Source organism: Salvelinus fontinalis, chromosome 2 (genome assembly GCF_029448725.1).
Source record: "Salvelinus fontinalis isolate EN_2023a chromosome 2, ASM2944872v1, whole genome shotgun sequence".
In the NCBI taxonomy this organism is placed as follows: Eukaryota; Metazoa; Chordata; class Actinopteri; order Salmoniformes; family Salmonidae; genus Salvelinus; species Salvelinus fontinalis.
The window spans coordinates 55,794,930-55,939,108 of record NC_074666.1 but is presented as its reverse complement, the minus strand read 5'-3'; the positions used below and the strand labels follow the sequence as shown (position 1 = coordinate 55,939,108).

The following is a 144,179-nucleotide window of genomic DNA, read 5'->3' as shown; positions in this document are numbered from 1 at the left end:
TGCCGTGTTGATGATCCCCAGAGTTGTGATGAGAGCAGTGTAGTAGACGGTTGTTTGAATAGAATAACCGGATGGTCCTACTTAAATTAACTTTCTTAGATACAGTACTTAGAACAGCTACTCAGCCTTAACATTGATTGTTAGAGAGGCTACTTTGTCTTCTTCAACTGATTGTTGATTTTCAGGGTTGTGATCAATGGAGACCTAGCTGCAACTTGTGGTCCTTCTAGTCTGGTATGTTAATTCTTAACTCAATCTTTTATGAACTTGGGTAACAAGAGGTCTTTCTTTAATACTGACACGCTCTCTGAGCTCCCTCTGTCATGCCTGCTCCCGCTCTTCCTCCCTCTGGCGCTCAAGGGCGCCAGACTCTCCAACATTACGCACTCAAGCCCATCCCACCTCAGGATCGCCAGGTCTTGTTTGCCCAGCCGGCTCGTCAGACTGCCACGTCTCCGTCGGATAATCGGGCTTCCACGTCGCAGCAGGATCAACAGGCGTTCATGCCTCAGCCAGATTGTCAGGCTCCCATGCCACAGCCGGCTCGTCAGGCTCCCAAGCCCCTGCAGGTTCGTTGAGAGTTTACCGCCAGCCGGCTCGCCCAGGTGGGATACCGGGTGGCACTCCTAGAAGGGAGGTACTGTCACGCCTGCTCCCGCTCTTCTTCCCTCTGGCACTCGAGGGCGTCAGACTCCCCAACATTACGCACTCAAGCCACTTTCAGTACGCACACCTGCCTTTCACCGTCACGCGCATCAGTGCTCATTGTATTCACGTGGACTCAATTACTTGTGTAATTTCCTTCCCTATATCTGTCTGTTCCCTGCTTCGGGATTGTTTGTCATATGCCCTTGTTTACCCGTGTGCTGATGCTGTTCCTGTCGTGTTCTATGTCCGTTCCTGAATAATTGTTTGACTCCCCGTATCTGCCTTCTCCTGTTCGGCGTCAGTCCTTACACCCTGGGACGTGGCTAGTTACGGGGCAAAACATCATCAAAAACGATGATCTTGTTAGAAAACGAAACTATCAAATGTCGAATGAAAGCTAAGAGTCTATATTTTGAGGAAATGAAGGCATATATACATTTTTCAACCATTTCCAGCCTAAAATTAAGAATAAGCATAGGCTTTGATTTCTGGTCACACAGATGGAAAATGGGTCTTTAAAACATCTACTAGAAAAAGTAAAGGTATTAGAAATACATCAAAACACAATAGTGGTAAGGAGTCTACCGGGTCCGGAAGCAACTTCACCATTCATTTTCTGTATTCAGGGGTTCACTCAAACATTGTTTTAAGCTTTGTTTTACTATTGACAGTTGCAGCTGATTTCGGGATTGTATATCGATTCGCTCTTCTTAAATATAAGTAATCTGATTTATTCGTTTCAGTCTCTGAATTGTTAAATCAAACTCGAGGTAATATGCACATGTAGGTAGGGGAAAAGTGACTATGCATAGATAATAAACAGCGAGTAGCAGCAGTGTAAAAAAAAGGGCGGGGGGTGATGCCAACAGTCCAGGTAGCCATTTGAGTAGCTGTTCAGTAGTCTTATGGCTTGGGGTTAGAAGCTGTTAAGAAGCCTTTTGGACCTAGACTTGGCGTTCCGGTACCACTTGTCACGTGGTAGCAGAGAGAACAGTCTATGACTATTCTACCCTACACACTGCCCTCTGTAGCGCCTTGCGATCAGTGGCCAGGCAGTTGTCATACCAGGTGGTGATGCAACCAGTCAGGATGCTCTCAGTGGTGCACTTGTATAACTTTTTGAGGATCTGAGGAACCATATCAAATATTTTCAGTCTCCTGAGGGAGAAAAGGTGTTGTCGTGCCCTCTTCACAACTGTCTTGGTGTGTTTGGACCATGATAGTTTGTTAGTTATGTGGACACCAAGGAACTTGAAGGTCTTAACCTGCTCCATTACAGCCAGGTCGATGAGAATGGGGGCATGCTCGGCCCTCCTTTCCCTGTAGTCCACGATCACCTCCTTCGTCTTGATCACTTGAGGGAGAGCTTGTTGTCCTGGCACCACACTGCCAGTTCTCTGACCTCCTCCCTATAGGCTGTCTCATCGTTGTCAGTGATCATGCCTATCAATGGTGTGTCGTCGGCAAACGTAATGATGATGTTGGAGTCGTGCTTGGCCACGCAGTCATGGGTGAACAGGGAGTACAGGAGGGGACTAAGCACGCACCCCTGAGGGTCCCCCGTGTTGAGGATCAGCGCGGAAGATGTGTTGTTGCCTACCCTTACCACCTGGGGAGGGCCCGTCAGGCAGTCCAAGATCCATTTGCAGATGGAGGTGTTTAGTCCCAGAGTCCTTAGCTTAGTGATGAGCTTTGATGGCACTATGGTGTTGAAAGCTGAGCTGTAGTCAATGATCAGCGGCTGCAGCAGGTTTTATCGAAGAGGATATTGTTGCTCATTTGTTACCTGTGCTCTTTTCAAGATGAACTTTCAAGAAGTTAAGGTTCAGCTGATCATCATCTTGTGGAACTGTGTTTTTTATTGCAGCTCGCATGCTGTCGTTAGCTATCTAACTTATGTGTTGCATTTAAACTTTAGATCACCGGTTACTTTGTGTGCTGAATGCCCAAAATGTATTTGCAATGGGAAGTAATAGTTGCGAATTTAGATTGGGAAATGCTTAGCGTAATGGTTGTGTTTTTGTATTCTTATGATTGGGACCTGCTGGCCTTTTATGTCCGAGTGAGTGGACTGCTTATCCTTTAACATCATGCTGTGTGTGACTGCTGTCTTTCTATCGGCCCTATGTGATTCACAAAAAGTCCACTCTCCTACATGGAGTGTGCTGATGTTGCGGTCGCTGTCCTTTCAGCATCACGAGCGAGTCACGCACATCCTTTGACGTGTCACTGTTGTCGCTTTGATGATAGTGGGATAGTGATGGTCTTGAGAACTATAGCACAATCCTATGGGAACAGCTGAATAACCTTTTTAGGCTCTAGATAGGATCTTTTTTTCTAAGAGTGTAACTAGAATTTAATGGTAACGCCAGCTAATGTTCTGGTATGTTCCAGGTTTGCTGGGCTGTTTTTGTTATCAATACACATCATTGGTCGTTAGGCCTATACAGAATCTTAATTTGATCACTCTGTTGAAGGATGCATTTTCCTGCACTGGAGGAAATGAAAGCTTGTACTCTATTTGAGGTTTAAAAATGCTTCTAATTATAATCCACATAGTAATTCAGATTTTCCTTTACATCAGGATTATTTTCCTGCTGTGAGATACTGGTCAAATTAAGATCTTATACTTTACCTAGGTAGTTGTCTCACATGACATCTCCATTAATGTTAATGGGACGTTCCAAAAATGTTATTTTTCTCAGAATCAATTTAATTGAATCAGACATGATCGCTGAAGAATGTTTAGGGAACGTTATTGGAACAATCATGGTATAACATCACACTATAACTTTATAAGACTATTGAGGGAATGTTCCCTGCCTGTTGTTATAGTTGTCTCGGATGACATCTCCATTAATGTTAGCCAAACGTTCCAGATATGTTTTCTCAGAACCAATTTATTTGAATCCAGACATGATTGCTGAACAATGTTTAGGGAACGTTATTGGAACAATCATGGCATAACATCATACTGTATGACAGCATTGTGGGAATATTTTGTTTGTTGTTATGGGTGTTTTTAATAACATAACACTAGCAGAACGTTCCCATGAATGTTTCGAGAACATTCCAAGGATGTGTGTGTGTGTGAGTGTGTGTGTGTGAGAGTGAGAGTGAGAGTGAGAGTGAGAGTGAGAGTGAGAGAGAGAGAAAGAGAGAGAGAGTGAGAGACTATATTTATTCACCAAAGCCTAGTCTCACTAAAAGCTTCCTCTTGTGTATGATAGTTTTTGCCTGCCTCACTAACGACACCTTTTGCCTATGCCTGTACTTTAGCCTATTGGATTTCCTGTTATCAACCTATTGCCTGATCTGACGTTACTAGCCTTTTCCCTGCCTGTACTGTTGCCTTTTTGGACCCCCTGTGTATGACCTTCTGCCTGCCCCTGGACCCAGCTACCTGCCTCCTCCTGTGGTCCTTTACAAATAAACACCTGCTGCGCCCTGCGCTTGAAACCAGCTCTTTCTCCCATCGTCCACGTCCACACAGTGACACACACTCAGGATTCAGTAGATTTACTTCTATGATTTCAACCCCTCTCCCCCTACTCAAGTACAGTAACACACATACATACACTACATATACAAAAGTCTGTGGACAAATTAGTGGACTCGACTGTTTAAGCCACACCCGTTGCTGACAAGTTTATAAAATAGAGAAATCTCCATAGACAAACATTGGCATTAGAATGGCATTACCGAAGAGCTCAGTGACCATACAGAAATGGTTTGTCGAGATCGATGTGGAAGAACTTGACAGGCCTGCACAGAGCACTGACCTCAACACTATCGAACAGCTTTGGGATGAATTGGAACGCCGACTGCGAGCCAGGCCTAATCGCCCAATATCAGTCCCTGACCTCACTAATGTGGCTGAATAGAAGAAGCAAGTCCCCACAGCAATGTTCCAACCTCAGAGAAAAGTGGAGGCTATTATAGCAGCAAAGGGGGCACCAACTCCATATTACTTTGGAATGAGATGTTTGACGAGCAGGTGTCCACATACTTTTGGTTGTGTAATGTATTTCAATGGCAGCTTTGTCACTGCTCCATAGCAGATGGAGAAGCAGCAATGAAGCAGCAATGTGGAGTAAGCCAGGCATGACAGCTCCCTCCTGCTCTGACACCATGTAAAAACAGAACAGGAAATGAGACAGAATGAAGACCTGGGCCAGAATAAAAATATCCATCAGCCTTCATTCCTCTCAGGGTTGTTTCACTTCATCTCGTTTTCTGCTCTCTCTCTCTCTCTCTCTCTCTCTCTCTCTCTCTCTCTCTTCTCTCTCTCTCTCTCTCTCTCTCTCTCTCTCATCTCTCTCTCTCTCTCTCTCTCTCTCTCTCTCTCTCTCTCTCTCTCTCTCTCTCTCTCTCTCTCTCTCTCTCTCTCTCTCTCTCTCTCTCTCTCTCTCTCTCTCTCTCTCTCTCTCTCTCTCTCTCTCTCTCTTTCTTTCTGTTGGTGGCTGTGGTCCAGAGGAAAGCACCTAGATGCACACTGGGAGGGAGATTATCGACTCCTCATTGGGCCCATGTGGAAACCATTTCCCCATAATCTCCAGTAATTGTATCCGTATTATGAGGAGAGACCTGGTTTTAATTTTCTCTCCATCATCTTGACCGGGCGATGCTGTAACAATGGTATAGTACATTACAGCAGGCTTGGCCATGGCCAGACATACTGATGTAAAGGGAGACCATTAAAAGTTTGTAAAAATAATGCTAAAGAGATTTCCTGTTTTAACAAACCAACGATACATTCATGTTAATGTACATTCTGTCCTTCCTCTGAACCCACCAACAACAGTCTACATCACTTCACATTACGACCATATCAACTCAAACAGCCATATCTTGACGTTAGTTGTTCAAGCTTGTATTGCTACGTTTTTTGTTTCAATGAGACAAATTAAGTACAACAGCGTGCAACCTTATCTCAGAGCATTTCATATTTTTCTGTGCGTACATCCGAGACACTCCATTTAGTATGATATGTTATGTTTCGAATGGTACACTATACATACAAAAGTATGTGGACATCTCTTCAAATTAGTGGATTCGTCTATTTCAGCCAGACCCGTTGCTCATTGGTGTATAAAATCGAGCACGCAGCCATGCAAAATCCATAGACAAACATTGGCAGTAGAATGGCCTTACTGAAGAGCTCAGCGACATTCGACGTGGCACCGTCACATGATGCCAACTTTCCAGCGAGTCAGTTCGTAACATTTCTGCCCTGCTAGAGCTGCCCCAGTCAGCTGTAAGTGCTATTATTATGAAGTGGAAACGTCTAGGTGCAGCAACAACTCAGCCGCGAAGTGGTAGGCCACAAAAGCTCACAGAACGGGGCCGCCAAGTGCGTAAAAATTGTATGTTGCAACACTCTCTGCTGAGATCCAAACTGCCTCTGAAAGCAACGTTGTCGGGAGCTTCATGAAATGGGTTTCCATGACCGAGCAGCTGCACACAAGCCCAAGATCACCATGCGCAATGCTAAGCGTCGGCTGGAGTGGAGTAAAGATCACCGCCATTGAACTCTGGAGCAGAGGAGATGCGTTCTCTGGTGTTATGAATCATGCTTCACCATCCGGAAGTCCGTTGGACAAATCTGGGTTTGGCGGATGGCAGTAGAACGCTCCCTGGCCGAATGCATAGTGCCAACTGTAAAGTTTGGTGGACGAGGAATAAAGGTCTGGGGCTGTTTTTTGTGGTTCAGGCTAGGCCCCTTAGTTCCAGTGAAGGGAAATCTTAACGCTACAGCATACAATGACATTCTAGACGATTCTGTGCTTCCAACTTTGTGGCAACAGTTTGGGGAAGGCCCTTTCCTGTTTTAGCATGACAATTCCCCTGTGCACAAAACAAGGTCCATACAGAAATGGTTTGTCGAGATCGGTGTGGAAGTTCTTGACTGGCCTGCACAAAGCCCTGACCTCAACCCCATCAAACACCTTTGGGTTGATTTGGGACTTTGACTGCAAGCCAGGCGTAATCCCCAAACATCAGTGCCCGACCTCACTAATGCGCTTGTTCCACAACTGCAGCAATGTTCCAACGTCTAGTGGAAAGCCTTCCCAGAAGAGTGGATGCTGTTATGGCAGCAAAGGGGGGACCAACTCAATATTAATGCCCATTATTTTGGAAAGAGATGTTCGACGAGCAGGTGTCATACTTTTGGTCATGTAGTGTATGTATTAATTAGTGGATATCCATCACTCATTTCATATGATATGTTACGAAATACAATTCGTATTATATGTTATAAATTTGCAAAACGTACAATATGTTATGAATTCGTAAAACGTACAATATGTTAAAAATTGGCAAAACTTATGATATGTTACGAATTCTGGCTAGCTGGCTAACTTCAGCTAGTTCGCTAATGTTAGGTAAGTTAGGGTTAGCGTTAAGTTTAGGAGTTTAAGAGTTAAGGATTTATAACATAATACAAATAATAATGATGATATTATTGTTTTCATTGATGATCCAATCAGGATTTTTCTTTGGGTGTCTCTGGTACATTTAATTGGCTCTGATACATCTAACTAGCTAAGTCAGCCATTGGCTAAGCCATCAGAAGCTTGATAGAAGGCATCTGCCATTCAACTGTATTAGGGCAAAATTTTGGAGTGACAGTGGAATCAACCAATCACATTGGCTTGTAATAGCCAACAGGTCGAAGACCAACAGGTCACTGTGAAATAGCGAGCAGTAGTTTTCCCACAGTCTAGCTAGCTAGCCTTTGTCGTAGGCTAGTTTGCAGTGGCTGTAGCAGGTGTTATCGAAGAGAATGTTATATCTAATTTGTTAAGTTAACGTCTCCCTCTTCAAGAATGACTTTCAACAAGAAGTTACATTTCAAATGGTTATCATCTGGTGACTGGAACTGTGTTTGTTATTGCAGCTCGCATTCTGTTGTTAGCCGTCTCTTTGAAAATCACTTATGTGTGTGACACAATGTTGCATTTAAACTTTAGATCACCAGTTACTTTGTGTGCTGAACGTGAAATGTTTTTTTGCAATGGGAAGGGGAAGTCATGGTTTAAAATTTAGATTGGGAAATGCTTAACCTAATGGTTGTGCTTTTGTATTCTTATGATTGGAACCAACTGGCTTTTTATGTCCGAGTGAATGGACTGCTGTTTTTCCATCGGCCCTATGCAGTGGTGTAGTGGTGCCTGGAGAATTGGGTCCTGTGTGAAGGAAAGGCGTCCTGTGTGACATATCCTATGTTTTCCTATCAAATTTTTCAGATTTTCACTCTTAAAATCACACTTTTTAAAATTAAATAAAAAATAAAAAATGTGATGTTCTAAGTCCACAACAATGCTTAAACCACATCAGGAGACCATTTTTTAGGTCTGTGAAAAATCAAAAAAAAAATATTTTTGGAGGGTGTAGTTGCCCTTTAAGCCCTTTAATTCAATTGAGGAAAACAAATGCTCTCCCCATTGATACAAAGCATTAAATCATTATGTCAGGAAGGCCTAGATTGCAGTCAACATTTAATTGGGAAGGTTTTTTTGGAAAGCCTTTAGAAATGCAAACAGTGCATGATGACTGGATTGCACATCGCAAATTGCCTACTAACTAAGACTAAGGACCAAACTTTTTCAGTACCTGGTTTGCATACCCATTAGTTAGTATTTACTGGTAGATATCATAAGTTGAAACATGTTTCCTACCTACCGACTACCGATGTCATTCTTCTGTGAGCTGCTCCATGCAACAATCAGTTGAGAGAGAAAACAATTCAACTCTCCTACATGAGTGTGCTGGAATTATGGTTGCTGTCCTTTCAGCAACACGAAAGGCCTTGGTCCAATAGGTTCGCCACTGTACTAACCTGTCACACACTGAAGGTCTTGGTGAAGGCCTTGGTCCAATAGGTTCACCACTGTACTAACCTGTCACACACTGAAGGCCTTGGTCCAATAGGCTTGCCACTGTACTAACCTGTCACACACTGAATGCCTAGGTCCAATAGGTCCGCCACTGCACAAACATGTGTTTTATAGATATATAGACTTTTACAATTTACCCGTTTCCCCTTTATTAATAGTGAGCAGGCAACTTTCCAATAATTTCCCCCACTCTTCCCTACCAGTGAGTTAAGGAAATGCGGACAAAGTTTGAGGATATTTTTCAATTAAAGTAAAGGACATTAATGTTATGAGTAAAGAAGGAATCCCAGTTTTCAATATGCAATAAGATATTCATGTTTCAATAAAGGAGTTTATATATTTGGACTGACGAAGTGCTTTTATGCACTGACTGAATGGAAGCAGATAATTCTGAATTTTTACTCCGCTGGTCTCGGCTGGTCTCGGGAAGAAATTGCAAGTCCTCACTGTCCTAGACAGAGTCAAGACCGAGTAAAAATGTATCTGACACAGAGACAAGATCGAAACACTCACTTTGGTCTCAAGACAGGACTCGAGACCGAGACTGGTCTCAAGTACTACAACACTTGTTAAAGGGTTAAAGTTAGGGCTAGGGGAAGGGTTAGCTAACATGCTAAGTAGTTGCAAAGTAGCTATAAAGTGGGAAGTAATTGAAAAGTAGCTAATTAGCTAAAATGCTAAAGTTGTCTGTGATGATAGTCGAACCCGTCCACCCCAACCAACCACCCTCCTTTCGTTTTGGCCTTAAGTAACCATATCTCTTATGTAACCATACCAAACGTAACATATCATACGAAATGAAGTGTTTCGGATTTACGTACAGAATAATAAGAAATGCTCTGAGACCAGTTTGCAGTGTGAGATATCACTATCACCTAGCTGGTACACATTGACAATCTAACCTGCATCAACAGGAATACGGTTGTATGGCCGATGGCAGTATTATTATACAATATACAGGTAGGTATGACTAGGTAGTGTTGCCCTAGCTGTGTCTGCCCACCGGCATAGGGAAATAAACCAGGGCAAGTTGCTCCAGGCTAACACTGATTTGAGTCAGATTTTTATTGCTGCCTCCAGCAAACCCATTAGCACTTTGTCACATGAGGTCAGATCACTTGCGTTATGTAGGGAGGCCCAACCTTGTAGAATCTAGCAGAGCAGAACAAGCAGAGGCAATTTATGATTTAGTAAGTGGGCTACCAGTACTTAGATATCATGTTTTGAGAGAAACAGATATTTTGATTGTATGCTTATCATTATTTGTAATGCATGTCAAATTAAGTTTCAATTCCTTGAACACTGTTATTGACAGAGGCATTGACTCAGAAAAACATAAATATTATGCGCAACTCACATTAATTAGAGCTAAACATCTTTGGACAAAATGATCCTATGGCCTTAAAAAATGCATGCAGATTGCTTCCACGAACAATCTGGATTTGAAATTGCCCAAGTACCCCAAATGTGGTCAATTTGATACAATTGCAGTGTAACCCTTTCACCCATGGTTTAATGGGGCCTGGTAATTATACTATACCACCCACTTCTCTCCTCCCTCTAAACTGGGCTTTAATACGGTTTCCATTACAATATTATCCATTCATTTCTCCTCTCAACTCGGCTGTGGAGCGCAGAGTCAGAACACATTACCGGCGCTGCAGTCAAAATAACATTACATCCACAGCGACACGACCCTCTCTGTGTTCCTCTGCTCTCTGGCGTGACCCCATATCCTGAACACAGCGGCCTGGGAGAGACAGAGACACAGCACTCCACTGAAAGGGAAGGGTGACTCCCCCTGGTCTCCATAGGAACAGGACAGACTTCTGAATGTTAACCCAGTAGTAACGTTATGCTGTAGTCCAGCAGCCTGGAGATAGCTTTTCAAGGATGAAATAATACTGGTTTAATGTCATCCATTTCACTGGACACCTGGTATAATTCTCAGAGCCAAATATACAGTACCAGTCAAAAGTTTGGACACACCTACTCATTCAAGGGTTTTTCATTATTTGTACTATTTTCAACATTGTAGAATAGTAGTGAAGACATCAAAACTATGAAATAACACATATGGAATCATGTAGTAATAACAAAGGTGTTAAACAATTCAAAATATATTTTTGATTTTAGATTCTTCAACGTAGCCACCCTTTGCCTTGATGACAGCTTTGCACACTCTTGGCATTCTCTCAACCAGCTTCACCTGGAATGCTTTTCCAACAATCTTGAAGGAGTTCCCACATATGCTGAACACTTGTTGGATGCTTTTCCTTCCCTCTGCGGTCCAACTCATCCCAAACCATCTCAATTGGGTTGAGGTCGGGTGATTGTGGAGGCCAGGTCATCTGATGACCACTTCTTGGTCAAATAGCCCTTACACAGCCTGCCGCTTGATGGTTTTGCAACTGCATTTGAAGAAACCTTCAAAGTTCTTGACTGACCTTCATGTCTTAAAGTAATGATGGACTGTTGTTTCTCTTTGCTTATTTGAGCTGTTCTTGACATAATATGGACTTGGTTTTTAACCAAATAGGGATATCATCTGTATACCACTCCTACCTTGTCACAACACAACTGATTGGCTCAAACGCATTAAGAAAGAAAGAAGTTCCACAAATTAACTCTTAACAAGGCACACCTGTTAATTGAAATGCATTCCAGGTGACTAACTCATGAAGCTGGTTGAGATAATGCCAAGAGTGTGCAAAGCTGTCATCAAGGCAAAGGGTGGCTACGTTGAAGAATCTCAAACATAAAATGTATTTTGTTTAACACTTTTTTGGTTACTACATGCTTCCTTCCATATGTGTTAATCCATAGTGTTGCTGTATTCACTATTATTCTACAATGTAGAAAATAATACAAAAAAATAAAGAAAAGCCCTTGAATGAGTAGGTGTGCCCAAACTTTTGACTGGTACTGTATGTTTTTGTTAAATTAAATAACGTTGGAAGGGGAACTTAAGGCATGGTCTCTTATTCAATCTGGCTACGACTCGTATATACTGTAGGATGTTGAAACAGATTTGTTTGAGTCAGAACTATATGGTAAAGGTAGGTGTTGGTCTGCCTTGGCTGTGAAAAAGCTTATCCTAGTCCAGCCCGTACATACAGCATGGGCAACTTTCCCCCAAAGTGCCGTGACAGCATCATCTTCACCATCCTCATCAGGCCGGATCTCCTAGGCGCTCTCTCTGCCTCTGAGTCTGACCAGCTATCACAGCAGTAGCAGCATGCAGCATGCCTCAGCACTGCCCAGATGATAGATGAACCGTGCCCCGGGCTGCATCTTCAACAATCATTTATTTTCGCTGAAAGGAAGAGAGTGTTTTAGAAATATAAGAAACATCAGGCCCCACAACACAACACTCACATCAAACTACCCGCCTCAAATCCCCTACCTCTCCACCACTCCCAACTCTGAAAATAAATAAATAAGCATTGCGGGCTTGATACATTAGCCTGTGAATGATAGGCCAAAGACCTCCCTTAATTGCTTTTTTCTTGTAGTGTCTCAATTTATTTTTTCCTGAACTCAAAGCACACACTGGGCTCTTTTATGATGGATGACGGTAGGAGGATGCACCGGCTCGGGTAAACTGTGAGGGGCTTTGATTAACGATGCTGCTGGGAATCCCCCAGGAACCTGCAGGAGAATAACATTGTTATCTGGAAACAGCTGCTGCTCCCAGAGACCAGGGGCCCCCGGGGGCACGCACCAGGCAAGGGCCCCACAGCCACATATACCACTGGCCAGGAGGGAAGAGAGAGGTAGAGAGAGACCAAAACACAGAGAAAGTGTTAGAAAACATTACAGCGAGTGACCAAATAGAAAGAGAGAGTGCATAATAGTGAGACACTGAGCTGAGTTGATGAAGGTCCCATGAAGAGGAGCCAGGGGATGAGCTGGTTGACATGGGTACAGAATGTAAAGGAATGGCGAGGAGGGGTAAGGGAGCGGGGTGAGGGGAGGAGGTGTATCTGCAGGGAGATGTGCTCGACACGAGAACAGTCTCAGTGGGAAGACCATGTCTGAAGGGGCTAAATCTCCCTGACAGCCCTGTGTCATATCAGACACTGCATCATAGTGGCTCCCTAAAGGGACTACATGCCCACAAGAATCTCTACAACGCCACTTACCACTATCCATGTTCTGTTTTATATTCTACATTCACTCAGCAACCATGCAACTTTTTTTCATTGTTGTTATTATCATTCAGTGAATGAAATATAATTAGGTAATAAGGGAGTAAGCTGACTGAAGTGTTCATTCTATATTTTTGCTACAAACAAATGGGCTCCCTCCCTCTCTAAAACAGACAGGTTAGTGAATACATCCTCTGGTGTTTCTGTATAGCTAAAATACAGTGGCAAGAAAAAGTATGTGAACCCTTTGGAAATACCTGGATTTCTGCATAAATTGGTCATGACATTTGATCTGATCTTCATCTAGGTCACAACGATAGACAGACAGTCTGCTAAAACTAATAACACCAAAAAAATTATAAACTTTTATGTCTTAATTGAACAAACCATGTAAACATTCACAGTGCAGGGTGGGAACGTATGTGAACCCTTGGATTTAATAACTGGTTGACCCTCCTTTGGCAGCAAGAACCTCAACCAAATGTTTTCTGTAGTTGCGGATCAGACCTGCACAACGGTCAGGAGAAATTTTGGACCATTCCTCTTTACAAAACTGTTTCAGTTCAGCAATATTCTTAGGATGGCTGGTGTGAACTGCTCTCTTGAGGTCATGCCACAGCACCTCAAATCGGGTTGAGGTCAGAACTCTGACTTGGCCACTCCAGAAGGTGTATTTTCTTCTGTTGAAGCCATTTTTGATGTTGATTTACTTCTGTGTTTTGGGTCGTTGTCCTGTTGCATCACCCAACTTCTGTGGAGCTTCAATTGGCAGACAGATAGCCTAACATTCTCCTGAAAAATGTCTTGATAAACTTTGGAATTCATTTTCACGTTGATGACCAATTTATGCAGACATCCAAGTCTTTCCAAAGGGTTCACATACTTTTTCTTGCCACTGTACATGCAACCCGCCATTTGTACAGTAAGAGGAAGGTGACTTTGGCTGAGACAGGGACACTCCACAAGTCTCCTTCAACAAGGTCCCATAACATCTGCCCAGCTGACTAGAGCCTGGGTTTTCATTTGTCATTCCCAACACTGGACCTCCACGCCTCTACCCAAGCACTGCTCTCTGGATCCCAGCCAGGCTGCTCTAAGGCGGGGTAGTGTTGCTGTGACCCCTCTGGATCTGTGACAAGAATGTGCACTGTGGAGCGACACAGATCCAGATGGCATGAAGTCTTAATTGTGGGCAGCTTGGGTTCTTTCATTCCTCTTTCATTCTCCCCTCAAGCTACTCCCCTCCCCTCCATCACTGAAATCAGAGGAGGGCAGTTGTGTGCCCCCTTCCCCTCTCTGTTCCTCAGCTAGACCAGGGAGAGAGGGGACACCTCGAAGCAAACGTTTTTGGACGGGAGCCACGGTCTGTCTGGCCACGTCTGGGCTGGTGTATGAGGCGTCAGGGACTCGGGGAGGGCGCTGGGGATCTGCCTGGGCACTTTTGTCCGCCTCTGTCAGGGCTCGCCCCGTTCTCACCCCCTCATTGCCTCCTTCTCATAGTCCCTGTTTATTTGTTCCTTCAGACAGCCGCGACAGTGCTGGCCCGGCCAACTGAGAGTGCTGCTGCAGCACTGGGACTGTACGAGTAGAACACTGGGCCGGGTGGTTTATTTTTGTTGCAGCTTGGTTTAAGTGCACATAGTTTGGTGCCCACGTGTTGTTTTCTCTCCTTGTGCGTAAATGTTTACATGAGACTGGAATTTTCGGAAATGTGATCTGCTCCGTCTGAAGAAATTTGAGTGGAGGAGCTTTGTCAAACACAGTGAATCATGTTTGTTTTACGATGGAGAGATTTATACACTAGAAAAATGGGAAAATGTTGTCAAAACACACTCAACGACAAAAATCCTAATCCATGACCAATCGTTGTCACACACACAAACTTACTCTTTACATCACTGGTTTTCACCCTTTTTATCAAGACACTTGATAGGCTAGTAAAATACAGTTGGGCTAATAGGTACACCTTGGGGTCAACAAGAAAGCCTTTATGCCACAGAAATCCTGTAGACCTGTGTCTAGGCCTATGATAAACACTTCTCTGACATTTATCTCATCATTGCATCAGCTCAAAAAGGCTGAAGCAGGTGTTGATAACGTTCAATGCTTTAATCACTTCTTTTTTTTTTTTTGCTCATCAAGAATGTTTTAGGAGGCTCCAAAGGCAGCAATTGATCTTATTAACCCAACATGGCTGCATCCCAAGTTGGGGTGAACATTATTATTTTCCCTCTCTCTTAATGAAGAGGGCCCCAAAAGAGAGGAAAACAATGATCCTCCATCCATAGTTTTGAATAACAATGAAAATAATAAAAAAAGATTATGGGGGGAAAAACTTTCCTCATTGTCTGTATTAATTTAAGTCTCATTTAATGACTGCGGGAATCAAACCCGCCATGGGGGAGTGGGTGGTGAGACGCAGAGCTGAGCAAACAAACAAACAGAGAGAGAGAGAGAGAGAGAGGGAACACAGAGAGAATAAAACTCACTGAGAGACACAGAGACATCAGAATACATCAGTCCGAAAATAGACTTGCTTTGTGTTTCATCCGACAGAGAAAGGTGTAGTTAATTAAAGTCAGATGTTCCACCAGGCGCCAGAGCCAGGTAGAGCGCGAGAAGCGCGCGAGCCACCCTGACAATGCACACGAGCAAAATAAATGCGAGGGTAATGGCTGTCATCTCCTGACAGCTTTAAATGGCCTTTTAGTTTGCCGCGCAGAGCTGTCATAGAGAAACACATTAAGAATGCGTATGTAGACAGCCGAATCTGCGAGGCACATCATTATTAACAAACTGCGAAGAGCCTCTCGTTCACGGCCCTTCACAGAGGCCAGGACATGTAGTCGGATCTTCCCTCCTTGCGCGGACAAGAAACAAAGCACTGTCAGGGGAAACGAGCCGTGCAGTGCCACAACGGAGGTTTTGGGGTGCCAATCACCCAGGGCGCACTGCGTTTGTACACATTACCACCGACCCTGGTGGGAACATGAAACGAACCCCGGTGATGTTAATTTAACTCTGCCTGTTCCACAACTACCCTATTGTGATCCTGGGGCTTTGCTTTCCTGTTTGGTGGCTAGATTTGTTTGTTTGCATCCATATGATTTCTGATGCATCTCTGCTCCCTTTGTTTTCTTATACAGTGCTTTTTTTCTCCACCGCTTGAGGGAGGAACCCTATTACCACACACACCCACCCACACACACACACACACACACACACACACACACACACACACACACACACACACACACACACACACACACACACACACACACACACACACACACACACACACACACACACACACACACACAGAGCGAGAGCGGGGAACACCACATTTAGGCTACAGTTCAATTATGCTAATCATCATCTTTATTTCTTAGTCATTCTGAAAGCTTCAGATTATTTGATTGGCTCCATTTTAGAGTCCATGGCTGACCTCATCCTACAAGGCATCCTATTGGCCAATGCTTTCTGCAAGCCAGTGACCATTGTCAGGGTCAGAGGTGAGGCAACAGAAAAATGAAATCCAAGTTAATGGATTCTCATATGTTTATTCACACAGGTGCTTTGAATGTGTTTTTTCTTCTCCTCGCTGTGTGTACGAGGAGGGGCCGTCACTGAGGGAGCCGTTTGCAGCGAGATCACGTTCCCTCCCATGAGACCTGTGGTAAAAACCCAGAGTGCTTTGCAGCACAACCAGAGACTGTGTTGGAGTAAGGAAGATTTGCATTACATTATGGCAGCGAAACAAAGAGGGGCTTCAAGTCCACCTCAGCTTGTATATATGGCTATTAATGTGGGTCAGTGTACAATTACAGTTCTGGGTCTAGTTTTTATGGGAGTGTGTGGCTGTGTGAGTATGCAAGCTTTAAAATTGTATTTGGGAGGTTATATGTTGGTGTTTGCCTTTTTAAAAATGGTTTGGCTCTGTACAGTGAGTCAGTGTGCAGTTTGCTTCTCTTATGATCAAGAGTGTACGTACATGGTCCTGGCCACGAGGGAACAGGAAGAAAAAAAACTTTGCAGCCAGTCAGCTTTGCGATTGTGCCGACATGCAGACCCCCCCCCCCCCCCCCCCCCCGACGTCAAGTTCAGGTCAAGCTAACATTTGGGTTAGAGCCCCATGGCCTGACCACGCATGACAGCCAGCTAATCACCATGCTGTAATTAGTCTTTAAGTGCATCACCATTAGAGACACTCAGTGTACTGCATTACTACCAAATTACTTTTCTACCCTAACAGTTTAGCCTGATCAGTCCCAGTGACTCCCTCTCACCACATTGGAGCACCACATGGCTGGATCCTCAAACCTCCCTCCAGACAGTCTGGGGGATCCCATCAGGGCACGTGATGATGTTGAGCTAGACCTCACTACACAGACCCGACACCTGTCTGTAATTCCAGAGGCACTAATGAACTTGGCCCAAAAAGGCTAGAGGCGGCGGGACATCAATTGATAACAGGAAATGGGGAGTTCTGGGAATCGTGGTGCAGAGAGAGAAGCTACCGCAGTAGGTTAGGGGGAAGACATTATCAGCGTAAGACACACCAGAGCTGACCAATCAGATGTTTGAGATGGTATTTGTCTCTGGGACATGCCGTGGGGGTGATGACATGGTCAGAGTTACTCAGGGAAGGGCCTGTTCCTGTAAAAGAAATCTCCCTGGGCAACCATTAGGGAACTACATTAAAAGGTGGCAGGGTACGCTGATATGGATACGGTCTGTCTGGCTGTTTACCTCAAGGTATTAATGGCCTAATTAGCAGGGATGCTGCTCTGCTTGGGATGTGCTATCGTTGCTTTCGTTAAAGGTTAAATCTGATAGGCCTGTTATTTTGGAGCCACTCTTGAAGGTCTTTATTGAAGAAGGGTCAGTGGAATAGTCTGACTCATACAATTATACATATCATGTGGGAAACATGTAAGAATTTACCATTCTGTTCAACGACTATGAATGTGCAGTGTGTGTAGGAAGAAATTGTCATCGAAACTGGAGAGCACAATACAACCAGTCTCTAATGATTGGATTCATATCCTCTCATTTTTCTCAATAGAAATTACATTAAGTAGACATTTTCCATTTTAATGTTGATTACAAAGTTTTACAGAGAAATAACAGAATTTAGGATCTAGCTTGTGCCACTCCAGCGTTGGGAGAAAGGGAGGCATTGATCCAGGGGTGTAATCGGGCCGTAAATTGAACGCTTAAGGATCTTGTTTTCACAGGAAGTGTTTGGTGGGATGTTATAAAATGTGCTGTCACCACACCGTAACTCAGGCCTCTCCCTCTGACAAAAGCCTGCTGTTTGGAGGCGCTGCCCCGGCGCGCTCTCGGCTACAATTACTAAACCAGCTCGTTATCCTCCTCTTCCTCCCCCTCTCCCTCTTCCTACCTACATAGAGGGGAGGGGGACAGAGGGAGGGAGAGAGGGGTAGGGCGGAAAAGAGGACAGTATTAGACGCTGCTGCAGCTTGTTACTGTGTACACTACAGAGTGTGATGTGTATATGATTCTTGCTTTTCCAGCAAAACTCCTAGCCCTGATACACAGTACAAAGGTACACTATGAGTGTCCAGAGCCAGGGCTGGAGCTGTAGCCAGAGGAATGTGTCTCAGTCAGGGTGAGCACACTCTAGTGTTGACACAGCGGATCAGAACCAGCAGTGCACCCTGCAGGGAGTGGCTCTGTTTGTCCTGGCCAGGCCCCTGTAGCACAGCTGGGGCTGATATGAGGACAGAGAAAGGGAGGAGGAGGGAGGGGGGGCAGGGCCGGTGGGTGAATAGATGCCTGGACCAGCCTTCAGTGTCTCAGTCACCACTTGCTCATAGTTTGTCAGTAGCAGGGGGACACATGTGGCACGGCGATCCCAAAACAAAGTTTTAAAAAGCCCCTTCACCCCTCCCCTACGAGGCCTGCCCGGGGCGTGACAAGCGCTAATGACGGGCGGACGCTGCTAAGTAACGGGCTGACAGGTGAACGGAATGTGATGACTCTGTGAAATTTGGCAAAGCCTTGCATCTGTTGTTGTTAGTCTTCAGAGCCCAGTGACAACTGCTGTGGGGAAAATGGGACGTTTCAATTAGGCCAATAGAGCTATTAAAGTAAACCCTGCACCCTATCCTCTCCCCCCTGTCTCGCTCTCTCTCTCCAGGTCCACAGCCGGACCGTCTAATTGGATGGGTAACAAAGAGGTGCTGTGAGATCCGGCGGTTGGACTGGATGCGCCTGCCTCTGTCTGGGGAGTAGTGTCAGCCATGTTCAACAGCAAACCTTGTGTGAGGATTTAGAGCAGAGGATTGGAAACAAAATACTTAGTTGATAATAAAGTCAGCGAGTATTGTTGTGACACTGTGACTCAACTCTAGGGAAATGCCAATATTGGACTGAATAAAAATTGTAGCACTGTTGTAAGTATGCCATTCTCATAACACAGGGCCTGGGACACAGGGAGATATAAGTATCCTATCGCCTTTTCATACCAGGCCTCCCTAAGTACAGTGTATCGTCATTTCCTGATAATATGGGGATGGAGATTGGCAATCAGGGTTTCTGAATGGGAAATGTTCACTGCTGGGTGTTGTGCATGTTTATATTTGAGTTTAGATCTAACTGGTTGTGCTGCATATCCTGTCAAAGGTGTGCAAAGTAATTAAGCTTTTCTCATAATACATTTTCACTTCTGCACACCAACTCCCTCATCAAATAACACAGAAGATGTTTGAAGGTGGAAGCAACACCCAAGATTGTCAAGCGTTTTTTTAGAATGCCCATGGGCCCAATTTTCAGCTTTTTCATTGGGAATTTAAATGTGCTTTCCCAGATTTCAAAATGTGGCTTGACGACTATTGGTGAGAGTGTGTTTGGGAGGTGGGGGGGATGGTTATTATTTCACATATTTGTTTAAGCCTTAAATCTAAAACGTGGTCTTTCTCTCTCCTTAGTTCTTGGATTATTGGTCGCAGAACGTTGATTGAGGTACGCTATTAGTAGTGATTGCAAAGAAACGAAACATCCCTGGCTCTACACCGAGAAGCGAAGAGGAAAGAACATCAGGAGAACATCCACAACATCCACAACATCCACAGAATCCGGGCCAGCCTACAAATGTGGCAATTGTGGCCGAGTCTGACTCACAGATTGGACTTCACAGCCACAGCAGACGCTGAACTAAGACCTAACCTCCAGACAAAAGAAATCTATGGTCCCCCGAGACTGCGATGCCGCCGCCGCGACAATTATTAGTGCATGCAGCGGGCAACTAGTTGACGCTAATTCATAAGTACCCCAGAGTCTTGAGATATACTGTATATGCACCATTTCCCTAACTGGACTTGTGCAGACTCTTGTTGTAGTAATCAGTGTAATACTAACAGAGAGAGTAATAGGGACACAGAGACAGAAAGCGACTGTGTTTCTTATGTCCATGGAATACAATGCTACTCAGTGTTAGGGGTAGGGGGAACCTCTGGCTGCTTGTGTAATGTAGCGGGTAGACCACCCTTAATGAGTTCAGGTTGCACTAAATGAGAGTAGTTGCTTGTAATCGATGTGATGTTATCTGGGTTTCCATGTCAGGTCCTAGGGCACCACATCCTTATCTCAACTAGTTCCATTCTCTCGCTCTCTTCATTATAATGAGCCTTGTAATGAGAGAACACTTACATTCATCACAACCTTTCCCCTGCTCCCTCTAACTTCCTCAAATGATCCAATCATACTGTATCTACATGTTCCAGGGGGTGTGTGTATGTGTTTGTTCGGGTGTACTTGCATGTGAGAGGTTGCATGTTTATGTGCCCTGACAATAGACAAGAGATTGTTCATTCCCAGTATCAATGTTTAGGTTAGGAGCCGGCAATGTTAGTAGAAGGGGAAACATGGCTTACCATTATTATCCCAGTTAAAAAGCAAAGTAGTGCTGTAGCCTTGACCTTGTCCCTTAATGAGTGCAAACACGTGGGGAGGACCAGCGGGCCAGTGGCTGTTAATTATTTCGGCTGTCCGTCCCGCTTTGGGCAGCAAGGCTCATGCCTGTGACCAATTGGGAGCAATTTTGTAACCCATACCCTTGAACATTAGTAATGGAAGACGACTGGGTGAACCTATGACTACATTAACCTTCAGAGGGCCGGCCTGGTGGTGTCACAGGGCCGGGCTCGGCCAGGCTCCAGCCCCCCTGCTCCCCAGGCCCCTCTCTTTCTCTCCAGGCCACCCAGGTCTGGGGCCTTGATTGAGGGGCCACTGAGTGAGGATGCGCGGCAGCTGCAACCCGGACTATTTTTAAGAGAGCGGACACCTTTCTTCTTCTCCTCTGTGAGCCCCACTCTCCCTCGCCGTTCAACCTCCACACAAGGACGGCAGGTTCGGCTGAGGGGCAGCGTACCCCTGTGGTTGCCTGGCTACCCAAACGCCTTGCTCCAGCCAAACGCTACACCACGCCCACGGACGTTAGTCTGTTCTCCGCAATGAATCTGGATCTGAGTACCTCCCCAACGATTTCTAGAGTGCAAACACATTCTAACCGTTGTGATTGGTCCCATAAACTGATGGGTTGGGCCATAGTACACACGAGAGTAAAGCAGCATTTTTAACATTTGTCATTGGCTTTTATATACTGATTGGTTAAAAATGATCCAACCGCTGATGACTTTGTTTTGTACAACACCCCTCATTTTGACACAAACCACTTCAATGAAGGCAGTCTCAGACTGTAGTATGTAGCGAACATAGAGCAGGCGACCCCTGTGGTGCACTAATTGATAAGGAGTAGAGGATGAGTGGGGGGGGGGGGAGAGATGTTCGAAGTTCAAACACACACGTGGTTGCTTCCTCTCAAGTATCAATTATCAGCAAATCAAAGTGTATTGGTCGTGTTCACAGATTTGCAGATGTTATCACAGGTGCAGCTAAATGCCTGTGCTTTCCAGCTCCAACAGTGCAGTAATATTTAGCCACAAAAAAACAATACACGCATCATTAAAAAAGTAAGAAAATAAGAAGAATATCAGAACAAGCAATATCGAGTGATGTTGTGAATAAGAAAGATGAATTACCGACCTTCGTTTTTAAAATGTATGTTTGTACTGTGGGTATGGATAGATGGATGTGTGCAATACATTTAAAAATGCATAAACTGGCAGCCTATTCTGTAAAATAACTCAAAACAAAATGTATTTGGCCAGCATGGCTCTCATATGGTGGTGTGTAATAGCCTTACTGCTCATTGCGTCAGGCAAGTTTTACATCTGCTAAACCAACACCATCCGATGGGGCCCCTAAATAATGTACCTTCTCCAAACGAGGAAGCCTTCTGTCGAGCTGCACCCCTCTTCTCCCTCTTATCAGCCACGGCTGTCCTACAAAATGCAGGGCTCCTCTCTCTCCTCTCCCCATAATGGCCCATGGCACCTCACACACTCATTAAGCCCTGCTTCCCTCAGCAGACAGGCATTTTGCCACTTTGCTGTAGGGGACAGCGGGCACATGCCTTCAGGGTATGAATCCTAATGGAGAAAGAGAGAGGGAGAGACAGACAGAGAGACAGAGAGAGAGAGAGAGAAAGACCACTAATATCTGAGGTCAAATTCATGGTATAGAAGCATCTATTCTCCACTTAAGAGTGCCACTTGAGCCCTCCTTTTTAGTGTGAAATGACACATATTATGTATGCAAGTGTTATTTTAATTTGGTGTAGCTGAAATATTTTACAATGGCCCACTTTTAAGACTAAGTTGAGAGAGCATTTTAAGATGTAATCTGACTGGGAAAAACTCTGGGGCCTATTTATAGCCTATAACTAGGGCCCAGAGTTTTTCCTGGCTAGGTCACGTGGTCTGGGGGGAAAAAAACACCTGGCCCTAACTATAACACATCAATAGCTGGTTTCCATTTTGGTTTGTTTCCATTTCCATCATTCCACAGAAAGGAGAGTTAGCAGCCAAGACTCTGGAATTCCAAAAATGTCATCACAGACCAGAAAGTGCTGTTGATGCATGTTAAGTACATTTATTGGGGAAACAAATTGGGAAAACATTTGATACTTTACGGTCATGAAAATTGCATGACTGCTTGCACACAAGGGGAAGGGAACATCTTCCTCATCCTGTGAGGCAGAAGGTATGACCCACACCAGATGTCTCTGTAAGACTAGTGACCATTATCTCAAATGGTACGAGTAAAAAAAGAGGGTCAAATCCAGCTCAACCCTTTATACGTTGCTAATAAATTGCGGCAAGTATACATGTCCTGGTTTTGACGTCACATTATTAATTTTTAACACAAAAATGTTACATCTTTTTTTGGTTTCAGGACAGTAATAAGAAATATTATCAACACTTCTCTCCACATACACAAACATTCAGTCATCCATAAAGTAGTGTACAGCTACATCTTTTCTATTGATAGGAGCGGTTGAGAGGAGAGGTGCAGAGTGACAACACGCTAAAACACCTGACTGACTGACTGACTGATTGACTGGCACACACACCGAGTACCAAACAAAGCATATTTTTGTTTCCGCTATCATATCTGTGGTAATGAGCGCCACCGCGACATCCTGGCCTTTCATCTCGGCAGCCCCACCACACCGCGAGCTGAGAGCTTCAGTCATTCTGTGTCGACGCCACACCAGCCAGCCTCTGTTGTGTCTGAGGCTCTGCCTGGGTCGCCCCGCTGGCTACACACAGTCACTCTCCAGATAGGGACAGCACAATGCCACACAACAGCATAGCACTGGAACAACAGCCCAACACAGTAGAGCATCTTCAGAGACAGCAAACCAGGAAGTAGACCTATAGTTAATTAAAGGAAAGCATAATATAACATAAACCTGTGGATAAATATCTCTGAATCTATTTTGGTCCTGACCAAAATGAGCAGAAAGGCACATACAGCTTTGTAAAATACTTTGAATAGATACAACTTAAACAATAAACACGGCGATAACATATTATCTGTGTTGTCTGGCAGATGCAGAATCCATTTGAAAAAGTGACAGGAATCTCACGTTGTCATTAGATTGCATTGTGGAAGCGGCTCATTGCTGTCAGTTCACAGGATTTCATCAGTACATCACACACTGCTTCCACACAGCAAAATGCCTTTTTGTTGAGATTAAACCCTACCTTATCCACAAATACAAATATATGTTTATGTGGAATAACATTAGTATCAAGTCCTAGCCTATTCTCTAGGGGACAAACAGACTATCTAAGCGTAGATATTGTTTAGCCATTTGGAACACCGTGTACATTGCATAGAATGCAACGCAACAACATGTCAAAATCATTTCGTTTAGGAGTTGTACTCTTCTTTAACCGCACAATAACATCCTGCTAAAGTCATAGAAACAGTCCATGATTAACGTGTGGATTAGTGTTCCAAGTTAAAATAGGGTGTGGTGTGGCACAATAAAACGTTGAACCATCCAGGTCAACATCCCATATTATTGTCATTTGTGATGATCTAATATGGCTGATTTGAACATGCTGTCGTCCAAATTGTCTCTATGATCATGAATTCCAAGTATTGTTGCTTTTATACGTGTTGGTTACAAGCTCTTAACGATGGAATCAGCATTAGGGGGACACAGTGGCACTTTGTTATTGTTTTTGTTTTGTGGACAAAACGGAGGTAAGATGTGTCAAGCAGTGTGTGTAAAAAAAAAAAAAAAAAAAAAAAAGCAATACATATTCCGCTGTTCTATCGCGCGTGCAATGATGTCCGTGGGAAATAACAGGGTTCGTTGTTTGCAGTAACTTCTTTGTTGTTGTAATATCCCAAACAGACACGTCAGTTTCACCATTAAGGATTCCAGCTTTGAAGCGTTCTCTTCTGCATGTTAGGGACCTGAGGGGAAGCTCCTTCAATGTCACTGTCATTATCAACAGATCTATGCTGCCCTCTTTTGGCCCTCGGGGATCATATCAGCAGAGGTCAAATGTCACAGTGAGGGGAAAGCTGACTGGCAGCCAGGAGTCCTGCTGCAGCCCACAGAAAGGACCTGATGGATGACAGAAAGAGAAGAGGAGAAAAAGATGAATGAAGAGGACAGATGGAGGAATGAGAGTGAGTGAGGTGAGATAAGAGGGTACAGGGCCATGCACAGACCTTTTGGGTGGCAGATGCTCAAAATTAAACAAGGGCATCCCCCTTTTGAAGAAAATAATTCATTTATCGAAATTCATAACATAGTAACTGCCTCTGTAGCAATTCTTTCAAGATGTTAGCATACTGTAGGCCTATTCATTACTGCAGCGACACACTCACTCATCACAAATTGTAAGCGAGCTAGTTACAAAGACAGGATCGACATCGGGGAAAGAGGGTAGGCTGATCATTGATGTTGATGATTGATGTAAATCTGCTAGTTAGCTAGCTCAATAATTATTTTACTGATTGGATTTATCTTCAATGCTCTTAAATAATAACTTCATAATATAGCCTAATATTCATAATTCTGTAACTCATGATACTGTATAAGGCTGGCTGGCTGGTGGCTTGTGTGGATATTTTAATAGGCCATGTGGTGGTTAGCTAGAGTCTGGACTATCTGTGTTCAGTGCTTCATTTGTAAATCGAGTAAGCGCGATTGGGTGTGACCCAGGGAACTAGTTCTGAGGTATAGGAACGCATTTCATTTTTTCTAACCTTCATAATAAAGCATTGCATGCATACCATCGCGTCTGTGTAGTGGCATAGAGTAGTGGTACGCGGGTCAGCTGTTTGTTCACCCGCACCTGCCTGCAATTGTTATTAACCCATCAGCAACCGCCTGATGTGATAAATTGAAAATCTGAGGCCCCGCACCCATCCCTAACCCGCAACTATACAGTAGAATATGCGCTTTGTTAGTCAACTTGTCTATAAACTAGATACAGTACATGCAGCTTCTCTTTTATATGTTGACCTAGAAGACTAAATACACCCTTGCTCAACAAAAGACTGTAATAGACCGATAGAATGAACGCTTCAATCTACACGGAACAAAAATATAAACGCAACATGTAAAGTCCCATTGTTTCATGAGCTGAAATAAAAGATCCCAGAAATGTTCCATACACACACAAATCTTGTTTCTCTCAAATTTTCGGGCACAAATGTGTATACACCCCTGTTGGTGAGCATTTCTCCTTTGCCAAGATAATCCATCCACCTGAATAGGTGTGGCATATCAAAAAGCTGATTAAACAGCATGGTCATTACACAGGTGCACCTTGTGCTGAGGACAATAAAAGGCCACTCTAGAATGTGCAGTTTTGCCACACAACACAAAGCCACAGATGTCTCAAGTTTTGACGGAGCATACAATTGGCATGCTGACTACAGGAATGCCCATCAGAGCTGTTTAACTGCAAGAAATTCTTAAGTCTACAGGAGTTATTATTAAGGCAATGTGAGAGGTTATAGACCTACAGTCAGTGTCCAGATTTCAGTTTCCATTCAACCTATCTAGACAGTAGGCTACAGTTCCCTTGACATGCCATAGTCCCTTCTTGTGACTGTGGAATTTGTATAGAGCCTCACAATTAATTAAACTTTGACAATGTCCTTTTTGGCTCCATGGATTGACGTAAAATTTTTCTGCCTGTTCCCAAAAGCATTATTTGGCGAGTGGCTGTGCAGTGTATTTGGCGCGCGTACAGTTAAGCCCTAAAGTTTAGGCTTATGCACTAATGCCAGATAGCCTAAAATAATGAAAGAAAAACCTCAATGTAGCCTATAAATATAAATTGTACAAGAATTATACATTTATGGAAACCGCCCACCACTAGCATAGAGCAGCAGAGTAGAGGCGCTCACAGAAGTTGCAAACATGGGGACCATTTTTAGTAGCCTAGGGTCCAGGAATATGGTGGTGTTTATAAACGCATTTCATAACATTATACGTCATTTTACCTGACTGGAGACTTCGGCAGAATATTTTTTAATACCGCACAAATGATCGAAATTACAGGCTATTTTGACACTGACAAACTGCAAATCTGAGATCAATAAAAATTATTTAGTCTTGAATTCATCAATTGCCTAGTTGCACACATATTGTACTATTATGAGGAGGAAATTATAGTCCTAAAAAAGCTTCCCAGTTTCACTGACTGACGCACGCACACTCGCCAGCTATGGCCAATGTGCCCTTGCTTCTCGCTTGTTAACTTTGTAACCCAATGTTGCTCAATAGGCCTATTTGGAAGTTTATCAAATATTTGAAAGCGTACAGACTGATTAGTCTTCTCTTTTCAGTAGGAGCCATTGGCTTTCCAACCTGTGTTTTCCCGCGATTGTATTTGAAATATTGCGAAAGGCCTGTTTTGTCTGCATGCTGTTCACTGACAGATTTGTCACTCGTTCCTAGGTAAACTAGGTAGCTTGCTACACACACTCAACTGGTGACTGCTTTTCAAGCCATGCATGTTTGAATAACGGAGACTGCAAACTCTGTACAAGGCAGAGGGGGGAAAGCACAGAGAACAATAAAGGCCTCTAGTGGCCACAAGGCCATTCTTTTATGGGCAGCGCCATTGAGGGCCTTCACCATGCTTCCACCATTTTAAAGTAGTCAGAGTAGTCAACTGGGTAAAGATTCCTATGGGTTGTAGCCTCAATGGCACTGCCCATGCTGTCAAAAACGCTATAATAGCACACATATAAAGATGAGTTCAGTATCTATCTGTATGGGAAAAAATCCAATCAAGCGCCTTAAACAACAGGTGTAAAATAACAGTAATTCAAAATTCAAAAGGCACTCGCACATCTGAGCAATCTTTTTTGCAGGTGCATGGCAACAGTTGAACAAGATTAAGGAAAAAGGAAACCGCACACTGCTCTTGATAGTATCACTGATCTTTAATAAGCTTACGTGTCGGCCTCACGGCCTTTGTCAGAGCTTTTGTGAGTTTATTTAAATTAGAACCCTTATGTAGACCTAGCCTCACCCGCATCCGTTCCACGCATCGAAAGGGGTTGGAGGCGAAGGAAAAACAAATAAGTGCTACCAAATATAACAATATGCATTTCATAAATATTCAAATAAAGTGTGTAAATAAGACGTATTAAACACGTCTGTAAAACCACAATGAGGACATAGACCTACCGAGCAAGTTTTCATTAATCATTGGGTACATCGTACGAAAAACATCAGAGTAATCTTAAATAGGGGCATAATTCATGTTCAAATTCACAACATAACATACATAGAGGCATTTCATCATTAAGACATTTAGGAAATAATGTCTGGAGGGTGAAAATCCCAAAACATTCTCTTTTACTCAGAGTATTATTAATATCACCTGCCCTGTCTGATATCTTAACTTTCTCTATGCCACAAAATCAGAAGGTAGAAATGTCATGTTTTAGGTCATTAAAATGTACTGCTACTGGATAATCCATGTAAAATAACAGTACATGCTTACTTCCCCCTCAACAATGCAGAGAGAAAAATGTAGTAAATAGTATAAATAATATATAACACAAGGAATAAATACACAATGAATAATGATAACTGGGCTATATACATGGGGTACCAGTAATGAGTCTACGTGCAGGGGTGGGAGTTAATTGAGGTAGATATGTACAAATGAGTAGAGATAAAGTGACTAGGCAACAGGATAGATAATAAACAATAGCAGAAGCGAATGTGATGAGTCAAAAGAGTGCAAAGAAGATCAATGCAGATAGTCTGGTAGATATTTGGTTAACTATTTAGTAGTCTTATGGCTTGGGGATAAAAGCTAAAAACTGACTGTGACTTGGGTGGCTAGAGTATTTGACCATTTTTAGGGCCTTCCTCTGACACCGATCTTCCAAGATCCCTGCAGTTCCAGATGACTGTGTGATCTCGCTCTCCGTTGCCAATGTGAGTAGGACCATTAAACAGGTTAACATTCACAAGGCCGCGGATGTGTACAGAGCATGCGCTGACCAGCTGGCGGTTGCCTTTACTGACATCTTCAACCTCTAACTGACCCAGTCTGTAATACCTACATGTTTCAAGCAGACCATCATAGTCCCTGTGCCCAAGAACACCATGGTAACCTGGCTATTGCCCCATAGCACTCACATCTGTTCATTGACTACAGCTCAGCGTTCAACACCATAGTGCCCACAAAGCTCATCACCAAGCTAAGAACCCAGGGACTAAACACCTCCCTCTGCAACTGGTTCCTGGACTTCCTGACTGGCCGTCCCCAGGTGGTAAGGGTTGGCAACAACACATCTGCCACGCTGATCCTCAACACGGGGACCCCTCAGAGTTGCGTGCTTAGTCCCTTACTGTACTCCCTGTTCAACCACGAATTCGTGGCCAAGCACGACTCCAACACCATCATTAAGTTTGCTGATGACACTACGGTGGTAGGCCTGATCACCGACAACGATGAAGCAGCCTATAGAGAGGAGGCCAGAGACCTGGCAGTGTGGTGCCAGGACAACAACCTCTCCCTCAACGTGAGCAAGACAAAGGAGATGATCGTGTAATACAGGAAAAGGAGGGCTGAACACGCCCCCATTCACATCAACAGGGCTGTAGTGGAGCGGGCTGAGAGTTTCAAATTCCTTTGTGTCCATATCACCATGGTCCAAACACACCAAGAACGTTGTGAAGAGGACACGACAACGCCTTTTCCTCCCCAGGAGACTGAAAAGATGTGGCATGGGTACCCAGATCCTCAAAAAGTTCTACAGCTGCACCATCGAGAGCATCCTGACCGGTTGCATCACCACCTGGTATGGCAACTGCACGGCATCTGACCGTAAGGCGCTACACAGGGTAGTGCGTATGGCCCAGTACATCACTGGGGCCAAGCTTTCTGCCATCCAGGACCTATAAGCTAGGAAGGCCCAAAAAATTGTCAAAGACTCCAGTCACCCAAGTCATAGACTGTTCTCTCTGCTATCGCACGGTAAGCGGTACTGGAGCGCCAAGTCTAGGTCCAAAAGTCTCCTTAACAGCTTCTACCCCCAAGCCATTAGACTGCTGAACAATGAATCAAATGGCCACCCGGACTATTTGCATTGACACCCCCTCTTTGTTTTTACACTGCTGCTACTCACTGTTTATTATCTATGCATAGTCACTTTACCCCTACCTACATGTACAAATTACCTCGACTAAACTGTACCCCGCACATTGACTCGGTACCGGTACCCCCTGTATATAGCCTCATTATTGTTATTTTATTGTGTTACTTTAATTTTTAGTTTTTACTTTAGTTTATTTAGTAAATATTTTCTTAACTCTATTTTCTTAAAACTACATTGTTGGTGAAGGGCTTGTAAGTAAGCATTTCACGGTAACGTCTGCACCTGTTGTATTCAGCGCATGTGACAAATACAATTGGATTCGATTTGATCTCACATACTGTCTAGCAAAGCAGTCCTGTAGCTTAGCATCCACTTCATCGGACCCCTTCCGTATTGAGTGCGTCACTGGTACTTCCTGTTTGAGTATTTGCTTGTGAACAGTAATCAGGAGGATGGAGTTATGGTCAGGGACGGCGACCCTTGTATGAAGAGCCTTGTATGCATTTCTGTGTGTGGAGTAAAGGTGATCTGCAGTTTTGTTGCCTCTGGATGCGTATTTTCTTGTTTGCTGATGGCCATATTCAGCTCATTGTGTGCCGTCTTAGTGCCAGCATCGGTTTGTGGTGGTAAATAGTCAGCTATGAAAAATATAGATAAACTCTCTTGGTAAACAGTATGGTCTACAGCTTATCATGAAGTATTCTAACTCAGCAAGAACAAAGTTGAGACTTCCTTAACATTAGAGATTACAACAGCGCACCAGCTGTTGCTAAGAAAGAGACACACCCCTACCCCTCTCAGCTTACCCGAGGCTGCCGTCAGATCTTGACGATGCATGAAAAGAACAGCAAGGTGTACATAGGATATTACAGTCCTTGAGGTCCCGTTGATAGAATCCCGTGATAGGTCCCGTCTCGAACGGAGCTCATTCATTTTGTTCTCTTGTGATTATACTTTCACCAACAAAAAAAGAGGTCAATGGTGAACATGAAGGTGGCGCGGTGGTCCTTTCTGGGCAAATTTTATCATCCAACATTGTCATCAAAGTCTGGCATTCTCTGAATTTATGGTGCTTTCAAGACAACTGGGAACTTGGTAAAAAAACAAGGTTGAATCATGATGACGTCAGTGATCTTCAGGTCGTAGCTCTAGAAATAGGCCCGAGTTCCGGATTTACAATTCTGAGTTGGGTGATCATTCAAAACGTATTTTCCCAGTCGGAGGTTGTTTTTTCCCGAGTTCCCAGTTGTCTTGAACTCACTGAAGTCAGATTTCGCAGTTCCGAGTTAAGAGTTGTTTTGAGCGCGGCACAAATCATGCTTCATTGACAGTATGGCCAATGTTAAATGTTTATCATTTTAAGCTTGGAAAAGAGACCCTTAATCCCAGACTTGGGAACACACAGCCACTCCACTGAATAGCAGGCTAGTGACTACTTTGCAAAGCTTGAAGTTAGCCACTGATTCCTTCCAAATCACTCATTGTTGAATTTGCGATTTCCAACTTGTTGTGTAATGTTTATGTCCAATGGCCGAAGAGTACTGATACGTTTTATCTATAATTTCTCTAATTTAAGACTTTGAAAGTTGTCCAATCAAAGCTACTGTAGATGTAATGTGATTTGACATAATTTTATCTGTGGCCAATGACCTTGAGCCTTCTTGGATGGGAACTTCTGATGTAACACTATGGCAGCAGCCAAGGGTCTTGAATTTTGTAGCTCTACCCTTAGAATTGGCGGTGACGTAGTGTCCCCATGAGTGACAGAACACTTTTTTACATAGTTTGCAAACTGATATGTGACATGTATTAATGCCAAAATAACATACAAAACAGGAAAGCACAACAACAACAAAAAATACATATTTTTTATTTTAATTTTTGTTGCAAAAAATACGTGGCTCAAAATAGGTGGGCTCTGCCCTGAATTAAGGGTCGCCACTGCTTCCGCTTCCTCTTTCGAGTCCCTGGGATCAGGGCTAAGCATAACATCCAGAGCTGCCAGTCAGAGTTGAAATAGAAATCTTAATCCAAATGTAGGTTAGTGATCGCTGTCCAGAAGCTGTTTTCGGTCATAGGAAAGGATGGTGGAAACATTATGTACAGAAAAGTTATGATCAGCGTAAAAAAAAACACAAAATAGCAGAATTGGTCTGGAGCCCGTAAGACGGCAGCTATCTACTGCAACGCCATCTCAAAAGGCACAACGGGCTCTGTGTTGTGCAGACCAACGGACAGGACAGGGGTACGGTTAAAAAAAAAAAAAATGTATGTACTGAAAAAAGATATACCACCACACAAAAGGGCACTTGACGAGCGAGAGGGCAATAGGGCAAGTGCTCGGGCACAGGTATACCACTATCTGTGCCTGAGCTGGCACGTGCCTGAGCTGGTAGGTGAATGATGGTAAGTTTATAGTAGTGAGGAAAAAGCACTTTCTTTCTTTCTTTCTGTCGCTCTCTTTCTACATCCATCCCTTGTCCCTCCACCATCCCCCCTCACCTATTTCTCCATCTCGTCACCCCTCCCTCACTCGCTCCCTCCCTTCCTCTCTCTCTCTCTCTCTCTCTCTCTTACTCTTTCTCTTACTCGCTCCCTCGTTCTGACCGCTGTATCTCCTGGCCAAAGTTTACAGCACAGTGGGTGTCATGCAGCCATCTGCTTTCCAGGGCTGTGAGCAGACTGATTCACTACAACATTGTGATTGAGTGGAGGGGATATTTCCAAGTCTAACAGATACACCCCTCCTCTGTCCCTGTTGTGCTGCAGAGGGTCTCAGCATGCATTTGCATTCAGCACCAGTCGGTAGGACCTCCACCATCAATGGGCTAATCCTGCTTTGTCTCCAGTGGCTCGTGATCTCTCCAACCCCGTAATGAACAGGTTCTGGGGTCCATTGGCCAGGCTGTCTGGGGGGCTGCCGCCCTCCCCTGCCCCCGACCCCCTCTCGTCCCCTCCCCTCTCCGCCCCTCTCGTTCCCACCTGTACCCAGAGGTCCCTGGCAGCTGCTCGGCATTGTGGGTGTGTAGGTGCCGTGAGGAGTGTGTCAGTAAGCCAAGGAGATGGAGGACATAGAATGGATGCACACTAATCCTGTTTTGCACTTGTATGCTATAGGCAGTGTTGAGGGGTGCACAGCCCCCAGTAATAAAGCAAGACAAAAAGAGCATTAGGCCTGCTGGTCCAAGAGGCACACCAGAATACCAAATCATCTAAGCACATGGTTTGTATTTTTTTAAATCGTAGATCACTAGGGAGACTGGGTTTAAGTGTTAGTGCATGCGTGAGCTTGTGTGTGTATGAGTATGAAATACATGTTAGTATGTTAGTTTGACTGTGACTATGTATAAGGAGGGAGGGCTCTGGGCTCTAACGCAGTGGTGATGGTAAACAATGACGCCTGTCCCCTGACCATATGGGTTTAGCTGGTGAATTATGTAAATGGCTTGTGTCCCAGCTGGTGGCCTGTGTCTGAGGGCAGCGGTGGCACAGCCCTTCACCCTCCCCCCGTCTCCCCTCTGCCTCCCCCTTACCCCACTGTACTGCTGTCACTGGAACACAGCCCCCACCCCCCAGCCACAGCTACAACATGAGGACAGTCACCCCATGTACCCACAGGGAATATTGATCACCACTAGTGGACTTGATGTATAAATACACAATAAAAGTCAAAAGTTTGGACACACCTACTCGTTCCAGGGTTTTTCTTTATTTTTTATATTTTCAACATTGTAGAATAATAGTGAAAACTTCAAAACTATTAAACAACACATATGGAATCATGTAGTAACCAAAAAAGTGTTAAACAAACCAAAACATATTTGAGATTTGAGGTTCTTCAAAGTAGCCAACATTTGCCTTGATGAAAGCTTTGCACACTTTTGGCATTCTTTCAACCAGCTTCATGAGGTAGTCACCTGGAATGCATTTCAGTTAACAGGTGTGTCTTCTTAAAAGTACATTTGTAGAATTTCTTTCCTTCTTAATGCAATTGAGCCAATCTGTTGTGTTGTGACAAGGTAGGTGTGGTATACAGAAGATAGGCCTATTTGGTAAAAGACTAAGTCCATATTATGGCAAAAACAGCTCAGAAATCACAGTACATCATTACTTTAAGACATGAAAGTCAGTCAATCCGGAAATTTTTTCAAATTTCAGTCAATCAATCCAGACCTTTTCAAATTTCTTCAATTGCAGTCGCAAAAACCATCAAGCGCTATGATGAAACTGGCACTCATGAGGACCGCCACAGGAAAGGAAGACCCAGAGTTACCTCTGCTGCAGAGGATAAGTTCATTAGAGTTACCAGCCTCAGAAATTGCAGCACAAATGAATGATTCACAGAGTTCAAGTAACAGACGCATCTCAACATCAACTGTTCAGAGGAGACTGCATGAATCAGGCCTTCATGGTCGAATTGCTTTAAAGAAACCATTACTAAAGGACACCAATAATAAGAAGAGACTTGCTTGGGCCAAGAAACACGAGTAATGGACATTAGACCGGTGGAAATCTGTCCTTTGGTCTGATGATTCCAAATTTGAGATGTTTGGTTCCAACAGCTGTGTCTTTGTGAGATGCAGAGTAGGTGAATGGATGATCTCCACGTGTGGTTCCGACTGTAAAGCATGGAGGAGGAGGTGTGATGGTGTGGAGGTGCATTGCTGGTGACACTGTCAGGGATTTATTTAGAATTCAAGGCACACTTAACCATTATGGCTTCCACAGCATTCTGCAGCGATACGCCATCCCATCTGGTTTGCACTTAGTGGAACTATCATTTGTTTTTCAACAGGACAATGACCCAACACACCTCTAGGCTGTGTAAGGGCTATTTGACCAAGAAGTAGAGTGATGGAGTGCTGCATCAGATAACCTCGCCTCTACAATCACCTGACCTCAACCCAATTGAGATGGTGTGGGATGAGTGGACCGCAGAGTGAAGGAAAAGCAGCAAACAAGTACTCAGCATATGTGGGAACTCCTTCAAGACCATTGGCTAAAGCATTCCGTGTGAAGCTGGTTGAGAGAGTGCCAAGAGTGTGCCAAGCTGTCATCAATGCAAAGGGTGGCTACTTTGAAGAATGTAATACACTTTAGTAACCAAACACTTTTTTTGGTTACTGCACGATTCATGTGTTATTTCATAGTTTTGATGTCTTCACTATTATTCTACAAAATAGAACATATTACAAATAAAGAAAAACCCTTGAATAAGCAGGTGTGTCTAAACTTTTGACTGGTACTGTATATGCTAGCAGTAGAGTTCAACTAATGCTAACTGACTGGGTGGACTAACACATATAGAACATTTTGTTAAGTTTAAGTTCAGAATGAGTTATACATTGCTATCTGATTTGTCCTGTTCGCACATTGTTTTTAACCATTATGTCTCTGAGATAAGAGATTGTAGATCATAAATACTGCCAAAGGTCCAGAGTTGTCATAAGGAGTGTCAAGTATTACAGGGGGTAAGTGATGCGAGAGGCCTGGTCAGGAAGTGTGTGGCCATTGTCAAAACAGAGAAGTGAAACCAGTAGAATGTAGAAGGATAACTGTACCCCGCTGCTCCATGTCTTTTTATATTGTGCCTTTTGAGGTTTGTCGTCTTTCTCTTCTTTTAGAAAGAGGAGTTGCTTAACTTCCATTGCTAACAGTGTAGTCTACAACCGTCATCATTCTATACCATGCTGCGGTCACACATGGCAGCCAGAAATATGTGGGCTAAGATTACTAGAATAGGATGTATCTCACATACTGTCTATTCAAGGTTATGTATTCTCGTCAGACTTTTATTTGCACATTGTTATTGCTTGTGTTATGGATTTCTGTGTGGTCAAACGTGGTCAAATTGTAGCTGTCTCTGTTAGTTGCATTGATCTAACCGTTATTGACATAATCGTTCTGAACGGAAACATGACGTGATGTTTTTCCAAAGAGAAAGAAAATGTGAAAATAAAACGAATAAGATGCCCTTATGAGATTCCTTTCCGTTTTTATTTAGGATTGTTATGTCACTAGACAACATCATACGAATACCAATCATTGATATCCTGTTTTGGATATTAAGGTCAAAACACAAGCCCTCAAAGGTGGTTCATCTGAGAATCTTTCCCAAGGTCTAGAGTGACATTACTTCTAAACATCTGCAGGGCTGTTATTCAATAAGAAACATATTAAACGCTCTGTTTCTGCTCACGTAGTTTTAAAGGAAGTAAAACAGTGAGGCCTGGCGAGATCCCCAAAGAAATTAAAACGGGGAACTGCAAAAATATTCACGTCATTAAGCCTTCATTTTAGCGGTCAGTCAAGCAGAGATGCCAATCAAGCTTCCTCTTTCAGATGCTAAATGTTAATAAAGTCCCAGAAGAATGGCAACTTGATTGAGTTTCCCAGGATTCCAGCCTGGGTGGAGGGGGGGGGGGGATTCTGGGATTGGCAGAGCCTGCCTACCGAGGCGGGACGCGGTGGTATAATTGTGCGCGATGCGTGCCCTGCTAATTATCACTCTGGAAGGTAATCTTCAAAGATTATGGCAGCTGTCAGGGGTAACAAGCCAGTGATTCTACGCCACATTACTGGAGAACCAACGGCTCTCCCTCTGTCTCAGCGACAGTGGCTGTCTCTTCTTGTTCAATACACACATGCACATGGGCGTGCACACACACGTATACGCACAGGCGTGGACCCACACACAGATATACACACACACACAGGAGTATACTGTGTGCATGCTACTGAAACAGATTCTCTCCTCTTTTAGCTGGCTGCAATGGACAGATGTCTCCTTTCAACATCACCATGGCACTGAATCCCACATTCATCTCCCAGCAGCTCTGCAGGGTTCATTCTCTCACCTGTCGCTGAGGACCCTGCCCATACCCTAATGGACGGCCAAATAGAGAATTAGTCCTGATTAATTTCATCACTTAACATTCTGCCCCCTCCTCTGATTTGATTCACACGTCAGGTACCCAGCATGCCGCCCGCGGGCATCTCCGCTGAGACCGCCGGGCCTTTTGAAGAGCAGGGCAGGAGATGTGGAGCGTGCCACTGACAGGCAGGGAGTCAGGCAGGCAGTCCCCACAGGGACACCGCCATTCACAGGCCCTACTTACGAGGCACCTCAGTATGCCAGGCGTGCCCGCTACGAGTGCCACTACACAGGGGTCAGGCCAGCAAGGGAGGGGCTCAGGAGGAGAGCAGGAGATGGAGGAGAGGAGAGAACAAGAGAGGGGGGGGGGGGGCGAGGGAGGGAGAGATGGATACAAATTAATTTTCTGCCCCCTGATGTTAAGAGCGTTAAATTACTGTTTTCCTCTGAGACATGCCATAGGCTATGGGTGGCTCTCGTGCCCTGGCTGTTCTGCGCTCTGCTCTGTGTGGAGTGCCGCACTATCACAGACACACAATCAAATGGGAGCAGCTCTCTATAATCACAGCATACTAAGAGACTCTGCCTGTCTGTCGGTCTACGGTCTGCTGCACAGTCCTATTCATCCGCCATGTATCTTTCTCCCTGCGTTCACACGAACAGATACTAAGGTTAGCAGTCATGTTGTGTGTTCCCAAATCATGTGGTGTGTATTATATTCTAGGTGCCACAACAATATCCATTACTGTAATTGACAGGCATTCATGCGTACTCCACTCTCTGCTCCACGGTTCACTTTTTCCTGAGCTGCGGATCACGAGCAGCATTAACGTAAGATCTTGATCAATTTCGCCTCGGTGAATTGTGACGTAAATCGAACAACATACAGAGAGAAAACCCCTATCGAACAACCAGAGTCTTCTCTGATCTCATATGTATATATAATCTCCGGAATGGTAAGGATGATAGACTTCTGTGCTTACTCCTTTGTCCATATCCACTGCATGTCGGGCTGTGTGTGGAGGACTGCTGTGTGTGGATGTGGATTCAGTCGCCTAATGAGGTATTGACTCCAGTCTGCACACTGCACATTGTTTAACCTGTTTACTTATTTATGACTGTTTGATGTATAGAGCACTGCTCATGATTCATTCCTTAACACAGACCCCTGATCAATATGCAAGATTAATGGTGGATTTACTTTCATGTTATTTTTATTGAAAACATGGATACGCTCCTCTCTCTCTTTTTTTTCTATCTCTCTCCCTCTCCCCGCGTTCCCACTTGATTGATGTCAGCACCACATAAACCTGGCTTTCTTTTAATTCTCTGCATAATTTCTCTACTGTCAGTTGCATGGAGTTCTTTGTGGCTCGTTCAAAATGTCTTGTTAAAAATTAAAGCGATTGTATTCCCCTTTCTAATGCTAATAGCGTCCCACGTGGGCCCCCAAATGCATATGAGGGCCAGAAACAAGATCTGTGAGGAACAAATGACACTTCTTACAGACGCCAGAGTATTGAATAGTGATGAGGCCAGTGCTCACACACTCTTCCCCCCTCAGCACCCTATCAATGCCCTGTAGTCTACCTGTCTGTCTCCCTGTCAATCACACATAAGGAGGAAATGGAGGTAACGCTGTGTTTTCCTTATTTCTGTCTCGGGTTGTTTGATTCCGGGCTGACTTCGCTGAAGTGCCCTTTGTGTCGCAGCTACCCTGCTCACACTCAAATCCACAATCAACAATGCCATTTCACCAGAAACCATCAACACAATGTTATACGCCACCAGCAAAATATATATCATCCTTATAACATGCTTTATATTCATAGTTACAGCCTTAACATATAAATACAAATATAGTCAAAGATAAGCCCTCCTCCTGCATAACAAGGTAAATAAGGTAAGATTAAGCAACACGGCTGCAGGTGTGATTGACAGCCAGCGAGTGATTGACAGCTTGCATTATACCCTGGCTGAGGAGGCTTATAGGTCCTTCATTCAGGGCCAGTGAGTTGTGTGTAGATTCCAGAAGCATCTGTTTCAATCTGACGATAAAGAGAGACCGGGGAGAGTCCAGCCTCTATAGATCCCTATATCCTCCTCAACACGATCGTCATGGCGCCTCCCTCATCTTGTATCTTGATTGGTGGAGGAGGGTTGCTCTGAGTACGTTTGAGCTGTCTGCTGAACAATCACTTCAGTTCACTGAGACGTTTAGACTCTGTGAACATTTCTTAGGATGTTTTTTTTAATCTAGCCTCAACTCCCCATAGGAATGTGTAAATTACTCCTCCTGCCATTTAAGAGCTTGTCTGAGGTCAGTATGGTCTGTTAGGTCTTGATGGTTATGGTAATGTTGGTTTGTTATGAGGATTTTGGTCAGATCTCCATGTTTTATTTATGCAGAGAGCTTATTCGTTTTTCTCTTTGCCCTGGGCAAGGTATGGTTATTTATTTCCTCTACGCAAATATCATCTCACATCATTTTGTATTTTGTCAAGGATTTGTCAATGATAATAATTATTTAATCTACTCATAAATGTGGTCCTCCATGATGTTTTCATTACACATTTATGTGAATTGGAACATTAGTGGAATACCTGAATGAAAACATACACAAATTGTTACACATTTTATAGTGATTTTAAAAGCTATTAACGGTTTAATGTTGTTTAGAAATAATAAAGTCATCAAGTTTGATACACACACTTATTTATTTCTCTCATAATTATGCCTATTAAATTAATTCAATTAAATCCAAGAATGCTTTATTGGCAGGGAACACACCAGTGAATAATCTCTGCCATGCTGTTTACCAACCCAGAGGCCTGTACAATATTTTTACCTCAGTGCTGCCTGCCTCTGAGAATAGGACTGTTGAGTACAGCACTGTGGGGGCAAAGTGCAATGGACCGGCTTGCATCAGACAAATGACAAGCGACATGGAGACAATGAGAGCTAATTCGCCGCAGAGGGTTTTCTTTAATCCCAAACTTAACACCTGGGTTAATGACGGGAGGGTTCTGTGTTCGATAAGAGCAATTATCATGAACCAGGAGGGCTTATTAGTTTGAGCTCCTTTTGGCAGTCTGGAGTGGCATGCGGCACTCTCAGCGCACTCTCTTGGTGGTCCCTCAGTTCAGAGGCTCATGAATAAGTTTGAAAAAAAAAACATTTTTTGAAGAGGTTTCCTTGGGGAAATCGGCCCCTGTCTTCTCTCCACTCCTCTCCAGGTACACACTGGGAAACGGGGAAACCGTAGCCCTTCCCTACTGCTATTATCATATTCTCTCCCCCTCTCTCTCCCTCTTTTACTCTCTTTCTCATGCTACTAACAATGAGGCAGTTTCTCTTATAATCTGATAATATATTGGTGCATTAATGTGTCGGACCTGCTGGTCTTACACTAACCTTTACTAAATGAGTCCTTTTCTTTGTGGTTCATTGTTGATGTTCTGTATTATATCTAAGTTTCCCTTCTCTTCATTTTTCACCTACCTGCAGAACTAGAGCTTGTTCCCATCGTAGAATATAAAATACAATTTATTGTAAAGACTTTAAACAGCTGCCATGTATGGGTAGTGCATTTTCAATGGGGATACGGGGGCAGCAAAAATAGAAAATAATCAACAGAAGTGAATATGGCAGCTGCCTGAAATCTGCACCAATCGAAGCTGATTTATACATATTTTCTCCAGATAGCAGACCATCAAGTTGTTCTCCATGTCGCTGTGGAAATTGTGACATTGAAGAAAACTAGTCTCCATACAGGCCAAAACAACATATTACATTTAATTGAGTGCATTTGGCTGTGTTTAGACAGGCAGTCCGATTCTGATCTTTTTTCCACTAATTGGTCTTTTGACCAATCACATTCAGAGCTGATCTGATTGGTCAAGACCAGAAAATATCCGAATTGGGCTACCTGTCTAAACGCAGCTTTTCAGCCTGTGAACTGGATCCAGTTCTACTCAAGTTCTGGTCAGGATTTCTACAAAAATGTTTTAACAAATCTAAATATACTGTGGAAAACTTGAAAACTTGAAAGACCCGATTTATTAACACAGAGGTAAAGCAATAGTGAGTAGAACACTCTTCTGACATTACTTAAAATACTGGAGATCTCCTCATTCTGATGGTTGCCTTCCCAGGAGAGAGTAATTTGGAGGACAGATGGGGAGGAATACCATATCACATGAAAGTCCACCGGCCTGCCACTGTTTCTCACTACAGTCTCTGACAGCCCAAATCAAGCACTGGTTGCCATGCAATGGATTTTTTGGGGAAACTGCACTTTTTGTGCAAGGAATGGATTCTTTGACAGTGAATTCCTGACTCTCCTCTCACTCCTTTCTCACTTCTTTCCCTCCCTTTTTTCTCTACTCTCACAGTGCCCCTTGGTTATTACTCTCTTAGGTTTTTATGGTGCAGAACACCATATTAAAGGTGATGATAGTGAATAATGGTAATGTTTGGGTTCTGGCATAATAGTGGGGGAACAATGAGCGTCTTGTTATTCAATTTCCTAATAATTTGATTATTGACTTTGGAAATATGCTTAAAATCAGGAAATCCTTAAGGTTTGACGTTTGAGTGTTCAGGGTCCCAAGTTTTATTCTGGCAGACCATCACTCACTCTGGTGGCTCATTCCTCCATCTCTACCACTCACTGTTCTCAGTGAGCTGTGTGCAAGGCTTTGTTTGAGAGTTGGTTTGCACAACAAAACATCTGATTCATTTTGAGCCACAGCTTTTGCTTCACGCTCTGGTTTTAACTGGCCTGCACTATGTCACATCCACTGAAAAGCATTGGATTACGTGGAATATTCAGCATCGGGGGATGTCCGTTTCTAGTGGACCACAGTCATAAAGAGCTTCAACGTGCGCCACGGCCCTCGCTTAATGAAAGGGAACGGGCTGGCGAGGTGCCTGTGTTTCTAGCACTCCTCAAAGTCCTGAGAACTCACGTCTGGTCCCAGAGCAAGGCCAGGGAGACACGAGGGAGTGAAACCCCCCCCCAGTGCGTTCTAACCAGCCCAACTCCCCCTTAGCGTTGGCTGGGAAAAACAGGAGAACGACGAGCCGGAAGATGGAGAGAGCTTCGCCAAAGTGCTAGCTTCCCATGTCAGCGCCTCTGTGCTGCCCAGGGCCATTGCAAGCAGCGCAGCATGTGTGCTCCCCACAGGCCTGGAGGAGAGAGAGAGAGAGCGAAAGAGATGCTAAATCTCTGCTGTTTGTCCATTGCTTTCCTGAGAGAATGGCGCCATCTAGTCTGAGCAGAGAAAAACAGTGCAGTATCTGTATAAGGTCAACAGTGGCCAAGGGAAGCCAGCCTTCCCCAAAAATATTGACCTAGAAAAAAAAAAGATGTGTCACTTTGTGATTCATGATTTTCCTTCAATTTACAAGAGGCTGTATCTCTTAAGCATCCATGCGATTTAAACAGCGTCCCTCAGTATGTGTAGCCCATCTATCTGATGCTGTCTGGTCAAAAAGAGTATGCTATTGTTGCCGGCTGTATCATTGAATGCAAGGGAAGCCAGAGAGTATTTGACCACCCTTGATATATATATATATATATATATATATATATATATATATATATATATATATATATATATATATATATATATATATATATATATATATAATATCCAATCAGCTAGAGCTAAATTGAGTGAGCTCAACTGTGAATGGTCAACTGTGAATGGCACACCGATCAAAATAATGTCAATGGATACCAGTTTGGATTTGGCCTCACACCAATCGCATCAATTCAAAAGCAAAGCGCAATTTGCTGAAAAAAATTGAATTGTTGCATCTCGTTGTGTCATCCTCTGGTGGCTAGCTAGCTAGCTAAAATCGTCCATATCCTAAATTAGCCATGGATGGGGATAAGGATTTGGACTTAATTCTCTGTACTGGCCAATGATTATAATGGCGATTCTGATCCAACCATAAATTTATACATTGTGCCCCTGGCCTGAAAGGATGGAAGTTCAATATGTAGCTAGACGTAGAAGGCTAATGTTAACTAGCTGGCCTGGCCTATCGTTGCCCATGAAAGGAAATTTGGCAAGCAAGAAAGTATTTTAGCCAGGTAGCCTAGGGCAATTAAACTAAAAGTGTGGACTGTGTGATAGAGTGATAGACTGTTTCGTCAAAATGATAGAGAGGAGGATGGCAATGGCGTTTCTCTTCAAGTAGGGTGAGTCAACATGTTTTTATACCTGCACACACACACACACACACACACACACACACACACACACACACACACACACACACACACACACACACACACACACACACACACACACACACACACACACACACACACACACACACACACACACAGATATCAGAACTACTGACAGCCACATCATTTTTAGCTTACGGTGATTGGACTAAATTGTTTTTGGTATCTTATATGTCACTGTATTAGACTAAGCATAGGTTGTTCTAAATCAATAGTTGTATGGTAGACTGAAAATGTTGAAACATTAACTTGCTTGACCATGCTGAAAGTCATGTAACTGTTTGTTACATGCAATATGCACTGTGGAATTCACCGGACAGATGTTGCTCTCCGCTTTTGTGATAAAACAAAGCTGTGGTTGGATTCATTCTGCCACTGTTTCTTCGTATTGTCTCGGCCTTAGGCCTATTCTGTATATCACAGTGGCAAGTCATATGAACTAACAAGTTATAAAGCAAACACTGCAATTATCACAACACATACAGTACCAGTCAAATGTTTGGACACACCTACAGTACTCATTCAAGGGTTTTTCTTTATTTTTACTATTTTATACATTGTAGAATAATAGTGAAAACATCAAAACTATGAAATAACACATATGGAATCATGTAGTAACCAAAAAAGTGTTTAACAAATCTAAATATATTTTTTTCTTTGAGATTCTTCAAAGTAAACACCCTTTGCCTTGATGACAGCTTTGCACACTCTTGGCATACTCTCAACTATCTTCATGAGGTTTTGTAATGCATTTCAATTAACAGGTGTGCCTTGTCAAAAGTGCATTAGTGGAATTTCTTTCCTTCTTAATGCGTTTGAGCCAATCAGTTGTGTTGTGACAAGGTAGTGGTGGTATACAGAAGATAGCCCAATTTGGTAAAAGCCCAAGTCAATATTATGGCAGAAACAGCAAATAGAAACGACAGTCCATCATTACTTTAAGAGGTCAGTCAATTCGGAAAATTTCAAGAACTTTGGAAGCTTCTTCAATCTGTCCTTTGGTCTGATGAGTCCAAATTTGAGATGTTTGGTTACAATAGCTGTGTCTTTGTGAGATGCAGAGTAGGTGAACGGATGATCTGGACGTGTGGTTCCCACTGTAAAGCATGGAGGAGGAGGTGTGATGGTGTGGAGGTGCTTTGCTGGTGACACTGTCAGGGATTTATTTAGAATTTAAGGCACACTTAACCAGCATGGCTACCACAGCATTCTTCAGCGATACGCCATCCCATCTGGTTTGCGCTAGTGGCACTATCATTTGTTTTTCAACAGGACAATGACCCAAAACACCTCCAGGCTGTGTAAGGGCTATTTGACCAAAAAGGAGAGTGATGGAGTGCTGCATCAGATGCCCTGGCCTCCACAGTCATCCAACCTCAACCAAATTGAGATGGTTTGGGATGAGTTGGACCGCAGAGTGAAGGAAAAGCAGCCAACAAGTGCTCAGCATATGTGGGAACTCCTTCAAGACTGATGGAAAGCAGTCCTCATGAAGCTGGTTGAGAGAATGCCAAGTGTGTGCAAAGCTGTCATCAAAGCAAACGGTGGCTACTTCAAAGAATCTAAAATATCAAATATATTTTGATTTGTTTAACACTCTTTGGGTTACTACGTGATTCCTAATGTGTTATTTCATAGTTTTGATGTCTTCACTATTATTCGACAATATAGAAAATGGTAAAAATAAAGAAAAAGCCTTGAATGAATAGGTGTGTCCAAACGTTTGACTGGTACTGTATATTGTAATATGGCTTTCCCCCCCACTGGCTCGACTTCCCCCAGTGATTTTACCCACGCACTGCTACTGAATGTCAACACGGTTACAATGGACACACAGCTATGATATCAGTCAGAAGAGCTTTGAGTGTCTATAGCACGTTATTAAGAATATCTATAGGTGTTAGTTCTGATTCCATTTTCGTCTTGGACTCAGGACTGCCTCAAAGTAGGTCAACGCAATGCAGACACTGTAGACCAGTGGTTCCCGACCTTTTTTGGATACTGTCCCACCAACTGAATTTTGGCTGCCCGGAGTACCCCTGAAGTACCACCTCGTGCATTTTATCAGTAGGCCTATGGTCTCATGAGTCTTCTCAAGTATCCCCTGTGGATAGGCCAAGTAACCCCAAGGGTCTTAGTGCCTCTGGTTTTGGAACCACTGCTGTACACTAACCCTGACTCTGATAAGGTATCTGAATAAGCAGAATAACAGAGTTTTATACCTTTGTGTTTTTTTTAAGCAGAGTTTTATACCTTTGTGTTTTATTGCTTTGTATGTTTCTCTCTCGTCTCCTTTGTTACAGATGATATATTATATTGAGCTCCAGAGTATGCTATTTCCTGTGTCGTTTTTTCCCCCTGTGCGCTTATAATGTTCTTTTTGCGTCCTAAATTACTGTTACATCTGCACAGGCATTTCCTGCCTGACCTTGAGCCAGGCTCCCCGCGCACCCTCAAAGTGATGGTAGAAATCACTGACAGCCAAGGACAAGCATCTGCACGGACACAGGACTCAGTCCCAACAGACACACACTACAAACAGTAGAGTTAGGGGGAAACAGTAGGCTTCACAATACTAGGCTGCACAACACAGTCTAAGATTGTATACGTTACACTAAACCAGAAAGAAAATTGTTGCCGTGCAAATGTATGTTTTATAAATAGAAGTGGATATAGTTACCTCGTACTCCGGCACATCGACTCGGTACTGGTACACTGTGTATATAGTCCAGTTATCGTTACTCATTATGTATTTATTTTTTACTTGTATTATTACGTTTTACTTTTCTATTATTTCTCAATTTTCTTTATTTCTGCCATGTTGGGAAGGGACCGCGAGAAAACGTTTCACTGTTATTCCAAACCTGTTTGTTTACGAAGCATGTGACAAATACAATTTGATTTGATAACCTACTTTAACCCATTTCTGACCAATAATTGAGTTGCTGATGTCAGACCTGTGTACTTATGAGGTATAGAGTCGATTTATCCAGGTCTCCGGTGATATGTAGGGAGTCATACTACTTTCTTAACCTTGTCAGGAGTTTCATCCGTACAATTAACATAGGCTTCCAACACCATAACACATCCTTTAAGTCGTTTACATACAGTGTCACACCCTGACCATAGTTGGCTGTGTATGTTTCCATGTTTTGTTTGGTCAGGGTGTGATCTGAGTGGGCATTCTATGTTGTTTGTCTAGTTTGCCTATTTCTATGTGTTTGGCCTGATATGGTTCTCAATCAGAGGCAGGTGTTTGTCGTTGTCTCTGATTGGGAGCCATATTTAGGTAGCCTGTTTTGTATTGTGGGTTGTGGGTGATTGTTCCTGTTTCTGTGTTTGTTCACCATACGGGACTGTTTCGTGTTCGTTAGTTTATTCATATTTTGTTTGTTTGTTTCTAGTATTCTAAATAAATATGAATACTCACCACGCTGCGTATTGGTCCGATATCTCCTACTCCTCCTCAGACGAGGAGGACGAAGACAGCCGTTACATACAGACCTAGGTGTGGGTGCGGGTGGGAGTTGGCATTATTATTCCGGGGCATAGAGTAGAAGGCCATTCACTCACAGCAAAGTATTCAAAACCAAACCGAGCATTCAACTACATAATCGCTTCACATTTTGAAATGCTATATGCTCCTAAAATTGGGCACACGTGTTTTTATTCAATGGGAAATTCATAAAAGTGAAGGTTAGGTCAGAGATAGTTTAGAATAATATTATTCATGTAAAAAGAAAGCAAATACAATTGCAAGTGTGACTTCACTGTATTTTGCGAGCATGCTCAGAATACATTGATATCCCTCGTAGCAGTAAAAGGCTGCCTTTTCTCACACTGCTATTTAATTGCCTGAACAAAATTTATAAGGCGCTGGAAACAAACCAAGCCAAAGTAAAATAATTAGCATAGATTTAAAATAACAAATCTTTCCCTCCGGCGATTTGCTAAACTTTCATAGACATAATAGCACACAGAAGTATTATTCCAACTCTGCCCAAAAACAAGCCAAGCACACACAGCGTCTATTGTGCTCTGTAATTAGTGTCTGCTTATAATGTTAAATCATATGACAAGTGACCATGATGGCAGTCCAAACACACAGAGGCTCAATTCTCCTGTGGAGCAGATAGGCTCAGAATGGATCCACCCTCCAGTCAACACAACACACTGTTCGCCTCTTCTAGTCCTGGCTAAGCACATCCCAACACATTGTGAAGGATCCTGCCCTGACATCCCCTGCCTCTTCACCTCCAACCCACCCCTCCACCCCCTTCTAATCCCAGCAGGGGAGTCATAGTTTCCATGCCGTATGAGGCCGCGTAATCGTATGAGGTCATGGTGTTTGAGCAGGATACGAGTATCTCTCTGCTGCTTTCCCATGGGAGAGTTCTAGAAGGAACTGGCGGCGGGCGCTCTCGCTCTCTCTGCCGACTGTTTGTGTGTGCTGCTGGGAACCAGCTCGCTCCACTGGTGGACGCATATCATGCACGTGTCCTCAACAGTTCCTCTGTTTTCTACACTGGGTTTTATCTATTGGCTGCCGTATGCATGCCTCCCCTCAAAGCACAATTACAATGTGCATGTACACACATGCACACGCACTCGCTACACATCAATAAAAGGATCAACCCGTCCTCCTAGTCATTTCATTTTCCCCAACAACAGCCTGTGACATATGCTCAGTGCCAGGATGCATCGCTGACTGGCCCAGGCTCAGGGAGAGAGACAGCCATGGCTGTCACAGACGGTTCCTAATGCATGTTTGCTGTATAGACAGGTGCATGTCTTCACATTGTCCTATCTCATCTGTCACGGTTCACAGTGTTGCAGTGGTCTGGCCCTAAAAGCCCATGGGCTGTAGGAGGTTTTTACTGCTGTTTCCACAGACCCAGGGGGGTTGCATCCTGATCCAGTCCTGACGGACTGACTGACTCTCTGGCCCTGACAGCCACAGCCCTGGTCCCAAGGTGCCCCTCTCAGTCCCTGGTGTCACCCCACATGACAGCTGGTGTCCCACTGAGCGAGAGCACAGCTCTCCACATGAGTGCCCGTCCCAGCCGTCCACAGCCTAGACTTAGACAGGAAGTGACAGACCGGGTTGGCCAGCCTTTCTCTTTCTGCAGAGTTAAAAGAGAGAAGAGATCGTTCTCTCACTTCAGAAGAGTTTGCCAATTACGGACAGAGAGAGAAAGAGGAGAGAGAGAGAGATAGAGAGGGGGGGGGCTGCAAGGCAGTTTCAAAATCAATAACCAGATCAAGTGATGTTCTCTAACAGAACTCTTGGCGAGGAGAAGAAAACACAGGGACTCTTTCAACATCAAATTAGAGAGATTGATTGGGAGACAGAAACGAATGCAGCTTCAATTGTTGATAAAACACAGGCCAAAATGTCACATCTTGAAACGTGCTACTCTTTATTTACAGTCCTCTTAGACACCTCTGACCTAGCTCCTTGACATGTTTTTATGACTTATTGAATATCATTACTCATCATGGAGATTGTTCTGGGAGCCATGCCCACAAACACTAGGCCTATTTAATAATATAAATATCTGTGTTTTAAAGCCCTGGCAGCTTAAACCGTGCAAGCCATTGAACGGATAATGAGAGTACACAAAATGTTACGAGGTGCTGGAAGTGTGAGGGGAATGATGTCATTTCGTATGTATGACGCATGATTATTTGCAAGAGGAGTATCCAGTCCTCCCAGTTAGTTCCTACTAGATAGTAAGTGCATCCATGCGGTTAAATAGCTCCAGGATGCTGCTGGCCTGGCCTTGCTCCGTTCACTGTGTGTTCACTTGAATAGTCCTACACACACAATCAGAGCAACGACAAGAGAGAGGGGAACTCAGTCGAAACACCTCTGGCGCTGTGACCCGTGTCAATCCATAAATTATTCCTGAATGTGAGCGTAAAAAGGGTATGCCACTCAAACACTGCGCTCCTATGACATACCGTCACATTTGTCCTTTCACATGGAGCCCTGCGCCCACTGAGCTGTTGGGGTCACGTCGTGGCAAAGTGATGCAGAAATCATTATTTTCCCTGATAAATAAATGAGCCAGGGGCCCTTCAGGCTTCACTCCAGCCACCCATAATACTGGGGGGGGGGGGGGCCTGAATAATATAGAACAAATAGCTCAGTTCATTTATTAATAAGCCTTTTTTCCCCTGCTGTCACAAGAAGCGGATTGGCTATCGGCGGCGTTAAGGGACAAACGGATATGCCGCTGGGGACATTTAAATTCCTCCGGTTGAGAGAGAAGCTGGAGGAAATCGACTGCTGTTTTAAGCAATGTGAGGGTGACTGAGATGATGGAGTCGGGAGCTTGTCCCTGCAGGCTGTGTGACAATCAAGCAGTGGCGATCAAAGGCCTCATTAGATTTGTGTTTAGAACAGAAATATATTCTGAAGAGGGGGAAGTCAGAACAGCCATTTAATGGATCTGTATTTCAACAACAGTTACTGTGGTGACCTCTGATTGGATGTGAACAAGGGGGAACACCTCTACCGCAGGCCAAGTAGGCTTATTGACATTCTCTATTATTACCGACAGGACCCACAGCTCTTCTCTCAGTGATCCATACTAATAGATCACTGGTCACAATGCATGTGCATTGTACGAAATATTGACTTGTGAAATGGACGTCAGTACTGCACCTTGTATCTTCGCCTGAGGAGCGGCATGGCTCCTGAGCTCTACTCTCTCCCCGTTGAACCTCACTCGGCTGTGTGAAGGTGAACTCATGACCTCCCTTGAACATCATCTCTGTGGGACTACTACTCTATATCATTATGACAGGGAGACCGCAGGCCACTCACCCCAACGCAAAAGTGCCAATTGGACTCCCATTCTCCCATTCCTGTTTTCTGGTTCTTACACACCCTACCCTTTACCCCTTATCACCCTTACTGATCAGGCGTGGTGTCCCCCCCCTTGGATCGTCTTGCCCTGGTTAACTGAGCTCTGACAGGTTAGCCTGTCCCATAGACCTCCAGCCGCGGTGGTATCCTATCTTTATCATTGCTTAGTTACATTAGGCTTGAACTCATTCAGTAAGAGTGTCCTCGGGCCTAGTCCTCCTAGTCCTGGAAGATTGCCTAGTGCCTCTGTCGCTGTCGCTCCTCTCTGAGGGGTGAGGTGGCAGAGTGAGTTAACCCTGCAGGCTACGAGAAGCTCAACAGGGGGACAGACGTGACAGAAGTGCCTCAGTGGTTCGGGTTTGGGGTCTTCAGTCTCCACAGGGGAGCTTGACTGTCTGCAGAGCAATGGTATCCAAACATGTTCTCCCATCTAAGATCTCTCTTGGTGAAAGAGTAAGAGTATCAATCTTTGTATATTTGTGTTAATCAGATTCAGAACTATTGACTCCATCAGCTCAGTACTAAGAGAGAGAGAGAGAGAGAGAGAAAGAGAGAGGATAGAATCATTTGTATCCATCCAAACACGTGTATTGTGTATTTGTTAGCTATAGTCTTCCTTGGTTATCACTAGTAATGTATGTTGACCGGTGCTTTGAGCGACAGTGTGCCCTGTTTGGGTACATGCTCATCGCCATGGCGCCGAGTGGGAGGCAGAGAATGCAAAAGGGCCCTGATTGGTTCAGACAGCTGATGCAAATGCCCTATAAAATATTCATGCTCTGTGCATTGAGTGTTGCCGTAGTTGCTCTTTTTTGGGTTGTTGTGGTCTTAATTCCACTAACGCTTACTAATGCTGAGAATACAGCCGCATTGATTTATGCAGTGTTGCTACGGCATTGCCGTGGACACCTTCAACAAGGTCCAGTATTTGAAATGGATTTCTAAGTGTCATTGTATAGGCTGGTCTGACTCCTTTGCATGCCAACATAAATGGTGGTGGCGGTGGTGTGTTTGGGGTAAAGTGGGGCAGTTGTATCGATGGAATGAAAGTGGTCCCCCTATCTGAACTCCCCGTGTTCCCCTGCTCGGAATCACTTCGTGGCCCTGAGCTCATCAGTCATGTTACAGTTGGATGTGACGTGGGCGGGTCAGGGTCCTGTGGTTCCACATGTCACACAGTCAAACCCGTAATAGCTCTCAGATGGAGGGAGGGGGAGGAGAGAGTGTCAAAGGCTCCCTCTCTATCTCCCTCCTAGCACATTCCGCCATGACACCCACCCTGTCCTTCTGTCCCTGTAGTAGTGCCTGGGATACAGCACGGGATAGAAGTACAGGCTCTGGGGGTCTTCACGAACCTCTCGCGTCTTGCTATAACAGAATATCCAAACACACTCACTGTCCCACAACATATACCATCACCCCCACCCCTCCATCGGCCCTAACCCAACATGAACACATGCACACACTTACACACACTAGCCCACCGTTTATTTGCTGTGGCAGGTGAACAACCAAGACGGTTGGCTTTACAGTTTGGCCTGGAGGCATTATCCAATTCGACGCTGTTTCCTATCCCATGTGTCTAACCCCTGACCATTTTCCCTTTTTTTTGTTGCAATCAAGTACTTTGAGCTCCGTGTTAAAAACCTGGGTATCCTCTTGGGTGCAGTGGGATGGAGGGAGAGGGCTGAGAGGGTAATTCCAGACGCCCAGCTCCAGTGCCTTAACTGCCATGGTTCCACAAACAACACATTCTCTCCTGGGTTTCTAGTGTTTCACTACCTCACTCGCTCTTGTGCTCTGCATTTCACTATGAAACATGTTGGCTCTTGGTTGATTCTTTCCATCTCACAGTGTTGTATTTTTTCCATCTTTTCATCAGCCTCTATGCTACTGCTGAAGCCTCTGATCAAACAGCCCAGAACAGAGGAGGGCAGAGTGGAGAAAACATGGAGTGACGTTTTCTCTGCCGACATGTTTGTCATACTTCTACAGTGCTGCGTTTTTTTTTTTATACATTAGCGCTTTAAATAAACGACACATGGATTATATGCAGTGAGTATGTAGAGTACTGTACAACCGCAGAGGCAGAGTATACAGCTATGACATATTCAAGAAAACTTAACCCTGTAGCATCCATGTAGCTTTCATGCTATCATGTTATCAGCTCAGCCCTCCAATAGTCATCATGTCCACTGAATCTTTAATGTAGTGCTGCATTCTCTCATAGAATAGGGTCAAGACACACCCTAGCTATTTGTTTCCTGTTGAAAATCAATATCCCAGTATAAATGCAGTAATGTACACACATTTAATGGAAAATTCCACCCAAAACTATATTTTGGTATGTGTTTCATTAGTCCATTGTTGACATAGTCCGAAAATGTTTTGATTTTCAACAATTAAGTTTTCAAGATATATAACTTTAAAAATACAGAAATCATCCCCGTATGATCCATTTTGCATCGTATGATTTTCACCTCATTTAACACCTGATTTACTTAACAAAAGGTCCCATCTCAATAGGTGGTCCAGGTAAGTCACGACATGGCACAAGTGGGGGGGGCTTTCCTCTTTTGTTCTCTACTGCTCCTCTATAGTTCCTGAAGCAAGGGGGGAGGCCGATGACATCACGGATTCCCATCAGTACTTATTCCCATCAGTATTTATACAGGGATATCGCATTTCAATAGTGAAAGTTCAAGAATTGCTGGAGGACGTCTTTAAGTGCTGTGTCTCTCTCACCTCTCACATCTCTCTGTTGTTCCATGGATGTTCTCTCTCTGTCCCGATTATTATTCATATGGAACAGGCCGTAATCCTATGAAGTGTGTTTTCCTTTCACTTTGTTATTTCATGATAAATGGGAGGCAAAGTACAAAACATATTGAAGCTGCCCGACCGTTCGCTCGCTGCCTATTTTCACACGATTACACCGTGACAGCTCCTCACATTCCACAAATGCACAGGGGTAGATTTTGCTTCCTTGAGCAGGCTTTGATTTAAACCTTAATAAATGCAATCGTCTTAATTTATCTCGGGGGCTCTTTAAGATGACAGTCTGAAAACAATTAACACCTTTTCTCCAACGTGTCTTGCTTTCCCTCTGGCGTAAGGAGCAATAATATTTGTTTTTGCCTGCAGTGTCATGGGTCACATCAACTCGATGAGAGTTTACTTCTCTGGCAAACGGGGGGTTTCAACACCTAGTGTGCGTGGTGAGGAACCAACTTGACAAGGCAGTGTTATTTTAAGAATGTATACTCCCTGCTTTGGGAGAGATGCTGTTTTTTTTCTCTGTGTCCTGGAGCAATTCCCAGGCCTCTGAGGCTGCCTGCCTGTTTGATATAAATCTTATGCAGGGGAAACGGCTCTCTGCACAGCGTACAGGCAACGAGACGATGTATCCACGGGACATTAAGGAATAGTTTTTCAATGACTTCACTCATGCAATCTAGCTGGCGTTGAAATACGTTGAATGTTCCTTGTCATTGTCTTATCGTTTCTATGCTGCTGATGTGTAGTATCAACATTTACATTGTATGTTTTACAACATTGCATTTGGGAGTCATTGTTTAATTTGAGATTTAAATCACAGTGCAATTGAGAGAGTCTTTTTCTTCACTATCTATAACTGAAACCATAAGCCTCTGGAGCAAGAAAGACTACTGTCCATCAGTTTGTTTAATTTAAACAAATATTATGAAATCATTTTTTTATTTGGATAAACAGAGCCAGTGGTTAATTCTGTATGCAGACCCACAAGCTATGCTTTATCAGTGTTTCAATCAATGTACATTATGCCTCAGCCACTCGACCTCTCTCTTGTCGGAGGCCAAAAAGGGGATTTTGATAAGGACTCAGAGCTCTATATTTTATTCACATGCTTTTAACAGGCGAGTGCAAGCCAAAAGCCTGGTTTTCATAATGAGGTGCTCATAACAGCTCAAATAATCAACGTGGAGTTGACAATGAGACAAGGAGGGTTAGCCTAGAGCCAGGGGACGTACAGGAGGACCCTGGGAGGTTTAGACTATTCTTGCTCTCTCTTTCTTTCAGGGGCGGACTGGGACCAGAAATCGGCCATGGCATTTTAAACACACCGGCACATTTCTTTCCTTGAGTCCCCCCAATTATTAGCCTGGTCATTTTCATTTTGCGCCAAAAAAACAACAAGTTAGACAGGCCCACTGGGCTAAAAAGGGACCAGCCCATCTGGCATTTGCCAGCCCTTTTGTGGGCATCTGTTGTCATGCCATCTGCACTCTGCTTCTGTCCCGTGGTTTTTGTAGCTGGAGAGGATAGACCCATGGACATGAAGCGTAGCATGATGTTGCATTTTGGTTGTTGCATGAGAGAGCATTTTTGGCATTGCTCTCCATCCCATGGGAAAAGAGACAAAGCCACGGACTGACAGGGCTCTTAAATGCCTCGCTATGAAGAGTGAATAGTGCTTTTTCATCTCTTTCATTCTTTGTGGTCTGTATATTATTTGTGATTTTTCTCTCCCTCTGATGGTACTGTCTAGTCTTCAAAAACGTGTATTCTTTTTAAAGGTAAAAATAAATGAACAAGCTATTGATATATTTTAGGCCACTGGGGTGTAATCTTTGCTTACTAAATTGACTGTCAATTAAATTCTGATGTCATTGCCACAACTTGTACTGTTTAATGTTATGCATTATTATCCATAGTCTCAGTGGATTTACAATAGACAAATTATTATTTTATTATTGAGAAATGACTTTTTTCACCACTTATCTGCCATTTCTCTTAGCTGGACCATGGCACAGACCTGTTTAACCATGCAGGAAGCAGGAAGCGTTTGTCCTTGAAAGTCTCACATTCTCATCCTCTTTTTCCACATCAACTATTAATGACTCCAGATGTTTGGACCTTTTTTCACGTTCCTTTTTATTCAGCTAAATTGTTAATTTAATCTGGCCATAAAAGAGCAGCTGCTTTTTGAGGACCAGAACAGTGTGTCACTGTCAGGATGGAGAGACCAACAGGACAGAAGGATGAGAGGACTTGTCCTGGGTCCCATATGACATCAGCAGCTAGCTTTATCCTGCTCTTTAATTGCCTATAAAGTCTCTCCATTCCTTTCTTTTTATTCCCTGAGAGCTGATCATCCTATACCTGTGCCGCTACAGTGCTGTTATGTATCTGCATGACGCCGGTTTAGGGTTGTTTGCAAAAAGCAAATGGCTGACTGAAGCCAGGTTCTTCACAGTCAAAGTGTGTGTGTGTCTGTGTGTGAGTGTGTGCGGTGACAGGGGAGTTATCATTCCCGCCCCAGCTTTTTCATCCGCGATAAGAGGACTGATACAAGTCTTTAAATGCACAGGAGCTCTCCCATGGGGTTAAGTCCCAGTGCTCCACGGTTGTTCCTACCCAGATGTGCGCTAAGAATAAGGCCCTTATTTATCGTTCTCCAGTTTATTTCTGTAACAGCTCTGGAATGTGCGCCTTCTGCCTGTTTGTGTTGAAAATAAAAACGTAAGCGTCAGTAAACGCTGCAGCAGCTGATGATAAAGAAGCTGCTGCCTGTTCAGAGCATGACTGAGACTGGGAGTGAGACAGCAGCCTCCGCAAGGCCCTGTGCGGTGTGACCATGCACTGATGTCTTACGGCACTCCCTGCTGTGGCGCTAAAGATGGAGGACATTTCATGTGTCCTTCCACCATTCCCTTGTTCCCTCTCCTGCATGAACAATGACAGGCTGAGCCGCAGGCTGAGCCAGACAGTGGAAAGCACACACTGTTGTTTACCCCCGAGGAATGCACGCTGTCTCTCTTGTGGGGGGCAGAGGAACGGCAACAGTTTTAGACAAAGGATTTTGAAGGGAAAAGGAACATTTAAAGTGATTGTTGTGAAGCCAGTTCAAACAATGTATAAAGGAAGCATTGGATCAGATTTTGTCCAGTGCTTGGGCGAGACGTTGGCAGCATGCCCAGCGGGAAGAAAATTATCTGCTGGGCACTGTGCCCGCCCACTTAGGGTGGTGACCCTCCCAGCTCACACTGGCTCTATTAGGCTAGAACCACCACAGTGGACACAATGAATATGGCCCAGCTCACACTGGCTCTATTAGGCTAGAACCACCACAGTGAACACAGTGAATATGGCCCAGCTCACAGTGCATCATTATACCTGGTAGATCTATGCTGTTCCATCCCAAGGACAGGCAGCTCTGTAGATCCCATCACAATGACAGGAGGTGACTGGCCAAGACTGAACATCACGTCGACTCGGCTATTTGTCAAGTTCCCTGAACGTTCCCTGAGCGTTAATGGAGCGGACCTGTTTACGCCAGCTGAATTTCCCATGGCTGATCATCATCTGCAGTCACGGACGCTCTCCATCTTCTTCTCCCACTTTATAGTATAAAACAAAAAAGAAAAAAGAAAAAAGAAAAAATCAAACAATCGAAATGTCCCATTATCATTTTTTTCATATGGATCCAATTAGTTTAAATACTGTGAAACCATGCAAGTGAGTGTGTTCTGTTTTTCTTCCGTTTCTTTTTGAAATACAATGTTCTTTGTTCATTGATTTAGCTCTAATTTTACATATCCATGCCCACGACTTGGGTCTCAGGTTTGAATCGCTCTGTTGGACGGGATATCTTTCCCCTTCTCCGCTGTTTTATTTTGGGTTGTTATTTTTGGCTACCACTCAGACCACAGTCAGACCTTAGGTCCTTTTCCCAAGCGATATACATGTCATACACCCACATGCCATACATCATTTGACCCTGACCCACATGCAAGCCTACTTCCACCACGGCTTCTTTGCCAGAAGAAAATCATATCTAAACAAACAAATAGGAAAAAGGTTCATGCCCGTTACATAGAAATCGGTGTGCTTTATGCGTGATTTTGTAAGTGGAACGCAATTTCCTACAATGTCTTAATAATCTGTCTTTTATAAATTCCTTCATCTCCATTGTTATAAAGGACACAAGAAAATGTATCTCTCTTTATACTGAAAACTACAATAATTGATCATTTATAACTATCATTATTATTTAAAATAATACATATATTAAAAATAAAGCTCTAAAACATTTAATATGATTATAGTAGTGGCTGGTAAAAGAACTCACCGCTCGATTAGATTTATCCATTCTCTTGTTTCTATCTATCATGTTTTATCTGGAGACGTCGTCACAAATGGTGGGGTCACAGTGACACCTATTGGAGAGACAGAATACACAGAATATCACATTTGCATACATTAAAGGATTTTGTCTTGATCAGGGTGAACTGTGGGCAAACATGCCCAGTCAATATTGACCAATCACTGTTCAGACAATCATTTGAAATGCAATTAAAATGCAATTGTGTCATCATCAGTATACCCAAAATGAGTGTTGGTAGCTGACCAAATCAGAATTGCTTGTACACCCAATCCGTAGCCAGTACCCCCGTACAGACGTTTGTGGATCTGAACCGCATAAGATAGGTGTAAGCAATGAGGCAATCATTTTACTTAGCCTATCAGAGGGCAAGCTGGAGCTATCTTTTCAGGTCTACATGAAGTGCTTAAGGTCTAGAGGCTATGGGGTTGATTTGGCATTGAGTGTTTCTACACCTGCATTGCTTGCTGTTTGGGGTTTTAGGCTGGGTTTCTGTACAGCACTTTGAGATATCAGCTGATGTACGAAGGGCTATATAAATACATTTGATTTGATTTGATTTGCCAGATTCCCCATGAAAATCTTCTATTTATAGTCTTGTGCCATGCATTTCTGAACTATTCTTCAGTGGGTTTCCATGTAGATCAATAAAAAGCTCTTAATATATGTGAATGAAAGAGGTTACAATTTAATATTCATTTATTAACACACCAGTAGGCCCTATTTCCTAACAAGTTCCACATCGTTCCGCTTCCTTGTTAAAACAAATCCCTCCAAACCAGCCAGATGAGGTCTTGAGGAGAAACAGTGAAAGCTGAGGAATAGTGAAGGATGACGGGGGCGTGACAGGAGAGTGGCGTGGTCAATGCCTGATCGCATTGACAGAACACAGCACTCCTTTTGGCAGCCCACTGACTAAGTGCATCTGAAAGACATTGTTTACTACTTATAGCCCATCCCCGTGGCCTCAACACTCCTGAATACTTTATTAGGAAGCCAGAAACAGGTTCGTAAAGAAGGGCCTGTCAATCTCTGCCACTCCTCCGAGTCAAAATGATGAAATTGCTTCTGAATGTTCTGATTTCCTCTGCAGGCCTGACAGTCCGTGGGCTGTTTCCTCATTGGCCATGCAGTTTTGATGGGTTGGGGGCTCCCCTGACACAGTGCAGATAGAGACAGTAAGTGCTGTCTTATGTCATGCTTTGTTTTCACTAAAATCGTCATTTTTTTCATCTGTTTTTAGAGCATTGTAAAAAAAAAAAAAAAAAAAAATGTCAATGCGTGTAAAGACGAGAGCTCCTCCTGCAGTTGAAGTGGGTCCCCGATCATGTAAACGTTCTCCTTCAGAGTCAGAAGCAGACGCTATCCTGAAAAATGGGCTGGGGATCGGAGCTGACACCAGGAAGTCCTGCACGGCTGTCTCCTGTCCATCACTGAGACAGGCATGATAGAATCAGGATGACAAAGTGTGATTGTGCTGATGTGCATCGGGTCAGGCCTCACTTCACTGCCAAGCTGGAGTAAGAGCAACGACATTATTGTTGGATGTCACCACTGTTGTTGTGGTTTGCAGTCTTGAAGCTGAATGTGTCCTCATGAAGATGGCTGCCTGCACCAGAAAATCCCATTACCTTTTCACTTGTCCTCCACAGTGATGTCTCTCCTAGAATAATTTACCACTGACAGGCAGGCACATGAGCCTTCAAGATCCAAGGAGGTTGAGGCCCTATAGAGCGGTCAATGAATAGTAATTTAATTTGAAATAATATTGTAACGAATGGCGGGGAAGGGAGGCAAACCCAAGTCGCTGGAGTGAACGGCAAACAGCATGGGTTAACCCACTTGGTGGGAATTGTAGCGTGGCTTATATAGTCAGGATCGCTACACTGCCCCCATTTCAAACGGGAAGGCACGTCCTCGTGCTTTGACCTACCGTGGCCCGCTCACATGTCTGGCCATGCATTCTGATAGCCTCATGGCCACCATTCCACTTCTGACACCAATGTAACAAACTGCAAGGCAGGGAAGTGAACCCAGGTCACTGGTGTGAAAGGCAAACACCCAACACATCCCACCAATAAGGTTAACCCACTTCGTGGGAATTGTAATGTGGCTCATATAGCAAGGATCGCTACAATATTTTATATGTTTACACTTTATGTGTTGATTTGGGGGATTTTTTTATTCAAGTCTATTTTGACATGTTTTTACAAGTTGCAAATGTTTATTTCTTAGATTGTACGGATAAAGTGTTTTTTACCATATTTTGAGTGATACCTCACAAATATCTAATAATCATGGTCATGAAACAAAGAGTCTTTTCAAGAGATAAATCCATAAGAAAAATGTCAGGTGTTTGCCGCAACAGTTTGACGACTGGGGGTTGGCCAAGGCTCAGGGTTCCGGTCTAGATCCCGGTTTCGACTCCTCCTAGAGTTTTGCTTCGGTACTGCAGTTTAACTGACTCTCGGCCTAGAAAGGCGATTTCCATAGACGACCACATTGAAAAATCAGATTACAATATTCGTAATAAGACATTTTGGTCATCACCTTTGTGCAGAAAACATCCATTGAATTATTCAAATATTTGTCGCTGAGGCCGTTTTTTTCCCATCACTCACAGCTGAAGATATTCAAATGTTATATTCATCCAATGTCTACCATGTTTTTTGATGATGTCGTCGCTGCTCCCTGAGCGCACTGATGCCGCATTCAAGGGCTAGTTGGAACTAGAAACCTCAGACATTTTCGACTTGCTAACTGGTTGAACTCGGCACGTGCATAACTGTAACCCTTTATCAAGTCGAACATTTCCGAGTTTCCAAGTTCAGATGAGTACGTGAACGCGGCATAAGTGCTTGTTCGCATGTGATTTTTTTTATAAACCGGATGCAACCTGGATATAGACGGTTCATAAATCAGTGTATTTGAACGAGAGTAGATTACCTTGAAAAAACGACGATCGGAAAACGTCTCCAGTTCTTATTATACCTCAGTGGGTGAGGCCTACCAAAACAAGAGATAAACTTGAAACAAGTACATATTTCCAGGACCCGGTTTCCCAGAAGCATCTAAAGGCAAAGTTCATCGTTAACCTTCGTAGGAGCATCATTAAATCTCTGAGCTGTTTCCCAAGAACATTGTTATTAACGCTGCTCTTGAAAACGCTCGTAATCTTGCGCCTGCCTCAGTTCACTCATAAAAAAAGCTTCCTGCCATCCAGGACCTCTATACCAGGCGGTGTCAGAGGAAGGCCCTAAAAATGATCAAAGACTCCAGCCACACGAGTCATAGACTGTTCTCTCCGCTACCGCGTAGCAAGCGGTACCGGAGCGGTCCAAAAGGCTTCTTAACAGCTTCTACCCCCAAGCCATAAGACTCCTGAACATCTAATCAAATGGCTACCCAGGCAATTCGCTTTAATAACTCTACCTACATGTACATATTACCTCAATTACCTCGACTAACCGGTGCCCCTGCGCATTGATTCTGTACTGGTACCCCCTATTTGCGCATTGATTCTGTACTGGTACCCCCTATTGTTATTTTACAGCTGCTTTTGAATTATTTGTTTCTTTTTTTCGGTTAGGGCTTGTATTTCACTGTAAGGTCTATCTTTTGTATTCGGCGCATGTAACAAATAAAATATGATTTGATTTGAAAACAGCTAAGTGCGTCGTTGGATGTTTTTTTTGCCCTCACACTTTATAAACAGAAGATCTCTGCTGAACATAGGATAGACCACGTGATTCTATCTCTGACTACCGATAACTTCAGAACAAAGTTGACTATAAATACAAAGTTGCAAATGTCTTTGCAACTGATACCAACAAGTGACGTATAAAAAGATGAATCAAATGAAAACTGAGATAACTGCATGCAAATATAAACCGTAGGCTATAGGCCTATTTCAACCACATTGAAATACATGTAAATGTTCAATCCATTGAGCTCTATTAGGCTACTGTCTGTGATTTGTCTCAATATATTTAATGATGTGTAGCCTAACATGTGTGCAATGATGTTCCAAATCAGTGATTTAATGCATTTTTATTGGGTAAGGATTAGAATATGCCGCCTCGATATTTTCAGCCATAGGCGGTAATATGTCTCTAGGAGCTGACCCCTCGTCAGTATTGTGAAATAATTATAATGTTAAAGAAAGATTTGAATGGAGAAGGCTGATCCAAGAGCAGTGCTCCCTTTTTTTCTCGTTCCTATCAGTACCGTCACACGCTCCAACAACGTACTTACCGACCGTTCTCTCTGCGTGGGAAATGCGTGTCACATCTTCGGCCTTGTAGGAAAGATTCTTTGTTAAAACCCTAGTGAGATTAAATTCCATCGCTATCGGGAAACCGGCCCAAGATAATTATGATTCTACTTTCTTGCAATAGGCTGCGTTTACTTAGACAACTCAATTCTGATCTTTTTGATTCATTAATTGGTATTTTTGACCAATTCGATCAGCTCTGAAAAAGATTTTTGTAAAAATCTGATGTGACTGGTCAAAAGACCAATTTGTGGAAAAATATCAAAATTGGGCTGCCTCTGTAGGCTACCACAATGCAGCCTTTTAGGCTACCACAAGAGACAAAATCTACGCAAAACTATCAAATGGAACAATAAACACCTGCATATAAAAAGAACCAGAGCCAGCTAGGCGGCCAAACAGCAAAAAGTCTGACCTAATCAATTCAGTTAAAATAGCTCAATCAAATATCATACCTGTGTATTTTACTGGAGAAAATCTCACGCCTGTGTATTTTACTGGAGAAAATCTCACGCCTGTGTATTTTACTGGAGAAGAGATGGCAGAGAGGGTTCTGATTCTGAATCGTCTCTGATTATTCTTTACATAGGCCTAGACATCAAGCTTGAGGGGAGGTATAATGACCAAGGTTAAATTGGACTTTTCTTTACCCTTTAGGTCAATATTTACGTGTCTTAGTATCCTTTTTTTCCTGACACTCGACCCATGCTAGCACAACCTGGCCGGGTGGGCACCACAGAGGGAAAAAAATACATATTGGCAAAAAACTGACTGGTCAGATTTGTTTTTTTAAGGAATCCGACATGCGGTAATGGCAGCAAGTAGTGAGGATGCTGCGATGGAGGATATGGAGAGAAGGTTGGAGAAGCAACAGCTGTGCTGGAATGCAAACAATATGGATGCTAAGTTGTGATGATATGGAGCGGGAGAATGGGGGTCAAAGACCTGAACGGTCTGTAGTGGAAAGTAATAGGAAAAAGAGAGACCATGCCACAAAAAGCAGTGGGTCTTCTAGTGAAGAGTGCGAAGGTAGGGAACAAGAGTAAAAATGTGTTGGAGAGGGAAGTTATGATGGTATTTAATGTGACCACAGGGCCGCATCTACATACTAACCAATTAACCAATGACGTAAAGAAAGAGATAGGTGAAGAAAACCTAGCCCCGTTCTTTGGTAGACTGCTTATATTCTGTACTAGCCATGCTCAGCAGGGGAAGATTTTTCAAATGTAAACCCTCAATTTGAATGTAAGCCCTCAAAAGCCATGTTCCTGGTGCTAAGTTGAGGGGAGTCATTTCTGGGATCCCACTATCTATGTCCATAGATGATATTAAAGAAAATGGAGGCAGTGATTGAGGGAAAAGGTTGATCAGTAGGAAAGAGGGTCAAATAAATGAAAGCTTATCAGTGCTACTGAGGTTTGAGAAGGTTTTGCCTGAAAAAGTATCAGAGAATTTGTCCCCATCCGCATCGCTGAGTTTTAAATGCCAATGAATGGGACATGTACAGTGCATTTGGAAAGTATTCAGACCCCTTGACGTTTTCCACATTTTGTTGTGTTACAGCCTTATATTAAAAAAAAATTTTTTTTTTAAATCATCATTCTACACACATTAACCCATAATGACAAAACAAAAACAGGGTTTTAGAAATGTTTGCAAATGTATTCAAAATTTTAAAAATGAAATATTACCTTTACATAAGTATTCAGACCCTTTACTCAGTAATTTGTTGAAGTACCTTTGGCAGCGTTTAATGCCTCGAGTCTTCTTGGGTATGACACTACAAACTTGGCAAACCTGTATTTGGGGAGTTTCTCCATTTCTTCTCTGTAGATCCTCTCAAGCTCTGTCAGCTTGGATGGGGACACAGCACAGCTATTTTCAGGTCTCTCCAGAGATGTTCGATTGGGTTCAAGTCCGGGCTCTGGCTGGGCCACTCAAGGACATTCAGAGACATACCTCCGAAGCCACTCCTGCGTTGTCTTGGCTGTGTGCTTAGGGTCATTGTCCTGTTGGAAGGTGAACCTTCGCCCCAGTCTGAGGTCCTGAGCGCTCTGGGGCAGGTTTCATCAAGGATCTCTCTGTACTTTCCAATCTTCTCATCTTTCCCTTGATCCTGACTAGTCTCACAGTCCCTGCCGCTGAAAAACATCCACACAGCATGATTCTGCCACCACCATGCTTCACCGTAGGGATGGTGCCAGGTTTCCTCCAGATGTGCCGCTCGGCATTCAGGCCAAAGAGTTCAATCTTGGTTTCATCAGAACAGAGAATCTTGTTTCTCATGGTCTGAGTCAACTCCAAGCGAGCTGCCACGCACCTTTTACTGAGGAGTGGCTTCTGTCTGACCACTCTACCATAAAGGCCTGATTGATAGAGTGTTGCAGAGATGGTTGTCCTTCTGGAAGGTTGTCACATCTCCACAGAGCAACTCTGGAGCTCTGTCAGAGTGACCATCGGGTCTTGGTGGGTCTTGGAAGAGTCTTGGTGGTTCTAAACTTATTCAATTTAAGAATGAAAAAGGCCACTGTGTTCTTGGGGACTTTCAATGCTGCAGACATTTTTGGCATCCTTCCCCAGATCTGTGCCCCAACACAATCCTGTCTCGGAGCTCACCGGACAATTCCTTCGACCTCATGGCTTGGTTTAGCTCTGACATGCACTGTCAACTGTGGGACCTTATATAGACAGGTGTGTGCCTATCCAAATCAAGTCCATTTAAATTGAATCTACCATCTCAAGGATGATCAATGGAAACAGGATGCACCTGAGCTCAATTTTCTAGCTGCTCAGTGTAAAGAAAGACAAGATGTGCCAATTGTGTAGGGGAACATGGTTACGATGACTGTAGGAACAATTTGAAGGCTAATTGTTCTAATTATGGGGAGAACACAGTGCAGCATTTGGTGGATGCCAGGTTTAGAGAGAGGCAAGAGAGGCCCAGAGATACATAATCAAATCAAATTGAATTGTATTTGTCACATGCTTTGTAAACAACTGGTGTAGACTAACAGTGAAATTTACGGGCCCTTCTCAACAATGCAGAGAAAAAAATGAAAAAAATAGAAAAATAATAACACGAGGAATAAATGCACAATGAGTAACGATAATTTGGCTATATACACGGGGTACCAGTAACCGAGTCGATGTGCAGGGGTACGAGGTAATTGAGGTAGATACTGTATGTACATATAGGTAGGGATAAAGTGACTAGGTAACAGGATAGGTAATAAACAGTAATAGCAGCAAATGTGAGAGTCAAAAAATGGTCAATGCAGATAGTCCGGGTAGCTATTAGTTAACTATTTAACTAACTATTTATCAGTCTTATGGCTTGGATGTAGAAGCTGCTCAGGGTCCTGTTGGTTCCAGACTTTGTGCATTGGTACCACTTGCCGTGCGGTAGCAGAGAGAACAGTCTATGACTTGGGTGGCTGGAGTCTTTGACAATTTTGGACCTTCCTCTGACACCGCCTGGTATGGAGGCCCTGGATGGCAGGGAGCTCGGGCACCAGTGATGTACTGGGCCGTACACACTACCCTCTGTAGTGCCTTGCGGTCGGATGCCAAGCAGTTGCCATACCAAGCGGTGATGCAGCCAGTCAAGATGCTCTCAATGGTGCTGCTGTATCTTTTTGAGGATCTGAGGGCCCAAGATTAAAATTTTCAGCCTCCTGAGGGGTAAGAGGCGTTGCTGTGCCCTCTTCACGACTGTGTTGGTGTGTGTGGACCATGATAATTCTTTAGTGATGTGGACACCGAGGAACTTGAAGCTCTTGACCTGTTCCACAACAGCCCCGTCGATGTGAATGGGAACATGCTCGGCCCTACGTTTCCTGTAGTCCACGATCAGCTCCTTTGTCTTGCTGACGTTGAGGGAGAGGTTGTTATTCTGGCACCACATTGCCAGGTCTCTGACCTCCTCCCTGTAGGCTGTTTTGTCGTTGTCAGTGATCAGGGCTATCACCATTGTGTCATCTGCAAACTTAATAATGTCGTTGGAATCATTGGCGGCCATGCAGTCGTGGGTGAACAGGGAGTACAGGAGGGGACTAAGCACACCCTGAGGGTCATCGTGGCGGATGTGTTGTTAGCTACCGTCACCACCTGGGGACGGCTCGTCAAGAAATCCAGGATCCATTTGCAGTTGGAGGTGTTTAATCCCAGGTTTCTTGCTGTAGTCAAGCTGTAGTCAATTCACAGCCTTCGAGCTGTAGTCGAGCTGTAGTCAATTCACAGCCTTCTCATGAAAGGGCAGTGTGGAGTGCAATAGAGATTGCGTCATCTGTGGATCTGTTGGGGCGTTATGCGAATTGGAGCGGGTCCAGGTTGTCTGTATTAATGGTGTTGATGTGAGCCATGAGCAGCCTTTCAAAGCATTTCATGGCAATAAACGTGAGTGCTACGGGGCGATAGCCAGTTTACCTTGGCGTTCTTGGGCACAGGGACTATGGTGGTCTGCTTGAAACATGTAGGTATTACAGACTGGGTCAGTTAGAGCTTGAAGATGTCAGTAAAGGCACCCGCCAGCTGGTCAGCGCATGCTCTAAGTACACGTACTGGTAATCCCTCTGAATGTTAACCTGTTTAAATGTTAACATGTCTTACTCACATCTGCTACGGAGAGCGTGATAACACAGTCGTCCGGAAGCAATCATGATGTCTCATATGCAGAGGCTGTAAAACAGATTGGTGGAACTACTAGGCGGACTGATGGAGCTACCATGGCTGCTTCTACTAGTCCTGACATGGTTTCGAAGCCTGTTCAGAAATATTGCTTCCATAAATATGCTGTATCAAAACACTTTGATAGTAAATAAAATGGACTTCATAGCTTTCATTGGAAAAGTTATTAACATGACGCGGATTGAGGAAAGCAGAAATGCCAGGATGAAGATTATTGTGGATACGGCAACAGTTATTATGGGTAACAGATGTTACTGTCGACAGGACTTTTGAAATGCTGAATAATCCACATGTTGGATTGTTTTAGCATGATAGAGATTAAGTGTGAAGATGTTGGATGAGGTTGGGGGGGTTTGTTATAAATTTGTACGGATTTATTTGATTTTGTCTTAGTACAGAATTAGGCAAACCCTGATTGATCGCACACTTCAGCACAATAGATGGGGACATGCACCTTAAACTTTTGTTTTCGGGCCGCCATTATACCACAGAGTTTATGACTATACCATAGAAGAAGAAAAAACAGACAGTTCGCCACGACGGTGATCTAACCATCTCTGGCTAAAGGGGTTGCAGTGAAACCCTACAGGACGACCTTCGTTCAAACTAGGAAGCGAAATAGAATCCATCGTTCTATATTGTGGTAGGCAGCTGTGCTGGACTGTGGTCGACATGGATGATAATTCTGATGGTATGGGTGGGGTTGATGAAAGTCATGGACCTGGATGGTCTGTGGTGAAAAGGAAAAAGGATGGCCATGCTATAAGCGCTGCTGACAGCAGTGGCACTTTTAGCATTGAAAACGTGAAGAGGGTGAAGGTAGTGAAAAACAAAAGTAATGATGTGTCCGGGTGGAAAGTTGTAATCGTGTACACGGGGTCTCATCTACACCCTATTTGATTAACCAATGCCGTAAAGAAATGGCATTAGCTCGGTTCATTGGTTATGGTAGACTGTTAATATTCTGGGCTGACCATGTTCAGCAAGGGAAGATTCTGAAAATGAAAACTCACAATGGGAAGAAAATCACAAGTCATGTCCCTGGAGCTTCGGGCTAAGCTGAGGGGGGTCATTTCTGGGGTTCTACTATCTATGTCCATAGATTATATCAAATAAAATGTAGAGGGGGGCATAGTGGTTGAAGCCAAAATGCTGTTCAGTAAAAAAAGAGGGGCAGATAAGTGAAAGCCTGTCAGTACTATTCATGTTTGAGAAGGTTTTACCTAAGAAAGTACAGATGGGCTTCCCACCTCCATTAAGGTGTAATAAATGCCAAAGAATGGGACATGTGGCAGCTCTGTGCAAAGTAATTGCGGGGGGGGGGGGGGGGGGGCAGTGCAACATTTGGTGGATGCCAGGTGCAGAAAGAGGTTAGAGAGGCCCAAAGATATAAAATCACTCATAATGTATCTTATTAGTCAGAATTATGGAGATAATAGGGTCAGTCCTGGAATAAGTGGACCTACTGTAGGAAATGTTGCTTACTGTATGTTGATCCAAACATGGATACCAGATAGTTTTAGACCAATAGCACTGACCTCTAACTTGTGTAAACTAATGGAAAAGATGATAATCAACAGATTGTCATATTTCCTGGAACATAGAGGTTTATTGAGGCAATGTCAAAGTGGATTCCGTAAAGGTAGATCTACTTTGGATGCATTAGGTAAGTCGAGTAATGAAGTTTAAAAAACTCTGGTCATGAAATATGTAATGGCTACTGTTTTTTTTTTTTTTACATTGAAAAGGCTTATGAGACTATTTGGAGAGAATGCCTACTGATTAAGATGGAAAGACTTGGTATTGGAGGGAGATTATATAACTGGGTTTTGACCATATTTAATCACTCTTTCGAGTTAACATAGGATCCATTTTATCTGATGCCTATGGAGTTGACAATGGTATTCCTCAAGGCAGTGTTATCAGTCCTATTTTGTTCAACATTAGGATTAACGATGTGTTTTTCAAATGTAGGTAGGGGTATTTGGGCTTCTCTATATGCCGATCATTGAGCTATTTTGAAGACGGGAAGGAATGTTTCTTGTGATCAAATTTATTCAAAAAGCTATAGTGGATGTTCAAAGATGGTGGTGATGTCTTGTTGTCACGATCGTTATGAGACGAATGAGTGGACCAAGGCGCAGCGTGGAAAAAAGACATCTTCTTTTAATGAAGAAAAAACAAACACTTATTAAATTAACAAAAACAACCGACCGTGAAGCTAAAACGAACTAAGTGCACACATGCAACATAGAACATAGACAACTACCCACAAAAGCCTACTGCCTATGGCTGCCTTAAATATAGCTCCCAATCAGAGACAATGAATGACAGCTGTCTCTGATTGAGAACCATTCAGGCAACCATAGACATACCTAGACACCTACACTCAAACACAAACCCATCTACTCTACCTAAACCCCCTATACCATACAACCACCCAAGACGAGACAAAAACACACAAACATCCCCCCTGTCACACCCTGACCTAACCAAACTATTACAGAAAACAAAGATAACAAAGGCCAGGGCGTGACACTTGTATGTTCTTGATAATAATTGCTGATAATATACAGTTGTTTCTGTATGGACAGCCTATGGGGAGACTTTCTAAGTACAAATATTTTGGTCTATGGGTCAATGAGCAATATACATGGAAATATCATGTCAGACATGTTGAAACAAAGTGTAAGAAGGTGGTGCATCTTATGCGCTCGGTCTCTGGTTTGGTGCTGACTGACAATCGTTGATGGATATTTATAGAGCTGTGATCAGGACGACAATTGATTACAGGTGTATAGTTTATGGAACAGCGGCAAAGACTTGCCTTCAGAGGCTGGACAGAATCCAGTATATAGCTTTAAGGATATGTATTAGTGAATTTAAATCAACATCTATATGTGCCTTACTAGTGGAAGCAGGTGAGATGCCTTTGGATATACGGTGTAAAAAAATGTCATTAGCTTATTGGGTTAGGCTGAACGGCTATGAGCTTGAGCATTCCACTGCTACTGTTCTAGACGACTGTTGGGAATTTACTGTTAATATAGTGGTTTTGGTTGGACAGTAGGAAAGCTTGCTGATGAGAGTGGTTTGAGGGAGTTGGAGGTTGGCCCTTCTGTGGTGATAGGGGATGTTCCTCCATGGTTACTCCCAGATCCTGTTGTTTATCTAACCTTGGCAGAGAAAATGAAAGATTGGTCAGAAGTCAGTGATATAGGGAAACTGGTTGACAATTATATTGGTAGAAGTTTTTTATGCTTTTTTACCGCTTTTCACAGATGGACCCAAGGATGCAGATAGTGGGTGCACAGGAGCAGGCTTTTCTATTCCTGAATTTGATGTACAGATGTGTAGAAGACTAACAGCCATACTCAGTATAACAGCTATACAACAGCTATACTCAGTATACTCAGTTGAACTGTTGGGGATAGTAGTTGCCCTCCAGTGGGTGTAGGACGTACAACCTGTTAGAATTATAGTATGCTCAGATTCTCTGTCTGCATTGAATAGCTTTTCATCTGGTAAATCTAATAGCAGTGACTTACTATTGGAGGTATTAATGTTATTATAGAGATTTCAGAGACTGGGTGTAGTAGTGAGATTCTGCTGGGTCCCAGCACATTCGGGTGTGGAAGGGAATGAAATCGTTGACCAGTTAGCCAAAATAGCTTTAAACTTCTGTTTGAAGTTAGTATTGCTCTTTTTATTTTCTCAGAAGTACTGAGTTAGTTAGGAGGATTTAGAAATGTTGTAAAACGTGATTGACCATACACTCCAATACAGGAGGTGGCGGCATGCACCTTAAACGTTTGTTTGCGGACCGCCATTATATCACAGAAGAAGAACAAGCTCGCCGCGCTCCCGACAGTAGTAACTTGCGCGGCCCGTTTGCCGCTAACGGAGCTGGCTAGCTGAAGGGCTCGGAATTCTGTTGTCGGTGACACAAATCCAAGTCCATCTGTGGTTGTAAACAGACTGGACGACGCATTATTGAGGCGGCGAGCCCTTAGTCGAGAGTCTATATGCTAAATATGTGGAAAGTCCGAGAACTGGTGGATAAAGCGTGAGTATTCTTGCAGTTATCGTGTTGACATTTTGTTGCAAGGCCCGTTTATGTTAAGGACAAGGGAATCACTGATTTCGTGACGTCACGCTTTTTTCTCAGCTGATGGCTCATTATGGGTAACGTTACTGTTTCAGCCTTGTGCACAACATGAAAAGCCAATAAATCATGTATTCTCCTCTGATCTCTTTGCTAATGTCCATTCTAAACATACATGCAAAGTAACATCCCCATCCCCCTCTTTCAGGCTGCTAACTCAGGAAAGTAACGTTAGGGGATGATGTATGGTTAATGCTAACCCGTTAGTTAGTCTCTTTCCGTGTCTGAATCGGTCCCTTTGATGTCCACTATCATCCATTTCCTGCTAGCAATATTTGTTTTACATAACAAGATGATTTCTTACTCAATTACTAAATTATAATGCAAGGCCCTCGTTCACTGCCACCTAACATTAGCTAGTTAGAAATCTTACAAAACGGGCAAATTTAGCGGAACATGAGCTAATTAGCTAGAATAGCTAAGCTAGCCACAATGACTGTCAATACATTTTCGTTTCATTGTGTCCATAACATTACCCACTATGGAAGTTGAACTTCATGATCATTCTATTGTTTTATCGTTAAAACGTTTTTATACGACCACAATTACTGGCTAGTTAGTTAACTATCTAAGCCAGCAGCAGCTAACATGTATTTGTCTGTGCACTAACCTACTGTACTGTAGCCAGCTGCCGGTTAGCTTCAGGAGGACTTTGCAGTAGAGACATAAAACTGTATGCCGACTAGGGTAAACAGGCTCCTCATGCCTCTCATCAAACACTTTGAATGACAGTGACTGAGAGTACACCTGAACCACGAGGAATGCAACACCGCACCAACATAATCTCTTAGCTAACGACTCACTGGGGGGCATTTTCTTCATAGCTAGTTAAAATTAGCTAAATTAAACTAGTATTCTACCAGCAGCACAAACGATGTCACGTTTATATGGTAATGAGGAAACCTTAAATAAAAGCCAGCGTTTCAAAAGGTATTGAATTTGAATCAATGGTCACTTTTATTGTGCCAACAAGAAGTAATTTATGAAAACAAATAAAGTATGGTTTTAAAAACATTTTTTCAGACCAATAATGAAAAAGTTATGTTGAGATTATTGGACTGTAGAGAGAACTAACTATTCTACCTGTTTTAGCAAAAGTGGGGCATGAAATACTCAGTAGGGTCTCCACAAACCAAATATGGTTAATTTTTGTGTTACATGGTCTGTTAGTGGCTTTTCACTCTGCCCCTTCCATAGCCCTGAATGCAATACACTGTAATAGGCTGTACATGGGATACATATTGGCTTGTAGAAATAACTTTTCTACCTGTGTTGAATAGTAGTTGGAGATGCAAAACAGGTTTTGGGGGGTGCTGAGGAGTATTTCTGTCTGTAATAAAGCTCTTTTGTGTGGGGAAAACTCAATCTGATTGGCTGGACCTGGCTCCCCATAGGCCCACCCACTGGGGAGCCAGGCACACCCATGGTTGAACCCCTGCCCAGTAATGTGAATTCCCTAGATTAGGACCTAATGAATTTCTTTCAATTGACTGATTTCTTTATATGAACTGTAACTCAGTGAAATCTTTGAAATTGTTGCATTTATAGTTTTGTTCAATATACATTAGATTCTCGTTTTGATAAAAAATAAAAAAGGGTTGACTTTCATGCTATTTTTTTATTTTGTGTGTGTTGATTTCAGGACCATGGATAGTATCAGTTCATTTAAAGCTGTGTTTCTGGATATGTACGACACACAAGTCCCCCTCCAAAATTACAAATATTTGGTTAGTAGAGACCTAGCTTCGTTGCAAACCAGGTTTCCCTTAAACAGGAGGCCTGGGAACGTTCCATGGCAGAAATCAGCTGAAGACTGGTCGGAACCTGGTGAAATCACTGACGCCTCGCAACACGTCAAACCAATCAAATGCCCTGCTTGGGCAGAGTTTCAAAGGTGCTCACCAGATTAGTGTCATAGGGGCTACAGTGCACGAGGACAAAAAAAGTCAACAAAAGAAGCGCTGGTGACGAAACATTTTTGAATGCATGCTGGTTTTCACAGCATTTCTCTGTTATTTGGAGATTAGCTGCAGCAAGATGGGAGAAATGGTCTACAATGCTGACCATATTAATATTTGTAATGCTGTTTCTGAAGTGATATTTGGCTGTAGAGGCTATGCGGGATGAGGGACAATAAGTAGCAAGACACAGTTAACTAACCTTGTAAACTACCTAGGAATAACTAACTTGCTAGTAGTGCTGAGCGATTAGTGCTTTTTGAGGTTCGCTAGTTTTCGGTTTGATTATAAAAATACATTGATTTTGGTTTTGATTATGTTTTGATTACAAATCACTATTTTGTCATTTTTCTAAGTAAATAAGGCATACTTTTATGACTGCTGAATACCAACTATAATTCACTTAGATCGTGTGTTTTCAGGTAGAGACCCCGCAATGCAACTGCTTTCAATCCCTCTTGCGAGTTCTCTCTTCGGTTCCGTCAACAAGGTCTCTGCGTCTGCTCCACACAGACTGAGACCGGACAAGTAAGCGGGCGCTCAATGGATTATGATCATTGTAGTTAATTTCCACATTTTCTGTGCTAAACTGTAGAATATTGGCCTGTTGGAAACTACAACTCCCTACTACATCGCACAATTCGGGCTTGATCTCAACAGAAACTGAGCATCGATCTCACAGAAAAAAACGGACTAAATGGAATTCAAATAATTGAACCGACGTTGGTCAATTAGTTGTTTAAAAAAACAAAAAATAATATAATTTTCAGTTAATCACTCAGAACAAATATTTCTTCAAGGCACTGTGTCCCATGTACAGTGTATTGCATTGGGAGCTATAGAGTGGAGAACGAAGTGCTGCTGGATATGTACGGCAGTCCCCCTCCAATCTAACCATATTTGGTTAGCAAAGACCTTATTGAGTATTTTCCACCCGACAACTTCTCTACAACCAGTAAGTATCCCCCATACAATGTATTCTATCGCAGTGAATAGTGTGGGTGGAGTAAGGAGTCGTCAGCACTCTGTATTAAACCTGTTGCCCATCACAAGTTAAATAAAAACAAGAGACCATTTAAATTTAGCAGACTATTGAATAATTCCAATAACATAACTATTTTTTATTTTATTATTTCTTTAAATATAACCTACACATGAAGCTAGCTTTCAACATACCAGTATCTGTGTAAACTTTCAAAGGAAATGCTACTATAAATAATACAATGTTCAAAATAAAATGCATCAAATTATCTTTAAATGTTTTTTAGGTTGTTGCAATTTGGTTTGGGGGGTATACAGATTTCATATTGGCATACTGTCCTCATCAGGGGATTTACAGTATTACCGTCTTAGTACACATGGGGTGCTAAAAATGCAACAACAAAAAAGCTCATTGGGTGTCTTATCAGATAGAATTTGCACAAAGTATTAGCACATTTCAATAGAGGCTGCTAGCTAAATATGCTAACGAACGCAAACGAAAAAAAAACGAATTGCCAAGACAGGGAGGAGCAGACGGGCAAGAATGGAGAGGAGAAAAAATAAATGCACGGAAATCAAGAACTCATCCAAAACGGTTTGACTTCTCAAACACGACAGAAAGCTAAAACTATATGATGTCCGGTCTCCTTATTAATTCAGCCACTTACATAGATACCTAGCAAGTTAAACCAAATACAAAGCTGGAATCACCAGCTCCCGCTTTCTCCTGTTGTGCTATTTACAAACAACCATGTAACTCGCTCAACTTTTCTGGGGAACTAAGCTTCATATTGTGACAGGTGAAATGAAGAACGCAATCTGCTTTTATCTCCTAAAGTATTGCACAATTTGACTGCAGGTATTTAACTTAAATTGGCTACAAATATTCACATTTATTGAAAAACTTCAAATAAATAGTTTTGACGTTATTGAAAAACTATCCCCTGGCTTTTTCCAAGTACCCCGGTATACGGTATACCGCCCAAGCCTAGTTGCAATGCTGTGAAAAACAGTTGTACTGCACTAGTGCTAAGAAAATTGATAATCCCAATGTTAAACTTGTCTTTGCAGGGGCACTCTTATTTTGAAATGCCCGCCAGCATAATATCCTGATGCTCGGAGAACAGAAATCAAAATTAGTGTGTTGCTCATGATCTCATATGTGTTGGCTATGGACATTTGTACTGTATGGTGCTTACCAGACATTATTTCAATTAATCGCCAGAGGGGTTTGAAGGTATGTATACCCTGGCAACACTTATTTAATCATTCATGCGTCATTATTGGAGAAGTTCAAATTGCTTAGTGCAACCGTTTATGTCAACACAGCTAGCTATGATCATGAGAAAAGCCTCTGTGGCACAAATATCTTGCATTGCCAGCCTGCAGCTTAGTGCTTCAAGGTTGTGCAAGATTTTGTAAGTGTAGCTAAGTAACCACAAAGTATAAAATAGAAAGACATTTTGTCCTGAGGCATAGCCTACTTCTCATAGGAAAGAGCGTATTTGACCTCTGGGTTGAAATGTGCAGTCACTGTGGTCATTTGACTAATACAGTTTTGAAACCAAGTGGTGTGTTTCTACCACTTCTCCCTATGCCAGCATAAAGTCATGAATCATGGCAGTTCTTGTATCAACCCTGCATGCAACCACTTTCTGCAGGATTACCTTTCTCATGCTTTTAAGTTAGTCTTAATATAGGGAGGGACTCGTAAATACCATCGCTGGTCTAGCCGTTCAGGACCTATTGAAAATAGCCTATTTATAATCTGCTGTGTTTTGATTTGAATCAAAAAGTTTATTTGCATGCAGAGTAGTTTCAAATCATGCATACACTTGAGTCATAAAGAATGCATGAAATGAGAATGCTGACGAGCAATAGAAAGAGGTGAAGGATATGAATGACTTATTCTGATGCAAAACTTCGCCCACCTCCCCCAATGAATGGTGCTCTGATGTCACTGTGACCTCTGATCTTCAATTACGTGCTTGTTGAGATGGAGGTTTGTAAGGTGCAAAGCCAGGCTAGACTCCATGTAGGTAGGCAAGATACTGCCTCCATTGTCTGACTGAGATGCACTCATCCTTGATTCCAAACAGAAGGTTTGTAAAGGAAGTCTGTTTCTTTCATTGTGCAAACAGACAAACGAGCCAGGATTTGAAAAGGGTCCTTTCTTGCTTCTTGTCTCCTCATTTTGAAAGGAACTCCATGGTTTTATGTAGGACTGTAAACATCAATTTACCGGAAAATGATTCCCTATAGACTTCAATGGGTTTAAAGCATTGGGCCAGTAACCGAAAGGCGGCTAGGTGAAATATCTGTGTGCCCTTGAGCAAGGCACTGAACCATAATTGCTCCTATAAGTCGCTCTGGACAGGAGCGTCTGCTAAATGACTAAAATGTAACATTTACTGGAGGAAATGCTAGCTAGCTACATACATTTCAGCTGTCCTGCTAAAGGCTAGCCAGAGCCCTGATTTTTTTTTTTAAATGTGTTCTAAATGTATAGCCAGCAAGCTAGCTCCTAATTGCAGTGTTGGATAGATAGCTAGCTAACATGTTCCATCTATGAAAATAGTGACAATTATCTCACTTTCTTTTAACTTATCCAATCTTTACCCGGCACTGGGCATCTGTAGCTAGCCCATCTGTAGCTAACATTAGCTAGCCCATCTGTAGCCCCCCCCTCCCGGCTAGCTGAGTTCTATTTTATTGTTTCATTATTTTACATATTGTTTGAACACCAAATGGCCACAAGCTGCCTGCCAGTGGGTGGAGTTAACGAACTAGCTAACAAGATAGCTAATGCTATTGCTGAGGCAGAGATATCTTGCCAGCACGCATTGGGTGAATGCAGCAGTCCTATGACGTTAGCAAGCAAAGACAACCTGTGTTTTCAATGAATATGCTGGCTTGGTAGCACACATTTCTTTAACTGATTCCGATGATTGCTCCATAGACTGCCATAAGCTAGCTGACCCAACTCAAGGATGAAGGAAGTTCATCAGAAACTTTCTTCACCAAAGAGTTGCGAGTTGCTCAGCTGTGGCTATGGGGTAATAAATTGTACTAGCTAGCTAGCTACTTCTCTGTTCTGGCATAAACCATAGCCTACATGTCGACACGTAATCACTGCAATTTGAGAGTTGTTTTCAACTGCTAGCCAGCTACCAGGTTTGAACAAGTTGCCTGCTTGCTTGCTAGTAGCTAATGTTATACACAGAAAATATCAAACTCTCTTTTAAAGGATGATATTTTTACTTGGCTGTGATCTGATATCATTCTACACTGAGTGTACAAAACATGCTCTTTCCATGACATAGACTGACAATGTGAATCCAAGTAAATGCTATGATCCCTTATTGATGTCACTTGTTAAATCCACTTTAATCAGTGTAAATGAAGGGGAGGAGATGGGTTATAGAATGCTTTTTAAGCCTTGAGACAATTAAGACATGGATTGTGTATGTGTGCCATTCAGATGGTGAATGGGCAAGAAAAAAGTACCCTGTGCAAAAAGTACCTTTGAAAAGGGTATGGTAGTAGGTGCCAGGCGCACCGGTTTGTGTAGAACTGCAACGCTGCTGGGTTTTTCACTCTCAACAGTTTCCCATATGTATCAGGTAGAGGTCAACCAATTATGATTTTTCGACGCCGATATCGATTATTGGAAGACCAAAAAAAGCCGATACCTATTAATCGGACAACATTTTTATTTATTTTCATATATATATATATATATATATATATATATATATATACACTGCTCAAAAAAATTAAGGAAACACTAAAATAACACATCCTAGATCTGAATGAATGAACTATTCTTATTAAATACTTTTTTCTTTACATAGTTGAATGTGCTGACAACAAAATCACACACAAATTATCAATGGAAATCAAATTTATCAACTCATGGAGGTCTGGATTTGGAGTCACACTCAAAATTAAAGTGGAAAACCAGACTACAGGCTGATCCAACTTTGGTGTAATGCCCTTAAAACAAGTCAAAATGAGGCTCAGTAGTGTGTGTGGCCTCCACGTGCCTGTATGACCACCCTACAACACCTGGGCATGCTCCTGATGAGGTGGCGGATGGTCTCCTGAGGGATCTCCTCCCAGACCTGGACTAAAGTATCCGTCAACTCCTGGACAGTCTGTGGTGCAACGTGGCGTTGTTGGATGGAGCGAGACATGATGTCTCAGATGTGCTCAATTGGATTCAGGTCTGGGGAACGGGCGGGCCAGTCCATAGCATCAATGCCTTCCTCTTGCAGGAACTGCTGACACACTCCAGCCACATGAGGTCTAGCATTGTCTTGCATTAGGAGGAACCCAGGGCCAACCGCACCAGCATATGGTCTCACAAGGGGTCTGAGGATCTCATCCCGGTACCTAATGGCAGTCAGGCTACCTCTGGCGAGCCCATGGAGGGCTGTGTAGCCCCCCAAAGAAATGCCACCCCACACCATGACTGACCCACCGCCAAACCGGTCATGCTGGAGGATGTTGCAGGCAGCAGAACGTTCTCCACGGCGTCTCCAGACTGTCACGTCTGTCACATGTGCTCAGTGTGAACCTGCTTTCATCTGTGAAGAGCACAGGGCGCCAGTGGCGAATTTGCCAATCTTGGTGTTCTCTGGCAAATGCCAAACGTCCTGCACGGTGTTGGGCTGTAAGCACAACCCCCACCTGTGGACGTCGGGCCCTCATACCACCCTCAGGGAGTCTGTTTCTGACTGTTTGAGCAGACACATGCACATTTGTGGCCTGCTGGAGGTCATTTTGCAGGGCTCTGGCAGTGCTCCTCCTCCTCCTTCTTGCACAAAGGCGGAGGTAGCGGTCCTGCTGCTAGGTTGTTGCCCTCCTACGGCCTCCTCCACGTCTCCTGATGTACTGGCCTGTCTCCTGGTAGCGCCTCCATGCTCTGGACACTACGCTGACAGACACAGCAAACCTTTTTGCCACAGCTCGCATTGATGTGCCATCCTGGATGAGCTGCACTACCTGAGCCACTTGTGTGGGTTGTAGACTCTGTCTCATGCTACCACTAGAGTGAAAGCACCTCCAGCATTCAAAAGTGACCAAAACATCAGCCAGGAAGCATAGGAACTGAGAAGTGGTCTGTGGTCACCACCTGCAGAACCACTCCTTTATTGGGGGTGTCTTGCTAATTCCCTATAATTTCCACCTGTTGTCTATTCCATTTGCACAACAGCATGTGAAATTTATTGTCAATCAGTGTTGCTTCCTAAGTGGACAGTTTGATTTCACATAAGTGTGATTGACTTGGAGTTACATTGTGTTGTTTAAGTGTTCCCTTTATTTTTTTGAGCATATATATATAAAAACGGCACACGTACCCCATGTCATATTTCTAATGTTTAGGTGTAGAGTTCTTGCTTGTCTAAATAAATACCGGAGGAAAGTGGAAAGCCTACTTGAGCGCACTCAAAAAAATGTGCTGCGTCAACCTCTCTTTAATCTAAATTTTAATGGATGATGCGATGGAAGCTATCAAATCATTCTGAATTGTGTATATATATATATAAAATCGGCGGCCAAAAATTCCGATTGTTATGAAAACATGAAATCGGCCCCGATTTAATTGGCCATTCCGATTTAATCGGTCGACCTCTACTCTATACTGACGCTTAGCCTGTTTGATTGCCTTGCGGAGGGAATAGCAACACTCTTTGTATTCAGTCATGTTTCAGGTCGCCTTGCCATGATTAAAAGCAGTGGTTTGTGCTTTCAGTTTTGTGCAAATGCTGCCATCAATCCACGGTTTCTGGTTGGGGATGGTTTTAATGGTCACCATGGGTACAACATCACCGATGCACTTGCTAATAAACTCGCTCACCGAATCAGCGTATACATCAATGTTGTTGTCTGAGGCCCAAACTGCTGCATATACTCTGACTCTGCTTGCACAGAACGCAAGAGAATTTCCCTAGTTAATATTGCCTGCTAACATGAATTTCTTTTAACTAAATATGCATGTTTAATATATAATTGTGTATTGATTTTAAGAAAGGCATTGATGTTTATGGTTAGGTGCATTGGTGCAACGACAGTGCTTTGGGGAGGTAGGCTGTGATTCGATGATAAATTAACAAGCACCACATTAATTATTTGCAATGCAGGACAAGCTAGTTAAGCTAGTAATTTCATCAACCATGTGTAGTTAACTAATGATTATGTTAAGATTGTTTTTTACAAGATAATTTTAATGCTAAGATAATTGTAATGCTATCGAGCAACTACCTTGGCTCCTTGCTGCACTCGCGTAACAGGTGGTCAGCCAGTCATGCATTCTCCACAACCTGCCATGCAGTCTCTTGTGGAGTGCAATGTAATCGGCCATAATCAGCATCCAAAAATGTCGATTACCGGTTAATCGGTCGACCTCTAGTATCAAGAATGGTCCACCTTTCAAAGGACATCCAGCCAACTTGACACAATTGGAGTCAATATAGGTCAGCATCCCTGTGGAAAGTTTTCAAAAACGTATAGTCCAGGCCCCGAAGAATTGAGACTGTTCTGAGGGCAAAAGGGGGTGTGCGATTCAATATTAGGAAGGTGTTCCTAATGTTTTGTACACTCAGTGTATATCATCTATGAATAAGTGAACAGGCACGGGTTATCATTGCTCATTGTTTATTGCGAACCAACAGTGTTGGACGTGGCACACTAACCTAACATACTGGCTCACTATGGCCGTCTGCTGGATAATTTGGCGATTACATAATGAAATATCCCAGTGACATTGACAATGGTTCATGTTATTGGAAAGTCTATTTTGCCGGTTCATTACAGTACTGTCAACTACACGAAAAAAAAAAAAACTAAACTTAACATTTAAAGTGCTAGTCACATATTTCATGAGCTCAATAAAAGATCCCCCAAATTTTCCCTGTGCACAAAAAAGCTTACTTCGCTCAAAATTTGTGCACACATTTCTTTATATCCTGTTAGTGAGCATTTTGTCCTTTGTCGAGATAATCCATCCACCTGACAGGGTTGGCCTATCGTTACACAGGCGCACCTTGTGCTGGGGACAATAAAAGGCCACTCTAAAATGTGCAGTTTTGAATGAACAATTAACCCTTTTATTTTAACTTAATATAATACATAAATAAAATCTATTTACGGTAGTCTCAAATAAATAATGAAACATGTTCAATTTGGTTTAAATAATGCAAAAACACAGTTTTGAAGAAGAAAGGAAAAGTGCAATATGTGCCATGTAAAAAAGCGTTTAAATTCCTTGCTCAGAACATGAGAACATATATGAAATCTGGTGGTTCAATATTCCCAGTTCTTCAATATTTCCAGTTCAGAAGTTGTAGTTATTATAGGAATTATGATGCGTCGACTATTTCTCCCTATACCATTTGTATTTCATATACAGTTGAAGTCAGAAGTTCATAAACACCTTACACACACCAAACATTTAAACTCAGTTTTTCACAATTCCTGACATTTAATCCTCGTGAAAATTCCCTGTCTTAGGTCAGTTAGGATCAACACTTTATTTTAAGAATGTGAAATGTCAGAATAATAGGAGAGAGAATATTTTTTTCAGCTTTTATTTCTTTCATCACATTCCCAGTGGGTCAGAAGTTCACATACACTCAATTAGTATTTGGTAGCATTGCCTTTAAATTGTTTAACTTGGGTCAAATGGGTCGGGTAGCCTTCCACAAGCTTCCCACAATAAGTTGGGTGAATTTTGGCCCATTCCTCCTGACAGAGCTGGTGTAACTGAGTCAGTTTTGTAGGACTCCTTGCTCGCACACTCTTTTTCAGTTCTTCCCACAAATTGTCTATAGGATTGAGGTCAGGGCTTTGTTATGGCCACTCCAATACCCTGACTTTGTTGTCCTTAAGCCATTTTGCCAACCGTGGCTGGACCCTTGCTCAGTCATGTGAAATCCATAGATTAGGGTCTAATGAATGTATTTCAATTGACTGATTTTCTTACATGAACTGTAATTAAGTAAAATCTTTGAAATTGTTGCATGTTGAGTTTTTATATTTTTGTTAAGTATACATTATGCAATTACTGATTTTGTAAATACTGAACACAACCATGCAGAGAACCATAAACATAACTTTCTCCAACCAGGAAAAAAATGTGCTTGCTATTGTTACATAACGGTAATTTGTTCTATAGCATTCAGAGGCTCCAGTCGAGTGCCTGTTTTATGGACAGAGCTTGCAGTCAGGTGACAGTAATGGATGCTGCCTGAGATGCCATCATCTGATTTCAGCTGAATAGGGCTTGAAACAGGAGGCCTAGAGGGAGAGGGCCTTCTCCTGCTACCCTGGTCCCAGAGAGATCCCTGCAGATGCTAAGCTGTTTGAGAACAGACTATCCACCACCACACTTTGTCGGTGCGTCTTTTTTATTCTCATACATCTGTTTGGAATGGGATCCCAGTACGTCGCTTCAGTGTGTTTGGCCAGTTGAATGGTATTTCTGGTGAGGACTGACATTTATCACAGATGTCTTTCAGAATATGCATTTAGGTTAGTCGATGGGTCATTGGGCCATATAGCCTATACTTATAGGTCATTCTGAGATCTCTGTGGCTGATCAATGGATCAATTATATCTGTCTGAGACTCAAGATGAGACATTGATGGGAGGAACTTTGAGAGTGATCCTCTAGTATTTCTTGTTTGGGGTTTTTCCTTGTAGGTTATAATGCAAAGGTATCTGTTATTGCACGAGAGAAGTCATTTATTATTTCAATGATGACTTTGCTTCAAGGCCCACTCCATCTGTCTTTGTATAGGCATAAGTCCTGTGTTCAGTATGATATTGATGATATCATTGCATTGTATTGACTAACAATATCCCCTATGACGGCTTCTTCATGTCCTGGCTGTGTTTTAATTATTTTGACTTTCTCCGCCAGTTAATGGACAGAAAGTCCCATCTAATGCAGTAAGATCAATATCATTGCTGGACTGATGGCTTTGTGTGGGAGATCTCAAAGGCGTCACTCTGTGGAGAATGAAAAATGTCAAACATTGAACTATTATGTGGAGAGATGTGATCTGTTGAAGGGAGCAGAGGACACCTGCTCCTGAAGACAGAGAGGAGGGGAGTTTTGACAACTCTCGCTCAGATAAGATCTGAGAACTCGCAAACCTGCGAAGACAAACATGAAGAAATGATCCGTCCACTTTTTTCTTCCATCGCTTTTTGAGGCAATATGGTTGCAGAAGTTATTCAGCTTGCCCTTAGCTGGCCACACTGTCTAGGCTGAACCATGTCATGACTGAGCCACACTTCTAGGAAATGCAAATGATGCTTTTAGGTTACAGTAATGAACAGAACTTCAGTCCATCAGCCAACCTGCAAATACATTTTGATCAGTAAATTATCTTCCTAGGCATGACTCCCAGCAGTACAGTGTTCCAAATCCTCCCAGCACACTGCAGTGTGATCAGCGCCACTTCTGTGTGAGTAGATTCAGGAATAGACCTACTCCAAATCAACCGAGCTGCAGGCTGCATCCCCCAGGGACTTTTCTCCCTGGCAAATGTCCTTGTCCGTCCAGTGCCTCTTGCTTCTAATGAGCGTCAGTGAGCGGAGCGCTCGCAACCTCCCTCCCTCTCTGCTGTTGTCCCCTGTGTCCCCTTCATTACTATCACCACTATCTCCATTTGAAAACTGACCTCTAGAACCACTGTTCCTCAGAAGCAGCAGGTGATGTTTATTTTCTAGTGTAGGAGGAGGAAGAGAGGAGAGTGAGGACTGGAGCAACTAGAGGTTGTTTCATGTGCAGGGCTTTGGCTTTTCAGCAGGGGCCCGCTAGGCTGTGTTCTCCACTGCATGTGTAAATAAGCAGGCACATCCTGAGCAGAACAGACTCGGCAACGACGGGCCTACTGAACAAAGAGGCCCAGGATGCAGAGGGTTGGAAGGGAAGCCTGGGCTCTGTCTGTTTAGTTTCTCCCTTTCAGGCAGAGCCACTGCTCACCTTCTTTTGTCTCATCTTCAGCTGAATATTTTTCACACAGCGGGTGTGTGTGTGTGTGTGTGTTTTCTAGGCTGTTTGAAATGTAAGCACATCGCCGGTACGCTTGCCGTTCAGGCCATCTGCTTTTATAAAACCGCTGTCATTCATTATTTATTGGACTAGGATTTCCCGCATCTTGGAGCAGCTTTGCTGTGGAGAAGCTCTCTCGCTCTCTGTCACTCATGCTGCTGCACGGACACCGACTGTATAAATTCTCTCTGCGTTTGTTAATCCATCCGCCATGAAACACACATGCTTCATACACCTAAAGAAGTGTATTCCTGTTTCATTGAATGTCCAGGTCTACCCAATGTTCTTTTTGGAACAAACCGGTTTGAGCTGTGGTCATTTGTTGATGCTAGAGCAGAGTCGCCTTTTTTGTAGGCCTGTGAATCAACCCCCCCCCCCCCCAAAAAAAGAAAAGATAAATAAATGAACTTCATCAGGGTCTCAACTTGCTGTTGAGAGTTAGAATAGTAGAATACACAAGGAGAATTTTCAAAATTTGCTTGTGCATCAGCAGTTGTCAGTCACTGACACACAAATTGTTTTAGATTTGGTAAGTTACAGTAGTCTAGCCAGCCGTATAAACTTGTAGTAATCATGGTCGAATTCTGACCAGAAGCCCCTATTGATTTTTCACTCGGATATATTAAAAACTGCAAACATTTATCTCTACCTTATGGCAAAATATGTAGAATTCCAGCAAACTTGCTTTAAAACTGCAACATTTTCTCTATGCCCATGGCAAAGTGTAGAATTGTACTCAAATTGAACTCGAAAGCTAAAATGTTCTGCAACAAAAATGCACTTAGAACCCCCAAAAGGCTAGGGGCAGCTCTAACAGCATGTGTGGATATGGATGTCGGTACAAAGACCCGCGAGCCACTGCGGCTCCACATGATGAGTTCAGATTTTTTGTGGCCCCCACCCCGTCAAAGTTGGACATCCCTGATCTAGAGTCTCTGTGTAGCCTATGGGTGATCAGTTGTCCGTTATCTCAGACTTCAAGTTTGTTTATTCGTCATACATATGATATACTTTTGAGTGCAATGAAATGCTTACTTGCAGACTTGATATAATTGGCTCGTTCATCACTCTCGTCATTCTTTCCCCAGCTCTATTCCATTGTCCTCCCATCTGTCACTGAGCACTTTACCCTTGACCTCCTAAGGATCTGAGCACCCGTCTGGCAAAGCCCTGGCTAAACCCAGCCAGCAGCCAGCTTTTGACTAGCCTAATCAGACCTGTGGTCACTTAAGGCGTCAGCTAGCCGAACCGAAGGAGTGTGCTCACATACTCCCTTCAAAGACCTTCGCTTAAATATAAAATAAAAAGCTTCAATAGTACTGATTGTCCATTTTGAGACACCGTAACCAGTATTCACTTCCTCAAAAGTCCGAATTAATCTATGATAATTTAAGAAATCTGTCATTACTTTTGATGTTTTTGCCAAAGAGATCTTAGTCCCGCAATTTTAAATCTAACTAAGATGTTTGGTACAGTATTTTTCAATTAAAAAATGTGCATGAAAATGGGTAATCTTTTGTTGAATGACTACAGACTTTATTGAAGAATCCCTACTGTTGACCAATCACTGACGAAGCGGTTTAGACTTTGGCTTGCCTCCAGAAATTATATTGTGTGTCCGAACAGCCCCCAAAAAACTCACCGAAGTCCAAAACAAACAAAAACTTCACAAAATGTTTTCATAATATATGCAAAACTCATGCAGGCTCCTTTAGGGCCACCTCCACTACTCTAGACCCCCGGTAGGTTACTGTGTGCAAACAAATGTAGGCAAATAGACTGAGTGTGAAATAGGTTCAATAGGGAGGAGAATTGTAAATATGCTTTTCCATGTAGTGTTGTGTATTGTCCGATCTCTTCGCTAGGCTGATATTAGGGTCAGGAATTAAGTCAATCTCCCTTCCTATCGATAGGGCTCTAGAGCCATAAAATGTGATCTTTTTTTTGTTTTGCCATCAGCAACATGTGGAAGAGCTTGGCATGTGTCGTGAAACTGAACTAATCTGTGAACCTGCGTTTCTGGATTTAAGAAACCCTCTTGGATGTAATTAGATTATTCTAAACCAGAATAAATTGATCCATCCCAAGTCCTTTGCCAAATCCAGGGATCCGTTCCAAAAGCTGGTTTAATCACAGATTTCCTTCTGCTGCGAGTTGCAGAAAGAAACATGTCGGCTTAGCTTATGCATAGGGTTTTGCACAGTGCACATGTAGGCTTAGTTAGTCTATGCATCCATCTACTGGGGACAAAGTAGTCGAAGGAGCTGCATTTCCTGCCCTTTGAGAACAGGTGTTCAAACGGCAATCTCTCAGACCTGACCAAGTTGCTGTTCCTCTAACTCTTCCATCATCCATGTCCCAATCTGTGGTAATGGCTTCCGGTGCTGCATACCTGGCTCTCCACTCAACCTGCTCCCTCCCTGTGCAGGTGTGTCTTTGGAATTTATTGAGAGTGGGAGTGAAGGAAGTGTTTGTTTTCTGTCTAAATGACAGTAGGGATGATTAGTAAACGTGCTGGAAGCCTCAGGGGAAGGAAGAGTCTGTTGGGCCATGGGGAGAATCTCAATTGCATACTCCTTGCCCCCTCAAAAACCCTTGGATGAGAAAGCCAGAGGTCCCTCCCATCTGACCTTCTCCTCCAATGGGTTTTGAGTAGGAGACAAGTCGAGAGGATGCGAGCAGTATGCTATTGAGATTCTCCAGAGTCTTGACTCCTCCTCGGTCCTCTTCACACATCTGCCTGGTCAGGGATGACCAAGGAAGGGTTAGCGCAGCGTGTCCCAAACTAGGGGTCGAGGACCCCATGTTGGGTTGCCTGATTTGAAAATGGGGTCGTGAAAAACTGAAATAAAATAAATAAAATTGTGCTTGGTTCATAGAACCGAGGTTACGTCAGTAACGGGAAGGGGGGGGTTAGGGGTTATTATTGCTATTGTTGTTATTATTGCCTAACGTTCTATACTTCTATACTTCTCAATACCTTTCTGATGCATTTCAGTCACTTCAAACCATGCTTCCTTCAGATTGAAGTAATGTCAGACTCATTTATAAGACTGTCATAGCCCCAATTGGGGGGGGGGGGAGTTATCATTGACAATTGATATCAAAAGGGGGTTGCGGGCCAAACTTTTTTGGAACCCCTGGGTTAGCCTAATCATCCACACAGTCATGTTTGGTCCCTTCTTACTATGGCTGAACAGTCCCTACAGGAATCACATTTACATACACCTGGAATTTGACCTGTTGAAATGGTGCTGACGGCAATAGACAAAATATAGGCCTAGGCGTACAATACCCATTTAATCCTGCAGTTTTCACGTGGGAATGTCCCTTGGCTATATACAATTAGGTAATGCCACGAGTGAATTCTTTCATTATTGAATAGTTGACCTGCCTTGTTGTTTCAGCTAACGTGTTGTCCCTCCATTGCAAGCCGACGTTACCATGTTTACCTCGTTTTTTTAAAGATGTAGAGCATCGCAGTGCTGTGTCCCTTCACCCTCACCTTCCATTAGCTGCGTCAGGTGGGGCCCCTACTCACTCCCTCGCATCTGTCCCGGCTGAACTGTGGCAGGGGGTTAGAACGGCTGGTCCCTAGGTGTGATCTCAGTCACTAAAATAACATTGCATCACATTTTATCACTCTGACGGATCTTCCATCAGCTGATGGAATGTCATCGTACACTGGGTGTACAAAACACTAGGAACACCTGCTCTTTCCATGACAGGCTGACCAGGTGAAAGCTATGATCCTTTATTGATCTCACTTGTTAAATCCACTTCGAATATTGTAGGTGAAAGGGAGGAGACATGTTAAAGGAGGATTTTTGAGGAGAGACGAGACAATTGAGACGCAGATTGCGTTTGTGTGTCATTCAGAGGGTGAATAGGCAAGACAAAATATTAATGTGCCTTTGAAAGGGGTATGGTGCCAGGTGCACCGGTTTTGAGTGCATCAAGAACTGCAACGCCGCTGGGTTTTTCACACTCGACAGTTTCCTGTGTATCAAGAATGGTCCAACTCCCAAAGGACATCTGGCCAACTTGATAGAATTGTGGAAAGCATTGGAGTCAACATGAGCCAGTCCAATCCCTGTGGAATGCTTTTGACACCTTGTAGAGTCCATGAATGAGTTTTGTTGTCAGCTGGTACATATTTCATTAAGCTGAGTGGTTATGGGTGTCTATTTGAGTTGTCATAATAATCCGGTCAAGCTGCTTTTCGAATCAGGATAGATCTTGAGAACCCTTTTTCCTCATCAGTCAATTTAATTGCCGTCTTTATACCCTGGAGTGGCCCACTCTGACGCTCCTTCTGACAGTCCAGAGTAGAAAGTTGTGTCGAGCCCAGCTGTTTCCTGGCACTCTGACTGCTCTGCTCTGTGATTTGGCAGGTATGGTGATGGGAGTGAATTGAGACCTGACAGGAAATGGCTGATTTGTTCTATATGGTCCACACTGAGTCACATTGATCTTTATGGACATCTGGAGCCCTCCCAAGCTGCTCTCAGAACAGGCCCAGTCTGAACAGAGGAGTTAAGCCTTTGCTGGACATGATAGGCTAAATCAGAAGTCTGTTAAGAGCAGCCTTACCCCTACCTATTCTAACACCACCACCCTAATACTCAAAACACACCATGTGCTGTTATGCCATGTACTGTTATGCCAAGTACAAGACATTATTCATGCAGAATATGAAATAGATCATGCTCCACAATGTACAGTTCAAGTCGGGAGTTTACATACACTTATGATGGAGTCATTAAAATTAGTTTTTCAACCACTCCACAAACTTCTTGTTAACAAACTATAGTTTTGGCAAGTCAGTTAGGACATCTACTTAGTGCATGACAAGTCATTTTTCCTACAATTGTTTAAAGGCAGATTATTTCAATTATAATTCACTGTAACACAATTCCAGTGGGTCAGAAGTTTACATACACTAAGTTGACTGTGCCTTTAATCAGCTTGGAATATTCCAGAAAATGATGTCATGGCTTTAGAAACATCTGATAAGCGCATTGACATCATTTGAGTCAATTGGAGGTGTACCTGTGGATGTATTTCAAGGCCTACCATCAAACGCAGTGCCTCTTTGCTTGACATCATGGGAAAATCTGAAGAAATCAGCCAAGACCTCAGAAAAAAGATTGTAGACCTCCACAAGTCTGGTTCATCCTTGTGAGCAATTTCCAAATGCCAGAAGGTACCACGTTCATCCGTACAAACAATAGTACGCAAGTATAAACACCATGGGACCACGCAGCCATCATACCGCTCAGGAAGGAGACGTGTTCTGTCTCCTAAAGATGAACGTACTTTGGTGCGAAAAGTGCAAATCAATCCCAGAACATCAGCAATGGACCTTGTGAAGATGCTGGAGGAAACACTTACAAATGTATCTATATCCACAGTAAAACGAGTCGTATATCGACATAACCTGAAAGACCGCTCAGCAAGGAAGAAGCCATTGCTCCAAAACCGCCATAAAAAAGCCAGACTACGGTTTGCAACTGCACATAAGGACAAAGATCGTACTTTTTGGAGAAATGTCCTCTGGTCTGATGAAACAAAAATAGAACTATTTGGCCATAATGACCATCGTTATGTTTGGAGGAAAAAGGGGAGGCTTGCAAGCCAAAGACCATCCCAACCGTGAAGCAGCGGGGGTGTCAGCATCATGTTGTGGGGGTGCTTTGCTGCAGAAGAGACTGGTGCACTTCACAAAATAGATGGTATCATGATGGAGGAAAATGATGTGGCTATATTGAAGCAACATCTCTAGACATCAGTCAGGAAGTTAAAACTTGTTCGCAAATGGGTCTTCCAAATGGACAATGACCCCAAGCATGCTTCCAAATTTGTGGCAAAATGGCTTAAGGACAACCATTTCAAGGTATTGGAGTGGCCATCACAAAGCCCTGACCTCAATCCTATAGAAACATTTTGGGCAGAACTGAAAAAGCGTGTGCGAGCAAGGAGGCCTACAAACCTGACTCAGTTACACCAGCTCTGTCAGGAGGAATGGGCCAAAATTCACCCAACTTATTGTGGGAAGCTCATGGAAGGCTACCTGAAAAGTTTGACCCAAGTTAAACAATTTAAAGGCAATGCTATCAATACACTAACTGAGTGTATGTAAACTTCTGACCCACTGGGAATGTGTTGAAATAAATCATTCTCTCTTCTATTATTCTGATATTTCACATTCTTAAAATAAAGTGGTGATCCTAACTGACCTAAGACGGAATTTTTACTAGGATTTAAATGTCAGGAATTGTGAAAAACTGAGTTTAAATGTATTTTGCTAAGGTGTATGTCAACTTCTGACTTCAACTGTATATGATATATCCACCAGTGTCTTTCAGTGTGTGTTTTTTTTATTGATGTGATTCTTATATTAGCCTAATGTTTCATGTCTCTTGCAGCACTAATGTGGTGATGAACTACTCTGAGATCGAGTCCAAGGTGCGAGAGGCCACCAACGATGACTCCTGGGGTCCCTCTGGACAGCTCATGGGAGAGATCGCCAAGTAAGGGACAACCACTGCACAACACTGTCCTATCACATTTACAAAAACTAGGCCGGTAGTTGTGCCTAGGGCCGGGGATGTATATGTATGTTTTAGCGCCATGTTTCAAAGACCTGTATCGCAAGAATCAATATATCAATATATATATGATTTTTTTCCCATTTTGAGTCTTTTTTGGTTTTGTATCCCTTGCTCCTTCTGTGCTGTGTGCAACTGTGTGCAACTGTGCACCTTGCCACTCGCACAGACACCAAGACCTTCCCCCTGCCACTCACAACAAAGACATGAAAGATCACTTCTTCCTCTCTGACAATTAGCAGTTTCAACTCGCTATTTGCGTTTGCGGTTCGGTCAGACATATAATCGGTTGTATGGGCACCGAAACACATTGAGATATTATTTTAGTGTACTGGAAAATATCTTAACCTTTTGTAACAATCCCCTTTTTATGTCTCAACTCCCAACTTTTAACAGAGCAGACCCTACCAAGACTGGAGTATCAATGAACATGATTGTTGCTCTGCCACGTGCCACCTATAATCATCAACATGCGCTAACTGTTTAGTCTGTGTTTTATAAACATGCAATGAACATAAACATATGCATTTAAGGAATTTGCAATTCGTTCTCATTCTGAGAAATAAGCGTCGTCTTATCCAGGTAGGCAACATCTAAACGAAGTGAACAGGCTATGTTGTTCAAAAAAAACAGTTGTACCGATTTTATGTTTTTTTTGTTGTTGTTGGGAATATCGCCCAGCCCTAGTTGTGCATTTGCCACTGATCCCATCCGTATTTCTTGATCTACCTCTCAGATCCACGTTCATGTACGAGCAGTTCCCCGAGGTCATGAACATGCTGTGGACCAGAATGCTGAAGGACAACAAGAAGAACTGGAGGAGAGTTTACAAGGTGTGGAGAGTCTCCCTTCCGCTGCTCATGTATCATTCATACGATCATGTTGATTGCGGTGAGGAAGCCGAGCGCCGTGTTGTTTCTAACTGTGTTGCACCTCTTCCCCCAGGCCTTACTACTACTTGCATACCTCATCAGGAACGGATCGGAGCGCGTTGTCACCAGTGCGAGGGAACACATCTACGACCTTCGCTCCTTGGAAAACTACCATTTTGTCGGTAAGGAAACATTTGGGGCCGGCGCAGCACAGAACGACAAAGAAAAGTGTGAAGCCTAATCCTAGGTGTTTATTAATTCCGTAACCATCCCACACTTCTCTTCTAAACCAATCAGGATGTCCTCAGTGGTGAGACTGTTGGTTCTCAGATGGAAAACCCAGGAGAATTCATTAGTGAGGAGGAAGTCTCCAATGCTGGAGTACTGAAGAGTCAGTTCCATCATGTTCTGGTTTTAAATTGGTATATGCACATATGTAATGTGCACAAATGAACAGTATTTAAATCTTCAAGTTGAGTTTCTCTATGGATACCAACTGTACGCATTTGTGATTTGCTATGACAGAGGTACAAACCTTTGATGGGTTCTGTACATGTTTTGTGTGCTAGACCTAGCCTGAATAGCTCGCCTTGTGTTTTCAGTGGCACAACAACGCATGCTTTCGAGGCTAATGTCGTCACGAGAATGTGAGAAACTCTGAACGTGTGCATTCCAAACATGGCTTGCTGTCCCTGTCAAATAGAGACCTTGTAGCTGTCGTAAGGACAGAGATTCAGCAGGAGACATACATACATACAGTACCAGTCAAGTTTAGACACATTCAGTTTACTCACTCAAGGGTTTTTCTTTATTTTTACTATTTTCTACATTGTAGAATAGTAGTGAAGACATCACAACTATGAAATAACACATGGAATCATGTAGTAACCAAAAAAGTGTTAAACAAATCAAAATATATTTTAGATTTGAGATTCTTCAAAGTAGCCACCCTTTGCCTTGATGACAGCTTTGCACACTCTTGGTATTCTCTCAATCAACTTCATGAGGTAGTCACCTGGAATGCATTTCAATTAACAGGTGTGCCTAGTTCATTTGTGGAATTTCTTTCCTTCTTGATGCGTTTGACCCAATCAGTCGTGTTGTGACAAGGTGGGGGGGATATACAGAAGATATCCCTATTTGGTAAAAGACCAAGTCCATATTATGGCAAGAACAGCTCAAATAAGAAAAGAGAAATGACAGTCCATCATTACTTTAAGACGTGAAGATCAGTTAATCCGGAAAATTTCAAGAACTTTGAAAGGTTCTTCAAGTGAGGTTGCAAAAAACTATCAAGCGCTATGATGAAACTGGGTCTCGTGAGGACCGCCACAGTAATGGAAGACCCAGAGTTACCTCTGCTGCAGAGTATAAGTTCATTAGAGTTACCAGCCTCAGAATTGCAGCCCAAATAAATGCTTCAGAGTTCAAGTAACAGACACATCTCAACATCAACTGTTCAGAGTACACTGTGTAAATCAGGCCTTCATGGTCAAATTGCTACAAAGAAACCACTACTAAAGGACACCCATAAGAAGAAGAGACTTGATTGGGCCAAGGAACATAAGCAATAAACATTAGACCGGTGGAAATCTGTCCTTTGGTCTGATGAGTCCAAATTTGAGATTTTTGGTTCCAACCGCTGTGTCTTTCTGAGAGGATAAGTTACTCACCTAGAGTAGGTGAACTTATGATCTCCGCATGTGTGGTTCCCACCGTGAAGCATGAAGGAGGAGGTGTGGGGGTGCTTTGCTGGTCTTTTTTATTTATTCAAGGCACACTTAACCAGCATGGCTACCACATTCTGCAGCGATACGCCATCCCTTCTGGTTTGGGCTTAGGACTATCATTTGTTTTTCAACAGGACAATGACCCAATACACACCTCCAGGCTGTGTAAGGGATATTTGACCAAGAAGGAGAGTGATGGAAGGCTGCATCAGATGACCTGGCCTCCGCAATCACCCAACCTTAACCCAATTGAGATGGTTTGGGATGAGTTGGACCGCAGAGTGACGGAAAAGCAGCCAACAAGTTCTCCGCATTTGTGAGAACTCCTTCAAGACTGTTGGTTGTGATGTCTTATATTTGTGATACCTTCACTATTATTCTACAATGTAGAAAATAGTAAAAATAAAGAAAAACCATTGAGTGAGTAAACTGAATGTGTCTAAACTTGACTGGTACTGTATATACATGCATACATACAGTTCATACAATCTTCTGACTTTAAATGTCAGCATTCCAAAAGAAAAGCCTATCATCAGGCAAAATCTGTCTTAACCAATAAAGCACAGGTGTTGTCTACCAGGCTCAGATACAACATGAATGTAATAATATACATAATGAGATACCAGACATGACTGGAACAAAACATTCTAGATTGCTTGGTGATCTAAATAAATAAGACTAAAAAAATATTTGCGTTATAGCTGGGAATTAATAAAGATTTACAAACTTGACTCACAAACTTGAAAAAATCCGTGGCAACAAATTGGCAGGAGTCGTGCGCATCTTCGCCACAATCCCTTTCATTGTTGGTGGTTATGAGAAACGGAGGGATGACATTGCATCACTACTTTTAATTATGCTCAGGGGAAGTAATGTTTTGGAGGCACCATTTTGGTTCCAGTTACATTTAGCAGTTGGAAGTGGCTCTAGAACGTTGTTTCCAGAGCTGAACCGCGTACAGCGGTTTGCTTTAAACTTCATTTCAGTCTACACAAATGAACCTAGAGCCAAGCGAATGACCCTCTGAGACCTCTTATTTTCGTAGTTTCAGCGAGTGACTGAATGACTCCATGTACATGATGCGGTTAGACCAGTTACCCAGTAATGCTCATTTAGGACTCTGGGTCTGTCTATAGGCTAAACAAGCCTGTCTAGAGACGCGCACACAGACCTTTGTTCAGATAATGTTTAGGCACGTTGAAGCCTAAATCTCAGTACATTCAAGGTTACTGTCCCTTAAGGATAGGTAGCCATAAATGTGTGTTCTCTCTCGAAGTTCAGTATATCTTGAGAAATTCACAACTCTGGTGAAGTTGCCTTTTTAGTCATTGGATATTGTGTTTTTGTGCTACACTTAATCCAATAACAAATGTATTTGGGTGATGGCAACCATTAAATATTTAAATAGGGAGGCCAATATATTTACAGTAGGGCTATTTTAAGTCGCGCTAATCTTTTTTCATGCTTCCCTCTCAAGAATTAGCATTTGGTGCATGGCATTAGTACAACTAGGTTCCGTTACATAAAGTCCTCGCTCAGACAAATACTGTCCCCAGGACAGGCCTGTTGTGGCAGTGAAACAATGGTGCCTGGAATGTTGGCGCGAATGTGAAGCCAAAAGTGAAATGTTTTTTATTTTATTTTCTAATTTGGTGAATGCTAGTATGCTAAGGTTCCTATCCTGTTGTATCTTGTGTTCCTCCTTACCGTCGCCAGATGAGAGTGGGAAGGACCAGGGCATCAACGTGCGTCAGAAGGTGAAGGAGATGGTGGAGTTTGTTCAGGATGACGACAGGCTCCGGGAGGAGAGGAAGAAAGCCAAGAAGAACAAGGACAAGTACATCGGCGTGTCCTCGGACAGCACTGGAGGAGGATTTGGCAAGACCAGCCGTAAGTTTCACCACGCGGGGGAGAGGGCGCGTAATCTGTGATGCTCTGCTAAAGGCGTGGAAGAGAATGTGGTATTGTCGTTCGGCGCCGCGCTCTCACAAGTGAGGCGGGGAAATAGACGTTATGCTGTTGCAACGTTCGTAAGGGACGTTCCCCTCAGTCAGCGGGGGCATTTTCCCTGTAAGCAGACATACAAGGTTCAAGTAAGTAAGTAAGTAAACACACTGACTGATTTGCCTCGAGTCGCTTTCTCTGCAGGCCTCAGTCTGTCAGTCTACAGACTCGGAATGCTTCCAGAATATCACACCTCATTCCCCTCCTCTATTCCCCACAGACCTCTCCCTCCCTCATCTCACTCCTCCTCCTCCTCACTGATCTTTTGATTAGAGCTGTTTTCACTCCGGGGCCAATCACGTCTCATCTCCTCTCACATCTTCATCTGTGAGATTTCTGATCATGTTTGTACGAGAGAAACCTCACCATTCATGTAACGGAACAGATCTTCCACAAATCCTTTTTTGATTTGTTGCTTTCTGATCTGCTATTCCGATATCTAATCAAGGGGGCTGGCGGGTCCCTTGCCATTTCATTAGGATTGGGTTGGAGACGACTCACTAGAGTTTGCACTTTATTTCCATGCGCCGCTCATTGATTCCTCCCTTTGATTCCCGATATCTTTGATTTGCTGCTGTGATTTCCCACTTCATTAGTCAAACGAGAGTTCCCATTTGTCAATTAATGATGTGGTAGGGAAGGGAATTATTTTTGTCACACAGGATCAAAATACCGAAGCGATGGGAGACATTAATCTAGGATTGTTCATCTAGGATGCTCGCTCTGTTTCAGCAGACATACTGTAGCTGTGCAATGTTTGTGTTGGCAGTGGGGCCCATTTTTCAATGCGCGATAAACAGTTATCTGTTGCAAATCATAATTGGCGTTCCAGATAGATGCGGAGCATTTCCACAATGCCTCTCGTGTTAGTGAAGTGAGGCTCACTCAGCATAGCTACAACACATGGTAATGGTACCAAAACACACTTGATTTTTCCGCACGTGTCAACCCCTGTTTCCCCCCTCTGCCCCTCAGCGGGCGAAATGTTTGACTCGGAGCCCAAAGGGAAGTGGGATGAGGACTGGGACAAGAGCAAAGGAGCCTTCCCCTTCAGCGAGAAGCTGGGAGAGATCAGCGACAAGATCGGCAGCACCATCGACGACACCATTAACAAGTTCCGCAAGAAGGAGAGGGATGACTCGCCTGACAGAATCAGGTACCGCCGAGTGTATTTAAGTACAATGACCAAAATGCTTATTAAGTTAATACAAATCTGCTTAATGACGGATCATTTCTTCTTGAAAGACACGTACAAGATAATCTTCACTCCTTTTAATGTTTGTATTTTGGGGGGGGCTTTTCTTTCTCCCCCCAGTGACAACGAGGAGGACAGGGTATCGCGGAACGGCCGGCCGTTGTCGGGGTCAGGGAGTCTGTCGGGGGTGGAGTTCAAAGACGAGGAGGAGACTGTTACGACCAAGAGCATCCAGATCACCCAGGCAACAGAGACCACCACCACCACCACACGCAAACGGGGCGGCGTCCCGTCCAAAACCGTGGACCTGGGGGCCGCCGCCCACTACACAGGGGACAGGAGCAGTCTGGACGCAGACGACGCAAAGGTACCACTGCCCTCGTGTACCACTCTGACCACTGACCTAGGCCGCTGCTGTATGTCAGCGTAGGCCTATAGCGGGGATGGAGTCCACGCAGCACCTGCTTTTGAAGCCTATAGAGAACACTGTTGAATTGTCTGCAGCATCTATTTTCATCAGTGCGTTTTTATTGAGACTGAAGCACAAGATGGTGATCATTTCCTGTGGGACAGAAGGCAAGCTGTGTTGCGTCTCTTCTGACTGTCTAATGAGATGATAGAAGTGGATGGCAGCAGGAATAGTGAACAGCAGGAGCTCCTGGGCTGCCTATTCCTGACTGTTTCTAGACTAATGCTGCCCCCTTGTGGCAGCTTTAGGAAGGGTAGCCCCCCGTTTTATTCCAACTCCATTTAAAAGTGAACAGCTTGTGTAAGAGCCATTCTATTTCTCTCCTCTTCAGACGTCGGTCAGCCAGACTTCAAGCAGTGGCCTTGCAGACCTTCTGATGGTGGACTCTGGGTCCAGTCAGGCGGCACCAGCAGGTAAGACCCCTTCACTTATCTAATGAGTCACAGTGGTATAGACAATGAGAAGAGCTTGGTATTCAAAGAGATGGCACTCTAAAGCAAGATGGCTCAAAGCCATCGATGTATAGAATTGCCCTTAACCGCTCCTCCAGAATCGTCTGTGAGTAGTAGAGCAGGGGAGGGCAGGAGGCGGGCAGGCCTAAGAGGCCCAGATGTCAGGCCAGTGTGTCAGGCAGCTTAGCTAGAGGAGGAAAGTGTGGTAGCAGAGTATGACCAGCTGTCTGAGGCTGAGCCAGTCTCTGGTGGGAAGGGAGTGCTGCATGCACACACACACACACACACACACAGATGCTGCTGTCCCTGTTCATCGTGTCCTTGCCGCTTCCAACCAAACAGCTGGGGCCTGTCTCTCACACTCAGCCATGTACTCTGGTAGGGAGCAAGATGAAGACATCTTCATCACCTCCACTGTCACACTGTTCTCCCTCTTTCACTGTGTGTGTGTGTGCGCCATCCAGGTGGAAGTTCAGACCTCATCGGTGGCTTTGCTGACTTCTCCTCCCCAGCTGCCTCAGCCAGTCTCCCTTCATCAGCCGGTATGTCTCACCGCTTTCTCGCTCCATTATCCGAACAGTATCCTCTTTCTGTATCACAGCTCCGACCATTCGTCTTAGGCAGGCCGCTCCCACTTCCCAATGACCTAGTAGTCAGGTTAAATCCAGCAGAAATGTTTTCATTAACCTAGGAGCAGAAGAGGTGAATACCTTAGTACAGAAGCACCCACGACAGAGATATTTAGAGGATCCAGAGGCCCCCCTCCCGTTCCTGCTGAGGGATTTGTGGTTGCGGCCCACGTGTTGTCCTGTCCTGTGGAAGTGAAGGTCTTGAAATATTGATGAGTCACTTCCTCCTGAGCCTTATGAGGACAGACACCTGTCAGCTCCCATTTGACACAGCTTATCTCCCCCATCCTCCACCCTCTGCTCTGGATGGATGGATGGATGGATGGATGGATGGATAAAAAGAGAGAGGGATACAGGGAAGACGAGAGGGCCCCAGCAGCAAGTCTTTGGCAGTGTATCTGCTATCTAGATTGGATTTACACTTGACAAAACTCTTTCCATGACGTAGACATCGGTGAATCCAGGTGAAAGCTATGATCCCTTATTGATGTGACTTGTTAATTAAATCCACTTCAATCAGTGTAGATGAAGGGGAGGAGACCGGTTAAAGAAGGATTTTTAAGACAATTGAGACATGGATTGTGTATGTGTGCCATTCAGAGGGTTACTGGGAAAGACCCAGTAAGTGCCTTTGAATGGGGTATGGTAGAAGGTGCCAGGCGCACCGGTTTGAGTGTATCAAGAACTGCAACGCTGCAGGGTTTTTCACGCTCAACAGTTTCCTGTGTGTATCAAGAATGGTCCACCACCAAAAGGACATCCAGCCAACTTGACAACTTGTAGAGTCCATGGTTTGACGAATTGAGGCTGTTCTGAGGGCAGAAGGGGGTGCAACTCAATATTAGGAAGGTGTTCCTAATGTTTTGTACACTCTGTGTATACTAATTAGCCATTGTCAGAGTCCTCCCTGGATTTGTGCGTATGTGTGTGTGTGTGTGTGTGTGTGTGCCTGCTCAAGCAGTACCCTCTGGGCCAGGTGTGTGTGATGTGTGTTCCCATGCAGTAGCCTCTGGCCCTAGTGTTAGCACACACTCTGTCCTGTGTCAGGTCCCATCAGCACTGGGCTGTGTGTGCTGGTACTCCCCTCGGGGCGATATCTGTTACCTTCACTGTTCACCCGCCCTGCCTGACAGGGTGCACATCGCCCTTTCAGAAGAAATGGGACATGTATGCCTTATTCATTTCTCTTCAAGTTGACTTGGGAAAACAAAACTGAACACTGTGGATAATAAAATCTTTACTTATTTTGTAAAAAGATTTTAAGATAAGCACAGCAACTCATTTATTTTTTCAAAGAAAAAACACATAGTTTTATTTAAAGTCGTTGGTATAAGGGTGGTTAGAGATTCATAGATATGAATCTGGTGAATTCTTTCATTTTCTAAATGATCCTCCATTGTCTCCGTAGGGCCAGGGTCCAATGGGAACGGTGAGTTTGGGGACTGGAATGCGTTCTCCAGTCCTCCGGCCACCACCACTCCGTCTCAGCCAATCACACACCTGTTTGGTAGCATCCAGCCTCCCCCAGCCTCGGCCCCCACCCCGCCATCAGCTGAGCTCTTTGACCTAATGGGCTCCAATCGTACCTCCCTCAGCGCCTCCCAAAGCATGACCTTCTCCATGTGTGGTACCCAGAGTGTGGGCGCCGCCAACACCGGCCTGCCCATCTCCAGATCACAGGTACAGGTGGCTCACAGGCCTCCAACTCACTACACCCGTCATTGTTACAGATGGAGGTGCCTCATTATCACTGAAGATGTCTATGTTGTGAATACAAAGAAGGATGTATGTTGTGTGGTTGTAGGATAGACGAATGTCTTGTCTCTTCTTTGGGCTGTTGTAGAACTTTGGGCCAATGCAGGGGGGCTTATTGCCGCAGCACATGGGACTCCAGAAGCCCTCCCTCCCCCCCACATGGTCGGACCCCAGCGTCAACATCAGCCTGGACTTCCTGTCTCCTGGTATGCAGTCGGCCAACTGTAAGCCAAGCCTCAATATGTTACAGCAAGGTCTGTTATTAACTCAAGCTCTCTACTTTTCTCTTTGTTGGGTGTCAACTCACTTGTAATGTGAATATCTGTGTGTCAGTGCAGGGAGATTGAAATGACTGTTAATAGGACCTAATTTTTCATTTCAGATCCCCTGCTTCCAGGAGTCCAGTCACCCATCAACCTGGCTCAGAGTTTTGGAGGCCTGAATATGAACATCCAGCCCACAGCCACACCCGTCAGACCTCCGATCAACCCCATGATGCCCGCCAGGGCCATAGGCCTGGGCATGCCTCCCACCATGGCAACGGGTACCATGGGGATGGGCGCCGTGGGAATGGGAGGAATGCCTGTCAATCAGGGAATCATGGGAATGAACCTGGGCGTGGCCCCCTCAGGCATGGGCCTGCAAGGCACCCTGGGTATGCCAGGAATGGGCATGGGGCAGCCCATGGTCAACACTGCCATGATGCAACCCAAACAAGATGCCTTCGCAAACTTCGTCAACTTCGGGAAATGAGAGTGCTGAAGGATTTGTGTGGAAGAGTATGTCAGAATACACAATTTTGAAGGAAAAGCTCATACTTGAAAAATATCTGATGGTGTTACCCTTCAATCCCTACTTTTTATATATACAGGTGACTGCCAAAATAATGGAAACACTTAAAGTAAATAGTAAATATTGAAAGCAGGTGTGGTTCCTGATTTAATTAAGCAATTAACATCCCATCATGCTTAGGGTCATGTATACAAATGCTGGGCAAGCCGTTATTTTGGCTACCATGGCTATGCCCCCGTAGGATGACAATACCCTCATCCACAGGGCGTGAGTGGTCACAGAATGGTTTGCTGAGCATAAAAACGATGTGAACTTTATGCCATTGCCGAGTCACCAGATCTCCACCCAATGTAACACTTATGAGAGATTCTGGAGCGGTGCCTGAGTCTGTTTTCCACCACCATCAACAAAATACCAAGTGATGGAATTTCTTGTGTAAGCATAGTGTCACATCCCTCCAATCGCGTTCCAGACACTTGTAGAATCTATGCCAAGGTGCATTGAAGCTGTTGTGGCTCTTAGTTGCCCAACACCCTATTAAGACACTTTATTAATGTTTCCTTTATTTTGCCAGTTACCTATGTATACTGAACACAAATATAAACGCAACATGCAACCATTTAAGTGATTTTACTGAGTTACAGTTCATATGAGGAAGTCAGTCAATTGAAATAAATTCATTAGGCCCTAGCTCACACATGACTGGAAATAATATGTTGGTCACAAATGCCAATGGGCCTCAGGATCTTGTCACGGTATTTTCAAATTGTCATCCATAAAATGCAGTTGTGCTTGTTGTCCGTAGTTTATGCCTGCCCGTACCATAACCCCACCGCCACCATGGGGCACTCTGTTCACAACGTTGACATCTGCAAACCGCTCGCCCACACGACGCCATACACGTGTTCTGCGGTTATGAGGCCGGTTAGACGTACTACCAAATTCTCTAAAACGATGTTGCAGGTCGGCTTATGGTAGCGAAATTAACATTACATTATCTGGCAACAGCTCTATTAGACATTCCTGCAGTCAACATGCCAATTTGCACTTTCCCTCAACTTGAGACATCTGTGGCATTATGTTGTGTAACAAAACTGCACATTATAGAGTGGCCTTTTATTGTACCCAGCACAAGGTGCACCTGTATTTTTCTGTTTAATCAGCTTCTTGATATGCCACACCTGTCAGGTGGATGGATTATCTTGGCAAAGGAGAAATGCTCGCTAACAGGGATGTAAACAAATTTGTGCACACAATTTGAGCTAAATAAGTTTTTTGTGCATATCGAACATTTCTGGGATCTTTATTTTCCGTTCATGAAACATGGGACCAACACTTTACATGTTGCATTTATATTTTTGTTCAGTGTATGTACTGTATAAATCAAGAGTTTGAATTTGTTTTGGGGGTAGGGGAGGGGGCTGTGGCGTATCTAATGTGAGATTTTGTAAATGGTTGAAGGCATATACAGTATACTTTTGAAAGAAGGAGAAAGGTGTCTCCTACACCAGATAAAAACATGGTAGGTGTGTTACTTTGTCCCTTTTCTACTTTCATGTTGTCATCTCTCTGTTTCAAACCTGTCATAAGAATGTTCAGGAATTACCTCGCATTTACCATAATTCATTGACCATATGTAAATATATTTTCGGTGTGCAAAAAATACATTTTTGCGTTATTGATGACGTCTTGGACCGTATGACGTGGAGAGCAAGCCTAAAGGACAAAGAAGTACCCCAAGTCCTTAAATTCAATTTTTTTTTTGTTGTGTTTTGAAGTCCGATTACATTTGAATATCTGAAACCTACAGTCTGTTACTGCTGCATGTTTTAAGCTGAACTTTCAATGCCCTCGGTTCTATTGCCTGTTCTACTGTCTTAAGAGGTTAACCATCAGAATCAGCATTAAGCAAAGCTGTTAACCCCAAGCACCAGCTTCTGTTGTGTCCCAAATGGCACCCTATTCCCAACACACTGAATGTACAAGACCCCTCCCCCCCTGCCTTTTGCCCTCAGAACAGCCTCAATTCGTTGGGGCATAGACTCTACAAGGTGTCAAAAGCGTTCCACAGGGATGCTGGCCCATGTTGACTCCAATGCTTCCCACAGTTGTGTCAAGTTGGCTTGATGTCCTTTTGTTGGTGAACTATTCTTGATACACACGGGGAAATGTTGAGCGTGAATAGCCCAGCAGCGTTGCAGTTCTTGACACTCCAACCGGTGTGCCTGGCACCTACTACCATACCCTGTTCAAATGCACTTCGATATTTTCTCGCCCATTCACCCTCTCAATGGCACACATACACAAGCCATGTCTCAATTGTCTTTAAAAATCCTTATTTAACCTGTCTCCTCCCCTTCATCTACACTGATTTGAAGTGAATTTAACAAGTGTCATCAATAAGGGATTGTAGCTTTCACCAGGTCAGTCTGTCATGGATAGAGCAGGTGTCCTTAATGTTTTGTACACTCAGTGCCTAGTGCACTATAAAGGGATTAGAGTGCCATTTGAGATTTATATGCTTTTCCATCCAAATGTGATCATGTACAGTGGCATTGGTAGTGTTACACAGACAGAGGCTGTCCTCTCCTTCCTGCTATATGGTGCCTCACAGTGAAACCCATGCCTTGTTTGTCATGAGTATGGTCACAGGGGCTGACACAAGAATAAATCACTATTTGATAGAGATCCTTAATCGTTCGAGTCCTTTTAAGTATATTCATGGATATTAAGCCCATATATGCCACAGCTTGGTATGTAGTGTGTGTTGTGAGGTCATTGTGGGGAGGTGTATGACTGTGGCCAGCAGGAGTGGCCTGTTAGGCCTGGTGGTGATGGGGAGACAAGGGTTTAATGGGACTGTGGAGAAGGGGGGGACTATTGACTCTGAGTGAAACTGTCTGCATCCCTGCCTAGCACTCTAACGGGAGAGTGGGGACAGACCGAGAGAGAGATGAGGCCTGGGCTGAGTGCCTCTGACCTGCCCAGTGGTACCCCTCATCACTCTCCCTTCCACTGAAGGCTGAAGGCGGTGTTTCTTGCATCTCTCTCCCAATGTGAAGGTTATTTCAAAGGGTGTGTGTGTGTGTGTGAGAGATATTTCTCCATTTGCTGCTGTGCACACAGAGGCAAAAGAACACCCCTTTCTGTCATACTCCGAGGCATTGTTTCAAATGACCAAATGTTTATTTTATTACTCAAGATTATTCCATAGTGTTTGTATGTTACATATTCAAATATGAAACTGACTGTAATGTGTTAATTTACATAATGTTGAATGAATGGGAGAGTTACTAAAACTATTATTAGTTTATGCAAATATGAAAAATAGAAGGATAAAGCAGCTCTTTCATAAGCTAGTTTCTTTACTTTTCAGTACATATTGTTTTGATTGTACTCAACAATATTTTATGTATTTCAATAAACTGTTCATTAAATCATGATTAAAATGGCATTAATTTATCACGCAAAGCTTCTATTAAGTTATCTTCATTTTTTGTTGTTGCTTAAAGTGATACTCCTTGACAAACCAAATGGCAACGTCAACAGTCACTTTGCTTGTATAGTATAATTTTCATGGAATATTCCTTGAACTGAACCAGAGAGTGAAGGAGGAGATAACTGAACCCGAGAGTGAAGGATGGGATAGCTGAACCAGAGAGGGAAGGAGGGGATAGCTGAACCAGAGAGTGAAGGATGGGATAGCTGAACCAGAGAGGGAAGGAGGGGATAGCTGAACCAGAGAGGGAAGGATGGGATAGCTGAACCAGAGAGGGAAGGATGGGATAGCTGAACCAGAGAGGGAAGGATGGGATAGCTGAACCAGAGAGGGAAGGAGGGGATAGCTGAACCAGAGAGTGAAGGATGGGATAGCTGAACCAGAGAGGGAAGGATGGGATAGCTGAACCAGAGAGGGAAGGAGGGGATAGCTGAACCAGAGAGTGAAGGAGGGGATAGCTGAACCAGAGAGTGAAAGAGGGGATAGCTGAACCAGAGAGTGAAGGAGGAGATAGCTGAACCAGAGAGTGAAGGATGGGATAGCTGAACCAGAGAGGGAAGGATGGGATAGCTGAACCAGAGAGGGAAGGATGGGATAGCTGAACCAGAGAGTGAGGGAGGAGATAGCTGAACCAGAGAGTGAAGGAGGGGATAGCTGAACCAGAGAGTGAAGGAGGGGACAGCGGGACATTAAAGTGATTCATTAGCAACACGATGGGTATAATTAAAGCATGTACAGTGCTTCAGAAAGAATTCTCACCGTACACATTTTGTTGTTACAGCCTGAATTTAAAATTTATTAAATTGAGATTTTGGGACAATGGCCTACACATAATACCCAATAATGTTAAAGTGGAATTGTGTTTTTAGACATTTTTGCAAATTAAATAAAAATTCAAAACTGAAATGTCTTGAGCCAATGCGTATTCAACTCCCTTGTTATGGCAAGCCTAAATAAGTTCAGGAGTAAAACTTTGTTTAGCAAGTCCAGTTTGTGTATGTGACCAATCAAATTGGATTTGATAAGTTGTATGGACTCAATAGTGTTTCACATGATTTGTATCCCACACATACAATTCTTTGTAAGGTCCCTCAGTCGAGCAGTGATTTTCAAACACAGATTCAAATCAAATCAAATTGTATTGGTCACATACACATGGTTAGCAGATGTTAATGCGAGTGTAGCGAAATGCTTGTGCTTCTAGTTCTGGCAGTGCAGTAATATCTAACAAGTATTCTAACAATTCAACCACAAAGACCAGGGAGGTTTTTCTATGCCTCGCAAAGAAGGGCTCCTATTGGTAGATGGTAAACATTTTTAAACCAGACATTGAATGTCCCTTTGAGCATGGTGAAGTTATTCATTACACTTTGAATGGTGTATCAATACACACAGTCACTACAAAGATACAGGCATTCATCATAACTTGGTTGCTGGAGAGGAAGTAAACCATTCAGGGATTTCACCATGACGCCAATGGTGACTTTAAAACAGTTACTGAGTTTATCCTGTTTGCAATGTATCCTGTTTGCAATAACACACTAAAGTACAAATGCAAAAGAGGTGGAAAGAAATGAACTTTTTGTCCTGAATGCAAGCGTTATGTTTGGGGCTAATCCAACATATCACTGAGTACCACTCTTCATATTTTCAAACATGGTGGTGGCTGCATCATGTTATGTGTATGCTTGTCATCGACAAGGACTAGGGAGGTTTTTTAGCATAAAAAGAAATGGAATCGAGCTAACCACAGGCAAAATCCTAGAGGAAAACCTGGTTCACTCTGCTTTCCAACAGACACTGGGAGACACATTCACCTTTCAGCAAGATAATATCCTAAAACACAAGGCCAAGTATTCAATGGAGTTGCTTACCAAGATGACGTTGAATGTTCCTGATTGGCCTAGTTACAGTTTTGACTTAAATCGACTTTAAAATCTATAGCAAGACTTGAAAGTAGCAAGGATCAACAACCAACGTGACAGAGCTTGAATAATTATTTTAAGAATGTGCTAATATTGTACAATCCAGGTGTGTGCAAAGCTCTTAGAAACTTACCCAGAAAGACTAGCAGCTGTAATCGCTACCAAAGGTGATTCTAACATGTATTGATTGACTCAGGGGTGTGAATACTTATGTAAATGCAATATTTCTGTATTTAATTTTTAATAGACTACAGTCGTGGCCAAAAGTTTTAAAAATGACACAAATATTAATTTTCACAAAAATATCTAAAGACACTGAAGCAGCAAACTTTGAAAATTCATATTTGTGTCATTCTCAAAACTTTTGGCCACAACTGTACATTTGCAACATTTTCTAAAAGCATGTTTTCGCTTTGTTATTATGGAGTATTGTGTGTAGATGGGTGAATTATTATTTTTTAATCCAGTTTGAATTCAGGTTGTAACACAAAATGTGGAATAAGTCAAGGAGTATGAATACTTTCTGAAGGCAGTGTATGTTGGTTTCTCAGTCATTTTGATTGGTTTCTCAGTCATTTCAAAGGTCCTGGCACCTTTGTCTAGAGCGCTGAGAGATGTCAGTGATACCAGGTTACACAACCTGGTCTCAGAGCATTTTGTATTATTCTGTGGTTAATCCGAGACACTCCATTTACTATGATATGTTACGTTTCGTATGGTATGTATTAATTTGTAGATGTCCATCATCCATTTCCTAAGGTATGCTACGAATTACAGTTCGTATGATACAGTATGTTACCAATAGCAATTCATACAATATGTTACGAAATCACAAAACGTACAATATGTTACGAATTTGCAAAATGTATGATATGTTACAACTTTGTTGTGGCTAACAATGGCTAGGTGGCTAATATTAGCTAGCTGACTAACGTTATCTGGGATAGGGTTAAGGTTAGGAGTTAGGTTAACTCTTAGGGGAAGTGTTAGATAACATGCTAAGTAGTTGCAAAGTAGCTAAAAAGTAGTAAGTAGTTGCAAAGCGTTAATAAGCTAAAAAGTTGTCCATGATGCGATTCGAACACACAACCTGACAGATGTATAAAATCGAGCACACCGCCATGCAATCTCTATAGACAAACATTGGCAGTAGAATGGCCTTACTGACGAGCTCAGTGACTTTCAACGTGGCACCGTCATAGGATGCCACCTTTCCAACATGTCAGTTCGTCACATTTCTGCCCTGCTAGAGCTCCCCCGGTCAACTGTAAGTGATGTTAGCAGCAGTGAACACACAAGCCTAAGATCACCATGCAGCAGTGAAAACGCGTTCTCTGGAGTGATGAATCACTCTTCACCATCTGGCAGTCCAACGGACAAGTCTGGGTTTGGCAGATGCCAGGAGAACACTACCTGCCCCAATGCATAGTGCCAACTGTGAAGTTTGGTGGAGGAGGAATAATGGTCTGGTGCTGTTTTTCATAGTTTGGGCTAGGCCCCTTAGTTCCAGTGAAGGGAAATCAAAAACGCTACTGCATACAATGACATTCTAGGTGATTCTGTGCTTCCAACTTTCAAGTCAAATCAAATCAAATGTATTTATAAAGCCCTTCTTACATCAGCTGATATCTCAAAGTGCTGTACAGAACCCCAGCCTAAAACCCCAAACAGCAAGTGATGCAGGTGTAGAAGCACGCTGGCTAGGAAAAACTCCCTAGAAAGGCCAGAACCTAGGAAGAAACCTAGAGAGGAACCAGGTTATGAGGGGTGGCCAGTCCTCTTCTGGCTGTGCTGGGTGGAGATTATAACAGAACATGGCCAAGATGTTCAAATGTTCATAGTTGACCAGCAGGGTCAATTAATAATAATCACAGTGGTTGTCGAGGGTGCAACAGGTCAGCACCTCAGGAGTAAATGTCAGTTGGCTTTTCATAGCCAATCATTCAGAGTATCTCTACCACTCCTGCAGTCTCTAGAGAGTTGAAAAAACAGTAGGTTTGGGACAGGTAGCACGTCCGGTGAACAGGTCAGGGTTCCATAGCCGCAGGCAGAACAGTTGAAACTGGAGCAGCAACATGGCCAGGTACACTGGGGACAGCAAGAAGTCATCAGGCCAGGTAGTCCTGAGGCATGGTCCTAGGGCTCAGGTCCTCTGAGAGAAAGAAAGAAAGAAAGAAAGAAAGAATTAGAAAGAGCATACTTAAATTTACACAGGACACCGGACAAGACAGGAGAAATACTCCAGATATAACAGACTGACCCTAGCCCCCCGACACATAAACTACTGCAACATAAATACTGGAGGCTGAGACAGGAGGGGTCGGGAGACACTGTGGCCCCATCCGACGATACCTCCGGACAGGGCCAAACAGGCAGGATATAACCCCACTCACTTTTCCAAAGCACAGCCCCCACACCACTAGAGGGAAATCTTCAACCACCAACTTACCAACCTGAGACAAGGCCGAGTATAGCCCCGAGTATAGCCCAATTTTGTGGCAACAGTTTGGGGAAGGCCATTTCCGGTTTCAGCATGACAATGCCCCTGTGCACAAAGCGAGGTCCATACAGAAATGGTTTGTAGAGATCGGTGTGGAACAACTTGAATGGCCTGCACAGAGCCCTGACCTCAACCCCATCGAACACCTTTGGAATTAATTGGAACGCCGACTGCGAGCCAGGCCTAATCGCCCAACATCAGTGTCAGACTTCACTAATGCTTTTGTGGTTGAGTGCAAGTAAGTCCACGCAGCAACTAGTGGAAAGCCTTTTCAGAAGAGTGGAGGCTCTTATAGCAGCAAAGAGGGGACCAACTCCATATTAAAGCCCATGATTTTGAAATGAGATGTTTGACAAGCAGGTGTCCAAATACGTTTGGTCATGTAGTGTACTGTACAGTACAGTATCATACTAATTTGAGTGACCCTGATTTACTTTTACTATGTTCTGTTTAGTCTATGAGGCCAGGCTGGTTCACAGGATATCCAATGTACCTTGACTGGGTGGGCAATACTGGCTTCTGTTCAATCAGAGAGGAGACTAGGAGGGGGTTGTAATCAGCACCACACAGTCTCACCTGTACTTGTCCTTCCTAAACAACACCAACAATTTAAAACGGGTTACTAAAATCATTCCAATCCCGATTAAAAGGTACATGCAGTTTAGAGGTATAAATGGGCTGGCTTTATGACAAAACCGACCACTCAGAGCAGACGAGAAGGCGAATTTGCCCGGCTGGCTGGCTTTAGGGCAAGAGCATTAATGCAGCTACACTGAATAGCACAACTTTTCCCTAGCGGTGGAAGATGGCTGTAGTAGATGGCATGGCTAGGAAACTGCTTTTTGACTTTACATGAAACAAAACTAGTGTTTTTAATTCCTGTGCTGAGCTGTGTTTGTAGCAGCCAAGGTAATAATGGCTGAAGAACATTTTATGTGTTTCTGCTGTTCCCCAAATGTGTTTTTAAAGTTTTTAAATTGTGTAGAAATGCAGTAAATGAGCTTCAATTTTGTTAAAGTAAAAAATATTAATTTACATTAAGGCTAAATACATTTTTAGGAAAAATATGTATTTCTTGGTGTGCCAGTTAAAGGGTTTTAAACAAGGTCACTGCAGTAGAATTGCCACCTAATTTGGACAGATCTTATTAGCTTTCATTATCGTACTACTTGAAATAACATATCTTATCTCTCAAACAACAAAGTAGAAAAGAGTGACTTTGCTGTGGGCACTGGGAAGAGGAGGCTGGGGCCTTACCTGAACATGAGAGTGCCCATAGAAGTTGTTAGAAGAGAGGCTTTCACAAGAGGAAGGGGGACTTTGCACAGTTGGAGCACCTTTGCAGATGTTTGTCTTGAAAATAAATCTCCAAGCCTGTTGTGTGTTTAAGGACGTGACCGTATTCTAATGAGCCCTGCTCTGCTCTGTGGAGCTCTTGAAGTGTGTCAGTGAAGCTGGGGAACAGATGTCCCCTGGGACTCATCTACAGCCTCCCCCCCTGAGCCGCCAGCAACACAAGGAAGGGGCTCCACTTTCTTCTCCATGGTGGGCAATTCTATTGTCTACAGCCCTCAAATATTATTGCACTTGTGCATCCTTTCACCTTTTTGAATTGCAGACAGTATTTTGCATAATTACAGACAGATAAAGCCTGATCTTGCAAGGTTGCCATCGAAACACAACTCATTGTCAGATTTGAAACCATGCAGCCCAGTTTGATACCGGGGTCGTTCCACGAAATTAGTGCCTTTTGTGTCCCTTTGATATTTTAAGTAACTTGTGCACCAATATTGCATTTTAAAAGCATGTTATATTCAATTAAGTGCCCTTTAATATAGACAACAGGGAAAATTCAATAAATCAGATTTCTTATATGAATAAAGACTTGCTAATGTGCCAAGACTCAGCATTTTGACATGTCCCTCCTTGCACCCTCTGTGACTTAAATGTAAAATGTATCCAAGTTCTCACCATAAATGTAAAGCCCTAGTTATTTTGTTGCTTTGACAAAGTAATTTCTTAAAACGTATTATTTATTTCATGTGATTAGTGATTCATTTACGTCTGTCCCTCATTTTAAGGTCAACCCTGTTATGTGAACTGAACTCTCCTTTTAGTACGGTGAAAACATTCCTTTGGAAATATTTTTTTCTAAAGAAACATTGAACATCTAATAATGAAATCATATTGTTAAAAGGTGAGCTGGTTCGACCCTTTTTGGCAATTATCTGGAGTTTTGTGTTGGAAAACTGAGCAGGACCAGCATAACAGGTTAACTCTGTTACCCATAGATAGGAATGGTACAATGTTTTAACAATAAACAACACGAGCACTTCCATTTCCTGCGTGAAGCTAGAAAGCATTTCAGTCATTTCAAGCCCTATTCCCCCACTTTTGTTGAATAGGAAAAAAAAATATCAATGACTTTTTATACTTTCATATTTTCATAATATTTGAACTGTACTTGAGCTTGTGTCCTCATAAGTGAGTACACCTCAGCAATGTATACATTTTTTTAACCAGAAAGGTGAGTTCCAGATCTTTCTAGAACTATGCAGCAGTTCTAGTTATTTTTTCTGGGCCTCTCATGAAAAATATTTACTTTTGTGTATGTCTATTTAGGCAGAAATCTACATTTTGCATTATCATTCGATAAGTTTTGATATCGACTTACTATAGTTCTTTTTTCTTTTTTTTAACCTTTTGAGATGGGAAAACATGTTTTTTGTCTTTTTTACATGTGCTCTTTATGACAGAATGTTACAATTAGGTGAAATCAAACTAAGTTACACATCTCAAAAGGCAGCGAATTGGTGGAACGACCCACCGATGTTTACCTCAGCCAATTTGTCTTTTCACTATTCCACCATAATGAAGGTTTAAGTGCCTATACCCTATGAATTGAGAATGCTTTGAGTGCATAAATCTGTCCTATCAATTAATGCACGTTTAAGGGAGGGAGTAGTCTTTGAATTCCGTGAGATAGACAGAGTTATGTAGCTAGTGTGTTGTGTTTAGGGATTATTATTACATTAAAATGTAATCACAATCAGAAATGTGAAAAGAAAGAAACAATGACATCCGGACGCTATTTACAGTTCAGGAGTTTAATAATTAATGTTGACCGTATGAAATGTATTTGACCAGCAGATTAAAGTGATAAAATATGGCATGTTCACTTCTATCTCGCTAAATGTATTGTTAGTCTAATGTCGCCATCTAGTGGTTAATTGTAGTACAGTGGCTGGTAGGCCTAACTGATATTTATGACTGGATTCATGACATTTTTTGTGATAATGGGAAACTACACATAGGCTTGTTTTGCTTGCATTGCTTGCTTTGTTGACACGTTTTTCATTGTCATTTGAGGGTGTTTCATTGTGACAAGTTACATAGTTGCGTTCCTTTCCTTGACATACAAACTTCAATTATGACAGGTCCCACGTGATTATTGTGGTTTGCAACAAAGCTGCTCGCGCAACAATTTAAATCGTTCTCAAACATTCCATGACAGTTTCTTTCTCGTAACAACGGACAAGACTTTCAGTTATTTTGTTGGTTGTTGTCGGGCACAATAAGAGTTTCTCTTAAGTTTAGCTAGCTAACGTGCTAATATTTGCCACAATGGACAGGCATCCCAAGCGAAGAGCGCAAATGACATTCAAGAAAAGTGAACAAAGTAAAAACGAAGATGACAGTGGGCCTCCAGCTAGTATGAAAAATGCAAATGAAAGCGAGGGACCAGCATCTTCAACAGAGGGGCATCGAGGTGATGGAGAACAGAAAAGACCAGTGGGTAGACCTAAAGGCAGTGGACGTTCTGGAAATAGTGTTAGTGGAGATGTTCAGGTTAGGCCTAAAGTTATTTTTAAAACTGATAATAAATGGGTTGGTGATGGAGAGCTAATGCCCACAAGTTCAACACACCTCAAGGGAGCCATTCAAGGTCGACCAGTTACATTTGAAAAGGAGAGCGCATCATCATTAGCCAGTAAACAGAGTAAAGCCACATTTGATTATCCCAGGACATCTCAAGTGCTGGTCATCAAGGAGGAGATCACCACAACTGCTCCAGGTCAGGCCAAGGTCAAAGTTGTCCAAGAACCTGCAACAACACATCATCAAGGAAGTCCACCTGTGGCTCCCACTATAGACTTCTCCAAACCGATCCATGTTGTCCACGAAAATGGGATGACCTTCACAGTATTGGATGGTAAAGCCATAACGCTCAGCAAAGTTCCATACCCACCACTTGTTCATGTGAATGTTCCGCCACCCCCAGTAAAAGTGAAGACTAGAGGGATGAATCTCACCATGCCACCATCAGAAGCAGGTATGACTAAGAGCTTACCTACATTTTACATACGGATTGAATGTTTTTAATACTTTTCAACACATCATTGTCACGTATTGAGTTCATGCACAGTCCAAAACTTTGTGAAACATTTCCTTCTAGAAAATCTTGAAGTACCACAGAGCGTAGACAGGAATGGCTACATCAAGAGACCTATGAATGCGTTCATGGTCTGGGCGAGAATCCACAGGCCTGCCCTGTCCAAGGCCAACCCAACAGCCAATAATGCAGACATCAGTGTGCAGCTAGGAATAGAGTGGAGCAAGCTTACTGAGGAAGAGAAGAGGCCATACTATGTTGAAGCACGTAAACTCAAAGACAAGCACAGACAGGAGTTCCCAGGTAAGCAAAGAGTAGGCTGTCTACTCACACACACCATTTAAGTCCATTTAAACATGTACAGTATAATTATCGGCTCATATATTTATCATATTTCAAAACTCATAGCTGACACTTATGACCTTTACTTGATTTCAAGTGTTTGTTCACAATCTTCACCCATAATCATCACAGGTTGGATCTATCAGCCCAGACCTGGAAAAAGAAAGTGCTACCCTTCTGTGATGTCCTTTGCTCCTGAACCATCCTGTTGCTCTGCAGGGACAAGTGGTCATGCGGCTGAGTCTTATCCCGTGACCATGATGACTATGGCCAATACTACCACCAGCTCTTGTGTTCCATACACACAGGCCACAGGTAAAGCAATAGCTCACTATCAGGGTGGATGCCCAAGTTTTACCAGCCACTCACATTTTTTACCAGACCAATTTTTTTTTCTGGATATAAATAATGAAGATAATTCACAGTAAAGACATGCACATGTTTTGTAATGGTAAAACAACAATTATTGAATGGTTTTCACTACTGTAGCATTAAAATTCTCTTCCAGAGCTCATATATATACATACACAGTTGAAGTCGGAGGTTTACATACACTTTGGTTGGTGTCATTAAAAGTCGTTTTTCAACCACTCCACAAATTTCTTGTTAACAAACTATAGTTTTGGCATGTCGGCTAGGACATTTACTTTGTGCATGACACAAGTCATTTTTCTAGCAATTGTTTACAGACAGATTATTTCACTGTATTGCAATTCCAGTGGGTCAGAAGTTTACATGCACCACGTTGACTGTGCCTTTAAACAGTTTGGAATATTCCCAAAAATTATGTCATGGCTTTAGAAGCTTCTGATAGGCTAATTGACATAATTTGAGTCAATTGGAGGTGTACCTGTGGATGTATTTCAAGGCCTACCTTCAAACTCGGTGGGAAAATGGGAAAATCAAAAGAAATCAGCAAAGACCTCTAAAAATTGTAGACCTCCACAAGACTGGTTCATCCTTGGGAGCAATTTCCAAACGCCTGAAGGTACGACATTCATCTGTCCAAACAATAGTACGCAAGTAAGGACCACGCAGCTGTCATACCGCTCAGGAAGGAGACGCGTTATTTCTCCTAGAGATTAACGTACTTTGGTGCGAAAAGTGCAAATCAATCCCAGAACAAACGGCAAAGGACCTTGTGAAGATGCTGGAGGAAACAGGTACAAAAGTATATACAGTTGAAGTCGGAAGTTTACATACACCTTAGCCAAATACATTTAAACTCAGTTTCACAATTCCTGACATTTAATCATGTAATAATCAGTTAGGACATCTACTTTGTGCATGACACAAGTAATTTTTCCAACAATTGTTTACAGACAGATTATTTCACTGTATCACAATTCCAGTGGGTCAGAAGTTTACATACACTAAGTTGACTGTGCCTTTAAACAGATTAGAAAATATTTTCCACAGTGAAACGAGTCCTATATCGACATAACCTGAAAGTCCACTCAAAATCGCCATAAAAAAGCCAGACTACGGTTTGCAACTCCACATGGGGACAAAGATCGTACTTTTTGGAGAAATGTCCACTGGTCTGATGAAACAAAAATAGAACTATTTGGCCATAATGACCATCGTTATGTTTGGAGGAAAAAGGGAGGCTTGCAAGATGGAGGAAAGTTATGTGGATATATTGAAGCAACATCTCAAGACATCAGTCAGGAAGTTAAAGCTTGGTCGCAAATGGGTCTTCCAAATGGACAAGGACCCCAAGCATGCTGCCAAAGTTGTGGCAAAAATGTCTTAAGACAACAAAGTTAAGGTATTGGATTGGCCATCACAAAGCCCTGACCTCAATCCGATAGAAATGTTGTGGGCAGAACTGAAAAAGCGTGTCCGAGCAAGGAGGCCAACAAACGTAACTCAGTTACACCAGCTCTGTCAGGAGGAATTTAAAGGCAATGCTACCAAATACTAATTGAATGTATGTCAACTTCTGACCCACTGGGAATGTGATGAAAGAAATAAAAGCTGAAATAAGTCATTCTCTCTACTGCTATTCTGACATTTCACATTCTTAAATAAAGTGTTGATCCTAACTGACCTAAGACAAGGAATTAATTTTTACTAGGATTAAATGTCACGAATTGTGAAACTGAGTTTAAATGTATTTGGCTAAGGTGTATGTAAACTGACTTCAACTGTATATATATATATATATATATATATATATCACAAAAGTGAGTACACCCCTCACGTTTTTGTAAATATTTGAGTATATCTTTTAATGTGACAACACTGAAGAAATGACACTTTGCTACAATGTAAAGTAGTGAGTGTACAGCTTGTATAACAGTGTAAATTTGCTGTCCCCTCAAAATAACACACAGCCATTAATGTCTAAACCGCTGGCAGCAAAAGTGAGTACACCCCTAAGTGAAAATGTCCAAATTGGGCCCAAAGTGTCAATATTTTGTGTGGCCACCATCATTTTCCAGCACTGCCTTAACCCTCTTGGGCATGGAGTTCACCAGAGCTTCACAGGTGGCCACTGGAATCCTCTTCCACTCCTCCATGATGACATCACGGAGCTGGTGGATGTTAGAGACCTTGCACTCCTCCACCTTCCGTTTGAGGATGCCCCACAGATGCTCAATAGGGTTTAGGTCTGGAGCCAAGCATGTCTCCAGTCCATCACCTTTACCCTCAGCTTCTTTACCAAGGCAGTGGTCGTCTTGGAGGTGTGTTTGGGGTCGTTATAATGTTGGAATACTGCCCTGCGGCCCAGTCTCCGAAGGGGGGGGGGGGGATCATGCTCTACTTCAGTATGTCACAGTACATGTTGGCATTCATGGTTCCCTCAATGAACTGTAGCTCCCCAGTGCCGGCAGCACTCATGCAGCCCCAGACCATGACACTCCCACCACCATGCTTGACTGTAGGCAAGACACACTTGACTTTGTACTCCTCACCTGGTTGCCGCCACACACGCTTGACACCATCTGAACCAAATAAGTTTATCTTGGTCTCATCAAACCACAGGACATGGTTCCAGTAATCCATGTCCTTAGTCTGCTTGTCTTCAGCAAACTGTTTGCGGGCTTTCTTGTGCATCATCTTTAGAAGAGGCTTCCTTCTGGGACAACAGCCATGCAGACCAATTTGATGCAGTGTACGGCGTATGGTCTGAGCACTGACAGGCTGACCCCCCCACCCCTTCAACCTCTGCAGCAATGCTGGCAGCACTCATAAGTCTATTTCCCAAAGACAACCTCTGGATATGACGCTGAGCTCGTGCACTCAACTTCTTTGGTCGACCATGGCGAGGCCTGTTCTGAGTGGAACCTGTCCAGTGAAACCGCTGTATGGTCTTGGCCACCGTGCTGCAGCTCAGTTTCAGTGTCTTGGCAATCTTCTTATAGCCCAGGCCATCTTTATGTAGAGCAACAATTCTTTTTTTCAGATCCTCAGAGAGTTCTTTGCCATGAGGTGCCATGTTGAACTTCCAGTCAGTATGAGGGAGTGTGAGAGCGATGACACCAAATTTAACACACCTGCTCCCCATTCACACCTGAGACCTTGTAACACTAACGAGTCACATCACACCGGGGAGGGAAAATGGCTAATTGGGCCCAATTTGGACATTTTCACTTAGGGGTGTACTCACTTTTGTTGCCAGCGGTTTAGACATTAATGGCTATGTGTTAAGTTATTTTGAGGGGACAGCAAATGTACACTGTTATACAAGCTGTACACTCACTACTTTACATTGTAGCAAAGTGTCATTTCTTCAGTGTTGTCACATGAAAAGATATACTCAAATATTTACAAAAATGTGAGGGGTGTACTCACTTTTGTGATATACTGTATATATTAGTATGAGTCAAAAGTTTGGACACCTACTCATTCAAGTTTTTCTTTTTTTTTCTACATTGTAGAATAATAGTGAAGACATCAAAACTATGAAATAACACATATGGAATAATGTAGTAACCAAAAAAGGGTTAAACAAATCAAAATCTATTTTTGATTGTAGATTCTTCAAAGTAGCCACCCTTTGCCTTAATGACAGCTTTGCACACTCTTGGCATTCTCTCAACCAGCTTCATGAGGTAGTCACCTAGAATGCATTTCAATTAACAGATGCGCCTTGCTAAAAGAAAAAGTGAATTTGTGGAATATCTTTCCTTAATGCGTTTGAGCCGTTCAGTTGTGTTGTGACAAGGTAGGGGTGGTATACAGAAGATAGCCCTATTTGGTAAAAGACCAAGTCCATATTATGGCAAGAACAGCTCAAATAGAAAAGAGAAATGACAGTCAATCATTACTTTAAGACATGAAGGTCGGTCAATCCGGAAAATGTCAAGAACTTTGAAAGGTTCTTCAAGTGCTGTTGCAAAAAACTATCAAGCGCTATGATGAATCTGGCTCTCATGAGGACCGCCACAGGAAAGGAAGACCCAGAGTTACCTCTGCTGCAGAGGATAAGTTCATTAGATTTACCAGCCTCAGAAATTGCAAGTTCAAGTAATAGACACATCTCAACATCAGCTGTTCAGAGGAGACTGTGTGAATTGCTGCAAAGAAACCACTACTAAAAGACACCAATAAGAAGAGACTTGCTTGGGCCAAGAAACACAAGCAATGGACATTAGACCAGTGGAAATCTGTCCTTTGGTCTGATGAGTCCAAATTTGAGATTGTTGGTTCTAACCGCAGTGTCTATGTGAGACGCAGAGTAGGTGAACGGATGATCTCCACATGTGTGGTTCCCACCGTGAAGCATGGATGAGGAGGTGTGATGGTGTGGGGGTGCTTTGCTGGTGACACCATCTGTGATTTATTTAGAATTCAAGGTCCACTTAACCAGCATGGCTACCACAGCATTCTTCAGCGATACGCCATCCCATCTGGGACAATCATTTCTTTAGGACAATGACCCAACACACCTCCAGGCTGTGTAAGTGCTATTTGACAAAGAAGGAGCGTGATAGTGCTGCATCAGATGGCCTGGCTTCCACAATCACCCGACTTCAATCCAATTGAGATGGTTTGGGATGAGTTGGACCGCAGAGTGAAGGGAAAGCAGCCAACAAATGCTCAGCATATGTGGGAACTCCTTCAAGACTATTGGAAAAGCATTCCAGGTGAAGCTGGTTGAGAATGCCAAGAGTGTGCAAAGGTTGGCTACTTTGAATAATCTCAAATATAAAATGTTTTGATTTGTTTAACACTTTTGGTTACTACCTGATTCCATAATATGTGTTATTTCATTGTTTTTGTCTTCACTATTATTCTACAATGTAGAAAATAGTACAAATTAAGAAAAACTCTTGAATGAGCAGGCGTGTTCAAACTTTTGACTGGTACTGTATGTGTATTTCTTTACATTTACATGTGGTCTTTGGCTAAATAAAAACAATTCTCCCAAATAGTGTTAATTTTCCCACCTTGCTGGCTATTCCTCACCACACACACACTCATTTAGTGCACAAGTTTCTCCATACAACTAAACATAGACTACGAAAACGTACTTCTATTTTGATTTCACCTAATTAACATTCTGTCATAAAGAACACATGTTCAACTACATAAAAAGTGGTCCTGTGTGGCTCAGTCTCTAGAGGATTGCTCTTGCAACGCCAAGGGTTGTGGGTTTAATTCCTGCTGGGGCCACCCGTTTGTAAATTGTATGCACACATGACTGTAAGTCGCTTTGGATAATAGTGTTTGCTAAATGGTATGTATTCTTTTTGTCTTTTTTACATTTTCCCATCTTGAGGTTAAATAAACAAATTACTAAGTGCCAAATAAAGTAACAAGGTTGACAATTTTATCTTAAATCAGCCATAAATCCCATTGTGAGAATGTAAGCTTGTTGTGTGCAACACGAATTGAATGTAAGCTTCACAAAAAAATTATTCATTGTTAACATTTCTAGCCTCTCCATCTATGGGTTGAGGTGGTACAGCTTTTTTATTTTTTATTTCACCTTTATTTAACCAGGTAGGCCAGTTGAGAACATGTTCTCATTAACAACTGCGACCTGGCCAAGATAGAGCAAAGCAGTGCGACACAAACAACACAGTTATACATGGGATAAACAAACGTACGGTCAATAACACAATAGAAAAGTCTATATGCAGTGTGTGCAAATAATAAAAAATAAATAAATATGTCATAGTGGCAAAATAATGACAATTTAGCAATTAAACACTGGAGTGATATACGTGCAAGTAGAGATACTGGGGTGCAAAGGAGAAAAATAAATAACATGGGGATGAGGTAGTTGGGTGGGCTTATTCACAGATGGGCTATGTACATATGCAATGATCGGTAAGCTGCTCTGACAGCTGATGCTTGAAGTTAGTGAGGGATATATAAGTCTCCAGCTTCAGGGATTTTTGCATTTCGTTCCAGTCATTGGCAGCAGAGAACTGGAAGGAAAGGCGGCCAAACGAGGAGTTGGCTTTGGGGATGACCAGTGAAATATACCTGCTGGAGCACGTGCTACGGGTGGGTGCTGCTATGGTGACCAGTGAGCTGAGATAAGGCGGAGCTTTACTTAGCAAAGACTCATAGATGACCTGGAGCCAGTGGGTTTGGCAACGAATATGAAGCGAGGGCCAGCCAACGAGAGCATACAGGTCACAGTGGTGGGTAGTATATGGGGCTTTGGTGACAAAGCGGGTGGCACTGTGATAGACTACATCCAATTTGCTGAGTAGAGTGTTGGAGGCTATTTTGTAAATGACATAAACAAAGTCAAGGATCGGTAGGATAGTCAGTTTTACGAGGGTATGTTTGGCAGCATGACTGAAGGATGCTTTGTTGCGAAATAGGAAGCTGATTCTAGATTTAATTTTGGATTGGAGATGCTTACTGCGAGTCTGGAAGGAGAGTTTACAGTCTAGCCAGACACCTAGGTATTTATAGTTGTCCACATATTGTCAGAACTCTCCAGAGTAGTGATGCTAGATGGGTGGGCGGATGCAGGCAGCGATCGGTTGAAGAGCATGCATTTAGTTTTACTTGCATTTAAGAGCAGTTGGAGGCCACGGAAGGAGTGTTGTATGATATTGAAGCTCATCTGGAGGTGTGTTAACACAGTGTCCAAAGATGGGCCAGAAGTATACAGAATGGTGTCGTCTGCGTAGAGGTTGATCAGAGAAACACCAGCAGCAAGAGCGACATCATTGATGTATACAGAGAAAAGAGTCGTCCCGAGAATTGAACCCTGTGGCACCCCCATAGAGACTGCCAGAGGTCTGGACAACAGGCCCTCTGATTTGACACACTGAACCACTGAACTCTATCTGAGAAGTAGTTGGTGAACCAGGCGAGGCAGTCATTTGAGAAACCAAGGCAGTTGAGTCTGCCAATAAGAATGGCCAGGTCGATGAATATGGCTGCACAGTATTGTCTTTTATCGATTGCAGTTATGATATCATTTAGGACCTTGAACGTGGCTGAGGTGCACCTATGACCAGCTCGGAAACCAGATTGCATAGCGGAGAAGGTACAGTGGGATTTGAAGTGGTCGGTGATCTGTTTGTTAACTTGGCTTTCGAAGACTTTAGAAAGGCAGGGTAGGATAGATATAGATCTGTACCAGTTTGGGTCTAGAGTGTCACCCCCTTTGAAGAGGGGGATGACCGCCAGATTTCCAATCTTTAGGGATCTCAGACGATACGAAAGAGGTTGAACAAGCTAGTAATAGGGGTTGCAACAATTTCTGCAGATAATTTTAGAAAGAGGGTCCAGATTGTCTAGCCCAGTTGATTTGTAGGGGTCCAGATTTTGCAGATTTTTCAGAACATCAGCTATCTGGATTTGGGTGAAGGAGAATTGGGGAGGCTTGGGCAAGTTGCTGTGGGGGGTGCAGAGCTGTTGACCGGGGTAGGGCTAGCCAGGTGGAAAGCATGGCCAGCCGTAGAAAAATGCTTATTGAAATGATCGATTATCGTAGATTTATCGGTGGTAAGTGTTTCCTAGCCTCAGTGCAGTGGGGAGCTGGGAGGAGGTGCTCTTATTCTCCAATGGCCTTTACAGTGTCCCAGAACTTTTTGAAGTTTATGCTACAGGATGCAAATTTCTGTTTGAAAAAGCTAGCCTTAGCTTTCCTAACTGCCTGTGTATATTGATTCCTAACTTCCCTGAAAAGTTGCATATCGCGGGGGCTATTCAATGCTAATGCAGTACGCCACAGGATGTTTTTGTGCTGGTCAAGGGCAGTCAGGTCTAGAGTGAACCAATGGCTATATCTGTTCTTAGTTATACATTTTTTTGAATGGGGCATGCTTATTTAAGATGGTGAGGAAAGCATTTTTAAAGAATAACCATGCATCCTCTGCTAACGGAATGAGGTCAATATCCTTCCAGGATATCCGGGCCAGGTCAATTTAGAAAGGCCTGCTCACTGAAGTGTTTTAGGGAGCGTTTGACAGTGATGAGGGGTGGTCATTGACCGCGGACGCAGGCAATGAGGCAGTGATCACTGAGATCCTGGTTGAAGACAGCAGAGGTGTATTTAGAGGGCAGGTTGGTCAAGATGATATCTATGAGGGTGCCCGTGTTTACTTGATTTAGGGTTGTACCTGGTGGGTTCCATGATAATTTGTGTGAGTTGTAGGGCATCTAGCTTAGATTGTAGGACCGCCAGGGTGTTAAGCATATCCCAGTTTAGGTCACCTAACAGTACAAACTCTGAAGATAAATGGGGGGGAAATTAATTCACATATGGTGACCAGGGCACAGCTGGGGGCTGAGGGGGGTCTATAACAAGCGGCAACAGTGAGAGAAATATTTCTGGAAAGGTGGATTTTTAAAAGTAGAAACTCGAACTGGGTACAGACCTGGATAGCATGACATAACTCTGCAGGCTATCTCTGCAGTAGATTGCAACTCCACCCCCTTTGGCAGTTCTATCTTGGTGGAAAATGTTGTAGTTGGGGATGGAAATTTCAGAATTTTTGGTGGTCTTCCTAAGCCAGGATTCAGACACGGCTAGGACATCAGGGTTGGCGGAGTGTGCTAAAGCGGTGAATAAAACAAACTTAGGGAGGAGGCTTCTGATGTTAACATGCATGAAACCAATGATAGCATCTGGGGAATAGGAGTCGAACTAGGGGCTACAGGGCCTGGGTTAACCTCTACATCACCAGAGGAGGAGTAGGATAAGGGTATGGCTAAAGGCTATAAGAACTGGTCGTCTAGTGCGTTGGGGACAGAATTAAAGGAGCAGATTTCTGGGCGCGGTAGAATATATTCAAGGCATAATGTACACATATATGATAAGATGTGAGTGCAGTGGAGGTAAACCTAAGCGTTGAGTGACGATGAGAGAGATTTAGTCTCTGGAGGGACAAATTAAGCCAGGTGAGGTCTTCTCGTGTGTGTGGGGTGGGACAATATACTGTGCTTGACATGCTCAGTTTTCCACCACAACACCAGAAAATTGCTAAAAAGAGTAGAACGCTCTCACCTGCCTTTACACTATGATTTCACTATTAGATGTTCAATGTTTCTTTTGAAGTTTTTTGTTTAAAGGAATAGTTTCACCATATTAAAATGAGAGTTCAGTTCACGTAACAGGTTTGACTTTAAAATAAGGGACATATGTAAATGATTCACTAATCACATTATTAAATAAATAATACATTTCAGAAATTACTTTGTCAAAGCAACAAAATAACTACGGCTTTACAATGATGTTGAAAACTTAGACATTGTTGTGTTTAAATGGGTTAATCTTCCTAGAAGTCACAGAAGGTGCATGGAGGGACATGTCAAAATACTGCATTTTTGCACTTTAGCAAGTCTTTATTGATATTAAAAATGTGATTTATTGAATTTTCCTTGTCTATATTAAAGGGCAGTTCATTTATTATAACATGCTTTTAAAATGTAATATTGGTGTACAGTTTCTACTTAAAATATCAAAGGGATACAAAAGTCACACTTTTCGTGGAATGATCCGGTTGCTGTAACTGTAAGAATAATACATTGTAGTATGAAGCTCAATACTGTAATTATTATGGTTTTTTCTTCCCCAGGCTCTAATGACCATGGTGTCCAGGTGGCTATAACGGCAGCTCCAAATGCCTCTCAGACTACCAGCCCAGTCTCCATATTCTTCCAGACTACTGCCTGCCCACATCCCCACCCAACAGCCACAACCTCTGGTGGTAAGCCTGCAGAAGGCAAGCATGAAGCCAGTCACTCTGACAGCAATCCTGAAGAAGCTCCCAAACCCAGGAAAATCAGCAGGCAACAAGCCTACTACAATTCTGCCAGTGAGATGCCCTCAACAAGCATGGCATCCAGCTCCAGAGGTCTCCAAATGCCACTCCCTAACATGGCTCACCCTCACATGTATCCTCCATCTCCCATACCACATCCAGTGGGCCTCTTTCCCACCCCTCGCTTCCCCTTTGCTCCACCCTACTTCATGCCTGGACCTAATTTTTATCCACCAGGGTGAGCAATGAATGCTGTTTCATCTAGAATACCATTTAAGTTATACTTAGGTATGCTGTGTGATGTTTTATAATTGTGAAGGTTAGTGGTGAAAATATAACTATGGTCATTTGAAACACCATCATCCTGGGAATCTTGTATTTTTTTCAGATCATACCCTTACCTACACAGCCCATACTCCTACCCAGTTCTCCAACCCCAGGATTTCTCAAACCCCATGGCTACTCCCATGGCTACTCCGGGCTACCCCTATGATGACAACTACGATCAGCATGAGTCCACATTTTCCCTTCTCAACAGAGACTACCCGTTTTGGCAGAATGGAGAGGGCAGGCAGAGATGTCAAGGGCAGGCCCCCACTGCCTCTGAGCTCCTAGGTTCGGTCCCTCCACTGGACGTACGTGCCCTGGAGAACGTCTTCACCAACTCTGCCAGTGTCCAGGAGGTCCAAGTCACCAATGAGGAGGACGAGGAAGAAGTGCGCGTGATGAGAATTCTCTAGGATCAAACCTAAGAGACATCCTTTAGCAAAATCCCTGATAGCCTATTTGTTGATTCAGTGAATCAATACTTTGTGTTGTACATACAAAAATAAATGAATTGTTACTGTTATTCTGAAATGTATTTTTAACGATTAATACTGTTTTATGCGATCGACCACTGCTCTGCACAAAATGAAATGTCAAGTATTTTAAAGTGTTTGATATGGGTTCTATTTATGCCTTTTTGTTCTACAAATACCTGGTTTGTAAGGAGAAAAGGGTGCTTTACTGATTTTATGCAGACTCCAGCTGATTTTTGTATAGAAATCCAATAAATTACAGTGCACCAATAATACATTGCAGAGTGGTCATTTAATCATGAGTTATACTTTTTTCACAACTATAGGAAATACTTTACCCACAATATTGATAATATATTACATGAATACATATACTGTTTATACATATTTCATGCAACGTCTTTTCTCAAATGTAAATTAGGTTATGGTACAGTTGCCTGTTTTGCCATATGTTATGAAATTGTTACGTATCAATAGTTTGGAAAATCCTAACTGAACAAAACACATCACAGTGGCTAGACGCAGAGCCCTGTGCCCAGACGATGTTGACTATTTTGGCATCCAATCAGATGTTATTAACGACTGACCCCCCCTACTATGATTGACAGGCCATTTGGCCAATGCTGTGTACAAGTTTGTGTCAAGAGGTGTTTCCAGGAAGAATCGTTTGATTTCCCTGTAATGGCGGACCACGGAGACGGTGAAAGTATTGGGTTTAACGACAACAGGTGAGTCGATAGCGAATAAACCCAAGTGATCGATATTTGTGATAAATAATGTTTTCTGCGGTTGTTAACTTGACATTATTGTGAAACTGAACTCCCAACGATGTGTTACATGCGCTCGCGAGTGCATTCGTTGCTGCCGCTGACTGTTCAATGTGGCCACGCTAGTTAGTTGCTAACATTAGCCTCGTAACGTTAACTAGCTAGACAACCTGACTCAACGTATATTTTGATAAAATATGATACTATTCGTCGAGTTAAGCAAAGCAGTTTCAACATAAACTACTTAATAACTAGTTAGACACGGACGATTGTTTCTGAAATGGTCCGTTAGCGTTAGCTGGGCGTGCAGACTGCGCGTCGATTTGAATGGCATAACATTAGCCAACGTTAGTTAGCCTAGAGTAGCTAACTAGTCAGCATACACATTCACTAGTTACTGTTCATTGGCCTGCGGTTTACCAGTTTAACAAGTGAAACTGTCAAATTTAGCGACAGTCACTGCGTCGTTTGATGCCATCAAGCGATGAATAGCTAGCTTGACCGCGCAATGTACGTAATAGGCTAGCTAATATTTTGAGACGCTAGTCTGTTGCTGCAAACAATAACCTGAACATGGGTAGGAAAGCTAGCGAGTAAAATGTTGTTGATTTTGATTTGGTTCATGAGCCAGGTCCATTTGGTTTGTTTCTAGGATGACGCAGCAGACGTTGCGTTTCCGCGGCCCTGCTCCTCCTCCAACCCCAGTGATGCGTGGTCCACCCCCACTTCTCAGACCCCCACCTCCCCCTTTCGGTATGATGAGAGGGCCTCCACCAAGGGGGCCACCATTCGGGCGTCCACCATTTGACCCCAGCATGCCACCCATCCCCCCACCAGGAGGCATGCCCCCGCCTCTCGGACCCCCTCACCTACAGGTACACCTGCCAGTGATGCAAGAATATTTTTTAAATTTAGACCATCTATTCTAAAGTATGACTGCTGCACTTTTGGTCTGTCAGAGCTTGGAATGCATTGAGAGCCAGAACATCAGACTGCATAGTTAGTATAAAAGGCTTGTAATTTGAATGTTTTTGTTTTTCAGAGACCTCCTTTCATGCCCCCTCCGATGGGCAGCATGCCCCCACCCCCAGGAATGCTATTCCCCCCTGGAATGCCCCCAGTTCCAGGAGCAGGAGCCCCTACTCTTCCCCTTGCTGAGGAGATCTGGGTGGAGAACAAGACACCGGAGGGAAAAGTAAAGAATGGCCTTTTACATTGGGCTGTTACATAGTTATGTAATATTTCAACCTACCGGAATTAATATTTTCCTGTGTTTCCCTCATAAATTATAGATGGGTTGGTTGTTTAGCAACACAACTGACGCATGCACAACTATGGGGTAAAACAGACAGGGTTGGCTTAGATTGTTGACATGTAAACTATATTTCTTCAATGTTTATTGAAAACAAATACATTTGAATTTCTCTCAAATATATTGTGACAGTTGTTGATTAGCTTGTGAATTTTAGCCATATTCGTGTAGATGTGACATCAGTCAAAACACCTTCAAACACCTCCATTGTTACTAGCGGTCTGGCCATCCCAGAATCAAAACGACTTCTGCCCCATTGAAGCGTGCACATTGTTTTTGTGACGTTGTAAACCAACCCGTCTATCTCCCCCTAGGCGTACTACTACAATGCCAGGACTCGAGAGTCAGCCTGGAGCAAACCTGAGGGGGTGAAGGTGATCCAGCAGTCAGAGCTCAACCCTGTTATGGTGACCCCGGCGGGGATGGGAGCCTCCTCCAGTAGCATCACATCAGTCAGCACTGCAGCTGCTATACCCTCCCCAGTGTCCACACAGGCCCCCTCCCCATCCAGCACCATGACCACCAGCCCAGACTCCAACACCACCACCACCACCTCTGTGTCCCAGACCATTGCTAGTGAGTACATACAGTGCCTTGCAAAAGTATTCATCCACCTTGGTGTTTTTCATACTTATTTTGCATTACAACCTTTAATTTAAATAGATTTTCATTTGGATGTCATGTAATGGACATACACAAAATAGTCCAAACTGGTGAAGTGAAATGAAAAAAATTACTTGTTTAAAAAAAAAAATAACGGAAAAGTGGTGCATGCATATGTATTTACCCCCTTTGCTATGAAGCCCCTAAATAGAACTGGTGCAACCAATTACCTTCAGAAGTTGTGTAATTAATTAAATAAAGTCCACCTATGTGCAATCTAAGTGTCACATGATTTCAGTATATATAGACATGTTCTGAAAGGCCCCAGCGTCTGCAGCACCACAAAGACCAAGGAGCTCTCCAAACGGGTCAGGGACATTTACATTTTAGTCATTTAGCAGACGCTCTTATCCAGAGCGACTTACAGTAGAGTGCATACATTTTATTACATTTTTACATATTACATTTTACATACTGAGACAAGGATAACCCTACCGGCCAAACCCTCCCTAACCCGGACGACGCTAAGCCAATTGTGCGTCGCCCCATGGACCTCCCGGTTGCGGCCGGCTGCGACAGAGCCTGGGCGCGAACCCAGCCCAGCCTGGGCGCGAACCCAGCCCAGCCTGGGCGCGAACCCAGCCCAGCCTGGGCGCGAACCCAGCCCAGCCTGGGCGCGAACCCAGCCCAGCCTGGGCGCGAACCCAGCCCAGCCTGGGCGCGAACCCAGAGACTCTGGTGGCGCAGCTACTGCGATGCAGTGCCCTAGACCACTGCGCCACCCGGGAGGGACAAAGTTGTGGAGAAGTACAGATCATGGACGGTTTATAAAAAAACATATCATAAACTTTGAACATCCTACGGAGCACCATTTAAATCCATTATTAAAAATGGAAAGATTATGGCACCACAACAAACCTGCCAAGAGAGGGCTGCCCACCAAAACTCACAGACCAGGCAAGGAGGGAATTAATCAGAGAGGCAACAAAGAGACCAAAGATAACCCTGAAGGAACTCCAATCTCCGCTGTGGAGCTTTGCAGAATATGTACATAGGACCACTTTAAGCCGTACACTCCAGAGCTGGGCTTTACAGAAGAGTGGTCAGAAAAAAGCCATTGCTGAAAGAAAAAAATAAGCAAACACTTTGGTGTTTGCCAAAAGGCATGTGGGAGACTCCCCAAACATATGGAAGAAGGTACTCTGGTCAGATGAGACTAAAATTGAGCTTTTTGGCCATCAAGGAAAACGCTATGTCTGGCGCAAACCCAACACCTCACCACCCCGAGAATACAATCCCCACAGTGAAGCATGGTGGTGGCAGCATCATGCTGTGGGGATATTTTTCATCGGCAGGGACTGGGAAACTGGTCAGAATTGAAGGAATGATAGTTGGCGCTAAATACAAGGATATTCTTGAGGGGAACCTGTTTCAATCCTCCAGAGATTTGAGACTGGGTCAGAGGTTCACCTTCCAGCAGAACAATGACCCTAAGCATACTGCTAAAGCTACACTCGAGTGGTTTTTAAGGGGAAATATTTAAATGTCTTGGAATGGCCTAGGCAAAGCCCAGACCTCAATCCAATTGAGAATCTGTTGTATGACTTAAAGATTGCTGTACACCATCGGAACCCATCCTTTTTTGGGCAAAAATCCCAGTGGCTAGATGTGCCAAGCTTATAGAGACATACCCCAAGAGACTTGCAGCTGTAATTGCTGCAGAAGGTGGCTCTACAAAGTATTGACTTTGGGGGGTGAATAGTAATGCACGCTCAAGTTCATTTTTTTGGTGATGTTTGTTTCACACACACACACATTTTGCATCTTCAAAGTTGTAGGCATGTTGTGAAAAATCTAATGATACAAACCCCCCAAAAAATCAATTTAAATTCCAGGTTGTAAGGCAACAAAATAGAAAAATGCCAAGGGGGTGAATACTTTCGCACGCCACTGTAAAAGGGAGAGGGACATCTGGGTCCCATCAAAGTTTTTGGCATGTCTGACCTTTTTGTATGGTGAGAAATCCTGATTTGGTGCAGTTCACAAAGTTGGTAATGGGTTGTTTTCTGCTTGTTTATGGTTGGTTGTATTATATGACCAGACTCTGTGTTGCAACTGTCTGCTGGTCTTTGTCCAGCTTCTGCTGCTACAGATCTGCAGCCTGTGGCCTCCGTCCCCTCCAGTGTTGCGGTGACCATCAGTGTAGCCACCGTGCCAGCCTCAGTGACACCAGTCCAGACCATGTCCCTGCTGCCCCAGAGTCTCCCGACTGGCCTGCCCCACCACGCCATGTCCCAGCCTCACACGGCCACTATCCCAGGCTTCCCCCCAGGGGTCATGCATCCCTTCAGAGTGCCTCTACCAGGCATGCACATCCCACTGCCCGGTAAGACATAAGTTCCCTCGTCCCAAACGCTCTCCTCTCTACCCCTTTTTAACAGTACTGTCTCTCCACCCTTTTCCGTACTCTGTCATGTGTCATCTCTTCATTTGTTTGTCATAATGTTAGGTCTCTTATTTTCATCTTTTGTATAAGCAATAGGTTAAACAATTATTGTAGGGTGGTCCTGGTCAAGGCTGGAGTAAATAATTGGGCAAATCAATTCAAGTTGTTTCTACTTAGTTTTTTATGATTCTTAAAACTTTTCCACTGGCACTTAAAATTAGGGCCAAATTCGAGCTGGTTCGAATGGAATTCTCAAATTCAAGCTGGGTCGAGGGAAATCCAGGCCAGTGCAGCCCAGTTTCACAACTGGTGCCAGCTCGATTAGAATTCTGGCTGGTAATTCTGTTAATATGCAACCACCAAGCTGATCACTGCTGGCTGCTGATACATTTAGCTAGCTTGTCTGGGCTCATTGCTCTTAGCTAGCACATTGACTACTGCTTGTGTGACATTACTTGAATTTCCACCATAGCTGGATCCTTCATTCATTTTTGCACTACACAAACTTTTGAACAGTCAGCCCTCAAATGCTAGCTACCTAACGTTAGCCAGTAAATCAGTTGAAACAAGCTAGCTAACGTGCGCTAGCAGCAAATTTTGCTGGTCGGGTCGTTTTGAAAGCTAGCAAGCTACATCATATCAAACATGTCGTCTGGTTTGCTTGGTTAGTTAGCTAGCAAGCAAATAGTCAATGCCATGATAAGCAATGTAGGATTTAAGATAGGACGCCTGTTATGCTAGCAACGACACTAACCGTTTATCTAGCTAACTGACGTCAGTCTGGTACTGACAGAAATATGTGGTAACGTTAGTTACGGCATGGTGAGGGTGAATAAAATTTTCAACATCTTGCTAGTTAGCAATATTGGCAAAGCCAGTTGCAGTCACATTGGCTACCTAACAACATGACATTTCTAATTTCTGGAGGCAGTGGAAATGCAATTTCAGCTAGCCCAACAAAGCCAGCCCAACCTGGGTTGACTTCAAAGTGCCAATGAAAATAGTTTTATTACACAATATTTCACATTCAACTCTTAGCATTTTACACTGAATAAAAATACGAACGCAACACGTAGTGTTGGTCCCATGTTTCATGAGCTGAAATAAAAGATCCCAGAAATGAAGCTGATTTTAAACAGCATGATCATTACACAGGTGCCATGTGTGCTGGGTACAATTAAAGGCCACTAAAATGTGCAGTTTTGTCACATAACACAATACCATAGATATCTCAAGTTGTGGGAGCGAGCAACTGTCATGCTGACTGCAGGAATGTCCATCCGGCGCTGTAGCCAGATAATTGAATGTTAATTTCTCTACTAGAAGCCATCTCCAATGTTTTAGAGAATTTGGCAGTGCCTCACAACCGCAGACCACGTATGTGTATGGTGTCGTGTGGGCGAGCGGTTTGCTTATGTCAACGTTGTGATTGGAGTGCCCCATGGTGGCGGTGGGGTTATGGTATGGGCAGGCATAAGCTACGGACAACAAACACAATTGCATTTTATCAATGGCAATTTGAATGCATGGAGATACCGGGACAAGATCCTGAGGCCCATTGTCGTGCCATTCATACGCAGCCATCACCTCATGTTTCAACATGATAACGCACAGCCCCATGTCGCAAGGATGTGTACACAATTCCTGAAAGCTGATACTGTCCCAGTTTTTCCTTGGCCTGCATACTCACAAGATATTTCACCAATTTAACATGTTTGGGATGCTCTGGTTTGACGTGTATGTCAGCGTGTTCCGGTTCTCTCCAATATCCAGCATCTTTGCGCAGCCATTGAAGAGTGGGACAAGCATTCCACAGTCAACAGCCTGATGAAGTCTGTGATGGAGATGTGTCGAGCTACATGAGGCATATGGTGGTCACACCAGATACTGACTGGTTTTGTGATCCTTTTTTCATTTTTTTTTTAAAGGTATCTATGACCAACCGAAGCATATCTGTATTCAGTTATGTGAAATCCAAAGATTAGGGCAAAGTGAATTTATTTCAATTGACTGATTTCCTTATATGAACTGTAATTCAGTAAAATCTTTTAAATTGTTGCAGGTCGCTTTTTTTCGTTCAGTTTTTTTCTTGCACTAATTATTGCAGAAACAAGTCGCTTTCAGTCCTGTAAATGTCAGCATTGCCAAAGGCGTCTAAAGAAAGCAAATTCGAAGGCATTTGACATACTGCCTTATAAGGAAAGGGGGTGTTAATTTTAGATGACTTCCTCTACTTTTCTTAAATTAATTTAAATACATTTTTAACAAAAAAAAATTGTTCGGTACTCTCTCCCTTTTATATGACCAAATTATTCATCCATATCGTTGTTGCCAGGAAAATAATACTAATGTGGTTTTATCAAAGTAATATTATAGTTGTGGGCCTAGTTTTGTATATGTATTGTGTCAGTAGCTGTCTGCCTTGCCCTGGCAGCTGCCACCTCTTCTCCTGTGTCCCAACAACATGCTTGCTTGTCCGTTCTTGCAGGTGTAGCAATGATGCAGATAGTAGGTGCTCCCTATATAAAGACAGTCTCCCCCAACAATAACGGTAATTCTTTCAAACGTCTCCAGTCAGTATTTTGTTAGATGGCATGTTAGTGGTGTGTTGTGAGAATTATGCTTATTATGTTTTGCCACTTAGGCACCGCTGAACCATGTGAAGTATTGCTGTCTTATCTTTTTCCTTTATATTTCCTCAACATTAGCGAGTTAGACATTTTAGGACATTCTTTCTTGTTTAAACTATACAGTTCTGTTGCTCCCCCCCCCCCCCCCCCCGAGGAGATTACGAACAGAGACATCCCTGCCCTTGTAATTATGATAAACAACCAATTTATATTTGGTGTCAGTGTGAAGTCTTGTTGGACGTAAACGCATTGTAGACTTGCATCAGTAATGTCACTGTTATACTGTTGGTTTTAGCTAGGCTAAACATTTTCAAGAGCGGAGTGGTCATTTATTTTGTAGACAGTGACAAAGGAGTATTGGACCTTGTTTCGACAGGCAGCACCCTTATTTTCCATTCAGTAGAGGATATTCACATTAATATTGTATGGTCATTTGATAATCATGTACTTCTTGTGGCATGCCTTTGTGTGTTTTTGTTAACATCTCAGTGGCTCAGTTTAGATGTTACTGTGTGACTAACCAGGGAAGGCCAATTTATTTCCAGTGTGGAGAATTAGGTCAAACATTTACAACTAAGACCTTTCTATATTTCAGGTGAATTCTTATATTATATACACAATCGGTCAAATGTTTTAGAACACCTACTTATTCAATGGTTTTTCTTTATTTTTACTATTTTCTACGTTGTAGAATAATGGTGAAAAACATCAACTATGAAATATCACTTATGGAATCATGTAGTAACCAAAAAAATGTTAATCAAATATTTGTTTATATATTTTTTTATTGAGATTCTTCAAATAGCCACCCTTTGCCTTGATGACCGCTTTGCACACTCTTGGCTTTCTCTCAACTAGCTTCACCTGGAATACTTTTCCAACAGTCTTGAAGTAGTTTCCACTTATGCTGAGCACTTGTTGGCTGTTAAATAAATGAATCACGGTGTCACTAGCAAAGCACCCCACACAATAACACCACCGACTCCATGCTTTACGGTGAGAACCACACATGCGAAGGTCATCTGTTCACCCACACCGCGTCTCAGAGGTTGGAACCAAAAATCTCCAATTTGGACTCCAGACCAAAGGACAGATTTATACCGGTCTAATGTCCATTGCTTGTGTTTCTTGGCCCAAACAAGTCTCTTCTTCTTATTGGTGTCCTTTAGTGGTTTCTTTGCAGCAATTTGACCATGCAGGCCTGGTTCCATACAGTCTCCTCTGAACAGTTCATGTGCCTTACTTGAACTCTGAAACCTTTATTTGGGCTGCAATTTCTGAGGCTGGCAACTTTATTGAACTTTTCCTCTGCAGCAGAGTCTTCTGGGTCTTCCATTCCTGTGGCGGTCCTCATGAGAGCCAGTTTCATCATAGCACTTGATGGTTTTTGCGACTGCACTTGATATTATCCGGATTGACTGACCTTAATGTACTGTCATTTCTCTTTGCTTATTTGAGCTGTTATTGCCGTAATTTGGACTTGATCTTTACCAAATAGGGCTATCTTCTGTATACCCCCCTACCCTTTCACAACACAACTGATTGGCTCAAATGCATTAATTTGTGGATTTTTTCCCCTTAGCTTTTAACAAGGCACACCTGTTAATTGAAATACATTCCATGTGAGTACCTCATGAAGCTGGTTGAGAGCCTGCCAACTGTGTGCAAAGCAGTCAAGGCAAAGGGTGGCTATTTGAAGAATCTCAAATATATATATATATATATATATTTGTTTGCTTACTACATGATTCTATGATGTGTTATTTCATAGTTTTGATGTCTTCACTATTATTTTACAATGTAAAAAATTAAGTGAAACCCTTGAATGAGAAGATGTTCTAAAACTTTTGACTGGTAGTGTACATCCTTAATATATTTTAAGATTAAGAGGCACAAGCAAAGATGTCTTCGTCTTTTCTACTACCCATCCCATGCTGTATGTTTGGTGTTGATTAGATGTGCAGTAGATTGGGGTTAGGAGTTTATCAGAGCTGAATGTCTTAAGAAGTAGTCTGTATGTATTTCACCTTCTACAGGTATGCTGCCCGGCATGGCCCCTCCCCTTGTTCCCATGATGCACCACCCCCAGTTGGCCCTGGCGGCGCCCGCCTTGGCAGGCCTCCAACTCCCAGAGTGGTCCGAGTACAAAACGGCCGATGGGAAAACCTACTACTACAACAACCGCACACTAGAGTCCACCTGGGACAAGCCCCAAGAACTACGGGAGAAAGGTTGGTCTATTTAAAGCTTGGGTCTCTACAACCAGCTAGCAGTCTTCCTGGACTGGTTAGTTAAATATTGATGATGGCGCCGACGGAGATGGCAGCATCGCGACTTGCTCTTGGGGAACTTCGCACAAGCATTTCGCTACACCCGCAATAACATCTGCTAATCACGTGTATGGGACCAATAAAATTTGATATTTAACTGTTGCATGACTAATGTGTGTGAGTTTCTCCTCCTGTAGAGAGAGAGGCAGAGAAGGCCAAGGAGAGGCAGCAGGCCCTCGAGGAGGAGGCCATGGAGATGGAGGCCGAGGAGCCCAAAATAGAACCCCCTAATGAGATGAAAGAGGTAAGAGGAGAGCTGGCGCGGTCTACTAGTCAGAAAGTTGGCATCAAACAATCAACAGCCCATTTTATATCCACAGCATTAAATGTTATAATTTAATAGGGTGGATCATTTGAAGAATACTCTTTTAATGGTTGTATTCCTTTTCATTGAGGAGGTTAAGGAGGAAGAGATGACTGAAGAGGAGAAAACAGCACAGAAAGCCAAGCCAGTGGCCACTAACCCTATCCCTGGCACTCCCTGGTATGTACCCACTGATGGTGATGGAGCCATGTGCTGTTGTATGAGGCTGAACTTTCATCACTCTCCTGCCCATGTGCCCTGTTGAACATGTGTAGGTGTATTGTGTGGACCGGTGACGAGCGTGTTTTCTACTACAATCCCACCACGCGTCTCTCCATGTGGGACCGGCCAGATGAGCTGGTGGGGCGGGCCGACGTTGACAAGAATATCCAGGAACCACCTCACAAAAGAGGCCTGGAGGACGCCACCAAGAAGCTGGGTACGAACACACACACCCAAAAAATTGTTTTATTTTAGGAGTAGGTGGGATTCAAATTTATATTCAAGTGTATATAAAGTTTACCCAATAGCTTTTTAAAAACTTTTTTTTTAACAAATTTTGCCACCTTTATGTAATCTATTTTATGAGCTGAACGGCACGGTTAGGAGGAGAAGTTTAATTTCCAAAAGTTCCAAGCGTTCAAGAACATTCGTTTTTGAGACGGGGTTTCACCAAAGTTGTGTTCATTAGTTAAAGAGGGGTCTGAAATTGACACCCTTGATAAAGATGAGCAGAAATGAATGGTGGAAAATAAATAATTCATATACTGAGCTAAATTGTATGTTCCAAAAAATGAAATAATTTTATGCTAATACAATTGCACAGAGAAAGAGATTTTGTTTAACAAATAAAATAATATATAGATCAAAATTGACACCCCTGTTTTCAATCACTTTCAATACGTCACCTTGCGATGATAACGAGACTGAGGCTTTTTCTAAAATGTTTTATGAGTTAGAGAACACATTGGGAGGGATCTTTGCCCCTTCACCCATACAGAATCCTTCCAGATCCTTGATATCCTTTGTCTGTGCTTATGGAGTGCCCTGTTCAATTCAAACCACAGGTTTCAATCTGTTTGAAGTCCGGAGACTGATAGCCATTGCGAAATGTTGATTTTTGTGGCCAATTAACCATTCCTTTGTGAAGATTCACTTGTGGCCAAGTTTCAGCCTCGTAGTGGACGCAACCAGACTTCCCCCTCAAATGTCCTGGATAAAGTTATATCAGGGTCCAGACACTGCTTTTGCGATATCACTTGTTTTTGAGAAACTTAAACCACCCAGCGAGTCACTTCCTCGTTTTCAAATAAGGCTGTAACGTAACAAAATGTGGGAAAAGTCAAGGAGTTTGAATACTTTCTGAAGGCACTGTGTGTGTGTGTAATATGTAATCTACATGGAACGGTCGTTAAGACACTAACAGCTTACAGATGGTAGGCAATAAAGGTCACAGTTCTGAAAACTTAGGACACTAAAGAGGCCTTTCTACCGACTCTGAAAAACACCAAAGAAAGATGCCCAGGGTCCCTGCTCATCTGCATGAACGTGCCGTAGGCATGCTGCAAGGAGGCATGAGGACTGCAGATGTGGCCTGGGCAATGAATTGCAATGTCCGTACCTTGAGACGCCTAAGACAGTGCTACAGGGAGACAGGATGGACAGCTGATCCCCTCGCAGCGGCAGACCTCGTGTAAAAACACCTGCACAGGATCGGTACATCCGAACATCACACCCGCGTAACAGGTACAGCATGGCAACAACTGCCCGAGTTACACCAGGAACACACAATCCCTCCATCAGTGCTCGGACTGTCCGCAACAGGCTGAGAGAGGCTGGACTGAGGGCTTGTAAGCCTGTTGTAAGGTAGGTCCTCACCAGACATCACCGGCAACAACGTCGCCTATGGGCACAAACCCACCGTCGCTGGACCAGACAGGACTGGCAAAAAGTGCTCTTCACTGACGAGTCGTGGTTTTGTCTCATATGGGGTGATGGTCGGATTCACATTTATCGTCGAAGGAATGAGCGTTACACTGAGGCCTGTACTCTGGAGCGGGATCGATTTGGAGGTGGATGGTCCGTCAAGGTCTGGTGTGGCGTGTCATAGCATCATCGGACTGAGCTTGTTGTCATTGCAGGCAATGTCAACGCATTGTATTACAGGGAAGACATCCTCCTTCCTCATGTGGTACCCTTCCTGCAGGCTCCTCCTGACATGACCCTCCAGCATGACAATGCCACCAGCCATACTGCTCGTTCTGTGTGATTTCCTGCAAGACAGGAATGTCAGTGTTCTGCTATGGTCAGCGAAGAGCCCGGATCTCAATCCCATTGAGCACGTCTGGGACCTGTTGGATCGGCGGGTGAGGGCTAGGGCCATTCCCCCCCATAAATGTCCGGGAACTTGCAGGTGCCTTGGTGGATGAGTGGGGTAACATCTCACAGCAAGATCTGGTGCAGTCCATGAGGGGGATGCACTGCAGTACTTAGTCAGCTGGTGGCCACACCAGAGACTGACTGTTACTTTTGATTTTGACCCCCCCCCCTTTGTTCATGGACACTATTCAATTTCTTTTAGTCACATGTCTGTGGAACCTCTTCAGTTTATGTCTGTTGAGTCTTAAGTTCAAGCAAATATTTACATGTTAAGTTTGCTGAAAATTAACACAGTTCACAGTGTGAGGACGTTTCTTTTTTTGCTGAGTTTGTGCCTGTGTGACACAGGGAATAAATACACAGTGAATAACGAGTAAAAAATAACATGGCTAAATGCAGGGAGTACCAGTACCGAGTCGATGTGCAGGGGTACGAGGTAATTGAAGCAACTATGTACTACATATACAGTGGCTTGCGAAGTATTCGCGCCCCCCCCCCCTTCTCTGCATTTTTCCTATTTTGTTGCCTTGCAACCTGGAATTGAAACAGATTTTTTGGGGGTGGGTTTGTATCAATTTGATTCACAGAACATGCTTACCACTTTGAAGATGCTAAAAAAATTTTTTTGTAAAAGTCAAAAATCACAAAAATGAACTTGAGCTTGCATAACTATTCACCCCTTAATGTCAATACTTTGTAGAGCCACCTTTTGCAGCAATTACAGCTGCAAGTCTCTTGGGGCATCTCTCTATACGCTTGACACATCTAGCCACTGGAAATTTTGCCCATTCAAGGCAAAACTGCTCCAGCTCCTGGAAGTTGGATGGGTTCTGCTGGTGTACAGCAATTTTTAAGTCATACTATCAGATTCTCAATTGGAATGAAGTCTGGGCTTTGACTAGGCCATTCCAAGACATTTAAACGTTTTCCCTTAAACCACTCGTGTGTTGCTTTAGCAGTATGCATAGGGTCATTGTCCTGCTGGAAGGTCGACCTCCGTCCCAGTCTCAAATCTCTGGAAGACTGAAACAGGTTTCCCTCAATCTCCCTGGATTTAGCGCCATCCATCATTCCTTTAATTCTGACCAGTTTCCCAGTCCCTGCCGACATTTTTAATAATGGATATAAGGGTGCTCCATGGCCTGTTTGGAAAGCTCCTTGGTCTTTGTGGTGCTCCTTGCTTAGTGGTGTTGCAGACTCTGAGGCCTTTCAGAACGTGTGTGCGCCACACGGAAATCCACAAAGAAATGGTTCATTGTCCTAAACAATCTAAATTCATCTGTCTCTGGAAACCCATTGAAAACTTGTGGTTTGAATTGAAGAGGGCAGTCCATAAGCGCAGATCAAGGATGTGGAAAGATTCTGTATGGAAGAATGGTCTAAGATACTTTCAAATGTGTTCTCCCACTCATAAAACATTTTAGAAAAAGGCTCAGTACCGGTTTCCTTGCAAGGTGAGGTATTGAAAACAGGGGGTCAAAATTTTACCCTACCTTTTTGTGAGGAGAAAGGTAATACTTTTTAAACAAAATCATTTTCTGAGCAATTGTATTAGTATAAAATGTTTTAGCATTCAATATAGCTCAGTATTTGAATTTATTTTATACTGTAATTTGTCCATTTTTTATCAAAAAATGACTGACAATAGCCCTAGCTATTCTCTTGACAATGAGTCATTCCCCAAGATTCCTTCATCTTCACAGCTCTACTCTCATTATGCCTCTGTAGGTTTTCATGAGGATTTATAATGTTACACAGCTGTCTTATCAATTATCGCTCCCTCAGGAATCAGCAAAGAGGAGCTGGAGGCGGCAGCAGAGGAAGCTCTGGAGGATGAGCCTGTGAAGGCCAAGAAGAGGAAGTAAGTCCACAGTCCACCTCTCCATCCAAGGGCCCAACACAGGGGCCAATAGCAGCATGAGGAGGAGTCATTCTTCCTCTTGTCTCAACAGATAGAACAGCATGTACAAAGTCAAATAAACCTATAATGTACTCTGGCTAAAAATCTAAATTGTTAGTTAAAGGTTGTTGTTTTTTTGTTTTTTTTGGTCATCAAACCCTAAATTGGTTCTTTTCCTGTGGGGGTGGAGGGACTGACTATTTTGGTGGGAAAGTAGTCTTTGACCCAGCTTGCACTGACTTAGTAAAGCCTGATTTATGTCTTCACTGGGTCTGTTAAAGTGGTGAATCGATGGTCACTGTCCAGGTTACCCAATCAGTCACTGTTTCCCATCAGTGCCCTCCAAGCCTGCCTCTCCCTGCTACCCCAAACACTGGTCCAGTTGCACACGAGACTATTGTTCAGGGAAAAGGCCTGTAGAACACATGATGCCAACATGGGCCTCCAAGGTAACCACCTTGCTTCTAAAACTACTGCTTTAGGAACCCCAATGAAACAGCAAATTAAGACCATTCACCTCACTGCCCTGTCCTGCCCTAGCTTTATGTGATTGTGGAACATGGACTCCAAGTTCATGACAATGAATATCAGTGGTCATGTATTTGACAAATCCTCCCCCTCCCAACCTATAAGACCTACTCAAAGCCTACCGTAGATAATTTGGAGTTCACTCTTTTGTTAGACATGGCCAATGATTGAACAGTCAAGTATAGTGCACCTCCACTATTTCTTCAAGTCATACCACCTGGATAGAGCTAACAAAGCAGAACATGTCATTTCCCTATTTAAAGAACTTAAGTTGCACCCCAGTCCAGCCTCGTAAACTCCCCATCTATCATCAAATGTATTTATAAAGCCCTTTTTTTTTTATATATATCAGCAGATGTCAAAGTGCTTCTAGCTCTCCCCTGCCCCTGTGTGCCTGGTCCCTGACGTGTTCCCTCTGCTTGCAGGAAGGAGGAAGTGATGAAAGAGGCGGACTCTGAGAAAGAGGCAGCCATGGAGGCGGAGCTGAAGGCGGCCCGAGAGCGGGCCATCGTGCCCCTGGAGAACCGCATGACGCAGTTCAGGGACATGCTGCTGAAGAGAGGGGTAAAACACTTCAATCCAACGCAATACTGTAACCAGCTCTGTAATGTTAGACACATTAATCTGAATGGAAGCCCACCAAGGTACACTCTTCAGTTAATTCTCCCTTTCCTTGTCTTTGGTGCACTGCTTTATTCCTGTTTCTCCCTCCTGCCTCTATCCATGTCTTCTCTCTTATGCTCAGTTGAATGACGAATACTTTTCTGCCTATGTTTTGCTTTTTGTAATACGAAAAAAAAGAAATACAAAATGTTAGGTTAAAAAATGTTATACAACTGTAAATGGTCTGATCTTTTGAATTGTAATGATAGGCTAAGGATTTAACATTTCACTATTTTATGCAGGGAAGACATTCTTTCATAAATATCTATTTCTTGTACATATCGGTGACAGTTTCATATTTACATTTTTTCGAAAATGACTCATCCCATATGCTGTATAGGAGTTTCTAACTATAGCTTTTGTTCCTAGAATTCAGTTCTTGGGTTTGTCCAATACCGTCCATATGTCTACAGGCCTACACTGCCTATGACAGTCGTAATGTTCCTTGTTTACAAACTGGCCGCAGAGTAGATAATAGCCTGTTTTTTGTTATTTTAGTCTCATCTCTAATCTGGGTTCCGCTTGTCTTCACCTTCTGTTTATGTATTACATGAAATGTGTCAACTTTTCTGTCCTATTTGACTAAACCGAGGTGTTCAACTTCTGTTCTGCTCCAACAGAAGCTTATTGTAACTGACGCATCCAAAGCAGCAATAAAATAAAATCTAAAATTGTATTGTAAACTGTATTGAACTACCCTGGCAGGGGATTTATTTGGCCTGGTCTGCCTGGCCTCTGGAGCCTTTTCCATGGGCACCACCAGGCGTGATGCAGACCTTTTTTATTGCCTTCCTCTGCTCTTATTATATTGCTCCTTTGTGTGTCAGTAGTTTGAGGAGTAAAACGTGACTTATTCCGACCCTTTTGAGATTTGAATGGGGGACGACCAAAGGATCATTTCTTTTTCCTCGAAAGCAACTAAGTTGACTGAGTGAACTTGTTATGTGGATGTTGTTGAAGCCCACCTTGATTGGCCGCGTCTCATGCCCTCTCTTAACCCCGTGCCCGCAGGTCTCGGCATTCTCTACCTGGGAGAAAGAGCTGCACAAGATAGTTTTTGACCCGCGCTATCTGCTGCTCAACCCCAAAGAGAGAAAGCAGGTATTGCATACTTACAGAATGAATCTATACATGAATCAATTTATTTCTAAAAGTATAAAAACATGTTTTCTTTTGCCATATTCTGTGCTATGGTAAAATGAGCTATGTTTCACTTTCGGGGGAAGGTCAGAGCCCTGATATCAGGTAATGAATATCCTTAAGGGTTACCTGCCACAAATGTCTTTATTTTCGCTAACTATTGTTCCATGTGTCTGCTGGTCTTGGACAGGTGTTTGACCAGTATGTGAAGACCCGGGCTGAGGAGGAGAGGAAGGAGAAGAAGAATAAACTGATGCAGTCTAAGGACGAGTTCAGGAAGATGATGGAGGATGCTAAGCTCACCGCCAGGTCAGACCTCACTTCAAACACCCATCAGTTCAAACATTGTCTTGGTATACCAGGCAGTTGCACTCATTTAGGAATTTAGTGTCAAGTGTACATTTTGCGCTGTCATTGTTTTCTTGGCCAACTAAGAGTCTTTGTTTGTTTCAGGACAACGTTCAGTGAGTTTGCCTCCAAGCACGCCAAGGACCAACGGTTCAAGGCCATCGATAAGATGAAGGACCGGGAGGCCATCTTCATTGAGTTCATGACCTCTCTCAAGAAGAAAGAGAAGGAGGACTCCAAGAACAGAGGAGAGAAGGTGAGCACTGGAAAAAACCCATGGCCCACTGAATACAGACGCCTGAGGAAATGATATGTTGGGACAAGTACCTTGCTGCCTGGATTCTGTGCTTAGGGGAACCTGGAAGAAATACCTAAATTGTTAATTGACAACACTTAAGTTGTTGGTAAATGTCTACCTGACCAAGTGTGTGTGTGTTCCTCTTATAAGCCTGGTCTGCCCTCGTGTCTGTCCCAGGTGAAGCAGGACTTCTTTGAACTTCTTGGGGACCACCACTTGGATGGAGGGCAGCGCTGGAGCAAGGTGAAGGACAAGCTGGAGGGAGACCCCCGCTACAAGGCTGTGGAGAGCTCCAACACCAGAGAGGAACTCTACAAGCAGTATGTGGACAAGCAGGCCAAGGTGGGAGGAATAGCCATGGCACCTCGCTCAGAGGCTGCCTGCAGCCCTCATTCATACACTGACTGCAGCTCTTCTGGCATCTAACCCAGCCCATAGGCACAAACCACTATTCAGTGGCGTGCGGTTAGGCGCTGTTTGGCCACTTGACTGGTGTCATCTGTCATGCTGCCTGTGATGATTGCAGGCCTCTGTGTGTATACTATGATGCTGCCAGTGTGTGTGTGTGAGACGGTTTCTCTCTCTGCTGCCAGCACATGGACTCTGATAAGGAGAAGGAGATGGAGCGCGCCGCCAGGATAGAGGCCAGTCTGAGGGAGAGGGAGCGCGAGGTGCAGAAGGCCCGCTCTGAGCAGACCAAGGAGATCGACAGGGAACGGGAGCAGCACAAGAGGGAGGAGGCCATTCAGCACTTCAGAGCCCTCATGTCTGATATGGTGAGCTCTCCCTGTCTCACGCACGCGCACACACCTGAAGTTAGTTCACTGAATAAGAAAAAGAGGACTACAATTGCTAGGTTAACTTGGGTGAACCAAAGAAATTGGCCCTGTTTGATATGACCACTGAATAGTCTGAACACGAAAGTCCTTTATTATTTTGACTGCATTAATGCACAGACTCGTGCAGTGATTTATGTGGACAAAGAACTACTTGCCAGATCGTAATCCTGGGGGGGGGGGTGTGTGTTGTGTGATCAGGTGAGGTCGTCTGACGCGTCGTGGTCAGACACCCGGCGTAACCTGCGTAAGGACCACCGCTGGGAGTCCGCCTCTCTGCTGGAGAGGGACGACAAGGAGAAACTGTTCAACGAACACGTGGAGACGCTCTCCAAGAAGAAGAAGGAGAACTTCAGACAGCTACTGGACGAGACCGTCATGGTGAGGGGCACCGCTTTGGCTAGTGTGACACTCCATTCCAGGGCATATGCACACTGGCATGGCCGCATGAAATGGGAACCCACTGCAGTCCGTCTGCATGAACGTGCTGTTGACATAAAGGTGGCGGACATGCATGTCATTCAGATATGGTGTGTAATCCTGGGGCATGACTTGATAGTAAGTGCTGTTATTGATTTGTTGTTCACCCAAAGATCACACTGACCACCACATGGAAGGAGGTGAAGAAGATCATCAAAGAGGACCCTCGCTGTATCAAGTTCTCCAGTAGTGACCGTGTAAGACCACTGCTTTTCTCTTTACCTTAATGTGTGCTACTGGTTACGTCAGCCTCCCATGTACTGGGTAAACACCAGGCAAAAACGCTGAGGGGATTTTTGTGTGCTTTGTTTCTCAGAAGAAACAGAGGGAGTTTGAAGACTACATCAAAGACAAGTACATCACAGCCAAAGCTGACTTCCGAACGCTTCTGAAAGAGACCAAGTTCATCACGTACAGGTGGGTGATTGAACACATGGGCTGGCTTGACATCTTTACACTGCCACCTGAGGGAATAAGGTTTCAGTTGAAGTGTATCATAAGTTGGTTTAACTTTTAATGGCATTTTATACTTCTAATTAAGAATGGAGTCTCCAAGAATTGCTCGGTTTGATATTGGGTCAGCAGGAGGCGCTGTTGTTTCAACTGCACTGCCTCTTAACCCCTTCCTATACTGTTGGAATTGTGGCTGCGTCGTATTGTGGCCACAAGATATCGCCAAGATCCACTCTAGTCTTGTGTCTCCCAACACGTTATTTTTCCACTGACTGCTTCCACCCATGTCGTCGTCCTCAGGTCGAGGAAGTTGCTCCAGGAGTCTGACCAGCACCTGAAGGACGTAGAGAAGGTTCTGCAGAACGACAAGCGCTACCTGGTGCTGGACTGTGTCCCGGAGGAGAGGAGTAAACTAATCATGTTCTACATCGAGGACCTGGACCGCCGGGGTCCCCCTCCTCCCCCCACTGCCTCTGAGCCCACGCGCCGCTCCACTAAGTGACCACGGAGGATGCTCGAGAGCCAGAGCATGAACCCACCTGTCCCAGTGCAGTATTTAAAACTGTAACGTCGTAATGACTCATGGTAAACCCGGAACATCCATCCCCTGTATTTATTAAATGCAGTTCTGGGCTGTCGTGGCTCTCCCCTCCTGCCTACAGGGCCTGATGATGATGATGATGATATGCCACTTCCCTGTGTCCCTTAACATCTGACCTTTGGCTAAGGTGAAAGGTCAAAGGGATAGGCATAGTAATACATCTGTGGTTTTCAATCTGCTGCAGTTGCAGAAACCTACAACATGTACGACAATGTAAATGATCAGTTTAGCTGTTTCTGTGACTCAAGGCATTGCAGGTCTTGGTAATAACTGTTAGAGGGTGTCATTTTCATGTACCATCTCGCAGTACAGTTTAAATGCTTCTCAAAGCGGTTTAATTTTGATAGGTTGCTGTTTCTGTAAATGTTTTACTGGATTAAAGGCAACCTTTCTTTTTGAAAACCTTGTCCTATGATCTGTCAGTTTTTAATGGTTTTGTTACCAAACAATTTAGAGTAATCTATGTAGGTATCAAATGCCCTGTTTATACCTGGAGCTAACATGTCCTGATCTTGTCCACATTCTGATTGTGCCCACACAGAGGAGACATTTAAAATAATCGAACAACGCAAGGTTAATGATGATTTTTGAGCAATTTTTACTTAGAATGACAGTCTACCCCGGCCAAACCCGGACGACTCTGGGCGAATTGTGGGACGCCCAATCACGGCCAGATGTGATACAGCCCGGGTGCTCTCATGAAGGTTGTAACGATGAAATTAGCCTTAAAATGCTTTTGGGGAAACTGGGCCCAGGTCCTCCTGACCACCTTCGGAGGTAGTCGTAATGTATCTAGATATCTTAAACCATTTAAATCCTCCCCCATCATTGACTCGGCATGTGTCTTAACAAAGTAAAAATGTGCTTTCTGCTGAAATATACCCTTTTTGAGAAAGAGGATTGGCAAGATTGGGTTCCTTTCCCAGTGCCTAGTCCACAGCACCAGTCTTGTTTTGACACATAAAGCTGTTAGGTTAATTGACAAAATG

The 144,179-nt window shown here is 43.3% G+C and overlaps 3 protein-coding genes across 8 annotated transcripts; all 3 read left to right on the top strand.

The window, feature by feature from the left end:
- The first annotated feature begins 69,678 nt into the window (after positions 1 to 69,678).
- Positions 69,679 to 102,994, top strand: clint1b (clathrin interactor 1b). Of its 3 annotated transcripts, none has more exons than XM_055879128.1 (12): positions 69,679 to 69,910; positions 89,443 to 89,547; positions 90,362 to 90,458; positions 90,571 to 90,679; positions 93,944 to 94,117; positions 95,207 to 95,387; positions 95,547 to 95,793; positions 96,227 to 96,308; positions 96,812 to 96,889; positions 98,385 to 98,656; positions 98,820 to 98,955; positions 99,114 to 102,994. In XM_055879128.1, the coding sequence occupies exons 1-12, from the start codon at positions 69,870 to 69,872 to the stop codon at positions 99,482 to 99,484; spliced, it is 1,893 nt and encodes a 630-aa protein (XP_055735103.1). In that variant the 5' UTR covers positions 69,679 to 69,869; the 3' UTR covers positions 99,485 to 102,994. The 3 variants fall into 3 exon arrangements, with proteins under 3 accessions (XP_055735103.1, XP_055735097.1, XP_055735111.1); XM_055879122.1 differs by having other exon boundaries at positions 98,820 to 98,985; XM_055879136.1 differs by lacking the exon at positions 96,812 to 96,889 and having other exon boundaries at positions 98,820 to 98,985.
- A 7,972-nt stretch (positions 102,995 to 110,966) lies between these two features.
- LOC129868914 (transcription factor SOX-30-like) lies at positions 110,967 to 123,373 on the top strand. Its single transcript, XM_055943258.1, has 5 exons — positions 110,967 to 111,780; positions 111,904 to 112,143; positions 112,315 to 112,497; positions 122,187 to 122,610; positions 122,761 to 123,373. Exons 1-5 carry the CDS (start codon positions 111,072 to 111,074, stop codon positions 123,110 to 123,112), a joined length of 1,908 nt encoding a protein of 635 aa, XP_055799233.1. The 5' UTR covers positions 110,967 to 111,071; the 3' UTR covers positions 123,113 to 123,373.
- Positions 123,374 to 123,817: 444 nt separating this feature from the next.
- On the top strand, positions 123,818 to 143,592 carry LOC129821409 (transcription elongation regulator 1-like). Of its 4 annotated transcripts, none has more exons than XM_055879063.1 (21): positions 123,818 to 123,900; positions 124,592 to 124,814; positions 124,982 to 125,134; positions 125,566 to 125,827; positions 128,007 to 128,240; positions 130,789 to 130,851; positions 132,967 to 133,161; positions 133,398 to 133,504; positions 133,656 to 133,744; positions 133,840 to 134,003; positions 137,729 to 137,804; positions 138,797 to 138,935; positions 140,046 to 140,135; positions 140,365 to 140,483; positions 140,628 to 140,778; positions 140,998 to 141,162; positions 141,414 to 141,596; positions 141,858 to 142,037; positions 142,250 to 142,333; positions 142,453 to 142,553; positions 142,890 to 143,592. In XM_055879063.1, exons 1-21 carry the CDS (start codon positions 123,854 to 123,856, stop codon positions 143,089 to 143,091), a joined length of 3,027 nt encoding a protein of 1,008 aa, XP_055735038.1. In that variant the 5' UTR covers positions 123,818 to 123,853; the 3' UTR covers positions 143,092 to 143,592. The 4 variants fall into 4 exon arrangements, with proteins under 4 accessions (XP_055735038.1, XP_055735032.1, XP_055735028.1 ...); XM_055879057.1 differs by having other exon boundaries at positions 127,992 to 128,240; positions 133,659 to 133,744; XM_055879053.1 differs by having other exon boundaries at positions 127,992 to 128,240.
- The last annotated feature ends 587 nt before the right edge of the window (positions 143,593 to 144,179 follow it).

Coding starts and splice junctions, on each gene's coding strand:
- clint1b (XM_055879122.1), top strand. CDS start 69,870: ATGCTAAATATGTGGAAAGTCCGAGAACTGGTGGATAAAGC. Junction 90,459..90,570: donor ACTGGAGGAGAGTTTACAAG/GTGTGGAGAGTC, acceptor CTCTTCCCCCAG/GCCTTACTACTACTTGCATA. Junction 96,309..96,811: donor CAGTCAGGCGGCACCAGCAG/GTAAGACCCCTT, acceptor TGCGCCATCCAG/GTGGAAGTTCAGACCTCATC.
- LOC129868914 (XM_055943258.1), top strand. CDS start 111,072: ATGGACAGGCATCCCAAGCGAAGAGCGCAAATGACATTCAAGAAAAGT. Junction 111,781..111,903: donor CATGCCACCATCAGAAGCAG/GTATGACTAAGA, acceptor ATTTCCTTCTAG/AAAATCTTGAAGTACCACAG. Junction 122,611..122,760: donor CCTAATTTTTATCCACCAGG/GTGAGCAATGAA, acceptor TATTTTTTTCAG/ATCATACCCTTACCTACACA.
- LOC129821409 (XM_055879053.1), top strand. CDS start 123,854: ATGGCGGACCACGGAGACGGTGAAAGTATTGGGTTTAACGACAACAG. Junction 128,241..130,788: donor CATGCACATCCCACTGCCCG/GTAAGACATAAG, acceptor CCGTTCTTGCAG/GTGTAGCAATGATGCAGATA. Junction 130,852..132,966: donor AGTCTCCCCCAACAATAACG/GTAATTCTTTCA, acceptor CACCTTCTACAG/GTATGCTGCCCGGCATGGCC.